Raw genomic sequence first — 127,865 nt, 5'->3', positions numbered from 1 at the left:
GGACCGCATTCCTTCATGCCATGTTAATGCAATTGGGGCCACTCCCTTTTAAGAGCAATGAGTTAGAGGTTGTGTTTTTTAAAATGGTATAGACACATATTTACTAATGCTCGTTCATATTAACCGTTACGTTTTTTATACAAGTATTATAACGAGTGCGTCCAATTAGGACAATGCGCGCTCTTCCTGGTAGGATACCGGCTCGTGCTGCTGGAGATATCTCCCTGATCTGAGGTGATTTTTTTTGGTCTGACGTCGCAGTTTTTTCCCCATCCTCTCTAAAAGGTCGTCACTAGTTATCACAGTCATAAACCCCGCCCATTTCTACATTTGATCTTATTAAAATGTTATTTTAAACTTAACCTCAATGCAAACCTTAATCTCAAATGAAGACCAAAAACCTCATTTTAGTTTGTTTTCATTAATGATTTATTACGATATAGCCATTTTGACTTTGTGGCTGTTCTATCTAGTGGAAACCTGTAAAATGTCTCATCCACCAATTGGTCCTACCCAGGAAGTGGATTGAAGAACCCACCTGATCGACTTGAACCAGCAGTAGTACAGTATCATTGCAGGTGCCCAGGACTAAAAGTAGCTGCTAGACTTAAACTGTTTTATCTGCGGGATGTCCCGGAATGAAACCGGCCGGCTTGAAATTTGATTTTGTTTACGGAGGTGCGGAACAGGAAAACACTGCCGTTTTATAATCTCTTAAACGGGAGGCGATTTACTGTCGTGTTTCGACTAATCCGTTGGAGAGATTGCATGCCTATTGTTTCGCGACATCGTTTTCTTGTGTTGTTTTGGTCAACAGTTTGTTTGTGATACAATTTGAAACATTGTTGCAGCGCTAGAGTCCCCAGCGCGGTCACAGGTAGACTTGGCGCCAACAGTTCAAGAAGAATAACTGACCAGATTAATCTTCTACTGTTCGCCATGTATCTGCAACTGTACACAGACCACCGGTTTGTCATTGTACACTCAGCATGAATGCTCTCAGGTAGCCGGCCGCCGAGGGGAGATGCGGGCAGATGTGGAGTACAGCCCGGTTGGCGAGGGGCTGGGGATGAGCGAGTTCTGGCTCCATGTGTGGATGCGGAGGGTCGCCGTGATCGCTGCCCATGTCATTGCCTTGGGTCTCACTGTGCTGATTTCACTACTGTCCCGCCCTGGAACAAGTGAGTTCTCTTCTTAATGTTGTCTGTCACTACAACTACTGGCGTCATACAACAGTAATTTGTTGGCCTATTGACATGACATCCTAAACTTTATAAAGCACAAAACCTGCAGGCCTGGGGAACTGGTGGGTGCAAGGTTTTGTTCCAGACCAGCACCTCAAGTATTGCTCAAGTATCAATTATTAGAGTGTTACTCTGGTGCTGGGCTGGAGCATAAACCAGCAAACCATTGATCCCAAGGACTAGGGTTGATGACTGCAGTAGTAACCTACATTTTGACATTTAAACAATGCATCTGTGTTTCAGGTCTCTTTTCCTGGCATCCTGTTTGTATGTCTATCGCAGTAAGTGATCCTGATGACATAAACATGACAAACACTGGCAGTAGTGTGCCACTATACCAAAATACCAGCTACTTCTAGTCTTACGTAAGGTAATGTCACTGTGGGAGATTAAGCTCTACGACCATCTTATTTCCGCTGCGACATGTGTACGCTGCCATGCCTCTCCGACACGGAGAGCCTGCGGAGGAATTATACATCCACCTCTCTCTACTTCTCTCTCTCCTTCTTTCTCTCTTTTCTCTCCTCTTCTCTTTTTCCTATCCCCCTCTCTCTATCTGTCTCTTTAATAATGGATAGAACAGTGTGGAACAGAGGGGTGAAGTACACCCTTAGCCCTGGGCTGATGATGTTACCAGGAGATGTTCCATTGTAACTTGATAGTATTTGTTTACAAATACAATTTTATTTGTCACATGCGCCGAATACAACATGTGTAGACCTTACAGTGAAATGCCTACTTAGAAGCCCTTAACCAACAATGCAGTTTTAAGAAAAATAAGTGTTAAGTAAAAATGTTTTATAGATACATTTAAAAAAATTAAAGAGCAGCAGTAAAATAACAGTATCAAGGCTACATATATTTTTTTACATTTATAGTAATTTAGCAGACGCTCATATCCAGAGCGACTTAAAGTTAGTGAGTGCATACATTTTCATACTGGCCCGCCGTGGGAAACGAACCCACAACCCTGGCGTTGCTAGCGCCATGCTCTACCAACTGAGCTACAGGGGACATACAGGGGGTACCGGTACAGAGTCAATGTGCGGGGGCACAGGTTAGTCGAGGTAATTGAGGTAATATGTACATGAAGGTAGAGTTAAAGTGACAATGCATAGATAATAAACAGAGAGTAGCAGCAGCGTAAAAGGGGGATTAGCTGTTCAGGAGTCTTGTGGCTTGGGGGTAGAAGCTGTTAAGAAGCCTTTTGGACCTAGACTTGGCGCTCCGGTACCACTTGCTGTGCGGTAGCCGAGAGAACGGTCTATGACTAGGGTGGCTGGAGTCGTTGACAATTTTTAGGGCCTTCCTCTGACACCGGCTGGTAGCTTGGCCCCAGTGATGTACTGGGCCGTACGCACTACCCTCTGTAGTGCCTTGCGGTCAGAGGCCGAGCAGTTGCCATACCAGGCAGTGATGCAACCAGTCAGGATGCTCTCGATGGTGCAGCTGTAGAACCTTTTATTTACAAACATTGGAGTGAAACAAGCTTATATTTTGAGCACTATGGGGTACGACAGTTGAACTAAGCTCATGAGGCATTAATAAGTTATATTCTTACATTACATTTTAGTCATTTAGCAGACGCTCTTATCCACAGCGACTTACATTTAGTGAGTGCATACATTATTATTATTTTATTTTTTAACCCTGGAAGACTGACGGGGCGCTGTATTGAAGCCACGGAGCAGCCATCTTGGTACTCCTCCATTGTTAAAATAAATAAAAAAATATTTTGAAAGCTATAGAAATGCGTTTATTAATGTTTACATTTGTTTTTGACATGTTTATGCTATTATACACCTTATTGCATACTTTTAAATTAGCTAAACATAAAAAAGAAATATAACATTTTCCTTAAAGTACATTTTAGAGAGTACTAATAGTAACATTAGTACAAAAAAAATAATACTTGTTGCCTGGTTCACCAACTACTTCTCAGATAGAGTACAATGTGTCAAATCGGAGGGCCTGTTGTCTGGACCTCTGGCAGTCTCTATGGGGGTGCCACAGGGTTCAATTCTCGGGCCGACTCTATTCTCTGTGTATATCAATGATGTCGCTCTTGCTGCTGGTGACGCTCGGATCCACCTCTATGCAGACGACACCATTTTGTATACATCTGGCCCTTCATTGGACACTGTGTTAACAAACCTCCAAACGAACTTCAACGCCATACAGGTGTGGGCGGCAGGTAGCTTAGTGGTTAAGAGCGTTGTGCCAGTAACCGAAAGGTCGCTGGTTCTAATCCCCGAGCCGACTAGGTAAAAAATCTGTCTGTGCCCTTGAGCAAGGCACTTAACCCTAATTGCTCCTGTAAGTCGGAGCGTCTGCTAAATGACCTATTTATTTTATTTTATTTTATTTACAACACTCCTTCCGTAGCCTCCAACTGCTCTTAAACGCAAGTAAAACTAAATGCATGCTCTTCAACCGAACGCTGCTTGCACCTGCCCGCCCGACTAGAATCACTACTCTCGGCGGGTCTGACTTAGAGTATGTGGACAACTACAAATACCTAGGTGTCTGGATAGACTGTAAACTCTCCTTCCAGACTCACATTAAGCATCTCCAATCCAAAGTTAGATCTAGAATATGCTTCCTATTTCGCAACAAAGCCTCCTTCACTCATGCTGCCAAACATGCCCTCGTAAAACTGACTATCCTACCGATCCTTGACTTCGGTGATGTCAAATTGGATGTAGTCTATCACAGTGCCATCCGTTTTGTCACCAAAGCCCCATATACTACCCACCATTGTGACCTGTACGCTCTTGTTGGCTGGCCCTCACTGCATATTCGTTGCCAAACCCACTGGCTCCAGGTCATCTATAAATCACTGCTAGGCAAATCCCTGTCTTATCTTAGCTCACTGGTCACCATAGCAACACCCACCCATAGTCTGCGCTCCAGCAGGTATATCTCACTGGTCATCCCCAAAGCCAACACCTCCTTTGGCTGCCATTCCTTCCAGTTCTCTGCTGCCAATGACTGGAACGAACTGCAAAAATCTCTGAAGCTGGAGACTCTTATCTCCCTCACTAACCTTAAGTGTCAGTTGTCAGAGCAGCTTACCGATCACTGCACCTGTACACAGCCATTCTGAAACTACCTCATCCCCATATTGTTATTTATTTTACTCATTTGCACCCCAGTATCTCTATTTGCACATCATCTTTTGCACATCTATCATTCCAGTGTTAATACGAAATTGTAACTATTTTGCACTATGACCTATTTATTGCCTTACCTCCATAACTTACTACATTCGCACACACTGTATATATATTTTCTGTTGTATTTTTGACTTTATGTTTTGTTTACCCCATATGTAACTCTGTGTTGTTGTTTTTATCGCACTGCTTTGCTTTATCTTGGCCAGGTCGCAGTTGTAAATGAGAACTTATTCTCAACTGGCTTACGTGGTTAAATAAAGGTGAAATCAATAAATAAATAAAGAGTTAATTTGTGGAATTTAACTTAATGCGTTTGAGCCAATCAGTTGTGTTGTGACAAGGTAGGGGGGGTATACAGAAGATAGCCCTATTTGGTAAAAGACCAAGTCCATATTATGGCAACAACAGCTCAAATAAGCAAAGAGAAACAACAGTCCATCATTACTTTAAGACATGAAGGTCAGTCAATATGGAACATTTCAAGAATTTTGAAAGTTTCTTCAAGTGCAGTTGCAAAAACCATCAAGCGCTATGATGAAACTGGCTCTCATGAGGACCGCCACAGGAATGGAAGACCCAGAGTTACCTCTGCTGCAAGAGGATAAGTTCATTAGAGTTACCAGCCTCAGAAATTGCAGCCCAATTAAATGCTTCACAGAGTTTCAAGTAACAGACACATCTCAACATCAACTGTTCAGTGGAGACTGTGTGAATCAGGCCTTCAAGGTCGAATTGCTGTAAAAAGAAACCACTTCTAAAGGACACCAATAAGAAGAAGAGACTTGCTTGGGCCAAGAAACACCAGCAATGGACATTAGACCGGTGGAAATGTGTCCTTTGGTCTAGAGTCCAAATTTGAGATTTTTGGTTCCAACCGCTGTGGCTTTGTGAGACACTGTGTGGGTGAACGGATGATCTCTGCATGTGTATTTCCCACCGTAAAGCATTGAGGAGGAGGTGTTATGGTGTTGGGATGCTTTGCTGGTGACACTGTCTGTGGTTTATTTAGTATTCAAGGCACACTTAACCAGCATGGCTACCACAGCATTCTGCAGCGATATGCCATCCCATCTGGTTTGGACTTAGTGGGACTATCATTTGTTTTTCAACAGGACAATGACCCAACACACCTCCAGGCTGTGTAAAGGCTATTTTACCAAGAAGGAGAGTGATGGAGTGCTGCATCAGATGACCTGGCCTCCACAATCCCCCGACCTCAACCCAATTGTGATGGTTTGGGATTAGTCGGACCTCGGAGTGAAGGAAAAGACTGTTGGATCAGCATTCCAAGTGAAGATGGTTGAGAGAATGCCAAGCGTGTGCAAAGCTGTCATCAAGGCAATGGGTGGCTATTTGAAGAATCTCAAATATAAAATGTATTTTGATTTGTTTAACACTTTTTTTGGTTACTACATGATTCCATATGTGTTATTTCATAGTTTTGATGTTTTCACTACTATTCTACAATGTAGAAAATAGTAAAAAATAAAGAAAAACCTTGGAATGAGTAGGTGTGTCCAAACTTTTGACTGGTGCTGTACGTAACAACACTGTCCATTGTCTCTCGGTGTTAAAGCCTCTGTCTGTGCGTTATCCAGTCGTCCTCTGTCTCTTAGTGGCTTATTCTTAGCATGAACTCCTGACCCTACAGAGATGCACAACAAATGTCTCCCTCTCTCTCCCTCCCTTTCACACATACATAAACAGCTTGAGGTAACATCAGAGTGAAAAAATTCAAAGTTTAAGGGTGATTTAATCTCTCATCCTCTCCTTCAATTCTTAACCCTCTGATTATCCTTTGATTGTCTTCCCCCTCTCTTCTCTCAGTACCTCCTGTGCCTGACCGAGGGGATCCTCCTCTTCTCTCCCGATGGGACTCCATTCTGCTTCAAGGCCCAGAAGGGTAAAGCCCGTCTGCACTGGTTCATCCAGGCCCTGGTCCTATTGGCTGCAGCTACCGGCATGGGCTTCATGGTGGCCAGCAAGAACGTGTCAGAGTGCCCCCACCTGGCCACCTGGCACAGCCTGTTGGGTGTTGGCACCCTGGCTGCCACTGCCCTCCAGGCCGCCTGCGGCATCTGCCTCCTCTTCCCCAAGCTGCTCAAGCTGTCCCCGCCGCGGCTCAAGCTCTACCACGCCACCTGTGGCCTGGTGGTGTACCTGCTGGCGACTGTGACCGTGGTGTCAGCCATGTTTTCGGACTGGTTCCAGGCCACGGTGAAGGGGGTGGTGTGGTACGGCTTCCTGCTGCTGCCCCTGTTCCCAGCCCTGGTGGTCATGAACCAGATCACTAACGCCTACCTGCCACGCAAGAAGATCACCACCTGAGATAGGATGTAGACTCGCACATACAGTAGAGAACAGTACATACAGTAGCCAATAGACACAGACATACATACTAGGTGTCTTAAAAGATAGACACAGTCAGACATACAGGTAACTGCCAAAATATAGGAAAAACCAACATAAAGTGTCTTTATGTTTTGTATGATTACATTTATTTTTTTAAACAATATAGATATATATGGTCCTCTGTAGCTCAATTGGTAGAGCATGGCGCTTGTAGCGCCAGGGTAGTGGGTTCGATCCCCGGGACCACCCATACGTAAAAATGTATGCACACATGACTGTAAGTCGCTTTGGATAAAAGCGTCAGCTAAATGGCATATTATTATTTTTTTTTATATACAGACGAAAGAAAACAGACGCACACAAACATCAACGACATCACACCTGCCCAGACCCACACGTTCCCACCGCATCTATCTCCACCGCATCTATCTCCAGTGATATAGAACGTGTGAACATGCAGGCTGAGCAAACGTTTAACAGAGAACACACAAGAAACATAAAGCAAGTACTTCTTTGTACTTTGAGGCACTGTGCCTTTTTAGGGCTTATAAACTCCAACTCGTCTCCTAATGTACCAAAAGACTGTGGATTATGTCATTGTAAAGACATTGGAGAAAGCCTGCCACTTAAAGCTGCAATATGTAACTTTAATAAATGTACAGAAATGTGAGTTATAGATCTATCGTTTTCATTGAAAGCAAGTCTAAGAAGCAGTAGAATGTTCTATGTGCTCTATTTCTATGCTTCCCGTATTTAAGTTTAGTTTTTGCTTCTTTTACTTTCAGCTGTTTGAAGCTGGTGTACAAAACTGAAAATACAATATGTTTGGTTATGGAAAATATATTTAACAGCGGTTTAGATGGTACAGTTATTCTCTACACTATACTTGCTTGTTTTGTTACATAAACTGAAATTAGGCAAACTATTCGAATTTTAGCAACCAGGAAATGGCGGAGCGATTTCTACATAGTGCATCTTTAAATACTGTGGTCAGTTTATAATACCTTGTGAATTAAATTAAACTATAGTGGCTGGTGGGGCTCTACTTGGGGAGTGTGGGTCCACCGAAAGACCGAAGTGATATGAGTGAAGAGGCACCACACATACTTCAGGGAAGTGTCTGATGTCCTCCCAGCTCCCCCCTCCTGATCCCTCAGATAGAGCCCATCTCCACTCTCACCTATAACCATACATTGACATACTCATCCATTCTCATTCATTCACATACAACCTATACCCTATGCATCCACACACCCATTCTCTCCGCCCTCCTACACATAATCATATTCACCCTCCCCACACACACATTTATATGCACACACATCCATGGAACAGTTATTGACACACATGCTATATTTCCCCCTTTGAATTGTCTTATCAGTGTCCATGTAGCCGTTGGGATCAGCTACTTCTATTGGTACTTAATAGAGAAGAACAGTTACTTGGGGAAGGTGGAGTATAGATTGTATGGGGGGGGGGGGGGCAACACGGACTTTCAACTCCCTCCAAAGATTTTCTATGGGGTTGAGATCTGGAGACTGGCTATGCCACTCCAGGACCTTGAAATGCTTCTTACGAAGCCACTCCTTCGTTGCCCGAGCGATGTGTTTGGGATCATTGTCATGCTGAAAGACCCAGCCACGTTTCATCTTCAATGCCCTTGCTGATGGAAGGAGGTTTTCACTCAAAATCTCACGATACATGGCCCCATTCATTCTTTCCTTTACACGGATCAGTCATCCTGGTCCCTTTGCAGGAAAACAGCCCCAAAGCATGATGTTTCCACCCCCATGCTTCACAGTAGGTATGGTGTTCTTTGGATGCAACTCAGCATTCTTTGTCCTCCAAACACGACGAGTTGAGTTTTTACCAAAAAGTTCTATTTTGGTTTCATCTGACCATATGACATTCTCCCAATCCTCTTCTGGATCATCCAAATGCACTCTAGCAAACTTCAGACGGGCCTGGACATGTACTGGCTTAAGCAGGGGGACACGTCTGGCACTGCAGGATTTGAGTCCCTGGCGGCATAGTGTGTTACTGATGGTAGGCTTTGTTACTTTGGTCCCAGCTCTCTGCAGGTCATTCACTAGGTCCCCCTGTGTGGTTCTGGGATTTTTCCTCACCGTTCTTTTGATCATTTTGACCCCATGGGGTGAGATCTTGCGTGGAGCCCCAGATCGAGGGAGATTATCAGTGGTCTTGAATGTCTTCCATTTCCTAATAATTGCTCCCACAGTTGATTTCTTCAAACCAAGCTGCTTACCTATTGCAGATCCAGTCTTCCCAGCCTGGTGCAGGTCTACAATTTTGTTTCTGGTGTCCTTTGACAGCTCTTTGGTCTTGGCCATAGTGGAGTTTGGAGTGTGACTGTTTGAGGTTGTGGACAGGTGTCTTTTATACTGATAACAAGTTCAAACAGGTGCCATTAATACAGGTAATGAGTGGAGGACAGAGGAGCCTCTTAAAGAAGAAGTTATAGGTCTGTGAGAGCCAGAAATCTTGCTTGTTTGTAGGTGACCAAATACTTATTTTCCACCATAATTTGCAAATAAATTCATTAAAAATCCTACAATGTGATTTTCTGGAGAAAAAAAATCTCAATTTGTCTGTCATAGTTGACATGTACCTATGATGAAAATTACAGGCCTCTCTCATCTTTTTAAGTGCGAGAACTTGCACAATTGGTGGCTGACTAAATACTTTTTTCCCCCACTGTAACTGAAGTCGTCTCCTTTGCTTCATCTTTTTCTCCAGACGCTACTGCACATTTTATCCAGCGAACAATGTCTATGAGACACTATATACTGTATCTGGATGGTTGAAGGGAATACAGTACCTACTTTACTACTGTGTATCAACCTGAATGTGTGGTTGTGAGCAGAGCTGCTATGTGGATGTGTATTTTACCAACTATTTTTATCAGGGGTCGGCAACTAGATTGAGCCGCTGAATGTTTTTTGTCGGAGCAAATTGTCGGGGGGGCGGAACATAATTATGATAATTTGAACACTGCAAATTGACCAAAAAGAGATTGTATTTGAAAATAACAATCATTTCATACCTCGATTACATTGAGACACGATCACATATCTTTCTTTTTTTTGTGGGAATACATGGGAACAGATTTCCTAAATTAAACTAATTTTTAGCTGAATTCCTGGTGATATTAGTATTTTTTTTAACCTAAAACTAAAATACCCCCCACAAAAAAATCGGGCCGGTTTTGGCTTGCGGTTTGCTTTATATGTTCTATTTATGATTTTTCTGTGTGTTGTCAGTCAGCTTATGTTACTGAACATTAGCCTCAGTGACACGTTTCAAAAGTTGCATGTCTGTTTTTTTAACCCATGTATGTTTAACCCGTGCTGGTTGTCTTGTCCGAGTCAATGGGAAAAGTGTGTGTGGCTTGTGGCAGTTTCATTGACACTGGAAGCTATTAGCTTTTTCCAAGTGAGGAGGTGTCTCTTTGTTTGAAACCCCTGGCGCACAAAGGCCTATTGGATGTACCAGCACGATGCCTAAACTTCTCCCAGTCTTATTCAGTAGGTAGAAACATGTAACAAACCGTCAAAATACAATGATCAATTTACCTTTATCTATTTAAAGAAATGGTGACCAAATACCAGCATGTTGTTGGTCCATTTGGACCATTTCTATACTTGATAAAGTGTAAATAAGTAAAACTACACACGAAAAGGGAATAATATAGTATAAGAGACCATAATCAAACAAAATGTTAAGGAGTTGCCTGTTTTTTATTCATCAGGTCTTCACATCTTCCCTGCAGTGGCAGGAGTAAGGGAGATGGTTCTTAATTTTGTATTCAGCGACCACCGAGACCTCTGTGTGTATTCCCTGCTATGCTATATAATGTAGGTCCCTCAAACTCAACTCTGGACCTCGAAGCCAGTTCCACTGAGTTTTTTATTTAAATTGTTCCCCTGTAATCAGGGACTGATTTAGACATGAGAAAATCAGGTGGGCACAATTAATTATCAGGTAGAACAGAAGACCAGCAGGCTCCAGATCTCATATGGTAAGAGTTGAATACCACTGATGTAGGTCAAAGTTCGCAAGCAGTAGCTAAAGTTATTTGGTGTAGGGCTAATAAAATGGCATTTGGTACCCGTGTTGTGAAACCCAGTTCCTTGATGAACTACTAAAATCTCTTCTCCGCTTGACTTGCCTGCAAAACCAATGCAACTCCCTTTTTAAATTCTGCTTCTGTCCTCATTTTAACTAACACAAGGCTTGTTGCGTATACTGACTAGGAGTGTGGCTGAATTGAGTTTCTAAGGTGGTCTTTCAGTTTGACTATATGCTCTAATAGTTATATGGTATGAGTCTGTCATGTTTGAGTTGAGGGGACCAGGAGAATTGACACACTGTATGTATACTTGCAGAATATATTTATTTTCCAAATGTAACAAGTTCACAGTACAATTTCTTCAATGTTTGAAATGAGCACCTGGTGAATGTAGGTAGGCTGTTCTACTCAGGGCTATGACCTTCAAACTCTGCTTATTAGCGTAGGAAGAAGTGATCTGTGTTTGAGGGCAACATCGACCTCAAGTGTGTTCATTGAATAAGCTGAGTATTTATTCATGATCAGTAATCTGGGGTCGTTTTAAGGAGGCACATACATCAATACCTCCTCACAATAAGCCTCGTATGTACACTGCGCTATGATTCTGTGTAGGGAACCATTCACGTAAGCTCGCGGCCATTGACAGAACTCCAAGGTTGCTGTGAACCTGCTGATGTGTTGTCTCAATAAAAACCTTCAATCCCATTATTTGTTTGAGGAATAATTCTACTGTAGGTAACAATTATTTGGGATAAAGATTTTGGATTCTGGAATGTATAGTGTTTAAATAAAACTGTCATACGGTGCTGGATTTCACAGATTGATCAAACAACTGTGTACAACACTCATAGCAAACCTTCACACCCCAGTTCTAAAGGAAATAAATACAGAAAGATTCATACACAGCTCTACATAGGGCAATAATAACACAGTGACTGATTATTAATAAAAAGACTATCCTGAGGGTTCAATGGTTACGATTTGTCGCTTAGTGTATAAGTGTACACACCTTCATCTCAATATTTACAGCTCTTACAGGATACAAAGCCAGTGGCATTGCCAGTGTCACTTGGTGTAGAACAAGTTTGTTTCATTCATTCCAAGCTGCCACTATTGCTAGGACAGTTCCTCTTTCTCCAGGAAGTAGAGACCAGGGGTCAGAGGTAACTGGTCATCTCCACATATAAAGGTGACGGTTCCGTTCAGCAGGTCCTCCATGTTGACCACCATCACCTCCATGCTTGTGTAACAGTGTTGCTTCCGTCCCTCTCCTCGCCCCTACCTGGGCTTGAACCAGGGACCCTCTGCACACATCGACAACAGTCACCCTCGAAGCACCGTTACCTGTCGCTCCACAAAAGCCGCGGCCCTTGCAGAGCTAGGGAAACAACTACTTCAAGGTCTCAGAGCGAGTGATGTCACCGATTGAAATGCTACTAGCGCGCACCGCTAACTAGCTAGCCATTTCACACCGGTTACACTTGAGAGACCATCCTCCGCGTCTCCCAGAGCAACAAACACTTGCTGGGATTGGTCCACAGAGATCACTTGTTCCGCCCCACCAGCAGTGTCCTCCTCTGTCTCAATCACCTGATAGGAGGAATGAAATGTCAATCACATTTCACTGTCTTGCCATAGTTACTAACATAGATATACTGTATGAGATAGGAGAAAACATATAGGAGTGCCTAGAGCCAAAGCCACCCCCCGTCGTCCCAACCTCTATTCAATAGTGTAGATCTGACAGGATTGGATAGGTGTTGTAGTCCTCTGTAGTGCAGTTGGTAGAGCATGGCGCATGCAGCACAAGGATAGTGCGTTCGATTCCTGGAACCACCCATATGTAAAAAAATATATACACGTTTGACTGTAAGTTGCTTTGGACATTATACGCAATAGAGTCCCACAGTATGAGTCATAATACCCATAAAACCTAGCGGTCAAATAGGGAAATGTTTCGTGTAGGCTTACCCTGGCGTGACGTTTTGATAACCGTGTAAATCTCTCTCGGACAAGGTGACTTTTATCAATATATTCGCCTGTATTTACACCCCAAAAATGAAATACTGATTAGCTGCTAATGTGGCTATCATAAAGAACAACGAATGCCATGATGTTCTGGACGAGACTGCCGAATCGAGGCAAAGCTAAGAATCTCTGGATTCCCCCTAAAAAAAAAAAAAAAAAAAAGAATAAACTATCTAATGTTAGTTTAATGTAGTAATGAATAAATTGGCTACATTTCTTTAAATGGGCAATTCTGTGAACTGTCTTGTGCAAGTTTAAATTGATACAATACATGCTAGCAAAGGTGTCAGCTAGAGATGATGTGCAGGAGCTTGCAAGGATTTGTGGTTTTGCATGATGTCTACTTTGATGCCAATTAGCATTTTCGAATCTGAGAGTAAATAGAGCCGAATATATTGATAAAAGTCACCTTGTCCGAGAGAAATTTACACGGTTATCAAAACGTTACACCAGGGTAAGCCTACACGAAACACAGACATTATTTTAAGTGTTTCTAAAGTCCTCTATGAGAAAAATGAATGGTGGAAAAACGATTAGAACCATTTCCCTGGTTGACCACTGGGTTTTATGGGTATTATGAAACCTCCACTGTGGGGCTCTATATGGTGAAGAATTATACTTAGTCTATCAGAGGGATAGATGGAGCCATTACCCCTATTCAATCCCTTCGGAAGTGCAAAGGGGGTAGAGTTTAGGGATTGACTTAGGATGTAGCCTTACCGTCTGGGAGGTGGTCTGCTCCTGCTCCTCTATCGTCCCTATGTGGCAGGAGAGGAAGGGCTTCTGGAGCTGCAGCTGGCAGGGGCAGACCAGCGGGCAGAGAGAGCAGCCGAATGCTGCCCCCTCCTGGCTGAAATGCTCGGTGCTGGCATGCTCCTACATTTCAGGCTCGCAGGGGAAGAGGGCTGGGCAGTACAGGCACTTCACCACTGAGGAGTCAGAGGATACAGGGGAGAGGAGCTCAATACACATGCACACAGAGCAGACACGGCCACAGACAGATTGAACTGTATGTTAGGAGTATAGCAGTATTACATCCTCACAGCTTTTACCTGATGGCAGGTCTGGATTCCCCACCAGCAGCCCGTCAGAATCAAACATGCCTTTAGGAGGCACAAGGGAATGAAAGGAATCCATAATACACAAAATACAAATACATTATTTGAGATGAAATCCAAAAATAGTATATTCCTTACAACAGGGATGCACAACACTAATTTGAGAATAACAAAAAATAAGATATTACGGCAGTTGTGTGCCCAAGCTAATAATGGGGGTGGTTGTAATGCAATAGCATGGACAGGCTAGGCCTGGAAGCATGGGCCTTTCCTGGGTCTCTCCCCTGTCGGTGGGTCTGTCCTGCAAACACCTCCGGGTGGTTAGTACGGTTATGGTACCACAGCCTCGACATTTGCTGTGGACAGAGAGATATAATAAGTAATATATAGTATATGCCACTTAGCAGACACTTTTATCCAAAGCAACTTTAAGTCATGCGTGCATACATTTGGATCCTGATGGATTTTGGGATCCTGAGCGGCGCAGCGGTGTAAGGCGTCACTACAGACCCGGGTTCGATCCCAGGATGTATCACTACAGTCCCAAAGGGCGGTGCACAATTGGCCCAGTGTCGTCCGGGTTAGGGGAGGGTTTGGCCGGGGTAGGCCATCATTGTAAATAAGAATTGGTTCTTAACTGACTTGCCTAGTTAAATAAAAGAAAAATACATTTTACATATGGGTGGTCCCGGGAATTGAACCCATTATCCTTGCGTTGCAAGCGCCATGCTTTACCAACTCATCCTTTAATAGTAAAGCATGAAAATAAAGGTGTGTGTGCTATAGGCCAATGTGTGTTTGAGAAAGATTGAGTGAGAGAGAGGAGGGAAGAGGAGAGTGAGAGAGAGGAGGAAAGAGGAGAGTGAGAGAGAGAGAGAGGAGGGAAGAGGAGAGAGAGAGAGAGGAGGGAAGAGGGGAGAGAGAGAGTGAGAGAGAGGAGGGAAGAGGAGAGTGAGATAGAGGAGGGAAGAGGAGAGAGAGAGAGAGGAGGGAAGAGGGGAGAGAGAGAGAGAGAGAGTGAGAGAGAGGAGGGAAGAGGAGAGTGAGATAGAGGAGGGAAGAGGAGAGAGAGAGAGAGGAGGGAAGAGGGGAGAGAGAGAGGAGGAGAGAGAGAGAGAGGAGGGGAGAGAGAGAGAGATAGGAGGGGAGAGAGAGAGAGAGATAGGAGAGAGAGAGAGAGGAGGGAAGAGGGGAGAGAGAGAGAGAGAGAGAGAGAGAGAGAGAGAGAGAGAGAGAGAGAGAGAGAGAGAGAGAGGAGGGAAGAGGAGAGAGAGAGAGGAGGGAAGAGGAGAGAGAGAGAGAGAGAGGAGAGAGAGAGAGGAGGGAAGAGGAAAAGAGAGAGGAGGGAAGAGGAGAGAGAGAGAGAGAGAGAGAGAGAGAGAGAGGAGGGAAGAGGGGAGAGAGAGAGAGAGAGTGAGAGAGAGGAGGGAAGAGGGGAGTGAGAGAGGAGGGTGAAAACGAAGACCGATTGAGAGAAATGAAAAAAATGTTCTCTGTGTCGTTTCTAACTTAGAAATAAATCTGTCTTTGTAGGAGTATAAAAAGGAGTATGTGAGAGGTCTGTAGGTGAGCAGAGAGCCCGTTGGCCTGGCTGAAGACTTTGCCACACTCCCTGCACACGTACGGTTTGTCTCCGCTGTGTGCTCACGTGACGCGTCAGCTCAATTGACTGGGCAAACAGAGCCTCGCAGTACTGACACAAATACATTTTACCTAAAAACCCACACATTACACAAACACATTTGTTTGAGTTTTTTTGAGAAACTGTCTTGCTTTGTATATCCTGAGATTTGAGAGCTGTTACAGCTCTTCAATCTGGTGCTAGTGAGTGACTCAGTCTGTGAGTGTGTCCTACCCTCTGAGTGTTTCTTCTTGGTGTGGTAGGCAAGATCGGCAGCCAGACTGAAGCTCATGTCACAGTTTTTGTAGTGGTAAGGCTACTCTCCAGTGTGCAGTCGCATGTGGTTCTTCAGGAACGAGTTGGCCCCGCACTCCTCACACGCAAATGGCTTCTCCTCGAAGTGCTCTGTGCGCTTGTGTTACAGCATACCTGCAGGAATTCACACACTGAGTCAATGAAACTTCAGACACTTATATCACACCAGGTATTCCTGCAGAATGGTTAAGACCTGGTAGTCCTGCTATACATGAGTAATGGGTAAGATGGTGAGTTAATCCCCTTCAATGTAAAGTGTTTAAATACACAGAACCTCTACACCAACACAAAACATTCGCAGCCCTGATCAGGCAAACTTACCTGAGTGGTGAGCGAAGGTCCTGCCACACATATCACAGGACACCTGCGGCCGTTTCTTCTTGGCGGCTTTGGACTCTGGGTGTGCCTTGTTGCGGGTGGAGCTGCAGCGCCTGCAAAGTGGGCAGATCCTCTGGGCACTCAGGGCACTGCAGCATGGCCTCCTGGGACATGGTGCAGTGCTTGGTGTGGGCCATTATACAACACTTGTAGGTAAAGGCCTTACTGCACCAGTGACATGAGTACGGATGGGAGGGGGGGGATTGCTTAACCTTGGATCTACTCTTCCTCTTCCTTTCTTCTCCTTCATTCTTATCTTCCTCTTTGTTATCCTCCTCCTCTTCTCCTTCATCTCCTTCTTCCTGCCTCGGAGCCTGTGTATCAATGCAGTAAATAATTGATGAGTTGATTGATCATTAATCTGTTGGCTGAAAAGGGTCTAGACAAGTCCAAACACAACAAAGATGGATGGATCATACAAACACACTCAAGTCAACCTCAGTTGTTGTTGTTGTTGTCTTGCCGAACATGTTGACTAAAGCTGAAACAGACTGGCAACCATGCTGCTGTCCTTATTTCCCCTACTCTGTACCTTTAGCTCCCTGTCTGCTGTTCTCTCCTTTCAGAGTGTGCTCCTGCAGCAGGGTTGCCAAATTGGGGTTACTCACTCTGTTCTGGAGCCTCTGGAACACAGCAGGACCGCCGGGATCTCCCTCACAGCACGACAGTATCACCTGAGATAGATAGAATAATGCTGTAAACGCTGTGGAGGAAGAATGGTTCACACACACAGTGATTGACACACACACTTTAAGGACTGGAGTGTTGTGTTGATTTGTGTGCTCTGTCATATTATAGACCACTGTCTTCCAGTCATGCCAAAGTCTCACCTGTCTCTCCTCAGTGGAGATATCGTCCCAGGTCTGCAGTGCTCTCAGCCACTGCTGCGGATAGAGCAGTCTCAGAACTGATCCTCCTTCCTCAGGGCGCGGAGCTGCTGCATCAGCAGCCTGCTGTAATTGGGCAGCTCCATCACAATCAGTTTAGCTGCACAGATATGGGAAAGGAGGAAATATGGAAATGACTGGCAAGCTTCGTTACAACACATTTTAGTCATTTAGCAAACGCCCTTATCTAGTGTGTGTGTGTGTATGTAATTGATAACAGTACAGTCAAGCTTTGCTTAGATAGCTACTTACTTAAAGTAATGTGATGTGAAAACATTGCATAACACAGTAGCTTAACGTTAGCTAGCTAGTTATCACCAACATTTCTGGTTTTAAAATCTAAAGTAGACCATATGCTCCAACCTAGCCCTGCTTGCATCAGAAGCTAGCTTTCAGGACAGTGGAATAAGGTCACAAATGTCAGAAAGAAACGACAAGCAACAACTAAATAGCAGATCACTCCTAACCAGGACACAATATATACACAAGTCTGCTCTCTCTTTACCTTGAACGTCATTCAAATAACCCGGCTCTTTATTTAAACTCCTTCGATGGACAACCTACCCTCTTCAAAGGGGGTGACACTCTAGATTCAAACTGTTACAGACCTATATCCATCCTGCCCTGCCTTTCGAAAGTATTTGAAAGCCAAGTTAACAAACAGATCACCGACCATTTCGAATCCCACCGTACCTTCTCCGCTATGCAATCTGGTTTCCGAGCTGGTCATGGGTGCACCTCAGCCACGCTCAAGGTCCTAAACGATATAATAACCGCGATCGATAAAAGACAGTACTGTGCAGCCGTCTTCATCGACCTGGCCAAGGCTTTCGACTCTGTCAATCACCACATTCTTATTGGCAGAATACATAGCCTTGGTTTCTCAAATGACTGCCTCGCCTGGTTCACCAACTACTTCTCAGATAGAGTTCAATGTGTCAAATCGGAGGGCCTGTTGTCTGGACCTCTGGCAGTCTCTATGGGGGTGCCACAGGGTTCAATTCTCGGGCCGACTATATTCTCTGTGTATATCAATGATGTCGCTCTTGCTGCTGGTGACTCTCAGATCCACCTCTATGCAGACGACACCATTTTGAATACATCTGGCCCTTCATTGGACAATGTGTTAACAAACCTCCGAACGAGCTTCAATGCCATACAACACTCCTTCCATAGCCTCCAACTGCTCTTAAACGCTAGTAAAACTAATTGCATGCTCTTCAATCGAACGCTGCTTGCACCCGCCCGCACGACTAGAATCACTACTCTCGGCGGGTCTGACTTAGAATATGTGGACAACTACAAATAACTAGGTGTCTGGTTAGACCGTAAACTCTCTTTCCAGACTCACATTAAGCATCTCCAATCAAAAGTTAAATATAGATTCGGCTTCCTATTTCGCAACAAAGCCTCCTTCACTCATGCTGCCAAACATGCCCTCGTAAAACTGACTATCCTACCGATCCTTGACTTCGGCGATGTCATTTACAAAATAGCCTCCAACACTCTACTCAGCAAATTAGATGTAGTCTATCACAGTGCCATCCGTTTTGTCACCAAAGCCCCATATATTACCCACCATTGTGACCTGTACGCTCTCGTTGGCTGGCCCTCACTACATATTCGTCGCCAAACCCACTGGCTCCAGGTCATCTATAAATCACTGCTAGGCAAATCCCCACCTTATCTTAGCTCATTGGTCACCATAGCAACGCCCACCCGTAGTATGCGCTCCAGCAGGTATATCTCACTGGTCATCCCCAAAGCCAACACCTCCTTTGGCCGCCATTCCTTCCAGTTCTCTGCTGCCAATGACTGGAACGAACTGCAAAAATCTCTGAAGCTGGAGACTCTTATCTCCCTCACTAACTTTAAGCATCAGTTGTCAGAGCAGCTTACCGATCACTGCACCTGTACAGCCCATCTGAAATTAGCCCACCCAACTACCTCATCCCCATATTGTTATTTACATTGTTATTTATTTTGCTCATTTGCACCCCAATATCTCTATTTGCACATCATCTTCTGCACATCTATCACTCCAGTGTTAATACACAATTGTAATTATTTTGCACTATGGCCTATTTATTGCCTTACCTCCATAACTTACTACATTTGCACACACTGTATATAGATTTTCTATTGTGTTATTGACTGTACGTTTTGTTTATCCCATATGTAACTCTGTGTTGTTGTTGTTTTTATCGCACTGCTTTGCTTTATCTTGGCCAGGTCGCAGTTGTAAATGAGAACTTGTTCTCAACTGGCTTACCTGGTGTGGGGTTCTATTTTCTTATAACTAGATGTGATGCCTAGCTTAGAAAGAATACATTAATGATTAAACATAATAGGTTTGTACTGTACTGATAATAGATTGTTTAACATAACAATCTGTGATTAATGTGGGGAAATGTTATGGGGGTAGGCTGAGACAGACTTGTGATTCACACAGACACACACACAGCCTCTTTGTTAAACCGCTCAAGGACAGACAATGTCTGAGGTTGCTGACTCGAGACAAGTTGTGGAGATAACAACTAATGCCTGGCAACAGTGAAGCGCCAAGGAGCTGGGACCAGCCTGTGCGCCAACGATAGGCTGAGTAAGTCTAAACCACGCTCAGTCTCTACTCTGATAGGCCAGCAGGGAGCGGGAATTATCTCTGTCAGAGTATTTAAAGAAGAACTTAGAACAATGGCTCAGTTCTCTGACTGCCCTGTGTGGTTTTTCAGTGGGCCCGTATATACGAACATCATATTTACCAATTCAAGTGTTTGCATTAATTAAAATACTAGTCTATTTTAGAAGACGTGTATTGACCTCTTTTTGTTCCTATACCAGATTTGAATTGACGCAACTTAACACTGGTTAAATAATGGTGAAATAAAACATTTAAAAACCTAAACAGCGCAATAAAGCTTCAGTATTTTGAAATGGCGACTGCTCAAACTAAAACTGCGCATACTCTAAAACAGTGGTTCCCAATCTTTTTTTCCTTGGAGCCTCCCCTACTTGTATCTAAGAAAAGCTGAGCACCCCCCCAACCCCAAGAAAAGCTGAGCCCCTACATCAATTATAGTTTTTCTTTCCTTTTCTCTTTGGTTTGTCCTGGTTATCTTTGTGTATAATCAACTGTAGGCCTATACACACACACTGTTACCAAAAGAAGAAGAATGATTCATTATCAGCGTAATAAGTAATTAACAGCACCTATATAGCTCTATCCTAGATCTTCCTCAGACCAATTAACTGAAACGGGGCAGTTTGTTGCATACACACATGCACATCATGTGAACACTGGTTTTCACACAGCTATAATGTATGTGTTATAAAAAATAAAGATAAGTAACAATAACAAACAGTACGTTACAATCAATAACTTGTTCCTTCCTTAAAAAACGAATGGCCACCTTGGGCCTGCATACCTCTGACCAGGGATGGGATGTCAGGTGTGATGCTAGTGACAGCCAGCCTAAAGTCCTGGTGGACATCGAGCCTGTTACGGGCTTTTGTTTTTATTGTTACAAGCGCGCTGAAGGCCGTCTCAGACAGGTACGTAGTGCTGAATGGTAGAATAACCCTTGTAGCTGCGCATTTGGCCAGTGTTGGTGCAACAGCGTGTCCTTTGACAATCCAAAACTTTTTGTATCCGTTCTCGTGGAAATATTTATTTGACATAGAATCGGCTTGAAGGTCAGTAAACTCATCTTCACAGCCGAGGTATTCCACATCCTCGAGACTGCAAATATAAGGGTCCATCACCCACGATTCCTTTAATAAGTATTCGTCAACATCGGCAAAACGGGATTTAATTTCCTCCCGAAGCATGTTCATGTGCCTGGCACAGTGCCACCAGACTGTTTCATCAGCAGTGGAAATTGTTGTAGCTTCCCTTTTGACATTTTTCCAACACTGTACTCCAGTTTCCGCACAAAAGCGTCGAGAGAGTATTTGCACTGCATGACGTTTGATTCAGGACCCTGCATCCGCTTGTTTGTCTCATTGTAGAGAGTGAATGTATCCGCTAGGTATGCCGTTTTGATCCAAAACGCATCAGTGGTCGATTGTGATCTTGCAAGAATTCCTTTATTTTTTCCTGCAGTTCCATAAAACGCACAAGCACTTGTCCACGTGAAGCAGTGTTCGATGCGCTTCATCCTCACACAGCTGGGCAAACAGTCTCTTGTTAGTAGGGCGAGCCTTAATAAAGTTTACAACTTTAACAACAGTTGCCAGGGTGTTACTAAGGTCTTCCGAAAGGTTTTTACTGGCCAATGCTTGGCGATGTAGCATGCACTGGAAAATTGCGCACCCCGGGTATGGGGGATTTATTATTTTTATAATTGATGGGATGACTAACTTAGAAAGAATGCATTCTAGACTGTGCTGATGTAGGTTGTGTCACCTGGCAAGCTGTGATTGATGTGAAGAGCTGTTTTAGGGGGTAAAATGAGATAAGGATTTGTGTCTCCAAATACTAGACTATACTGGTCCTTTGTGTTCTGTGAACCATCCTTGGACATAGGAATGGTGTCTAAGGGAGCTGGCTCTTCTCACTATGACAGGTTATGATAATGTTTATGTTTATGTTATGATAAACGTATGCCTGGAAACAGGGATGCGCTAAGAGGCGGGGGACTAGCCTGTGCGCCAATGGATTGGCTGAGTAAGTCTAAACCACGCTCAAGTCTCTACTCTGATTGGCCAGCAGAGAGGTGGGAAACTCTCTCTGTAAGAGTATTTGAAGAACAATCTGAAACAATGGATTTAGTTCTCTGAAGTGCCCTGCGAGGTATTTCAAAGAGCCCGTATATACGAAACATCATATTTACCATTGAAGGTTTTTGCATTAATTAAAATAACTAGTATATCTTAGAAGTCGTGTTGACCTCTTTTGTTCCTAATGCCAGATTTGAACTTGCCAACTTTGACAATTGGTGACTTCCGACGTGATCTGGTAGAAGGGACTTCGCTGGGTATTGTCCGGCCCATTTGGTCACCTCTTTCATTGGACTGTGTGTTTCACAAAAAGTCCGGACTACTTAAAGAAGGTAAGCAGATACCTATTGTTAAATAACTAAAGATCTGCACATTGGCTTTATTCAAATTAATTTTGTGAAACAACTGTCTGATGTAAGTGAACTAAATTATGAAACTATTATGAGTAGATAAGCACAATATTGTGACATGCAAACCTTTGGTGAATGTGATGTTAAACCATGGTACCAGAGAGTATTTGTGCTACCGGCAAGGTCCGTGGGATACGGCTAGGTTCAGGAGACAATACTGACATCTACTGGCAAGGTCCGTAATTGCGACAATACGGCTAAGGTTCGGAGATATAGGGAATAATTGATTTAAGTAATTGCTATCGGCAAGGTTCGTAACTACGACAGTACGACTAGGTTCGAAGAATTACACCGGCAAGGTCCGTAACTACGAGGATACGGCTAGGTTCGGGAAATTTTAGATAAATACTAGCGACTGGCAAGGTCCATAACTTCGAGGATATGGCTAGGTTCAGCTGAGTATTTTTAAAGATAGTAGAGGAGACTGTGTGCCCAAATAGAAGAGGCTGTGTGCCCAAATAGATTGTGTGTGGAGTGTAGGTGTGTCATTTATGACTGTGTGACATATTTGACTGTGTGATAGGATTATGACTGTACATTGTGAGTGAGTGCGATAACTGTGTACTATTTTTGCTGTGTGATAACTGTATACTACGTTTAACTGTGTGCCATTTTTGGCTGTGAATACAAATAATATTTTAAAACAGTAAATAATGAGAATTACAATTAGGAAATAAAGTTTAAAGTGTGCAAACGTTAACAAAAGACACCCATAGGAGGTACTATAAAAAGTTAGACAGTGCGAGTGTTGTCGTATGCATGAGAGTGTGAATGATAAACCTGTATACCTTGATAGAAAACTAATTGGGAATCAAAAGATGTCTGTGACTGTCCAAACGGTATAATTTGGGAATAACTGTTGGATTTGTGGTTACTCAAACCGTATAATCCGTCAGTGACAATCGAAAACATAAAATGTAAAGTGATGAATGAGTGTGACTAAACTGAAACGTTTGAACTGATATAATTGAATTGTAATGTTTGACGTTTGATATAGCATAACACTGGTATTAAATAAGTAAATTGAAGTAATATGGTTTAGCGCTTGATTTGATATAACAACCATTGGTTAAATAATTGAAACACTTGGGTTTATTCGTTCGATTTACCATTTGATGTGTGGCGTTTAATTTGACGTATCAACCATTGGTTAAATAATTGAAACACTTTGGTTTATTTGTTTTGATTTACCATTTGATGTGTGGCACTGTAAGAATACTGCTTTCAAATAATTAGACTGAAATAATTAGGTTTATCGTTTAAATATAAACGTGCACCAACTTTAACTAATTAGGTGGGAATTATTTGATTTAAATAAATAGACTAAAGTACCTTAATTAATGGCAGAATATTGAAAACAAGAAACACAGCTCCTCAGAGGACAAGAAAGAGATAGAGTTGCGAGGGGAGGGGCTGGAGAGAGCGAAAGTGTGGCTTTTGGAGCCAGGAAAGACTGGGAGTTGGCTGGGAACGCCACAAGGGGTGATTATTTGAGAGGTGCATGTGGGTTTCTGACGAGAGATGTTCTAAACTTGCTCACCCGGACATAGACGTACGTCGTGGGTGAGAAAGTAGAGAATATTTACATTTGCATTTTTGGCAGACGCTCTTGTCCAGAGCGATTTATGGGAGCAATTGGGGTTGAGTGACTTGCTCGAGGGCACATCGGCAGATTTTTCGCCTGGTCGGCTCGGGGATTGGAACCGGCGACCTCTCGGTTGTTGGAGCGGCGCTATTTGTCACTAAGCTGCCTGCCGCCCCATATGAGTTTAAGGTTGTGGCGTTGTTGGATCATGTGATGGTGGAATAAACTGACCATAACTAATGTTGTTTTAGACGTAATGTATAATATAGTACAAAGCAGATGGAGGGTTCAATTGAACTAATTATCATGGTAGAGCTAACGTAGTACAGTGAGGGAACTTCATTTTGTGTTAGAGGGTAAGATGAGAAATCATTGTAATATGCTATTGGTGGAAATCTATTTATCATTTCAAGGCATGGAGTAACAATCTGCATTTATGAGTGTAAATTCCACTGCTAATGTGTTGATTGAATGGGTACAATGGCGTATTTGGTTGGTTAATGCTAAATGGATGATTTGGAGCGTGGTTGGGGGTTAAAAACTCACTTATTCAATAGGGAATGGGTGGAGAGAGAGAGAGTTTTTACGTGTATTAAAAGTTGCATAAGATAGCTTTAGTAGTATTCTAGATAGGTCTATGAAAATATGTTACAAGTACGAATGACATTATTTCCTAAGAAGGAAGATTGTAGGGAAGTTTCCCGCGCCTCCCCCATAATGTAGGAAGGAGCAGGAGAGGGGGAGGAGAGGTGAGAGACAGTACATAGTTCAAATGATAGGAACATCATTAAATGTATGCTTATCAACGATAGCAAGTATTTGTTTTATTAATTAGGGCCTAATCAGAGAGAACAGTTAAAGAAATTGAATAGCGAACTGAAATGGGTTAGCGGGAAAATACAAAATAGTTGGACAATTTTAGAACGATAATTTATTTTGGTTAGGATGAAAGTATGCATTGGCTGTTGTGCTGGGGAAATAGCGCCAGCCTGTGGTGGGTTCTGGATTGGTAAAACAGGGGGGACAGGAACAATAGAATAGGAGACAGATTTTCCTATGGGGTTGAACAAATAATTGATAATGGATCATTTGAGATGAGATCACATGTAGCAGAGTTAGGGTAATCAATTAAATAATCATTGTATACTCGAGGAATTTTGAGTGGTTTAATGGATTAGTTATGAGGAATTAGATTGATACAAACAATTATTGATGGGTTAAGACTGGGGATATCTGTATCATGTTTTGTGTGTACTACCATCTTTAGATTATAACCAGGAGAAAGAGATTAGCTCATCTCAGTTAGGCAGTATTTAGGTCATAAAAGTGAGCTACCAAATTAAGTGAGGCCTGGGTATTTGTGGTTGTTGTTTATCAAATTGGGTTAAAATGGGTTCACAGAGCCAGAGGCTGTACAGAGAAAGGTGGAGCCCCCATGTTGCCCTAGTGAAGGAACATTCAGAGGAATGGTTATCACTAGGTAAATGGATAAAACAGGGGAAAAACATTACTGACTGGCAGAATACACCAAATGGGGATCAGTATGGCCACTCCACTGGAAGATATAGAAGAAAGTTAAATTGGAGAGCAAAAACCCTGCCCGGGGTCCACTTGGAGATAAGTTTTAACGGATGACAGGAAGAGATTTTCTTAACTCAGGAACAGGAGGCTGAGTTAGCAGCAATTCCGTTCAAATTATGGTCACAAGGACCAGCCGATGTAGGACTAATTAAGGGGGTAGCTCCAGTACAAGTGATTCCTCGATCCGATAATAGACCATAACAAAAGCAATATCCTATGAAACCAGAAGCAATAAAAGGGATAACACCTACATTTGAGCATTTACTTAAGGGAGGGGTGATAATTCCTGGAGATGAGGCACAATGCAACTCTCCAGTATTTCCTGTTAAAAAGGCGGCACCTAGCGCCGACTGGAGGATGGTCATGGACTTGCAGGGGGTTAATAGAAATATAATTCCCAGAGCTCCATGAGTACCAGATCCACATACATTGCTGAACCAATTGAAACCAGAGAACTCCTATTTTACAGTGATAGATTTAGCTAATGGTTTCTTTAGTATCCCAGTTCATCCGGATAGTCAGGGGTGGTTTGGCTTTACTTTTCAGGGACGGAAATGGACTTCCGCTAGGATGCCTCAAGGCTACTCGGAAAGTCTTACAATCTTTGTCCAGGCTATAACTAGGAATTTGGGAAAGTTTGAACCTAGGGAAGGAAGCCAAATGTTAGTTTATGTAGATGATATTCTATTGGCTAATCACACTCAGGAGGGATGTAAGAGGGATACAATCCAATTGTTAACCTTCCTGGCAGAACAGGGACACAAAGTGAGCAAAAAGAAACTTCAACTTTGGCAGAGCGAGGTCATTTACCTAGGACACACTATAACTCAGGAGGGGCGAATGTTAAACTCATCCAGGAAAACTGCTATACTTGAAGCGCCAAAACCGTTAAACAAAAAACAAATGATGAGCTTTTTGGTAATGATAAACTGCTGTAAAGCTTGGGTACTCCATTATGTACTGCATACGGGTAAATTAAGTGATCTTATCTATAATAATTTGGAACTCTAAGGAGGCATACATACATCAGGGATGTTATCCAAATGGTAGAGAGTAAAGAGGGATATGACATTGGTCGTGATTTAAAGATGATGAGGTTTTTTGGTGGGCTATTAGATATAACTGGGTTAATCATGAACATAGAGGTTTTTATTCTTTGTTGCTAGGCAGAAGACTTAGGTGACCTAAATATGGACTTGTCATGTCCAACAATCAGTCTTCAGGTCAAGCCCGGGAGAGCCTGGGTAGAACAGAGTTTGAACTAAACATGAGTGTTTTTACAAGATAAGAGATTGATGATTGGATTACTAATTGATTCTGAACTGGATGAAAGTCGAATTTAGCTGCCATAAAAGACAAAGGAAGTGGGAGGAGCAATAAAGAAGCAAAAGACAATCTCGAAAATGAAAGGCATGGCAATTGGATGATAAATTACCTAAGGGATGGTTTAGGAAGGTGGTAATATTGACACATGGGCAAATCATGTGTCAAAAAGGGGGAGTGATAGGATTAAATAATAAATATATACGAAGGAGAGGACAAAATACTTAAAAAATAAAATAAAATAAAAAATGAAATTGAGAGCTCAACATGTATGTGTGAAGATAGTTTATTAACCACACTCGTATGTCAGAGGTTTTGTGCCCCACAGGTGAACTAAAGGAGAAGGTGACCCACTCTATCTCACCAGGAGACTGGGTGTGGATCCAGTCCCTAAAAGAAGAAAAACTGGAAGCAGGCCTGTTGGGAAGGGCCCTATCAAGTCCTATTAGATCCACCTGGGTGCATGTCACACACTGCAAAAAGGTAAACCCAGTTACACCTGATGAACAAACACAGAGTTAGGAGAAAGAACCGATCACCACTAGGGCTCGGGGGTTGGCTCCTTAACGAAGATTCCCTTACCCTGTCTGATCATCCCTGTGTGAGTTCGGTAGAAGGTGAAGCAATGGGTTGGCGTCTGACATGTTCTCAGGGCGAGGGTGGGGATTCACAGGTCTCCCGACGGTAGGTAGCTGTCTGATTGTGGGGGCTATATTCCTAACACACTCAGACCCTCCTTATCAGCCAGAAGTAGTAGTTAACCTAACACAAGCTGATAAAATAATACCTGAGCACAGTCTACGAAGGCATAGGAGACAGCTAGACGTAGGGAAAGGGGAAGTACTAGGGACTTTAGGGAAGGACATCACCATATGTATGTCACCATGTACATCCTGGGACTATGTAGTTGCTCAAACCGAGCGGGGGGGAGGATATGTAAATCTCCATACACAGTTTAGGGACAGGTGTAGTATTGTGAAAGTAGGGAATTACCAGAAATGGCAGTGTGACCCATAGAAGGGTAGGTACTGTCTGAAAGTCTGAAGTACGCAAAAACAGGTTTATCCTCCATGCAAGCCACCAGGGAATGTGGTGAAAGAGTCTTGTAGTAACTTGAACTATCTGTATCCCCCGATAACAAAGTCATTCCGACCTAGGTTGCCTACGTTTGAAGTCTCAGGGGGTTCTAATTGTTTTTCTAGGACTAGTAAGATAGGATACAGAGTAGGGCATCTTAGCTCCTGCTCCCACACAGAGAATATCACAACTAAAAGAGACCATGACTAATCTCTCCTCTTTGTTGCAGCCAGAGGATTTTAGGAACCAAAACCAGGCCCGTGCTGACATCTGATGGTTGTGTGGTGATAACTGATTGTGAACTCACCTACATATGTAAACAATCAAACGTGTCAGAGACTGGTGAGTTGTCACGTAGAAAGTAGGACCTCCTCCCGGGATCCTTTGATGAAAGGATATATATATTGATGGGATAGGAGTACCTCGAGGGGTTCCAGAACAATTCAAAGCTAGGAATCAGATTGCAGCTGGGTTTGAATCAAGTCTTTTTTGGTGGTCAACAATTAATAAAAACGTAGATTGGATAAATTATATTTACTATAACCAGCAAAGATTTATAAACCACACTCTTGATGCAATAAAGGGATTAGATGAGCAGACAGCGGCAACTAGCTTAATGACATGGCAGAATAGAATAGCTTTAGATATGCTTTTGGCTAAGCGGGGCGGAGTTTGTGTTCTGTTTGGATATATGTGCTGTATTTTCATCCTCAAACAATATAGCACCGGACGGGTCCGTGACAAAAGAGCTTCAGGGGAGTAACTACGCTGACGAACGAACTGGCTGAGAACTCTGGTATTGATAGCTCCATAAACGGTTGGTTTGATAACATATTTGGTAAATGGAAAACTATTGTTGTAACTATTCTGGGTGAAGTTATAGCTTCTATGGGTATACTTGTTCTTTGTGGATGTTGTCTTATTTCCTGTGTCTGAGGTTTGGTGAGAAAGGAGATGGAGAAGGTGGTTTCTCAACAGATGGTGAGATACGGCCCAATCCTGGACTCCGACCTAAGGAATGAAGGATATGACCTACCAGGCTTGGTGGAGTGACACTAGAGGGTGTCTAAAGGGGGCCAAAATGTACTTCTCTGTTTGTGTTTTATGTTTTAATAGTCTTATGTTTTGTGTTCTATTAATCCTGTGTTTTATGCTTTATTAATCAAGTTAACCATATGAATGTTTGTCTTTCCTTATGTGATGGTTTGAAGTTCTTTGATGACTGGTAACAATTTGCAAGTTGGGTGTAGATGGACTGAGGGTTTTTATTTTTTTGTATCATTATGGCCTATTAATAAAAGTGTGATTATTTTTGTTTGTATTGTATTATAATGAATGACACCCTGTGTTTTCTTATTTTTTGAGTCACACCCTAGTGGGTGTGAAAAGGGGGATTATGGGGGATTTATTATTTTTATAATTGATGGGATGACTAACTTAGAAAGAATGCATTATAGACTGTGCTGATGTAGGTTGTGTCACCTGGCAAGCTGTGATTGATGTGAAGAGCTGTTTTAGGGGGTAAAATGAGATAAGGATTTGTGTCTCCAAATACTAGACTATACTGGTCCTTTGTGTTCTGTGAACCATCCTTGGACGTAGGAATGGTGTCTAAGGGAGCTGGCTCTTCTCACTATGACAGGTTGTTATGATAAACGTATGCCTGGAAACAGGGATGCGCTAAGAGGCGGGGGACTAGCCTGTGCGCCACAGATTGGCTGAGTAAGTCTAAACCACGCTCAAGTCTCTACTCTGATTGGCCAGCAGAGAGGTGGGAAACTCTCTCTGTAAGAGTATTTGAAGAACAATCTGAAACAATGGATTTAGTTCTCTGAAGTGCCCTGCGAGGTATTTCAAAGAGCCCGTATATACGAAACATCATATTTACCATTGAAGGTTTTTGCATTCATTAAAATAACTAGTATATCTTAGAAGTCGTGTTGACCTCTTTTGTTCCTAATGCCAGATTTGAATTGACGCAACTTTGACACGGGGCTTTTTCCTTCAATCCGCTGTTAAATCCCTTGTTTTTTCCCATCAACGCTGCAGCCCCATCAGTGCAGCATGCAACAATATTCTCTTATGGCAAATTGTTGGACGAGAGATATGAGTCCATAGCTATAAAAATATATTGGCCTGTTGTTGTTGTGGCTAGATTGGTAGACATAAGAATGTCTTGTTTCAAGTCATCACCGTCAATATATTGCACATAAACGATGAGCACGGATTCGTCTGACACGGTTGTTGTTTCATCCAACTGCATGACAAAGGGAACATTCCTAAGCTTCTCGTGCAGCTGGTTTTGACAATCTCCAGCCATTTTATCAATTCTGTCTTTGACAGTGTTGTCAGAGAGTGGGACGGTTCTCACTTTATCCACCACCTGTGGGCCACACAGCCTCTCTACAATCTTCAGGCAGGCAGGTTTGATTAGCTGCTCTCCAATATTGTGCGGCTTTTTAGCCTTGCCAATTAATAGCGAACACTCAAATGACGCCTCCGTGGCTCTGTGTAAATCACTGCCTGCCCTTTCAAATGCCATTCTGATGTCTGTGGATCTTTTTGATAGTGCCAACTGCTTCTTCCTCTCAAAAAAATCCTGACCTTCACCAATAGTCTCCTAGTGTTTTGTTTCCTGGTGTCGTTGCATTTTGCATGGCTTCATGCTGTCATTAGCTAGCTTCTCGCCACAAATGACACATTCTGGCAGAGTCCTGTCCTGTCCTGTCCACTCTCGAGATATAGCCTTACTTTATTTTTCTCATCAGCACTTTTACGTTTCTTAGACATGTTGTTTTATTCATAAAATAGTGATGCTCTGACTGCAGGAAAAACGAGCTGCTAGCTGAAACTGATTGAGCGCGGGTCATTGCAGTGCAAACCTTTTCCCGGGGAATTACCGCTTTTACATTTCTCTACCCAAAGCCAACACCATTCCTTCCAGTTCTCTGCTGCCAATGACTGGAACGAACAGCAAAAATCTCTGAAGCTGGAGACTCTTATCTCCTTCACTAACTTTAAGCATCAGTTGTCAGAGCAGCTTACCGATCACTGCACCTGTACAGCCCATCTGGAATTATCCCACCCAACTACCTCATCCCCATATTGTTATTTATTTTGCTCATTTGCACCCCAGTATCTCTATTTGCACATCATCTTCTGCACATCTATCACTCCAGTGTTAATACTAAATTGTAATTATTTTGCACTATGGCCTATTTATTGCCTTACATCCATAACTTACTACATTTGCACACACTGTATATAGATTTCCTATTGTGTTTTTGACTGTACGTTTTGTTTATCCCATATGTAACTCTGTGTTGTTGTTGTTTTTATCGCACTGCTTTGCTTTATCTTGGCCAGGTCGCAGTTGTAAATGAGAACTTGTTCTCAACTGGCTTACCTGGTGTGGGGTTCTATTTTCTTATAACTAGATGTGATGCCTAGCTTAGAAAGAATACATTAATGATTAAACATAATAGGTTTGTACTGTACTGATAATAGATTGTTTAACATAACAATCTGTGATTAATGTGGGGAACTGTTATGGGGGTAGGCTGAGACAGACTTGTGATTCACACACACACACACACACACACACACACACACACACACAGCCTCTTTGTTAAACCGCTCAAGGACAGACTATGTCTGAGGTTGCTGACTCGAGACAAGTTGTGGAGATAACAACTAATGCCTGGCAACAGTGAAGCGCCAAGGAGCTGGGACCAGCCTGTGCGCCAACGATAGGCTGAGTAAGTCTAAACCACGCTCAGTCTCTACTCTGATAGGCCAGCAGGGAGCGGGAATTATCTCTGTCAGAGTATTTAAAGAAGAACTTAGAACAATGGCTCAGTTCTCTGACTGCCCTGTGTGGTTTTTCAGTGGGCCCGTATATACGAACATCATATTTACCAATTCAAGTGTTTGCATTAATTAAAATACTAGTCTATTTTAGAAGACGTGTATTGACCTCTTTTTGTTCCTATACCAGATTTGAATTGACGCAACTTAACACTGGTTAAATAATGGTGAAATAAAACATTTAAAAACCTAAACAGCGCAATAAAGCTTCAGTATTTTGAAATGGCGACTGCTCAAACTAAAACTGTGCATACTCTAAAACAGTGGTTCCCAACTTTTTTTCCTTGGAGCCTCCCCTACTTGTATCTAAGAAAAGCTGATTAAATTATAGTGGAACATTTGATGCATGTTTGACCTCAAAGCAAATGAGACCCCGCGCCCCCCCTGTGAACTCTGGCGCCCGGACCCCAGGTTGGGAACCACTGCTCTAAAAGGCACTTTGTCACATGAGAGACACAGATCTGGGATCAGTTTACCTTCTTTGCCCACACTTTTCAGTGATACTTTTACCTGACCCAAGGTCAGTGCATAGAGAGCACTCAACTGTGCTAAATGTTTATTCACTCATGAGAAATGAAAATGAGAGTGAAATGATATTTCCTTAATTTGCTCAAAGATTGACTACTGAATCTACAGCACCTGTGTCATAGGAAGGCCAAGAAGGTCATTAAGATCATCAAGCCACCCGAGCCACAGCCTGTTTACCCCGCTACCATCTAGAACAGTGGTTCCAAAATTGTGGGGCAGTGGACCGCCCACTAAATGAGCTTTAAACCTGCAAAATTCTCTCCACCAACAAGAGGGGTGTAAACAGTTTGTGTCATGAACAGTGCTTGTGCCCATAGAAATAGACGTAGCGCGTGCGTGCGCAGGGGGCGAGCAGGATGTTCCCCAATGCTGGAAGGGAGCCCCGAGTGAAAAGGTTTGGGAGCCCCTGATCTAGAAGGCGGAGACAGTACAGGTGCATCAAAGCTGGGACCGAGAGACTGAAAAACAGCTTCTATCTCCAGGCCATAAGACTGTTAAACAGTCATCACTAACCAGCTTCCACCCAGTACCCTGCCCTGAACCTTAGAGACTGCTGCCCTATGTACATAGAGTCAATGAACACTGGTCACTTTATGTTTAGATACTGTTTTACCCACTTTATATGTACAGTGCCTTCAGAAAGTATTCACACCCCTTGACTTTTTCCACATTTTGTTGTGTTACAAAGTGGGATTCAAATGGATTTAATCAGGGCCCCCGGCCGCTAGGGGGCCCCACACACTTTTTTGGGGGGAACTGTCGGGGTCTCAACTTACTGTTGAGAGTTAGAATAGTAAAATAGACAAGGTGTAAATTCGAAATTTGGTTGTGCCTCAGTAGATTTTCCTCTTGTTTTGTCAGTCACTGACAGTCACTCAATTAGCCATGTCAGCTAACAATTTTTAGATTGGTAAATTAGTCTAGCCAGTTATCTAAACTTGTAGTAATCATGGCCGAATACCGATCGGGGCATGCAGGGCACATGCCCAGGGGCCCTGACCTCCAGGTGGTCCTCATTGATTTTGTGTGTCACTCACTCAGATATCATTAATATGACACAAGTCATGGCAAAATGTGTAAAATTGCAGGAAATTAGCTTTGAAACTGCTCAAATGTATCTCCACACCATGGTAAAATGGGTACAATTGCAGGAAGTTCATTTTAAAACCGCAAAAAATGACCTCTGCCTCATGACAAATGAGTAGAATTGCATGACATTTGTTATGACATTGAAAAAAATGTCTCTCCGCCCCATGGCAAAACATGTAGCTGCAGAAAACGTGCTTTAAAACTGAAACATTTCTCTACGCCCCATGGCAAAACGTGTAGAATTGCAGGAAATTACATTTAGAACATACATTTTTATTTTATGGGGGGGGAGTCTCTAAGAGCGTTGCACACCTTGATTGTACATAGATTTTCAAGCCTATTTAAGTCAAAACTGTAACTAGGCCACTCAGGAACATTCAATGTAGTCTTGGTAAGCAACTCCAGTGTATATTTGGCCTTGTGTTTTAAGTAATTATTCTGCTGACAGTTGAATTTACCTCCCAGTATTTGTTGGAAAGCAGACTGAACTAGTTTTTCCTCTAGGATTTTGCCTGTGCTTAGCTTTATTCTGTTCGTTTTTTTGGGATAAAAATAATGTAGTCTTTGCCGATGACAAGCATACCCATAACATAATGCAGCAGCCACCACCATGCTTGAAAATATGAAGAGTGGTACTCAGTGACGTGTTGTGTTTTGCCCTAAACATAACGCTTTGTATTCAGGACAAAAAGTTATTTTTCTTTGTCACATTCTTTGCAGTATTACTTTAGTGCCTTATAGCAAACAAGATGCATGTTTTGGAATATTTTTATTCTGTACAGGCTTCCTGCTTTTCACTAATTTGTTAGTATTGTGCATGTTAGTATGTTGTCTATCCATCCTTAGATATCTCCCATCACAGCCATTCAACTCTGTAACTGTATTAAATCACTATTGGCCTCATGGTGAAATCCCTGAGCGGTTTCCTTTCTCTCCTGCAACTGAGTTAGGAAGGGCACCTGTATCTTTGTACTGACTGGGTGTATTGATACACCACCCAAAGTGTAATCAATAACTGCACCATGCTCAAAGGGATATTCGATGCAATGTTGTTGTTTTTTACCCTTCTACCAATAGGTGCCCTTCTTTGTAAGGCATTGGAAAACCTCCCTGGTTTTTGTGGTTGAAACTGTGCTTGAAATTCACTGCTCGACTGAGAGACCTTACATATAATTGTATGTATGGGGTACAGAGATGGGGTAGTCATTTCAAAATCATGTTAAACAATATTATTGCACAGAGTCCATGCAACTTGTGAAGCACATTTTTACTCCTGAATTTATTTAGGCTTGCCATAACAAAAGGATTGAATACTAATTGACATTCATTTTTAAACATTCAAAAAACATAAATCCACTTTGACATTATAGTGTATTGTGTGTAGATCAGTGACACAAATTCTGGCTGTAACAAAACGTGGAAAAAGTCAAGGGGTGTGAATACTTTCTGAAGGCGCTGGATTCTAGTCATGGCTCATCCTATAACTACTGATGTACACACATTTTCTATTCATACACTGTTCAAACTGTCTCTCTCTCATATATATATATATATATACAGTGGGGAAAAAAAGTATTTAGTCAGCCACCAATTGTGCAAGTTCTCCCACTTAAAAAGATGAGAGAGGCCTGTAATTTTCATCATAGGTACACGTCAACTATGACAGACAAAATGAGATTTTTTTTCTCCAGAAAATCACATTGTAGGATTTTTTATGAATTTATTGGCATATGATGGTGGAAAATAAGTATTTGGTCAATAACAAAAGTTTCTCAATACTTTGTTATATACCCTTTGTTGGCAATGACACAGGTCAAACGTTTTCTGTAAGTCTTCACAAGGTTTTCACACACTGTTGCTGGTATTTTGGCCCATTCCTCCATGCAGATCTCCTCTAGAGCAGTGATGTTTTGGGGCTGTCGCTGGGCAACACAGACTTTCAACTCCCTCCAAAGATTTTCTATGGGGTTGAGATCTGGAGACTGGCTAGGCCACTCCAGGACCTTGAAATGCTTCTTACGAAGCCACTCCTTCGTTTCCCGGGCGGTGTGTTTGGGATCATTGTCATGCTGAAAGACCCAGCCACGTTTCATCTTCAATGCCCTTGCTGATGGAAGGAGGGTTTCACTCAAAATCTCACGATACATGGCCCCATTCATTCTTTCCTTTACACGGATCAGTCGTCCTGGTCCCTTTGCAGAAAAACAGCCCCAAAGCATGATGTTTCCAACCCTATGCTTCACAGTAGGTATGGTGTTCTTTGGATGCAACTCAGCATTCTTTGTCCTCCAAACATGACGAGTTGAGTTTTTACCAAAAAGTTATATTTTGGTTTCATCTGACCATATGACATTCTCCCAATCCTCTTCTGGATCATCCAAATGCACTTCAGACGGGCCTGGACATGTACTGGCTTAAGCAGGGGGACACGTCTCGCAATGCAGGATTTGAGTCCCTGGCGGCGTAGTGTGTTACTGATGGTTGGCTTTGTTACTTTGGTCCCAGCTCTCTGCAGGTCATTCACTAGGTCCCCCCGTGTGGTTCTGGGATTTTTGCTCACCGTTCTTGTGATCATTTTGACCACACGGGGTGAGATCTTGCGTGGAGCCCCAGATCGAGGGAGATTATCAGTGGTCTTGTATGTCTTCCATTTCCTAATAATTGCTCCCACAGTTGATTTCTTCAAACCAAGCTGCTTACCTATTGCAGATTCAGTCTTCCCAGCCTGGTGCAGGTCTACAATTTTGTTTTTGGTGTCCTTTGACAGCTCTTTGGTCTTGGCCATAGTGGAGCTTGGAGTGTGACTGTTTGAGGTTGTGGACAGGTGTCTTTTATACTGATAACAAGTTCAAACAGGTGCCATTAATACAGGTAACGAGTGGAGGACAGAAGAGCCTCTTAAAGAAGAAGTTACAGGTCTGTGAGAGCCAGAAATCTTGCTTGTTTGTAGGTGACCAAATACTTATTTTCCACCATAATTTGCAAATAAATTCATTAAAAACCCTACAATGGTATTTTCAGGAATTTTTATTCTCAATTTGTCTGTCATAGTTGACGTGTACCTATGATGAAAATTACAGGCCTCTCTCATCTTTTTAAGTGGGAGAACTTGCACAATTGGTGGCTGACTAAATACTTTTTTCCCCCACTGTATATAGAGTGTGTATAGACAGTTTGATTCTGACTGCTTGTTCTGATACTGTTTGGTTATTGTATTGCTAGATATTACTCCACTGTCGGAGCTAGAAACATAAGCATCTCGCTGTACCTGCGATAACATCTGCAAATCTGTGTCCACGACCAATAAACATTGAATCTACAAACCCCAACCATGCTCTCTTGCAGATGCACTACACATCCAGACTTGGTTTACTATGTGTATTATTAGGGAATGAGAGTCAATACTATATCAATATCATAGTGGTCAAAGCATTGAGGTATGAAAGAACGGGTCAGAGGGACGGTTTCCCGGACACAGGATTAGGCTTAATCTGTGTCGGGGAAACCGGCCCATATTTTTTTCTTCTTCATACAGCGCACAAATAGATCCAGAACAATTCATGTGTGAGAAAATCTGTAGAAGAAAAACAACTTTATTGCCCATATGAAATAAGAGAAAATAACAGTTCACACCAAGGCCTGCATCTGTTTCTGATTGCAGCACAAACCTAATCTAAGTTTGCAATGTTTTTTTTATTCATTTAAGAAATATACATATATTTTATTCTTCTAAATGTCACAACAGAGTATTTTGTTAACTGTTATTGAGGTACTTATATTGAAACTGTTTTGTGGTTTAACAATTTAACAGTTGCACATGCATTCTTTAAATGTTTGAAGAAAATTTGCAGAGACCACAATTTCCCTTTGAACTAAAAAATGTATCTTGTAAAATTCAAGGATAATTTTGTCCTACAATTGGGCCGATCCTCTCAGAAGTCTACAGAAGCAGACAGAAAAGCAGTTTGAGCTCCACATTGGAAGATGCTACTCGATTCTCATGACCCGTTTCTACCCACAGCCCGGGCGAAGAGAGTGTGACCAAAGTCCCAGCGAATGCATGAACTTATTTAAATATTAAAAGCCAGCAGATCATTTTTAACAGAGATATAAACAAAGGATTTGCAACAGTCACAATACAAAAACTAAATCTTTAAAAAAACAACATAAGAGAAAACAAAATTAAAGCACTTTTTTTCCCATTTATGGACACTACAAGCATTTGATTCTTGTTGTCCAGCTTCAGTCCGCTTCAAGGGCAGAGACTGTCATGTCTTCTTCAGTGACCGAGAAGCCCAGTGCCTAAATGGATCCATACAGTATGTTTTATTGATTTGTTGTATGTCAAATGAGTTAAAATTTAACAACAGCTGCACATACTGCAGATCATGGATAATAAAACCAATGTATGCAAACATGATCGCGATCAGAAAATACCCTTACCTTTAAATCCTTCTTCAGGCATACAGACTGAAAATCCCCCATAGAAACCATTGTTAGCAAATGGGATCTTTCAATTCATAGTAACACATTTTTAAAACAGAATTTCACGGTATACAAAAGAAAGAAGAGACAAAAAAAAGAGAAAGGAGAGAAGAAAATAAACATACCCTGATAAACATCATCCATTGCTGCATAATCTGCTATGGGTTCATCAGCCTGAAAAAAAAGACAAACAGATTCAGGAATAAGCAACTTCATAAACCAGTCGCTGCTCGTCTCCGGTAATGACATAACGACGTGTTCACTGTCATATTAGATAACCGTCTTCACCCCTTAAAGAAAAATAATAATGCTAATAATTCAAGTTTATAATCTAATCTAATATGAATGCGGTTTGTACCTTCAGACAGATGACGCTCTCTGGGATGACTCCTAGGCTGCCGAGGGTGGCAGAGTCGTCCGCTAGACACCGGCCGTCGATCGACAGGTTCTGATCAAACGGGGCCACGGAGAAGGCATGCATGATCTGTGGGAGAACCATTAACACACCAGAGTTAGGGATTAGGAATCCTTAGATTCAGTGTGGTGCAAAGGCAAGGATGATGCATTATGGTTATTCAAGCCTCCATCGATGGCAACACTGGTGAACCCCGCACCTGTATTTTAAGCTCCTTGAGTGTCTGATTGGCTGAGACGATGAGTGCTTTCTCTCCCCGGAGCTTCCTGTGCCTCGTGCTCCTCCTGATACCTGATTTGCCGCAACTGGCCATGGGGGCCGGACTTGCGGCAGCACCGATGGTGCCCTCACCCAGCCTCTGACGCTTCGCCCCGTCCTCTGACTGGACAGAGGTCATGTGACCAGGAAGCAAGGGAAACATTGAACAATATCCATGTCAATCATCCTCTCAGCACTTCTCACTTTAACATTATTGGTAAATGTCTTAGTTTTCACAAAACCTTTACTCAAACATTACATTCTTAGAGACTTATAAGCAACAAAAAGTGAAACTGAGGTGAGCAGTCTGTGTCCTACCTGGCTAAAGTCAGGGTCTTGCTCTCCGTCCACCTTAGCAACAGGCTCCTCCCTCTCATCCTCTGCCTCCGACCCACTCACATTCATCTCAGGAGCTGCCTCCTTCATTATCTAAATAGGAAGACAAAGTTGTATTCTTCTCTGGTGATTCATACTATTTGCATATTACACTCCGTGACAGACATATTTACTAAAGAGAAAAGAGGGGGGAGGGGGAGAGACACTCACCCTCTTGTCGTCTATGACCTTGCGGACGTAGACTGTGGCTTGTGCGTACTCTCTCATGTCCCTCTGCTGCTGGAAGATGAAGCCTTCTCTGCAGTCCCTGCAAAGCTCTGGACACACAGAACACAAACACAGCCAAACAGTCCCTCTGCACAGTTCTCAAAGAATCAGAACAGAATAACAGCAGTAAGTCACACAGTCATGAGGGCTTGAATCTCACCAGGCTGGGTGGTGTACTCCACACTGGAGCCGTTGGGCGTGGCCTCACTGATCCGGCAGATGGAGATTGGCTGATCAACCAGGAAGTGTCTGCTGATCACCTCCCATTCGCTGGGCCAGAGAAGAGCTATACTGTGCAGAGGGAACAGCACACAACATGAGACCAGGAGGGACGGATGATAAAGACCAGAGCAGTGCTGTATAAAAACATGAAAACAACAACACGGGTCGACAGGGCTCAGACATTAGAGGTCAGTGAAGTCACTCACTGTTGGGCGTCTCCCTTCAACATGGAATCGTGGGTGAACATGAAGCCTTCATGGGGACAAAGGAGCAAACTGTTCCCCACACTAGACACTGGGGAGGTCTTAGTGGGCCTCCTACAGAGAGGGAGGGAGGGGAGGAGGCAGTCATTCATGTCATCTTTGGCTGTTTGTTTTTTGACTGCTTCACCATTCAAACAGTAGGATTCAGACTGGACTTACCTGATGAACTTTCTCCACTCGTCCACAAAAAACAGAGGAACTATGTAGAGAATGTCCGTCTCCTAAAACAAAGATTGGGTTCATCAGTATGTCAACATGTCATCAACAAATATATTCAGTTCAGCCAATAGGATATCTATCCAGTGTGCAAACGTATTACCTATTACCTGTGCAATAACCGTTATTACCTGTGTACTAACTGTAATTACCTGTGTACTAACCTGTGTTATTATATGTGTATTACCTGTGTAGTCGGGATGGCTTTTCAATACTGTCAATATAGTTAAGTATTTATTTGAAGTTTTTTGTAGCTACTTTAAGTAAATACCTGCAGTCAACTTGTGCAATACGATAGGAGATAAAGCAGATTGCAGTCTTCATTTCACCGCTCATATTATTTTACATTATGAAGCTTACCGTAGTTCCTCAGAACAGTTGAGCCAGTCACGTGTTTGTTTGTAAATAGCACAACAGGAGAAAGTGGGAGCAGTTGAGCCCAGCTGTGTATTGACAGGGGTCGCGTTTTATATTGAAAGTCAACAGTGTTTTTTTTGCTTCAACAGAGTTATCAGGGGTGTGCAACTACAGTTTTCCTTCACAGAAAATACATTAGTGCAACACATTCGGCTACACTGAAAAGTACCAGAGAAAAGTAGCTACACAGTCAGAGAGCTGTCTGCTGATAGAATGCCGGTTCGTGAATTCTCTTCCAGTGGAGAAGTGGAACTGAAGCACAAAATTAGTCTGTGTCGAGCAGAAATAACAATAAGAAGCATTTTAGATCTGCGTTTGTGTGAAAAACGCAGAATTCTGCGTTAACGCAACCCCTAAGTTTAACTTACTAGTTATCTAAGTGGCTGAATCAATGAGATGGGACATTATATAGTGTTCGCTTTCTGCCGTGTTGGAGAAATCTGTACAGCTGTCAATGCGATCTTGATTTCCTTGCGTTTTTTCTCCTCTCCGTTCTCAGACAGTCTAAGTGTCATTAAATGTGTTATTACCTGTGTACTAATAGTTATTACCTGTGGCCACTTGGTGAGTGTGGGTCTGTTCTTCTCCTGGAACAGGTTCAGGAGGGAGCTCTTCTGTTCTGACGCCATCATCCTGTTCAGAGCCTCATTCTCTTTGCCCTCACGCTCCAGCCTCTACAGGAAAACCCAGAGGGATTCCACACAGTTAATAGGAATGTGATCAGCTCAATTTGAACAATTTGGTTTTTCCTTTACAAGGCTAGAGAGGAGTAGGGAGAGACAACAGTATCTCTATCCCTCCCACCACCTCGGTCCATCCCTTCTTACCAGGCACTGCTGACATGGCTCCTGTAGCTGGGTGAACTGGGGGGCTTTGGGGAAGTACACCCTCAGTTTGGACCACACTTCCACAGTCACCACCCGCCTCTCACTCTCCAGGATACTAAGACCGCCATGCCGACAGAGGATGTCCTCGTTGAAGTTCTTCATCTCCTCGTCATCCTGGTTCTCTGGGCCGTACTCTGGAATCAGACAGCAACAGTCAAACAATACTGGGCCACACTCTGATAAAGAACCAGACAGTAATAACCAACCTAATCAATCATGATCTCTGCACAAAGAGGTGAATACATGTTATTTCTCACCTGATTCTAATAATATTGTAGTTACCTACTCTACCTGTCATTGTGATAAGTAGTTATCCAAGTTGTACTCTTTGTGACCTCTGCTGGTTTGTGTACCTTTAGTAGCAGTGATCTCTGGTCCCTCTCCGTTGGTTTTGCCGTCGCTGTGTTTGGTCTCCTCCTCGTCCTCCTCCAGCTGCTCCAAGGCCAGCTGTCTCCAGCTCCGAAGAGACGTCTTGCCCACCCAGTACCCCTCATCACTGTCGGATAGGGGTGAGATATTAGAACATACACACATGCGCACGTTGCAATCGCTAGCTGCAGTACTACAAATATGTCTGTATCTATAAGGTTACGGTTATTTTGTCTAACTTTCAGCACTGCGAGGACTGTTTTACGAACACAAAATGTTGCCATTAATCTGTGTGAGTGAGTGGTTACCTTTTGGGCGGGCCCTTAACAAGGCAGGTGACTTCTTTGTAGTCCTCGGCCAGCTGGTTCTTTAGCCGCAGCACCCTGCATCTCTGGCCCACACATTCTTCACAGAGAGTTGACCCTGGACACAGGGTCACACACACACACACACACGAGGTCAGAGGTCACAGAGAGGAGCTGAGACTATCCATGCACATCAGCAATGTCTCTTACCATCCAGTCTGGGTCCTCCTCCGTATCTGTCAAAGAGAAGCTCTGCTGCTTTGACGGAGATCCTCTTGGCCTCCCCCACCTTGTCGGGGTGCAGTTTACCATGAGAACACAGGAAGTTGCCGTTGTCGATTTCTTTGGTGACCGTCGAGTCGTCCAGCCATTTCTTCAGCCACTCCAGAGGCACAAACTCATACTGCTGGCCTGGAAGAAACAAACACACAAACATGAAACTCTCTACCTGGACCTCAACGTTGTAAGATGGACATCTTAGTTGCACTTCAGTGCTGGGTGAAAGAACTCTGGAGAATGAAAAGGGGCAACACACAGTATATTGCTCTCGTACAACATTTATTGTAATTAAAATAAACTATATTCTTGTGCCTTTTTGTTTCTTTACAAAGTAAGCATAGCTACTGTTAATGCACCTGCATAGCATTCCAAGGATGTGGTATAATTAGGGCTGTCAAAATTATCTCCATAAATTATTTTTTAAGCCGTTAATCGCGGCTCCATTTCTTCACCGGACGGAACCTTTTAAGCGCACGTGTTTCCACACAGACCCTTTTAAAGTGCAGAACACAACACGAAACACAGCTACAGTCAATGCTTGCGCCTTTACATCGCTGAAGACAGTGTGCCTCTAGCTAGCAACCTGATAACTTGACCACAAATTTGGGTGGCACAGGAAGAACTGAAAAGGAATAGCCTACTCAAAGAGATACTTCAAAAGGTAGGCTGCATATGCAAGAGTGGGATGTGTATGATTGTGTGTGTGTGTGTCAGAGCGGGAGTAAGTGAAAGAGAAAGGGTGTATAGGTCTGTGTGTGTAAAGTTATCTGGGCCCAGTTTCCCGATAGTGATGGAACTTAGGCTTAGGAGTGTTTTAATGATGCTTCTTTCCTACAATGGCCGAAGATGTAACATGCGTTTCCCAAAACACCATGCACAGAGAACAGTCGCTGAGTGCGTCGTTGGAGCATGTGTCGATACTGACAGGATAGAAAGAAAGGGAGTGCTGCTCTCGGATCAGCTTTATCCATTCAAATATCACCTTAACATTAGAATTATTTCACAAAACTGACGATGGATCAGCTCCTAGGGAGATATTACCGAGGCTGCAAATATTGAGGTGGCTTATTCTAATGCTTAGGCTACCAAATATAAATGCACTAAATCACAGATTTGGTACAACATTGCGCACGTTAGGCTATACATCATGATACATATTGAGACAAATTACAGACAGTTGCCTACAAGTAGCAAAATAGAACTCGAGTCATTGAACATTAAATGTATTTCAATATGATTGAAATAGGTCTATAGCCTACTGTTTATATTTTTAATGCAGTCATCTCGGTTTTTATTTTTATCTTTTTATACATCACTTGTTTGTATCAATTGCAGACATTGGCAACTTTGTATTTGTAGTCAACCATGTTCTGAAGTTATTGGCAGTCACAGAGAGACTGTTAAACCATGGGATTCTATGTTTAGAGTAGATCTTCTGTGTATAAAGTGACACGGGAGGGCAAAAAGCATCTAACGAGTGATCTGAGACAGGCGTTAGTTTACGAGCGTTTTCATGTGCAACGTTAATAACGAGGGTTTAGGGAAACAGCTGGGAGATTTATAATAATGCTCCTACGAAGGTCCTAACGATGAACTTAGCCTTTAGATGCTTTTGGGAAACAGGGCCCTGAACAGTACAGATGGTTACAGTGTTTTCATAAGATTGTTGGACAAATGTAAAAGCTCTGTGTATCCATAGAGACAGTTTTTTCATATAGTCACTCATTTAGAATGGCTGAAGCTTTAACAGTACTTAAAGCTGTGTGTGTGCTGTGCGCAAGTGTTACATTTAATGACCATTGATGAGATAGTAAGCCTACTTAAACATTGGGAGCATTAATAGCTGTATGTTAGTGACTTTTGTGTTGTTTATGGTGAAAATGCTAATAAAACATTCTGATACAGATTATTTTGTGTTTCTTTCCCTTACAATCAAAGCATAGTATGCCTGTAACTCTATGCACTGCTTTTTAAATGGAAAAATCTTTATTTAGGGCCAAAATTGAGCACATTCAAAAACTGCTATAACTAATGCCATCAACTCGATTCATTATTTTAATCGTTTGACAGCCCTAGTTATAATGCTTTATACAACATCATGAACAAATAACTACTTTAATATTGCAATATTGTGATAGCTGGGGTAAGGGGATGTTTTTACCGACCGTCTTCCGCAGGTAAAAGCTCGTAGAGTTCCTTCACCTCTTCGTGCTTGGCCTTGCCCTTGTCGACGCTCTGCTTGCGCATGTCGGCCATCTCCAGGCACCACTCCTCAAACTTCCTGTTGTCTCGGTCCACCAGCCTCTGCAGAAAGCCTGGCACAGATAGAGGGCTCCCACTGACATCACAGCTACCATTGCTGGGTTCAAAGGTCATACAACCACAACATTCTAACCACATCACCTCTGCAGCAACAGGTAGTGTACAAAGAATATCTAGCTGATTTTAGTTGCAGGGAACATAGAACTACACAAGTCTTACTGGAGAATAGCTTTAATACATTTCCTCTTACCTATCAAGTATGTCAAAGGGCCATCCAGCTAGCTCAGTTCTTACCTTGTACATAATGTATTGAACTACAGTCATCACCAGGTGCAGTCCAGTTGTTTGATCCTCACCTGGCACCTCAACGTTGGTCTCCATGGGGTCAGTGTCCTCCTCTCTCTGGCACGTGTACACCAGCATGTAGGCGTTCCTGGAACAGTGGTATCCTTTACTGCACTTGGGCTTACGGGTCTGGGACTTCACCGTCTCGGCTGGAGAAAGACCAGAACAGCAGCAGAGAACAGGTATAAGAGAAGCCATGATGAAGAGTAGTTAGTTCCTTTATTAACCACCTTTATTCTTCCTGTCTTGTTTTTTAATTTTTCAAAATTTTTTGTGTTACGATTTTAGATGCACTTTAAATAAAGATTGATTTGGTAAGGGAGTGGGACTTTACCACCAAACAACTGTCAGTTTTTAACCAAGCTGTATTACAAAACGATACGGCTACAATTCAGGGAAGTGAAGGGGAGGAAAGGGGGGCACAAGTGGACTAATGCAGAAAGGAGCAGGGAGGCTACCGATGTCCTCTTCGATGCCCAGCTGTAGCTTCTTGCCCTCCATCTTCTCAATCTCCTCGTCGTTGAACTTGTACCAGTCACTGGTGCGGGCGTCTCGCACGTGGGCGATGTAGTGACCCGAGTAGGCACTGACCCCGCGGTGGATCAGGACTGCACTCAGCTCGTACACACACTTTTCATCTTCTGGGGACGCCACCCAAAGAGACCCAAAACAAACACACACAGCATGGATTATGTGCGTCTGTATGTCATAACGCATAGTAAAGGGGCAGCTTTAATCATACCATTATCACAGAACTTCGGTCATGTATCCATCTTTATCATTAAATATTCGGTCACATGTAAAGAATGAGGATATTGTGTTGAGCCATTGCAAGGCTGGCGATACCTTTGCCCTCCAGAAATGGGCCCATGTCCAGCTGCTCTGGAAAACTGATGAAGGTGTTGAGCTTCTTCTTGTGACCCGTTTGTCTGGGAATCAGAGGAAAGACAACATTCAGCGACAGTTCTGAGTTAGAGTTGTTGCCTTGACCCTCAGTGATACTGCATATGGCTACTACTAATGAAGGCATGTACGTTTTGAGTTGTGGGCTGAGGGATGGTGGACTAGAGACCCTTCTACAAAACGACAGACTGAATGAATCAAACTGACCTGTCAAAGACAAAACGCATGAGCTGCAGGTTTAGTATGCGTGGGAGGCTGTGCAGTTTGATGCGTCGAGTGGCGTTCTGTTTGCTCTGGCAGCTCTCACAGAAGTAGCGGTTGTCACCATCCAGCTTCTCCTCCTGCAGGGAGAGATCACAGGGTCAACACTGAGGTCATAAAAATAAAACTCTAAACTATTCAACCCAACTACTCACAAATGTTATTTAAAAACTCAGTCTGTTACATCACGATTAATTACCTAGGGGAAATAAACCTGATGTCATAATGCATTAATACCTTGGTGAACACTGACGTCATAATGCATTAATACCTTGGGGAACACTGACGTCATAATGCATTAATACCTTGGGGAACACTGACGTCATAATACATTGTTACCATGGGGAACACTGACATAATACATTGTTACCTTTGGGAACTGATGTCATAATGCATTGTTACCTTTTGAACTCAGAACTTTGTGATGTGTTGTCAAAATGCATTAGTTACCCTAATGAACTATATGCTATCATAATGCATAATCGCCTTAAAGAACAACATGATGTATCATCCTCTTCATGACTAATGTGATGTCATGATGAAGGGTTACCTTGAGGAACTCTGTGACACATTCCGTAAGGTTCTTGTGGCCCTGGATGTTGAGCTCTAGTTCGTAGTATCGGGACGGCAGGGGAGAAGCACGGCCACACTGGTTACACCTGTGTCATAAACCCACAGACTCAGACACAGGTTTACTCAAGAGTCTGCACCAGTCTATCTGTTATTGCTGTTTCTCAGAGGTTTGAAAGGTATTGGTGTTGTGTAGAAGTGTGGGTTGAGTTAAGGCGACTAAAACCTAGGTACTAGTCGAAGAAACGTTTTGATCTCGATCCAAAATCATAAATGGCAAAAGCGTGGCCAGGATAAAAGCATTACCTTCACAGCCACAAAGCCAAACCTCTAGTAAAAATCCCTAGTGTCCAACCTGACATGAACCGTCCAGTTAAACAGACAGAGCACTTTCCCATCTGCCTTTATGATGTTCATAAAAGACTGTAAAAATCATGTTGCATTTCTGACTGGCACAACCACTGATATCAAAGCACAAAATAGTCAAACGCATGACTTTATAAAACCAACCAATAAAGCAAGAAAGGACAAGTACATCTCTCATGGCTACCGGAAGATTCCAAATTCTAACAAATAAAAGTACAACTGGGTTGTTAGAATGTTAGTTAAGTCTGATTAAAGTTGATGGGTGAATATAGTGCTGGCTTACACAGTGACGTAAGACATTTGTCCACAGAACTGTTGCTGAATGACATTCTGCAGGTTTGGGTTCTTCTGTTTGGATAATGTGTCCTCCAATAGCGAAAGGAAGAGCTTGGAGAACTCTTGAGCGTCCTGAATGTGAAAGAAAGGCAGGAGAGAGAAATAGAGAGATGAGGATGAGTAAAATAGAAAAAGTTTACATTTGAAATTGTATTCTTCGTTTTCTTCCTATAGCCACTATAAAAATAACTAAGCTTCTGCCAAACATAGTGAACTCTTCACACACTTTCCTGTGCATGTAAAAAGATAATGAGACTACCTGCTGTTGTCCTGTGTCCAGTCCTAGCGCCTTGACCAGCCCCGAGGGGTCAATGTACCTTCTGTTGCTGTTCTGCAGCAGTGCAAACAGGTACTGCAGGTGTTCACATATGTTGCGAGGCTCGTAGTCTGAGAAAGGGAAAATGGTGTTTGAGCACTTCAATTTGGGTTTACCTGAAGAAATCTATACAGTTATCTGGTAGGGATATGCATCTGTCCATTTCAAGATGATTCAATACATATTTAGATACATGGGCGCCGATACGAAACAGAAACGATACGTTTTAGTTTGAAACAATTCAGTGCGATCCAGTTTGATTAGATGAATGAATCGATGTGATTTGGTTCGATGTGATACAATGCACTAACATTTGTTGCATAAATACATTCATTTTCCATTCTAAATTAAAATCTGCTGCTGATGGAGCTGGGCCTCTCTGGCCATGATCTGTTTGAGCTGACTTATGTGTGTGTAAATTATGTACAGTCCCAGTCAAAAGTTTGGACATCTACTCATTCAAGGGTTTTTCTTTATTTTTACTATTTTCTACATTGTAGAATAATAGTGAAGACATCAAAACTATGAAATAACACATATGGAATCATGTAGTAACCACAAAAGTGTTAAATCAAAATATATTTTAAATTCTTCAAAGTAGCCACCCTTTGCCTTGATGACAGCTTTGCACTCTTGGCATGCTCTCAACCAGCTTCATGAGTAATGCTTTTCCAACAGTCTTGAAGGAGTTCCCACATATGCAAAGCACTTTTTGGCTGCTTTTCCTTCACTCTGTGGTCCAGCTCATCCCAAACCATCTCAATTGGGTTGAGGTCAGGTGATTGTGGAGGCCAGGTCATCTGATGCAGCATTCCATAACTTTCCTTCTTGGTCAAATAGCCCTTACACAACCTGGGGGTGTGCGTTTTGGGTCATTGTCCTGTTGAAAAACAAATGATAGTGGGACTAAGCGCAAACCAGATGGGATGGCGTATCGCTGCAGAATGCTGTGGTAGCCATGCTGGTTAAGTGTGCTTTGAATTCTAAATAAATCACAGACAGTGTCACCAGTAAAGCACTCCCACACCATCACACCTCCTCCTCCATGCTTCACAGTGGGAACCACACATGCAGAGATCATCCGTTCACCTTCTCTGCGTCTCACAAAGACAGTTGGAACCAAAAATCTCAAATTTGGATTTAACAGACCAAAGGACAGATTTCCACCAGTCTAATGTCCATTGCTTGTGTATCTTTGCCCAAGCTAGTCTCTTCTTCTTATTGGTGTCCTTTAGTAGTGGTTTCTTCGCATCAATTCAACCATGAAGGTCTGATTCACGCAGTCTGCTCTGAACAGTTGATGTTTACATTTACATCATTGATGTTGAAATGTGTCTGTTACTTGAACTCTGTGAAGCATTTATTTGGCCTGCAATCTGAAGTGCAGTTAACTAATGAACGTATCCTCTGCAGCAGAGGTAACTCTGGGTCTTCCTTTCCTGTGGCGGTCCTCATGAGAGCCAGTTTCATCATAGCGCTTGATGGTTTTTGTGCCTGCACTTGAAGAAACTTTCAAAGTTCTTGAAATGTTCCGGATTGACTGACCTTCATGTCTTACGTAATGATGGACTGTCGTTTCTCTTTGCTTATTCTTGCCATAATATGGACTTGGTCTTTTACCAAATAGGGCTATCTTCTGTATACCACCCCTACTTTGTCACAACACAACTGATTGGCTCAAACGCATTAAGAAGGAAAGACATTCCACAAATTAATTTTTAACAAGGCACACCTGTTAATTTAAATGCATTCCAGGTGACTACCTCATGAAGCTGGTTGAGAGTATGCCAAGAGTGTACAAAGCTGTCATCAAGGCAAAGGGTGGCTACTTTGAAGAATCTCAAATATAAAATATATTTTGATTTGTTTAACACTGTTTTGGCTATTACATGATTCCATATGTGTTATTTCATAGTTTTGCTGTCTTCACTATTATTCTACAATGTAGAAAATAATAAAACTCTGGAATGAGTAGGTGTGTCCAAACTTTTGACTGGTACTGTATATGGTAGATGTAGGCACCTGAGCAAAGCCATAAGGGAAACTGGGAATCTACCACCTTACTATTAGTTGGGGGGGGGCAATGTTTGCTTTTTGTCCCCCCCCCCCCACCACTTGTCATTTTTTTGTTAGAGCTAGTAATGTATCAATATTTACCTGTAAAAAATGTGCTATGACATAGCCAATGAATATAGGAAATTATCACCTTTATCCTGTATATCAACAAATTATTATATATTGTTTCAAGAAAAACGACCAAAACTATTGCTGATGGTGAACCTGAACATTCAAAATAAAATTGAATGTAAACCCTGATCAGCATGTACAGCCAGATGAGAGTTGTGTCTAAGGCAGTAGCTTAGGCTACTTTTATTCAGGTAAAACACAATTTTCAACAGCGCATTTTACAGAATGGCACACTTAGATGTGCCAATGAGGAATTGGCCTACTTCTCATTGGTCAGCGTGAAGCTGCGCACGGCGCACAGTTTGACTAGGCTACTGATATTGCCTGGGGTTGTTCAGCATGCAATATGACTTGTAGATCAATTACTGTCAACACAATAGTACTAATTTGGGGGGTGCTTATATTTCTCCTGTTACACACAAGTGTGTAATGCTAATATGTTTTTTTGCATATCCAAACTTCCCGAGACACCAGCAATTAGGGTTAAGTGCCTTGCTCAAGGGCACAGCGACAGATTTGTTTTACCTTGTCGGCTCCGGTATTTGAACCAGCAACTTTTTGGTTACTGGCCCAACACTCTAATCTCGAGGCTACCTGCCGCCAATTACATGCTTAGTTAGACACTGAAGGTCAGGACGTAGTTGTCACAAAAGATTAGGGTTTTTTGGAAGGTAGAGAGAAAGTAATTTGAGCAAATGTGGATCGATTTGGGGTCCCACGGGCCGATGCATTTATATCTTAAACATTTGAAACGTGGACCGATGCGTATTGGTAAATTGTTACATCCCTACAGTCTGAGCTTATCTCCAAGGGCTAGCACACCTGAGTCCATGTTGTGCTCCTCTGCCCGGGCGTTCTGACACAGGTACAGGGTCCTGCGCAGCTCCAGGTTGTGGAACCACACCTGCAGGAAGGTGTTGACGTAACACGTGGCGCCCAGGTTCGTCAGACCCACAAACGTGTTCTGAGAGAGGGGAAGAGCAAGAACAAGAGGGGGGAGGGGATAGGGATATGGATAAGGGGGGTAAGAGAGAGTTGGACAAGTTCAAACAAACGTATCTCTTATTCATCCAGTGTTTTCAAATCAGTGCAGATGAAAGGCAGACAATTTAACTTGAAATTGACCCAAGTCATGTAGATTTATAAACAGGCAGGAGCACATCCTTGCAGGTGTAAATCTGAGTTCATGATGAATCTTCTGGATGTAGGCCTACCTTGTCCCGGCGCTCTGAATTTGGATCGTCAATGTTGTGGAAGCTGTTCTCATTGATCTCCCCCAACCAGGCATGTTCCCCAACACCGACAAGACAATTTGGGTTCCCTTTACAATTCCTCCTTTATAAGCATGGTAACAAGTCAGGGGGAGAGACCTCAATATCCTAACAACAATCTAATTTTTTAAGTAAATATAGACAGTGGCTTCAGGCATTGAAACCAGGGAATAACGTCAAGCATTAGGAAGCAGATACCGTTCTGTAATGTGAATATCAAAATACTTGAGGAAAGGAAACGAGTCATGAAAAGCGTTTCACCCATCTTTCCATAGCTGAAATCTCATATTGTGTATGCACATGACATTCAACGGAGTGACTAGCTAGCTACAAGATAATCAAATAGCAGACAAAAGAAGATAGTTGTGCAACACAATTCACTCTTAGTGATCTGGCAACATTATAGCAGTTGAATATGACATAAACGCCAAGTTTTAAGGATGGGAATTGAAGAAATTTGAAAAATTGTTAGCTATGTGTTCCTATTTACCTGCATGCTCCCCTCTTGCACGCCGGTACACAGATTCGGTAAGCTATCTCAATATGTTCTCGTTGTATGTCCTCCGGTCTCACCGACTCGACCCAGCGCCAGGCTGCTTTCTCAAGCTGTACGCGAGGCGCCATTCTGCAAGAAAAACAGAGCCTACCATGGGTACCCTGACAAAGAGGTACCGAGGATGCTCCGGCCTAGTTAACTTGCCCTGCTAGCACAGCTACAGTCACTCAACGTCGTTAGTTAGCCAGCTGGCTAAATATAGCTAGTCGGCGGCAAAACGCACCCAATAATAATTCAATGTTATGCACATCAGGCAACCAGTTCAAACGACATAAGAATTGAATTACATCAACTAAACGTCCTTCTAACATAGGCTAACAATAGAATCCGATCAGCGTATGCTCGTAGCTACCTAGCTACCAATCATAATGCTAGCTAGCGTGTCAGATATTTCCCACTGCAAATAATTGCGTAGCTAGCTAGCTCTCAAGCTAACTAGCTACGCATCATGTCTTGCTAACGTTAGCAGATTTTTTTAAAGAGTTAAATGTACATTCGAACCTTTCGTGCGTGTATCACAAACTTCTGATTGTGCAGCTGCATATATTTTCATATTTTATTCACAGTTTGTTTTAGATTTAGCGCTATTGCGTCAGTTTTTAAATAAATATTTCATCCTTCAGTTTCAAACTTGTGAAAGGCGCAAGTACTTACGCATGACGTACCATTGTTGTCTACGTAGCTACGTCCCTTTCAAAGAAAAGGCGGGCGGTGGAGCATACCACAGTGAGTTTTTCCAAAGACAGTAAAGAAACTGTATTTTTTCTTCTCGATTATTGGACGCATTCGTCTGTGAACAGAACCTTCATCCAGTATGTTTTTTTTTTGCATCCGGTCTGTATTTAGTAATGGGAAATTCATTTCACGCCACTTCAATACCGAAGTGACCGTTTCGTAGTAGGTTAGGATAATTAATGTGACAGGTTAGGGAAATTGTTAGGGCTAGGATTAGCGAAAATGCTCTACTAACCTGCTAAGAAAATCACTTTACAAAATAGCCTCCAACACTATTCAGCAAATTGGATGTAGTCTATCACAGTGCCATCCATTTTGTCACCAAAGCCCTATATACTACCCACCACTGTGACCTGTACGCTCTTGTTGGCTGGCCCTCACTACATATTCGTCGCCAAACCCACTGGCTCCAGGCCATCTATAAATCACTGCTAGGCAAATCCCCGCCTTATCTTAGCTCATTGGTCACCATAGCAACACCCACCCGTAGTATGCGCTCCAGCAGGTATATCTCACTGGTCATCCCCAAAGCCAACACCTCCTTTGGCCGCCATTCCTTCCAGTTCTCTGCTGCCAATGACTGGAACGAATTGCAAAAATCTCTGAAGCTGGAGACTCTTATCTCCCTCACTAACTTTAAGCATCAGTTGTCAGAGCAGCTTACCGATCACTGCACCTGTACACAGCCCATCTGAAATTAGCCCACCCAACTACCTCATCCCCATATTGTTATTTATTTTGCTCATTTGCACCCCAGTATCTCTATTTGCACATCATCTCTTGCACATCTATCATTCCAGTGTTAATACTAATTGTAATTATTTTTGCACTATGGCCTATTTATTGCCTTACCTCCATAACTTGCTACATTCGAACACACTGTATATATATTTTCTGTTGTATTTTTGACTTTATGTTTTGTTTTACCCCATATGTAACTCTGTGTTGTTGTTTTATCGCACTGCTTTGCTTTATCTTGGCCAGGTCGCTGTTGTAAATGAGAACTTGTTCTCAACTGGTTTACCTGGTTAAATAAAGGTGGGGGGGGGGGAAATAGCCGTTAATTTGGCTCCCAAACTGCTCTTTGTTCAGTTGGCTACTGCCTAAAATTAATGAAAAATAGCACATTTTTAATGTAAAACCTAAAGGGTTGCCTACATGGACGTTTCTTTTCAGTGCGCACAAACCTGTCATTCGTGGATACATATAGTGATGTGATGGTTGTTCCCGAATGAACCAATCTTTTTTAATGGATCTTTTTGGTGAACTTCGTGAACCGAAACGCATCTGCGAAAGAGCCATTAATTTGGCTCCCTGATTTGCATAGCTTACTGCTAGACTACTGCTTTTTGAGCTCCTGACAACGATTAGGCTATCTGTAGATAAATTATAAAAACATTCTCTGGAGATGGTAATTCCTCACTGCAGGGATAATAAGGACTCCAGCCACCCACGTCATAGACTGTTCTCTCTGCTACCGCACGGAAAGCGGTACCGGAGCGCCAAGTCTAGGTCCAAAAGGCTTCTTAACAGCTTCTACCCCCAAGCCATAAGACTCCTGGACAGTAATCATGGCTACCCGGACTATTTGCATTGCCCCCCCCCACCCAACCCCCTCTTTTACGCTGCTGCTGCTCTGTTCATTATTTATGCATAGTCACTTTAACTCTACCCACATATGCATATTACCTCAATTACCTCGACTAACCGGTGCCCCCGCACATTGACTCTGTACCGGTACCCCCTGTATATAACCTCCCTACTGTTATTTTATTTTACTGCTGCTCTTTAATTATTTGCTTTTTTTATTTTTTTCTTAAACGGCATTTTCCTGTAATGTCTACACCTGTTGTATTCGGCGCATGTGGCAAATAAAAATGTATTTGATTTGATTTGAGTGAAGAGAGAGCCTCATTCTGATCCACACTCCAGTTCAAATACGTTTTTACCTGACAGATGTTTTTTTGTGTTTTTTTTACACAAAGCAAAAATTGAGCAAAAATGGAGTGTGGACCACACTCCACTTTAGCGAGGCTCTCTCCTCACTACCTATTGTTCCTGCAGTGAGGAATCACCATCTCCAGAGAATATTTTGTTTAACTTATCTACAGATAGCCTAATAATTTTGGAGCTAAAAAAGCAGTAGCCTAGCAGTATGCTGTAGTGTCGAGAAAACGATGCTTAGATGCGGTGAGAACAAGGAATCCGCTGACACTGTACTTTGATTATAAAGGTTTATTATATCAAAGGAATTCAGCGTCAATTTACAGACATCTGCAGACATCTGGAGAATAACCGGCCCCAATCTCTAATATGTTATTCTCCCCTCCTTTGTCCCAAACCATAGTATATATATCCTATGTAACCTGATATGGGTGTTTTCCCCTACAGACCAATCCCAGGACTCCACCTAACAGACTTCCTCTATTTTAGGGTGCCCCTATAGAAATACTCTCCAGATGCTTTCTCAAGCTGAGTCAACATCCTCTAAGACCATTTGCAACCGTCAGCAAAGTCATAAATTGTTCAGACACTACAATGCAAATCAGGCAGCCAAATTAACTGCTCTTTCACCAATGCGATTCACTTCCCGATGTTCACCAAAAATAATGACAGGTACGCACTGAAAATAAACTTCCAAAGGGATAATAGATTTCATTAGATTGAAACTTTAAATACACTGCCAATTGATTTATTATGGAGTGGAAATAGATTACTCTACTCAGGGCTGGATTAATGCTGAGGTTTACCAGGGCTGCAGCCCCTGTGCCCAGGCCCATTGGGGGCCCTAGAGGAAGCAATAAAACAACAACCGCCAACTACAGGAGGACTCAGGAGCCCACTCTCAATGAGTGTAGACAGCCTGCTTCTGCCTGCTAATCTTCAGATGGGGGAAGGAGAGGAGGTAGGGGGCCCACGTGGGTAACTGATTAATATATATATATATTTTTAATAAACTGCATAATAAATACATGTGACTGGTCAATTGTGTGAGTCAGGGGCTGGGCCCAAGCCCATAGGGAGCCCAAGAGGCAAAAAAAACAAATAAAATATATATTTTTTATTATTATAATTTTTAATCCAACCACAGGAGCCCGCTCTCAATGTTCAAAATACACCAGAGAGCATAAATTAGCCAAGAGGATCAATAGTTTAAAAAAAACGGTGGATTAAGTTTCATCACAAGCACATACAGGTACCTTATATATTCAAAAGTATGTGGACACCCCTTCAAATTAGTGGATTCGGCTATTTCAGCCACACCCGTTGCTTACATACAATCGAGAACACAGCCATGCAATCTCAATAAACAAACATTGGCAGTAGAATAGCTTTACTGAAGAGCTCAGTGACTTTCAATGTGGCACTGTCTTAGGATGCCACCTTTCCAACAAGTCAGTCCGTAAAATTTCTGCCCTGCTAGAGCTGCCCCAGTCAACTGTAAGTGCTGTTATTGTGAAGTGGAAATGTCTAGGCGCAACATCGGCTCAGCCGCGAAGTGGTAGGCCACACAAGCTCACAGATACGGGACTGCCGAGTGCTAAAGCGCGTGGCACGTAAAAATTGTCTGTCCTCGGTTGCAACACTCACTACTGAGTTCCAAACTGCTTCAGGAAGCAACATCAGCACAATAACTGTTGGTCGGGAGCTTCATGAAATGGGTTTCCATGGCCGAGCAGCAACACACAAGCCTAAGATCACCATGCGCAATGCCAAGCGTCGGCTAGAGTGGTGTAAAGCTCGCCGACATTGGACTCTGGAGCAGTGGAAACTAGTTCTCTGTAGTGATGAATCACACTTCACCATGGCAGTCCAACGGACAAATCTGGTTTTGGCGGATGCCAGGAGAACGCTACCAGCCTGAATGAATAGTGCCAACTGTAAAGTTTGGTGGAGGAGGAATAATGGTCTGGGGCTGTTTTTCATGGTTCGGGCTAGGCCCCATAGTTTCAGTGAAGGGAAATCTTAACGCTACAGGATACAATGACATTCTAGACGATTCTGTGCTTCCAACTTTGTGGCAACAGTTTGTGGAAGGCCCTTTCCTGTTTCAGCATGACAATGCCCCCCTGCACAAAGCGAGGTCCATACAGAAATGGTTTGTCGAGATCGGTGTGGAAGAACTTGCCTGGCCTGCACAGAGCCCTGACCTCAACCCCATTGAACCCCTTTGTGATGAATTTGAACGCCGACTGCGAGCCAGGCCTAATCGCCCAACATCAGTGCCTGACCTCACTAATGTTCTTGTGACTGAATGGAAGCAAGTTCCAACATCTAGTGGAAAGCCTTCCCAGAAGAGTGGAGGCTGTTATAGCAGCAAAGGGGGGACCAACTCCATATTAATGCCCATGTTATTGGAATGAGATGTTTGACGAGCAGGTGTCCACATACTTTTGGTCATGTAGTGTATCTGCCAAAATAAAGGAAACACCAACATAACGTGTCTTAAAAGGGTGTTGGGCCACCACGAGCTGCCAGTACAGCTTCAATGCGTCTTGGCATAGATTCTACAAGTGGACCAAAACCATGCCAGGAAAATGCACCCAACACCAACACATATACTTTGTATCCCTCATTTAGTCAAGCCCCGGGGCCTATGATTTCTTAATCCGGCCCTGACTCCACTGTTTCAGCAATTGCAAAAGCATGCAGCAGTTGTATGATAAAAGCGGTGATAATCCACTGGGCACATATGTCAGTTCAACATCTACTTTTGGTTTACATTTGGTTGATTGGTCAACTAACGTGAATTCAATATAAAATCAACCAAAAACGTCACCATGTCATTGGATTTAGGTTAAAAGTTGGGTGAAAAAAAAAGGAAATGCCCTTCCTTTGATGACTTTTTGCACATCCAATGAGTTCTCCACGTTGATTCAATGTAATCACATTTATTGTTTAGGTTTAAATGAGTTGGAAACAACGCTGATTCAACCAGTTGTTGCCCAATGTTAGGCTACAGTTCAGTGAGGATAGGCTACTAGACCTCTCTGGGATGCAACTAGTCAGAGACCTCATCAACTTTGGTGATGCTCTTGCTTCCTAACTTGAGGCTTGAAGCAGAGTGGCCCAACAACATGATAGCTGGTAGCCTGTAGTTGTGTCTTTGAAAGGCAGATATTGACCAGACATGTTTGATTTTGTGGTGAAAAAGACAGCAAAATAGATTGCAGGCCTCTTATTTCTTATTCTGAAAATAAAAGGCACTCAGAAGTACACTCTCTGTAAATGTGTCCCTAATTGAGTGCGAGTGCCACTCCAGGGTTCTCTTGTGAATCTCTTTTATGAGCCACCCTCTCACCCTTGACCTGGACTTTAGAGGTCTGAGTGTCACTGTTAGGTCATGGATGAAATGTGCCATGAGTTGGCTATTAATAATAAATCACAACAAATCTAAGCATTTTTGTTCATTTAGCAATTAGGCTGTAGGCCTACTGACAAAAAAAAAGGAGACTATAGGCCTATGCAGGTGCTCCCATCCCCAGAGGTCAGGGTACTTTATAGCAGAGTCAACTCTTGCTTAAGTGCAGTGAATCTACCGAGGTGAAGTTATTCAAAAGGGAGAGGGAGACAGATGAGGTCGTCGGTGCCGTTTAATGCGCGCTACTGGAGAGTCGGTGAATGGGGGCGGATAGAGGGGCCACAGTTCCGCTCTTCCTTTGGAAACATCGCTTTGCAGCCGTTGTCATGGAAATCGCAGGACACGTAGATGGATTCTACAAAGAAGGGGGCTTCAAAGGAACAAAAGCCAGTATGATAAAGCGTACTACTCCTAAAGGCGTCAGAAACATTAAAAGGGAATGTTCCTTGTGCATCCGTTAAATGAAGACCGCGCTTCTCTTGGCACACCGACAACCGAATCTCAACAAAGTGCTTTTGCAATATGGTTGCTTTCAGTGAAGAACATAATTTTAAACCGAATCAGAAACGCATGCAACACATGTGAGTAGTTTTGGGGCTTGGCATACGCAGGCCTGAGTACGCACCTGAGTGGAACAACATCCGTTGTGCTTGGGAGTAGGCTACCAAGATGGCAAACAAGGGGAATAAACTTCAGAGCCTGTCAAAAGTGTATGTTCTGCTCAGCATAATGACACTCAAGACCAATGCCATCGAGACGGGTAAGGAGATGGAAGCTCAATTTTAAGATGTATTCCGTCGCCATTTCAGCCACTTGCCACTTGTTGCCATTACCGTGACGCACTGCCTTGTGCACGTAATTTAGCCTATTTGTTGCTCCTGGCTCTCTCATTGCGCCACTGGGCTTTTGTCACCGAAAACAGTGTGTCTTTTTGCGTCACTGTAATTAATCATATATATTATATTCTTGACCAAATACCTGTTGATTTGAACTCTGCTTTCTTAAACAAATTGTCATTGAAACAGGCGCATACCCATGGATAAGAAAATCATGCATATAGGGTATGCCCATGGCGCCAGGTGTTAGGGCCGCAGCTGAACGGTCATTTGTGACTATTCTTAATTTGTGAAATAATAGTTTACACATGGGGTTGAATGATCTTTAATTACACTTTAATTCATGGAATATTTCTGGCTTTTTGACAACCACCTTAAAATATTTTGTTCACTTTTTGTTCACTTTATGTTGTATTCCACAGAAATAGTCTACAGACTTTTGACATTTTTCTATGCTTTTATCATTATCAACACCGGATAATTGGGAAATAAACATGATTTTATTATTGATTTATTGAGTGAACAGAAAAAAAACATATTTTGAACTGGATATCTCATGTGGCTTTTACTATTTCTAGGCATTATCAAAATAATTTTCTTGAGCCATACAATTTCAGCTCATTCTCTACAGATGTGATTTATTTTTTTGAATAACAGAACATTACCAGTTATAACGATAGTTATATTTAATTCCGTGTTTATACCTTTCACAAATGCAGAATAATGCAGAATTTGAATTTCTGTCATTCATGCAGTTACTTTTAGATTATGAGGCTTGCATTTAATTGAATATTGTCCCTAACCCTTCACCAAATTATTTAAGATAAATTATATATAATCCTTTAGGTCCAGCTTCATTCAAGGCTCAAATAAATACATGTTAGCTTTCTGTCATTGACATTAGGATAATACATGGATGTACCGTTGGGGCAGCAGCCCTTTTCAGAGGTATTTCTCACTACTGTGTGTGAGCGTGGGAGCGTGTCATCAGGAGTTGCCCCATGCCTTCTTAGTTGTCTTTTCCCTACTGGACTACAGTAGTACCAGAGCTGTTTATTTTTAAACTGTAAAACCCTTTATTGGGGACTAACTGTTCTGCTGTTGTCCATGTTTTGGACAGTGCTTCTCTTGCGGGCATCGTGTTTACCTGGGGGGTATTGTGGGACGGGTTGTTTCCCACCAATAGTGGCTCCTCAGTGTCCTTCCTTGGAACGATCCAGTGGTCGCCTGTGGATACAGAGCTAATAAAACCAGGAAGGGGTTGTAAATATTCCCATTATCTGGCTCACTGCCCAGAGTGGGTGTCTGGAGCAGCAGTTCAGGTCCAGTTCTGGCTATTTGCTCCTCCTAATCACCTGCAACAATCAGCTGTAGACTAACTCAGTTGTGTTTTAGTTTATCTTCGTTTTTATTATTAATCTCATCATTCGGTAAAGGTCAGTGACTCAGTGGGACTGTGGAGAAACAGAGAAAGTAGATTGTTTGTTTACACATCACATCCTCACAGACAAGTAGTTTGTTCCTTCATGGTACTTCTACATAGAGCATGGCGTTTGCAACACCAGGGTTGTGGGTTCAATTCCCATGGGGGGCCAGTATGAAAAATAAAAAAATAATGTATGCACTCTAACTGTAAGTCGCTTTGGATAAGAGCGTCTGCTAAATGACAAAAAATGTAAATGTAAAATGTACATCTGTTTGTTTTCCTCCAGTCAACGTGGTGGACTTCTGTGGCCAGAACATCCGGGGCAACGGGATGATCGTCAACTCACACCAGGAGTCCAAGAAGTACTACTTTGTCACCATGGGAACAGACTGCCACTTCACTATGCAGGCTGCCTCCCCCAAGGACAAGGTGCCCACCACTAACCGCACTTAGCCCCCACCTCCATTTTGGTGCTCCCTACAGATGTATGCCCAATATCCCAAATCCACTCCTAGGCCTAGATCTTAGAGGACTGGATAAGTATATGCAATATGGTAATATTTCCTTCTTGACTTCCCACACCTATCCAGTCCTTTCAGATCCAAGGGTTAGGGGCTAGGGGTCACTGAGTGATAATCCCAATACTTTACACATTATCTTCCTTGCAATGTCCATCACCTAAACATGCCCCCCTTCCTCTTCTCCCTGTGAAGGTACAGTTCCACTTCCGCTTCTTCCTCGTCTACAGCCTGCTTCGTTTAGCACCCCAAAGTCCCGCCCCCCTCTTCCCTGAGTCCCCCCGGGGCCTCCGATTGGAGCCTTCGACTCCAGTGGTGGAGCCAGGGGACCCATGTCATGCGGGGTCATACATTCAGTTCTATGACGGGCGGGACAAGAACTCACCTCCTATTGGGCCACCGCTATGTGGGAAGAGCCCACCCCGCCCGGTGCTGTCCACAGGGAATCACCTGACCCTGCGTCTGGCAACCCGCGGTACCCAGCCCAGAGTGGACTTTGTGGGGGACTTTACCTCCTTCAGACTGGGTGAGACATGACACGTGGATGTTTGCCACATATTAATTAGTTGTAGTTTTATAATCGTCTGACGTCAGTGTTGAAATCTAACTCATCATTACAATCGTAGCCAACTCATAAGCTGTAGTTTGTGCAGTTTGTAACCAATCAAATGTACCACCTTGCTCCATCCGTTTTCAGGTTTTAACCAATCAGCATGCAGCGGCGAGCCTTATTTCCTGTGTCAGAATGGGAAGTGTATCCCGATGAGTCTGGTGTGTGACGACAAGGGCATCGATAACTGTGGGGACGGGAGCGACCTGGAGGATCACCTGCCCTCAGGGTGCAAAGGTCACTTAGGTAAGACACCTGTGCAGCTACCTCTTCAACAAGCCATTAAAGGTGTTCTATGTGGCACTTTTCAGACTCATTCTCACTATTGTTACACTATTCCACAGTTTATACACTATATTTTGGTTTATTGGTTAGGACAGAAGAAGAGAGGAAAGATAGAGGAGAGTGTGCTGAAATGGCAGTAGCCGGGTTCGAACCCATGCTGTATATGTGCACCAGAGGCAGTAGCTTAGATTGCTAGACCACCCTAGACCATCCAATTGTATTATTCTACTGCTCTTATATCCTGTACAACTCTTTTCCATATTATTACTGTAAATTGGAATGTGTTCTCAGTCACCTTACCTACTAATGGAAAGGTAAATAGCACCTGTGTCCTCTCCTCAGCAGGTCAGCTGGCTCCAGCCCAAGCCCCTCCCCCAGCAGTGACCCCAACCCCTCCTGTCTTAAACCCGCCCACTTTTCCCATGTCCACCTATAGGAACTGTGGCACTCTGGACGGCGTACCCAATCACGACTCAGTGACAGGTGAGTGACAACTGGTACAGGTGATGCAGGTTATTGTTTTCTTCTTGACCAACTAGGGGGTTGTTTTTATACAAGGATCAGTTCCCAACACCCTAAGCAGCATTGGAAGAAAGCGAATGTTTCTGGTTTCCAGGGATACAGTATTTTCAACCTAACTTCCGTTTCCCCTGAAAACGGAGGTGGGGACTCCGTTCAGGTGTCTTTTTCGCCTGCTACATAAGGTTAGTTCCCAATGACTTACCTGGTTAAGTAAAGGTTAATAGAATAAATATTTCAACCAAAACTCAGTGTTTTACTTGTACTATATCTCACAGTGGCTTTTTGTAAAATATCCCTTATTTCTAAACTGCTGGGTAAGATACTTTTTGGGAGCATAAATCAGTGTAGGGGTATTGTACAGTATGTGTCTGTAAACTCTATTTGGGCACAAAGTAACAGGAACCTAATTCAAATGCAAAGCATATCGATGACAGGGGGCATAAAACTAATTGGGCTGCCAATAGGTCTTTATTTCAACCTTATCGGGGTGAAGATGACCCCTTTGAGTGCCCAGTCATGTTGGTGTTCTATTGACAATGGTGCAAATAGATACTGAGGCTGGCCTGGCCATTAGCCTCACATTACCTTTTTGTCTGTGGCAAACCACCAGATATCCAGTCAAGACCACAATCATTATTTTATTCATTCCAATTCAACTGGCTAACAGGAGAAAAATGTCTGTGCAAATTGCCATTCGTGATAACAGGTATATTTTTCTGCCTAAATTAAGGGATGATTGCATCGTCATTGAATACAAGGAAAAGTATTTTCTGTGATTTGGCAACAAAGCATTCTGATGTTTTTACTATTCAAATAAAATAAAATCAAGCTTTATTTATACAGCACATTTCAGACATGGAATGCAACGCAATGTGCTTTACAGGAAAAAACTAATAAAAACAATGAAAATAAAAGCTGAAATATTTACTAAACAGCAAACATAAGATAAAAATCTAAAGAATGACACAAACTGAACAATTAAAAAGCACCCTAAAGAAAATAAAAGATAAAAGATGTGTTTTAAGATCTCTTTTAAATATGTCCACAGATTCAGCCCCCCTCAGGTTCTCTGGCAGGCTATTCCAGAGGCTGGGGGCATAATAACTAAAGGCTGCCTCTCCATGCCTCTTGGTTCTAGGCTTTGGGATAGTTAAAAGGCCAGTGCCAGAGAACCTGAAGGACCTATTGGGTACATAACTTAAAAGCATGTTTGACGTGTACTGGGGTACACAATTGTGGATTGATTTAAAAACCAATAAAAAAATTGTACAATTAATTCTGACTCACAGGCAGCAAGTACAGAGACCTTAAAACCGGTGTAATGTGTACTCTCCGTCTGGTCTTGATCAGTACCCATGCTGCAGCATTCTGTATGTTTTGCAGTTGACTAATGGCGTTCTTGGGTAGACCAGACAGGAGAGCATTGTAGTAGTCAATCCTGCTTGTAATAAAAGCATGGATGAGTCTCTCTGTATCAGCCTGAGAGAGAAATGGCCGCACCTTGGCAATGTTCCTCAGGTGGTAAAAAGCTATTTTGGTCACATTCCTAATGTGCGATTTGAAATTTTATTCAGAATCTAAAATAACACGTAGGTTTTTTATCTTTATTGCCTGTGAATTAAAATGTGTGCTTTGGCTCCAACAATAAGTACCTCGGTCTTGTCTTGATTTAGCTGGAGAAAGTTGTGAGCCATCCAAGTATTTAAATCACTAATACAGTCTAATAATTTATCCTTGGAGCTAAAATCCTCTGGTGACACAGAAATGTAAAGTTGTGTATCGTATGCGTAGCAGTGAAAATCAATGCTGTGTTTTAATTTTTACCCCCTTTTTCGTGATATCCAATTGTTAGTTACGATCTTGTCTCATCGCTGCAACTCCCCAACGGACTCAGGCCCACCAAGCCGTCCAAAACATGACCCACCAAGCCGTCCAACTGACGACCGGAGTCAGCTTTCAGGCGCCCGGCCTGCCACAAGGAGTCGCTAGAACATTAGCCAAAGAAATCCCCCCGGCCAAACCCTCCCCTAACCCGGACGACGCTGGGCCAATTGTGAGCCGCCCCATGGGGCTCCTGGTCACGGCTGGCTGTGACACAGCCTGGGATCAAACCCGAGGCTGTAATGGCGCCTCAGCACTGCGATGCAGTGCCTTAGACCGCTGCACCACTCGGGAGGCAATGCTGTGCTTTCTGATAACGCTGCCAAGGGGTAACATATATAAACTGAACAGTACCGGACCCAAAATCGAACCTTGTGGAACGCCACATGTGATATGTATTTTCTCTGAGTTACATTATGTTCAAGGGTGACAAAATTCTCGACCGGTAAAATAAGTCCTAAACCAATTTAGAACTGGACCAGAGAGGCCAACCCACCTCTCCAGTCTTTCCAGAAGGACATCATGGTCAACAGTGTCGAATGCAGCACTCAAATCTAAGAGCACAGAGAGCTGTTTGGCATCTGTGTTGGCTCTAAAATAATTTACCACTTTAACTAAGGCTGTCTCTGTGCTGTGGTGGGCCCGAAAACCCGATTGGAATTTTTCAAAAATACAGTTGCCACTTAAAAAATTATTTAGCTGTTTGAAAACAAATTTCTCCCGAATTTTGCTTAAGAATGGAAGGTTGGAGATTGGCCAAAAAATTGCACGCAGACCCCATTGCTAACTGTACTCTACTCTCACCCCTCCACGCTCCTCCAGACTCTCCACCCTACTTGTCCCTGCTGGCGCTCTTCATCGCACTGGGTGTGATAGCTGGTGTGGTCCTGCTGTGTTGGTGCTGCTGGTCTCCAGCCTGGTTCCTCTGGAGGATCAGTGTCTGCCGCTTCCTACCCTGCTGTAACTCAGCCTGTGCCTCCTGCAAGCTCTGTGCCCGAAGCTGTGCCCAGAACAAGGAGCACCGACCGGCTAAGGTTTCACCACAAGGACAGGTCCCAATCAACTGTGCCGCCTTGGCCACCCTCACCACAGCCCCGGCTAACGCCACCACTATCACTGTGTAGGGGGGCAATGCGGCAGCTATATAGCGCCGGACTGTTGTCGCTATGTAGCGTAACCACCATGATGGCTAACAGTGAGACAGATGGACTGCTGGACATGATGACCCAGACTTCATGTTCTAGACTGATGGACTGAGACGAGACTCATCTTTTTGCTGGGTTACAAGAATGTCATGGAAGAAGCGGTACTGCAGGGTGTAGATCTCAATTTTCAGTGGAAATGAGACAGTCATTATCTTCTCCCTACATTTGGACAGTTCTTAAAATGGGGAGAGGCTTCACTTTTGAATGTTTGAGTCACTGTATGATTATTTTTTTGTTGTTGCTTTAAACAATGAATGACTGGCGCTAAATCCGGGACACTCAAATTAGTATGATATGTTACATTTGGTATGGTTACACAAGACAGAAGGTTACTTAAGGCAAAAACGAAAGGAGGGTGGTTTGTCGGGGTGGATGGGTAAGTGTATAACGTAAACGTCTAGCAACCCAAAGGTTGCGTGTTCAAATCTCATCACGGACAACTTTAGCATTTTAGCTAATTAGCAACTTTGCAACTTCTGACTATTTTTTAGCTACTTTGCAACTACTTAGCATGTTAGCTAACCCTTCCCCTAACCCTAACCTTAACCCTTTAACCTAACTCGTAACCCTAACCCTAACCGTAACCCCTAACCCTAACCCCTAGCTAACATTAGCCACCTAGCTAACGTTAGTGTTAGCCACCTAGCTAACGTTAGCATTAGCCACCTAGCTAACGTTAGCCAAAACAACTTGTAATTCTTAACATATCATACGTATTGCAAATTCGTAACATATTGTATGAATTGCAATTCGTAACATATTATACAAGTTGTAATTTGTAACATATCATACGAATTGTAATTCGTAACATATCATACGAAATGGATGATGGACATTCACAAATGTATACCAAACGTAACATATCATACTAATTTGAGTGGCCTGGATTTTAATTTACTATGTTACGTCTACCCCTGAGTCCAGGTTGCTTCTTCGGACTGTTTTGTATTTAAATGCACTAGTGGACCAACATAGGAGGTTATTTTCTGAATGTAACGTAACCCAGGTTCACCTATTCAATTCTATCAAGTTTGGCATAAGACTCCTAGTTACAAAAGCATGAGAAATTCCACTCCCCTCAACTTTTCACTCCCCTCAACCTGCTCCCACTGAAATGTTCCTTTCCCACACATGTAAGCCCGTTACTCAGCAGGGACTCGCTTGATCTGCTGAAATAGATATTGTTTTGTTGCGGGCAACCATACATACTATGTCGGCGCTCATGTCTGCCATGTACACTCATCCTGCCTAGATTGAGTAGACACATAACCTTTCTTGGTTTTCCTGCAGTGCTTGTTGTGTAACTAGATTACACAGTGCCCCCACCTCTGTCTTTTGAGTGATTTGGAGAGGTGCTCTCGAGGCTTGTTAAGGGTGACACATGCTTGACTAAACGCTGAGTTTCTCTCTTCTGAGTTGCCAAGTGACAATTGAAGCTATGTTCCCCCCAACCTCTCAAACTCTTACTCTCTCTCTTTCTTAGAGACTTAAGACAAACGGATATGAACTAAGCTGGAAGAGATGATAATGTACCAGGTGCATTAGTATCATTTTCTACACTAGGGCGTCTCCCTAACTTTCAGACATGATACCAAAAAACATGTGTTCTCAACACCACAAACAAGAAGACATAGGGCTTTGGTTGTGTCACACAGACCAAAATGATTTGTGTCTCTAGAACTACTGTGTAAATACATAATTTCCCATAGATGTTTCTTTGTATTCAGAAGGCTAAAGTGATTTCTACCACTACCTTTGTATTATTCACAATCTCCATATTCAAAAGCAAATTGTGTGTGCTTATAGTCTGTCGTACGTTTGTCTGAAATGTCATCATTATCTATTTTTCACACTTTTGTTTAAGTTTATACTTGATTTCTCATATCCACAGACAACTAGGAAATTGTTTGCGTAATCACCGCTGCCTGATATACACCGAGTGTACAAAACATTAGGAACACCTGCTCTCTCCATGACATAGACTGACCAGGTGAATCCAGGTGAAAGCTATGATCCCTTATTGATGTCACTTGTTAAATCCACTTCAATCAGTGTAGATGAAGGTAAGGAGACAGGTTAAAGAGGGATTTATTTTTAAGCCTTGAGACAATTGAGACGGATTGTGTATGTGTGCCATTCAGAGGGTGAATGGGCAAGACTAAAGATGAAAGTGCCTTTAAACGGGGTATGGTAGTAGGTGCCAGGCGCACTGGTTTGTGTCAAGAACTGCAACGCTGCTGGGTTTTTCACACTCAACAGTTTCCCTTGTGTATCAAGAATGGCCCACCACCCAAAAGACATCCAGCCAACTTGACACAACTGTGGGAAGCATTGGAGTCAACATGGGCCAGCATCCCTGTGGAACGCTTTCGACACCTTGTAGAGTGTATGTAAATATATGTTTGACAATATTAAACTTAGAACATTGAAGATTAATTCGACATTGTCACGTTATATACTGTAGCCTTTCAAATATAATTTTTTTATGAAATGTACAAATACTTTGATATTTGGCAGAATAAGACACAATAAGACAATGCATTAACTTTGACTGGTCTCTTTATCTCTCCCCTCTGTTTCTGTTATGAAATGAGGGTAGGTAGGGTATTCATCTGGAGCAGGATATAATTGCTGCCCTGTTGGTTGTTCATCCTCTCAGAGCCTTGTTGACAATGGGAAGAGCTTGGCAAGGTCTCACAAGGTTCAAACTGTGTCTGTTGCCTCTGTTACTGCTGGCAACCTTTCAGCAAATCCCTCTCCTTCTACAAAGAGAATCCTCTGTTGTTTGAATGGTGTTTAATCCCTACCTCTCTATACCCTACAGCCTGACTTTGATTCTGGGTTTATTGTTCCCTTGGTGAAACATGACTTCTCGATTAGTCGTTTTTTTTTCTCAAAATGATTATTCATTGTTTGAGTGTTCCCAGGCAAATTTGTGCTAGGGACTTACAGAGTCTAGAAAAATAACAGTTCTTGGTCCCACATTAATCCCAACTGCATCAGGCTATTTAGTTCTGAATAAGACAAGCCTGTTTTGCAGCTCAGGGACAATTCTACAATATCTCTCCTGATTCAGGGCACCTCCAGCTATTAATGTGTAATGTATCTGTCCTAGTGATAGCCAAACACTACTATTAGAGACATTTACATAGGAGGAAGACATATTTCTCTCTGTTCAGCTCGGTCTGGTTTTTGGTCCCAATCACGTTCATGTGATTATCTTTGAGCTAAAGGTGCCACATTGTTCGTTCAGTATCTCAGTCGTCCAAGCCACAGGAAGTGTCATCTATGATTCACCCCCCACAGCGCTGTGACCCTATTAAACTAGACCAGGCCTCAATGGACTCTGGTTTTAGGGGGAAAAGGTAAACACACCGAACCCAATGACATAATACTGTATCGTCCTGTTGCAGGGGAGACTTGACTCTTCAGCCCCTCATAAGAGTGATGATTGTCTGCACACAATGGAAATAATAATGGATATGCATTTATAAAGCACTTTACACAAGGTCTCAATGCGCTTTACACTGTAAGGGGAAGGCAGCGGTGACCTCATCCAACACGATGATGCCCGGCAGACATAGTATACAGATATTGTGAGATTTAGTTGCTTCACCAAAATTATTTTATGTCTCATGTGGCAAATGGAATGAAATCCATTGAATCCTGGATTTCTAGATTTTACCTGGATGCCATGTTGCACATGTTTAGCTCATTCAAGTCTTAATAGAAACCATACAACACCAGAAGTTACCATCTTACTCACAAAGACAAATCAAAGTTTACCCATAGCCTCTCCGTGTAGCCTTTCCTGCGCACTGTCCTCTGCCAAGGTGTCTGTGCCTTCATGGTACAGATTTAGGATCTTAATTTGAGCCAGTGTGCGTGCTACAGCAGAAAAATAATCCTGCAGCAACAGGAAATGTGAATTATGTAGATTAGTTCAATGATTGCTCAAGGGGTGGATGTAGCAGGAAGGAAGAATCCCAATAGGGCTATTTATTATAGGTTACATTCGGGGCCCTTTGCTTACTGCGTATGAAGGCGCCCTCTAGTGGATCTTGGTAGGATGCAAGAATATTCAAAAGGAAAGGTAACCACTATTGATAAGTAGGCTAATAAACCTATGATAGGCCTACTCATTTTGGTTTTACAATACTGGTTGTGAATGTGTTTATATTTGGGTGCTTATAAATAATAGAATAGATTAGAATATAACCAGTATAACTCTGAGAAAATACCATATATAGACATTGTAAATAAAAATATGAATTTATTGACTAGAAAAAACATTAATATATTTACAGCATTGACAAATAGCACTTTTTAAAAATCTCACAAAAATGTTACTCTTTTGGCACCATGGATGGAGTGGAGAATGAGATAGCAGAGCGGCTGCTGTGCAGTCAATGCCCTCTCTCTCATTAGCGGATAGTGAGAGTCGAACAGCTGCTCTTTCGCCGGCTCTTTTGACCCCGGACACAATTTCAGCTTGGGAGTTTCCAACTGGCGCGTCAACTTGGGCTACCAAAAGCAGCGCTGCAAAGCGCAGCTCAACACAGACAGTCAGCCCGTTTTTCTGTTGACGGTTTAAGGTTGCCATTCATCCCACTGGGCACACACTGGTTGAATCAACGTTGTGTCGTGGAACCAACGTGGAATAGACGTTGAATTCACGTCTGTGCCCAGTGGGATTCCTCTTGTGGAGCTTTTTCGAATGGGTATGTAGCGCACCGTATTTGATGTGGCAAGGACTATACAGGTCCTTAATAATTATGTAGGCTAACAGCGTTTTGGCGCTAACCCGGTGATGCTTTTCACGAGGCGTGCAGTCGGTTGGCTGCACCTGCGCTTCTATGCGCTCCCGTCGCCTGTTGCAGCTTCCTGGGTATGGTGATCTGCTCCGCGGCCGAAACTGTTGCCACCTCCTCCTGTTTCCTTCTCTCCTCAGTCTCCAGTGCCCTCTGCTCCCGAGCCATCAACTGAGCGAGCTCTGCGTCCAGCGGCTCTTCGGAGGCGAAGGACTGGCAGACGGTTTCCACCAGGCCCAGAACCATGCCCAAGAAGGCCACCACGGTGCCCACCATGTACACCTTCAGCATGCGGCGGCTAGGCTTTTGAGCCAGCATCTCCTTGGCGAAGGGGATGATTTCGTGCATGGTCTCCATTTCGGTTGGATTATGTGGTCTGAATTTGACTGGAGATAGAAGGAGAGAGTTTTATAGTCACAGGTGTCACCTTTTACGCATGCAGTTGTAAATTGTAACAAATAGGCCTAGGCACTTTTCATGTCACAACAATGTGAGAAAAAAGCAGGACAATCACAAGCAATGGTAGGCTACTTACTTTATTCAAGTAATTGATCTTGTCCTTTTCAGGGGATTTTATGAAACCTTCCAGGAGCGAGTTTGTTTTGTGTCGCATGAGCACACATTTGGAGCTTCTCGTTTATAAAGACGTGGTTCTTTTAATCCACACCCACTCGGTGACGCTTTATGAATATTAATTGAGCACGAGCTCGCTTCTGCCAAAACAGAATGAGCAAGTGTCCAGATGAAAGTGAGCTACGTGCATTGGCTACACCTCCTCTCACAGTCGCTCACCCACTCTGTAAGCAGTTGTGTAAAGTATTTAAGTAAAAACACTTTAAAGTACTACTTTAGTAGTTTTGGGGGGTATCTGTACTTTACTTTACTATTTATATATTTTTTTAACAACTTTTACTTTTACTACATTCCTAAAGTAAATAATGCATTTTTTACTCCATACGTTTTCCCTGACACTCAAAAGTACTCGTTACATTTTGAATGCTTAGCAGGACAGAAAATGGTTCAATTTACACACTTATCAAGAGAACATCCCTGGTCATTCCTACTGCCTCTGATCTGGCGGACTCACTAAACACAAATGCTTTGTTTGTAAATTATGTCTGAGTGTTGGAATGTGCCCCAGGCTATCAGTAAATTTAAAAAACAAGAAAATTGTGCCATTTGGTTTGCATAATATAAGGCATTTTTAATTATTCATACTTTTACTTTTACTTTTGATACTTAAGTATATTTTAGCAATTACATTTACTTTTGATACTTAAGTATATTTAAAACCAAATACTTTTAGACTTTTACTCAAGTAGAATTTTACTGGGTGACTTTCACTTTTACTTGAGTCATTTTCTATTAAGGTATCTTTACTTTTACTCAAGTATGACAATTGGGTACTTTTTCCACCGCTGTCTGTAAGTTAAGGCCTACTTGTGTGTGTGTCAGTGGTGGAAAAAGTACCCAATTGTGATACTTGAGTAAAAGTATAGATATCTTAATAGAAAGTTACTCAAGTAAAAGTTAAAGTCACCCAGTAAAATACTAGAATAAAAGTCTAAAAGTATTTGGTTCTAAATATACTTAAGTATCAAAAGTAAATGTAATTGCTAAAATATACTTAAGTATCAAAAGTAAAAGTACAGGGATTTCCACGTGTTCTCTTGATAAGTGCATGAATTAGACAATTTTCCTGTCCTGTTAAGCATTCAAAATGTAACAAGTACTTTTGGGTGTCAGGGAAAATGTATGGAGTAAAAAAGTACATTATTTTCTTTAGGAATGTAGTGAAGTAAAAGTAAAAGTTGTCAAAAAAATGTATAGTAAAGTAAAGTACAGATACCCCCAAAAACGACTTAAGTAGTACTTTAAAGTATTTTTACTTAAGTACCTTACACCACTGGTGTGTGTCTATGTGCCATTGGTAGGTGTACGGTACCAAATTATACCTAGTGGTACTTGTTTAGATGAATCCCATAGAAATAAACAAACTAATTCATAGGTTATTATTATTGTGCAATTGCCATCTTCAATAGGCTACCTGGTCGTTTATCTACTGTAAAATAAAGGCTTACCAAATCTATATAGAGCAGAATAAAAATATATACGTCATAATTCAACAAAATATTGTACATGCAAAAATGCTAAATTGTTATTCTGTATAAAAAATGTAAGCTTGACGACACCTGTCGGCCATACGCAGCATTCAAGATGCTGAGATCAGACCGTTTGAATTGAGTCAAAGGCCGTATAAACCCAGTCACCCTCCTGTCATGACCATTACGTCTGCAGACACTGTGAACTCTATCTGTACTGACACACACACACACACACACACACACACACACACACACACACACACACACACACACACACACACACACACACACACACACAGACATACACACACACACACACACACACACACACACACACACACACACACACACACACACACACACACACACACACACACACACACACACACACACACACACACATACATACACAACTCTTTCTGCGCAAACTGTGACTAATTTGATGATCTTATTATTGCATGACTTTGACTGGACCAGTCATACATAATTCCATATAAATTTGAGAGAGATGACGTGAGTTTTGGGAATCAGAGAGGTGAAAACAAGAGGACTCTTGGCCAGTGTTAAGCATGTGAGGTGAGAGTGAAGGGTTTTTTCTCACTTCACTTACACTCATCATTTCAGAATTAGCGGGTACACACAGCTATTTCAGATTAGTAGTTAATGGACCCAATTTGACAGTGCACCCCCTCACCTGATCCCTCAACCTTGCTCACATACACAGTAATACACACACACTGATGAGGCATTTGGTGCAGTATATGAAGGCCATAATCATTTGAGATGAGTACTAGTAGTTTTTAGAGCCTCCCTCTCCCAAAATATTATACCAAAGTGTTGTTGCCACGGATACCTTACCAGTCCTTATCCTGCCTAAGGGGTAAGTGGAAGCTATAAGGTGTGGCTACAACCGTCTGGCAATGTGTGTGTGTGTGTGTGTGTGTGAGACAGAGGTGAGTCAGAGAACACACCCTGGTCCTGGCTGTTAGTCAGTGGCTATGGAGAAAAACAATATGTATTCAGCAGCCCGGAGGCTAGGTTTTATTACACACAGGTGATGATCCACACACCGCCACACGCCAACACACAGAATGCCAGGGTTACCACATAGCTGTGCCAAGCCGTTTTACTGCCTGCAGGATAAACATTTAGAGATGTGTGTGTGTTTCTGTGTGTGTTTGTGTTAGTATGTGTGTGTAGACTGATTTAGATGGGAATGACAAAGAGAATAATACTCAAAATGGGTTCATTTACAAACGTTTTTGCGCAATGTTTCATAAACAATCACTGCATACTTAGACTACTCTCCTTGTTGAGACAAGCTGCTAACCCAACCACTCATCCACAGCTATGTTTTACCACATCGCTACAGAGAACTGTTTATAATGTTATTCTCTGTAGTTTATCCCCCCACTGTTCATTTTGGAAGGTCCACCCTTTTCAAAAATATGTTGTTGTTAGTACTGTATGTGTGTGTGTGCGTGTGTGTAGGTGTGTGTGTGTGCATGTGTGTGTGTGTGTGTTTGTATTCATCCCAGCAGGGTGTGGTTGCAAAGGGGAAGGGTGTGTCTGCCAGTTACCTTTCTGACACACTCTGTATCATGTAGCCAGGTGAGACAGTGTTTATAAGGACACATCCAAGAACCCACACACACATTTAGACAGACTGAGATTCTGAACAGCACACACACACGCGCGTCTACATACATACACCTACAACTGGTGAGTACTGAGCTGGATCGATTAACAATTCACTTTCACTGGATATTGGACCTTTTCTTTTCAATGTAGTTCAACATATTTTGCCTTCATACATTTCCTGTGTTGTTAATTTCTTCCAATTATTTAGTCAACCAATTTATTTCTTATATTGTTGTGTTACCTTTATTGTTTATTGTCTTTTTGTCTTTTTGTCTTTTGAAGAATTTCTCATAGTAGGAAACAAAGATGTGGATTTTATTCCAGTTAGCAGGTATGTGTTAACATTTCATTGATTTCTAATTGAAAATGATCGATGAGTTGTTTTTTTAAATTTAGATTTGTAGTTCGTTTTAGTCTTAACATCTAGATTGTTGTGATAGTTTTGTGTAGGATATGAGGAAATATGTAATTGTGTTCATACTTCTAACTGGGATGATACTGATTCATTGATTGATGAATTGATCCCCTCCCCCAGCCCTGACTGCAGTGGCTGCGACTCAGAGGGACTGTTCTCAGGGGGCCTGTTACCCCCCAATGGGAGACCTGCTCCTGGGTAGGGACCGTCAGCTCCACGCCTCCTCCACCTGCGGCCTCACCGGCTCTGAGGTCTTTTGCACCCTCTTCGGACAGGTAAGACCCTACTCTTACTGTTCTGAAAGACACAAAGAACCACCTATATTACAAAGACAAGTGAATCTCATCGACGCTGCTAGTTTTGATAGTGTATACATAAAAGTGTGTAAACCTTCAAGTGAAGGCATGGGCTGTTATTCTACCCAGGGTGTTTTTGTCAAGTGCAGTCCCTTTTAACACTAATGCATCGGCACTGTAAGAGATGGGGGGAAAGTAGGGCAATGGGAGGTTTTGTAGCTCTTAATTATTATGAGTTGTTCATCAGGGTTGTTTAACGTGTAACAACATTTCAGGTTTGTAGAGTAGCTATAACTTTAGGCACGACAGTGAGCCAGCCAGACAGACAGACAAACATGCATGTTTAAAGACAGACAGAAGACAGACAGACAGAAATGCAAGAACACACACTCATGCACACACTGTGTGTCCAGCTTGGTTGTGCATGATGCTCTCTGTGCTGACCATGCACAGTAGGAGACCAGAGAGGGGGTGAAGGGGTGGGATGGGGAAAGGGAGAGGGTGGATAGAGGGTCAGGGGAGAACTGGTTGGTGTATTTTGTGAAAACGTCTGGATCTGGTGACAGAGACACACACTGCCAGATGTTGCAACTACAGTATTTGGAAAAACATTGGCTAGAGAACTATTTATTTGATTTCAAAGGAAAGACAGAAAATCAAATATACTGTTTTGAGGGGATTGATTAACTTTCAAACATCAGTGTTTAAGCCAAACCAGGGGCTGAAACCAAGTGAAAGGAGAACAGAGAATAAAAATCTTTCTGATTTCATTTGTGGTGCTGCCTGTTTGATTGACAGTGGAGTCTTTCATCTGAGCCACACCCTTCCGCTGGTGTTGCTGGGCAGGGCAGGTTCTGCTCTCAGAACTCACAAATACCAGCCTGTCTCTGTCTGTGCAGGAACACACACGTGCACGCACCACACATACACACACACCAGACTGTAGATATTTTTTTGCTGTCTGCTGGTTTTGGGTTCTGGCTTGAGTTTTTGAAACTCCAGCACTTTTGCATTTTGATATTTACTCAAAGTGATCGTGTTTCACTGGATGAATGTGTTGATTACACAACACAAACATGAAAGATGTTTTTAATGTTGGGCGTGTGGGGAGAGGTGCCCCAGGCCATAGAAACTGGTCTAGACTGGAGTGTTGATGTACTGCAACTGACTGACTGTGTGTGTTAAATCATGTGTGAAGGGTGTGGTTGTGGATTGACTATCTCTCTGACACACTCTGTATCACTCAGTACAGGTGAGACAGTGTGGACACTAGCAAGATGTGATCTGAAAAGAGTTACCTAGACATTGTGAAATGTTTTGACTAAAGAGGAACTGAGTTGCATGTCCACTGGCATTCCACTCAAGGCCACAGCGTTATTACTAAGCTGTTAGTAAGGACAAGGAAGGACACTGTGGTGTTGGATTCCTCTCCTTCTCTCCGGGTGCCTTCTTACATGTCCTCAGAGTTTACAGGGTCATGCTTGGAGTTGAGGTGAACAGGTGGTAAAACATGCTGTAACTGTACCGCCTGGTGTGCAGGCTGGATAGTTCCATAGGTAATAGTACTACAATGTGATATAAGAAGATAAGAGTAGATAAGATCAACTTTATTGTCCCAGAATGGAGATGAAAAAAATTGTCCATAGTCCCTGTGTATTAATCTTTGCTCGTTTTATGCAATCTATGTCAGGTGTGTGTGTTTACTGTAGCCACCTGCATGGCCTGCGGCCAGTCGATCAATACTCTTTGTACACTTTGTACAGTATCAAACTCTTTGGTGGACTGACTGCATTTGATGATGGAAGACATGCTGTGCTAAACCATCTAATGGTCAATTAGAATTAAATACTTTATTGATTTCCCAGCAGAAATGGACGAGATGGCCATATCAGCTGAGTCAGCCAGAAGGAGAGTTGAGCAGTACAGTGTGCCAGGGCTTTATCACTCAGTGTCCAGGCAGTGGTAGGAGAGAAAGAGAAAGAGGTATAGAAGAGAGTGATAGAGAGAGGGGGTAGAAGAAAGGATTGGAGAAATAGAGAAAGGGGATAGGAGCCTTGGCTTTCCTGTTCAGTGTTGACAGATCTATTCTGGAGGGTATGGTTGGATTTAGTTTGGCACAGTGAGATGGCGAAGTTTGAATAACCAGACGGGTCTAACCTCTCCTCTCTCTTGCACAACACTCACCTCTACCCTTGACCTGACCTTGGCACTGGCAGCTGCCAGAGAGTTGCCAATAGCAACAAGCCAACATGGCTCAGAGCGATTTTCCATCAGGGTTTGGTATGAACCAATCAGAGATGTGATAAGAAAGGCTGATCCCCTTTTACTCAGGGATGGAGGGGATTTTAGCCAATACCTGGCTCCGAGACCAGGTCGAGCCTACTAACCATATCAGGTTCCACACTGTGACCTAATTTCATACCATGGTTTATACTCATTTGGTATATTTATGTGTTTATGTTTTTTCCTTTCTTTATAGAATGATGCATTGTTCCCTGTGTAGAAATGTGGAAAGGTACTAATATTTGAGAGATATAAACCACGTTTCCATCCACAGTTTTTATGCCAGTCATACCATATAAAAACAAATCATGACAGCTGTGATGGAAACAGAAAGTTTCGGTTCAATTTGATAAATGCCAACAGATAATTTGTTTGTTCGACATGGTGGGATCTTTTTGTGTCTGTAAAATTAATTATGTAAGAAATGCAGTGGAAACGCTTTTATGCTCAAATATTGATATAATAACCATCTTTTTTTATTTATTATTTATTTATTTATTTCACCTTTATTTAACCAGGTAAGCCAGTTGAGAACAAGTTATCATTTACAACTGCGACCTGGCCAAGATACAGCAAAGCAGTGCGATAAAAACAACAACAACACAGAGTTACATATGGAATAAACAAAACGTACAGTCAATAACACAACAGAAAATATATATACAGTGTGTGCAAATGTAGTAAGTTATGGAGGTAAGGCAATAAATAGGCCATAGTGCAAAATAATTACAATTTAGTATTAACACTGGAGTGATAGATGTGCAGAAGATGATGTGCAAATAGAGATACTGGGGTGCAAATGAGTAAAATAAATAACAATGTAAATAACAATATGGGGATGAGGTAGTTGGGTGGGCTAATTACAGATGGGCTGTATACAGGTGCAGTGATCGGTAAGCTGCTCTGACAACTGATCCTTAAAGTTAGTGAGGGAGATAAGTGTCTCCAGCTTCAGAGATGTTTGCAGTTCGTTCCAGTCATTTGCAGCAGAGAACTGGAAGGAATGGTGGCCAAAGGAGGTGTTGGCTTTGGGGATGACTAGTGAGATATACCTGCTGGAACGCATACTACGGGTGGGTGTTGCTATGGTGACCAATGATCTAAGATAAGGCAGGGATTTGCCTAGAAGTGATTTATAGATGACCTGGAGCCAGTGGGTTTGGCAAAGTATATGTAGTGAGTGCCAGCCAACGAGAGCGTACAGGTCACAATGGTGGGTAGTATATGGGGCTTTGGTGACAAAACGGATGGCACTGTGATAGACTACATCCAATTTGCTGAGTAGAGTGTTGGAGGCTATTTTGTAAATTACATCGCCGAAGTCAAGGATCGGTAGGATAGTCAGTTTTACGAGGGCATGTTTAGCAGCATGAGTGAAGGAGGCTTTGTTGCGAAATAGGAAGCCGATTCTAGATTTAACTTTAGATTGGAGATGCTTAATATGAGTCTGGAAGGAGAGTTTACCAGACACCTAGGTATTTGTAGTTGTCCACATATTCTAAGTCAGACCCGCCGAGAGTAGTGATTCTAGTCGGGCGGGCGGGTGCAAGCAGCGTTCGATTGAAGAGCATGCATTTAGTTTTACTTGCGTTTAAGAGCAGTTGGAGGCCACGGAAGGAGTGTTGTATGACATTGAAGCTCGTTTGGAGGTTTGTTAACACAGTGTCCAATGAAGGGCCAGATGTATACAAAATGGTGTCGTCTGCGTAGAGGTGGATCTGAGAGTCACCAGCAGCAAGAGCGACATCATTGATATACACAGAGAATAGAGTCAGCCCGAGAATTGAACCCTGTGGCACCCCCATAGAGACTGCCAGAGGTCCAGACAACAGGCCCTCCGATTTGACACATTGAACTCTATCTGAGAAGTAGTTGGTGAACCAGGCAAGGCAGTCATTTCAGAAACCAAGGCTATTTAGTCTGCCAATAAGAATGCGGTGATTGACAGAGTCAAAAGCCTTGGCCAGGTTGATGAAGACGGCTGCACAGTACTGTCTTTTATCGATCGCGGTTATTATATCATTTAGGACCTTGAGCGTGGCTGAGGTGCACCCATGACCAGCTCGGAAACCAGATTGCATAGCGGAGAAGGTACGGTGGGATTCTAAATGGTCGGTGATCTGTTTGTTAACTTGGCTTTCAAATACTTTCGAAAGGCAGGACAGGATGGATATAGGTCTGTAACAGTTTAGATCTAGAGTGTCACCCCCTTTGAAGAGGGGGATGACCGCGGCAGCTTTCCAATCTCTGGGGATCTCAGACGATACGAAAGAGAGGTTGAACAGGCTAGTAATAGGGGCTGCGACAATTTCGGCGGCTAATTTTAGAAAGACAGGGTCTAGCCCAGCTGAATTGTAGGGGTCCAGATTTAGCAGCTCTTTCAGGACATCAGCTATCTGAATTTGGGTGAAGGAGAAGCGGGGGGGGGGGGGGGGGGGCAAGTTGCAGCGGAGGGTGCAGAGCTGGTGGCCGGGGTAGGGGTAGCCAGGTGGAAAGCATGCTTATTGAAATGTAGTAGTATTATTCAAAATGCTTATTGAAGTAGTAGTAAGTAGTACATGAAAGTATTTTTTCTTAAGTACTTTACATCACTGTCACGCACTGATTTTTATCCACAACAAGTCTGTTTGGTGGAAACACACCACTGGTGGGAAAATAAATACACATATTTTCTTTATGCGGATTTTAGAATATTCACATGAAAATATGTTGCCAATTGGATGGAAACCTAGCTAGTGAGCATAAAATATTCAGACATTCAAAATGGGGCATCCAATATTGCCACCAGTCCACCCACCATGGAATTATAATTCTATAGCTTAGACAGCTTTATAATACAAGGTTCAAGTAAAGGGGTACCAGAAGGAGGGTACCATGAATGGCCCAGGCCAGGGGCCGTAGTCACAAAGCATCTCAGAGTAGAAAATTGGTCATAAGTGCTCAGAATAGAGACATTTTGCCCCTACTCTTACGGGTAAAAATAAAAGCTATGCATGAAACCTCTTTAGTCATAAGCGTCCCACCTAGTTGACAGATATTTAGGAGACCTCATGAGCTGTCCTAAGCAGTTCAAGTAACTGTCCAGTGAAAATCTCACTTTTCAAAATGTATAGTCTGTTAAAGCTGCAATATGTAACTATTTGGGCGACCCTACCAAATTCATTCTCATTGAAAGCAAGTTTAAGAAGCGGTAGATCGGTGTTATGATGAGTTTCTAGTATTGAGAAGTGAGGATGCAAGAATTTACTTAGACATTCTGTGGAGATTTTATACCAAGTATTTATTTGATCACGAGCTCGTGGGTTCATCTAACAAACGGACATAGCTCTGCCCTTTGTCAGTTGAACTGCCCATACACACAAATCTCACAGCTTTTATACTCTTGGTTATCCTTCCTTTCACATACATCTGGCAACCATTATGAGCACTCCCTTTCTCTGATGTTATTACTCTTTACCCCAAGTCAGTATATCCTGTCCCATCAATTATTCTAATATCAACCTCAGTAATCTCCTTTGACATAATGGAATGTAGACTCAGTGGAACCAAGTCAATTATCCCCTAACTCTTCCCTGGTCCACACAATACTATGACATCATTACAATCGGTTTTATGTGCACCATTTCTATGCTTCCTGCTCTTAAGTTTTGTTTTTGTGTCTTTTACTTTCGGTTTTGTACACCAGCTTCAAACAGCTGAAAATATAATATTTTTGGTTATTGAAAATATATTTCACAGCGGTTTAGATGGTACAATGATTCTCTACACTCTGAGTGCTTGTTTTGTCACATAAACTGAAATTAGGCGAACTATTAGGATTTTAGCAACGAAGGAAACGGCAGAGTGATTTAAAAAAAAGAAGACACATGTACCATGTGTCACGAATGTTGAGAGACGGGTCGGACCAAGGTACAGTGTGAAAAGCGTACATGTTTATTCACCCAAATAAACATACAAACAAAACAAGAAACAACGTAACGTGAAGTCCAAAAGGCTATACACATACTAGCCTAACAGGAACAAGATCCCACAATACACAGTAGGCAATGGGCTACCTAAGTATGATCCCCAATCAGAGACAATGAGCGACAGCTACCTCTGATTGGGAATCATACCCGGCCAGACATAGAAATAGAAAACCTAGAACCTAAACCTAGAAATTCTAACATAGATACTCACGCCCTGACCAAACCAACTAAAGACAACTGGCCTCTCAATGTATTCAATTTTGAGTTTGCATCCCAATATTACACTTTATATACATCACAGATAAATAATAATATAATATGCCATTTAGCAGACGCTTTTATCCAAAGCGACTTACAGTCATGCGTGCATACATTTTTGTGTATGGGTGGTCCCGGGGATCGAACCCACTACCTTGGCGTTACAAGCGCCTGTGCTCTACCAGCTGAGCTACAGAGGACCACACAGATGACTGAACTATAACAAAACATCTGATATTTTGTGGATTTTTTTAAAGAATGTTAATTAATGATGTAATTATGAAAAATATTAATAGTATTCCACCTATGAGGCCATTAGGTCATTTGACTGAAGGAAAGCGCTCCCTCATTCCCAAATATTCTTGTTGACTGGCCTTATACTCGTATTTATAGCCAAAGCATACATTAGAGTAAAAAAAAAAAGAAAAAAGTTTTACCTTGTATCTCAAACAGACTGTTTAAAAAATGCTGGCTCATTGGCTGAGCCGGCCAATCAGCAATCTACTCCCATTAATATTTTTAATGACCGATATACGCCCACACCATTCTGTTGTTGGGGTATGCCCACACCATTCTGTTGTTGGGGTATGCCCACACCATTCTGTTGTTGGGGTATGCCCACACCATTCTGTTGTTGGGGTATGCCCACACCATTCCAACACACAAAAGCTGCTTTTTAATTTACTTAATTTTTTTTTTTTTTATGAAAGAAAAGTATTTCACTCATATTGCAATTAATTATAAGTCATATTTCATAGAAATCGGGAAACACTGGACAGTTACTTTAAGAATTACCAGCAGGTGTCTTGATTATAGAAAAAGGCGGCTCAGTGGTTCCTGCACCATAGACAAGTAATTGCTTTGGAGTTGAAAGAATGTTTTGATATTTCTAAATGATCAATCCATGAATAATCTAGACCTACATGTAACAGTATCTCTTGCACTTTTGACAATGATTTCACATGAGGCCTAATTCACATATCTGGCTAAATACTTATAACCCATACCCACTGGGCACAGACATCAGTTCAACGTCTAGTTTTGATTTACATTTGGTTGAATTGTCAACTAACGTGAATTCAACGTGAAATCAACAGAAAATGTCACCATGTCATTGGATTTCGTTTCAAAGTTTGGTGAAAAAAATACGAAATGTCCTTAAATTGATTACCTTTTGTGAATCCTATCAGTTTTCCACGTTTATTCAACATCATCACATATATTATTTGGGTTGAAATTATGTGGAAACAACGTTGATTCAACCAGTTTTTGCCCAGTGGGTAGGAAATAATCATATATTTTTCTTTCGATTATTTAATTAACCTAAATAATGTTATTTAAAGTAATCCATTTGAGCGCAATATCACGTTGTTAAAAAAATATGTAGAAATTGGGCATGCCTATGAGTTGGGCAATTGACAGCATCTAGGGTATATGTGTTTGGTGATTAATGATAGACCCTTCAAACATTTTATGCAACATTATCGGCAAGTGACTTGATGCCTACTGTGCAATTTAGAGTTGTTGAACGGGAGTGACGAGTGTGTTGATATAATGTTAATATTATCAAAATTCTTCTTTAAACAACCAGTACAATGTGATAAGCATATCACATTGTTCAAAATATCAGGATTCATTTATTTAAAAGGATTATGCATGCCAACATATTAGACAATAATTAAAAGTAGGCAAAGTGATCGTGAAAATGATATCAAACGTTTACCATTGCAACATTTGATGTACAGTCACATTCACCGTGGTTGTCTGAAGCGTGCTATAGAGTTCACAGCAGGCCATGCCTCATCGCGATTGGTTATTCCCCATCATTTGAAACAATGTTACAGAGCGTCGTCACTATCTTTTCTTTGTGGTACCTCAAACTGTCGTGATTACCAGCAGAGATAAACTTTTATGAGTTGATTTAACTCCTGGCTCAGATTTAACTCCTGGGCAGTGTCTTAACATCATCTTAAAACCTACTCTGAGCTGAGAGTTTTTTTTGGTCTTAAAACAGGTTTGAACAGGATTCCTAGGACATTTTCTGAGATGCTTTATGGATAAGGGCCCAGGAATATCTCCAAGCAGTATCATGGTCCATGCATCTTTGGCGTGAGTGTCTGTACTCTGGTCCAGAGAGCCGGCCAGCTGGACATACACACACATTTTGATACAGACTGTTACTTTGGCAGACTAAGCTCTTCTGGTCAGATTCCAGTGTTCTGGCAGAGTTTCTCCATATTGTCCTTAGCAGCCTGCAGCCCAAGGGCACTGACTGGCTGGACACTGGCCAGGGCCAGGCAGGGTCTGGTGTCTGATGCAGACTATACTTAACTGAAACACTGTATCATACAGATAGCTATAAAGCTAGAAGGCTACATGCATTTTCATCTGAAGTCTCCAATATGTGGGATTGTTAGGATGAAGAAGAGGTTGACAATGTCCACTTACAATTCACATAACAGTAGGCTAATTAAAATATGTTTTTCCATCTGATGCTGCTGGTTGGGTTCTGTCTAACTGGGAAGTTGTTTCTGTAATTAATGAATCGGCAGAATGCTGTTCAATACCAAAGAGAGCCTCTCAAACAATGAACAGTGCTGTCCTGTCAGCATATCTGTCTCGGGGTCAATCTCCCAGTGAGTACTGACTACTGGTCCAGAAATAGACACACAGGTAGACCAGGGTCAAGCCTGATGCCACAGCACATGTATTTAGATATCACTGTGGTTCTGACAGCCAAAGTTGTTGGTTTGATTGCGGATTTAGTTTTTGCATGGGATACATATGTTGAACCTTGCCATGGGTATACACTGAGTCAGGGTTGATGGACACTGCATGCATTTATCTCTCCATGCAGTACAGTAGAATATATATATCCTTCTTTACCACGCCATTGGTTATGGTACAATTCACATTGACTTGACCAAAATACATGAATAATATTATTACATCATTACCACCCAATGACGTTACAATATAAAGTTGTTATACAACACTGGCAATAGTTCACACATTAGTGGACATAATTCTGTCTTTATATAACATTGTATTAACAATGTATTAATACACTGAATCTGCAGTAAATGTTTGCGTTTGTGTGTGTGGGTGCATGTGTGTGGACATGTGTGTGCATATGTGTGTGCACTGTGTAGATTTTAGTTTGTTTGACGAAATCTGATTGTCAACTTGCCTGTTGACTTTTAAAATCGTCGTATGGAGGAAGACAGTAAGCAAGCAAACAAGAGATAGGAAGCAATATATATATATATATATATATATATATATATATATATATATATATATAGAGAGAGAGAGAGAGAGAGAGAGAGGGGACATTTTTTTTATTAAAAAAAGAGAGAGAGCAAGCTGGACAGATGGACAGTAGCCACAGCTGGTGTTGAAACATCCAGCGCAGAGAGACCTTTCCCCCAGTGTGGAACAAGTCCATGGCCTCAATGGAATCTCTCACAATTCAGGCTCTCACTGCTCCAGACCCAGCCTCAACCCGCTCCGGCCAGGGCAAGCTGAGGTGGAGGTGAAGGGGAGTGGACACAAGGGGGTTGGAGGAGAGGACAATTGGAGGTATATGTAGTAGGGTTGGAGGAGAGGACAATTGGAGGTATATGTAGTAGGGTTGGAGGAGAGGACAATTGGAGGTATATGTAGTAGGGTTGGAGGTTATGGTTGTAGTGGAGAGGGGGAGGAGTTGCTGTTCTATATTTGTACAAAAAAAAGAGTTTTTTTTGTATTGTGAGGGGTGGTAGAAGGAGGTTTAAGGTCAGGGAAGGGGCACAGGTTAGAGTGAACACAGCCCGGTTGGAGGTGAGGGGACTGGTCAAGCTCCAACTCCAAACATGGCTAGGTGGAGCTGAGTGGAATTTTTTGAAGAATATTGTAGAAAGTGCTGAACAAATAAAATGTGATTGATTGATCAATGGAACCGGGTTTGGAGGTAGTGAGAGCAGTAAGACCGGTGATGTGGAGGATTTAAGGTCAGTGAAGGATGTGTGTGTGTCTATGCGTGCGTGTGCGTGTGCGTGTGCGTGTGTGCGTGTGCGTGTGCGTGTGTGTGGACCAAGTGATCTTGGGTCACAAAATACACGTACCAAACCCAGGGCTGGGAAACACCACTAGTGCTACACAAGAGCCTTCCCATTAGTGTTCTATTGACTGCCACTACCACACCGCTACCACAGCCACTACCACACCGCTACCACAGCCACTACCACACCGCTACCACAGCCACTACCACACCGCTACCACAGCCACTACCACACCGCTACCACAGCCACTACCACACCGCTACCACAGCCACTACCACACCGCTACCACAGCCACTACCACACCGCTACCACAGCCACTACCACACCGCTACCACAGCCACTACCACACCGCTACCACAGCCACTACCACACCGCTACCACAGCCACTACCACACCGCTACCACAGCCACTACCACACCGCTACCACAGCCACTACCACACCGCTACCACAGTGACACAAATCCTGACCTGCTGAATGATGTGGCGCTTTTGTTTTTTGTTAAAACAATTCTAACCCTACAACCCCTCCCCTAATTGGAGTAAACTAATGGACAACAACACTTAGGCTTCTACTTCCAGCTTATACATACTATATACATTTTATGGACACAATGTATTTTACAATAGTTATCTTTTGTTTTGTTTTTAATCCGATCCTTCAGCTAACATCAACCCCTCCCATCTATCTCTGAAGATTTCCAGTTTGATTTCTAATTTGCCATATATTTTTTACTGTGCTGTTTCACAAAAGTTCTGAACCTATATACATTTTACAGACACAGTATATTTTACATTAGTTATCTTGTTGTTTTTAATCCCACCCTTCAGCTCCACTCAACCCCTCCTATCTATCTCTTAACACCATCCATTTGTTATTTCTATTCGCCATATATTTGCTGTGATGTTTCACAAAAGTTCTGTACCTTTCTATTCTCATAGTTTCTACAGATTGTAAATTAAAGATACATTTGTTTGCTAAAAGTATTATTATGACTTGATGTGGCGCTTTTAGCCCAGGGTAGAAACAGAAGAGAGAGAGAGATTTTAGGTGGTGTTGGAGGAGGAACTGATACCCTGCTCTCAGTCCAGATTGGTCTGGTAAACTAGCATTTCCTGTCAAAGTAAGGACACAGAAACCTCCCACGACTGGCGTGCTGTTTGAATGTGTGCTGACCAATGACCAATGACTCACCATCACTACAAAGAGGTCAGGGGACACGCACATGCAAGACAAAGGGCAGAGCTTAGCTTTAATGCCCATGGACTACATGAATGATAAACTAATCTGGTCTGGTTTACATGTGTTTAAATATCTAGAGTACACACCCTCTATATCTACCCTACGCTCTAAAAATCAAACATGCTTTATTTGCATGACCTTACAAGTTGAAACAATGTTGCCAAATACAGAATATAATACTAAGCAGTATTAAAATGATCTCTCTCTCTCGCTCTCTCTCTCTCTATACCTCTCTCTCTCTCCTTACCTCACACTCTCCCTCTCCCTCCCTCCTTCTCTTGCTCCCTACCCCTCTCTCTCTCCCTCTCTTTCTCTCTCTCCCTACCTCTCTCTTTCTCCCGCTCTCTCTCTTTCCTCTCCCCATCAGTCGAGGATGAAGTGTTGTCCCTGTGACTCCAGGAACCCATCCAGTCAGTTGGCTCACACCATCCAGGATGTTCTATCCACTGCTGGACCCAACAGGTGGTGGCAGGCCAGGAAAGGTGAGGGGATACAAAGCTATAGAACACATATCTTAGTGCTGAGATCCATCCTAAAACTATTTCCTGTTGTGATCCAGAAAATAAACAAAACCTATGTTTCTCTAGACGTGAGTCCGGTCACCCTACAGTTGGACCTACAGAACCTGTTTCAGCTGGACACCCTCGTTCTGACCTTCAAGGTAAGACCCAGCCCCCAGACCAGCATGGACAGGGCTTGTCCAATGTGCAAGGGCCAATTTGTCTTTTTAAGTACAGTAGAATCTGATGGACAGTTTATCCGGTTGCCTCTACACAGGGTCCTCGTCCCAGTGCGCTGGTGGTGGAGAGGACGCTGGATAACGGTAAAACATGGCAACCTGCTCTCTACATGGCCTCAGACTGCAGCTCGGCCTTCCCTGGCATTGCCATGACTATGCCACGTTCCCTGGACCAGACCTATTGCTACACTCTGCCCCCCGCCACCACTAACCCCTACCAGGACCAGATTGTAAGGGAGGGGGACACAACGTTGGAAAATTGAGAAAATTCCCATGATATTTTGTGTTATTTTGTGTGTCTGTACCATGAATAAGTGGTTTGCTGTCCTCTTTTTGATTTTGCTCATTGTATTACACAGATTCAATTCAGCCCCTTGCGTCAGTTCTCTACCATCAGCATCCCCAATGGGAGGAAGATTCAAGGTAAGATGCTTACCCATCCATAATGCTCCCCAACTGTTACTATGGACAATATACCTACATGTCCAATAAGAGTACTTACAGTATATTACAATCTTTACACACTACATTTAAGCCATTTAGCAGGTGCTCTCCTCCAAAAGCACTTACAACTTTCTTGATTGACACAATCCTGATCCAATGAGGTTCTTTGCCCAGTGATTGACAGCTCTCTCTGTCCACAGAGGTGTCAGGATTGACAGGCCTGCGGGTGATGCTGACTAAGCTGGGTGCTGTGCCCCGCCTGCCGGGCCGCGCTCCCTCTCTGTTCTACGCCCTCAGAGAGATGAGAGTGATGGGCACCTGCCTCTGCCACGGCCATGCCAACCACTGTCTGCCGGATACTAACCAGCTACCTAACACACAGGTACATATTGTTAAACACGCGGGGTTACAGTTACAGTACAAGTGAATGGGTCTTTTGTGTGTTTATAGCTCTGTGTATGTGTTGCAGGTCAGTGCTCAGTGTGAATGCCAGCACAACACAGCAGGTACAAACTGTGAGCGCTGTGCAGATCTCTACAACGACCTGCCCTGGAGACCTGCAGAGGAGGGACATACACATACCTGCAAACGTACGCAACCACTAATGTCTTAATACGCTGACTACATATTTTTGGTACAAGTGTGGAGAAATAGGATGACTTTGCTAAAGTATCGCACAACCAGCAACTATAAGTAATAACTCCATGAAGACTGAACACCCTCAGTACAGGTGTGTGTGAGTTGACTGAACATATACAGTCATATATGTGTGTGTTGATTATTTCCCGTGGTGCTGCCCCCTGTAGGTTGTGAGTGTAACAACCACGCCCAGCGGTGCCGTTTCGACCCAGCTGTGTATGAGTCGAGCGGACGGAGGAGTGGGGGGGTGTGTGAGAGCTGTCTGCACCACACGACCGGGCCCAAGTGTGACCGCTGTGCCCCTGGATACCAACCCAACCACCGGAGCAGCATGGACCGGCCTGATGCCTGCATATGTGAGTGATTGTAAAACCGTGGTTTAATATGTATTAATAAAATACTACTGCCTTTAATCCTCTTTCTCTCCTACTATAGGTTTAATCACCACCACCACATTACGTCACAGTGTTACAATATGCTGTGTTTGATTATTGTTGTGTTTCTGTTTTGTTTCCTGTGTTTTGTACAGGCTGTCATTGCAGTGCTGAGGGGGTGGAGAATGGGGATCAGTGTGATGACGTCACAGGGTCCTGTCGCTGTAAGGCCAATGTTGATGGATCGCGCTGTGACCGCTGCAAGATGGGATACTACGGTCTGACCGCCTCCAACCCTCTGGGCTGCAACAGTGAGTCACCTTTCACTCTTGACCCTGAACCGGCAATTCATAAACTCTCACTATGATTACTTACAACTGTATTGACCATACTGTGGTGTTGGCCAGTGTATGTGTGTAGGTCTATCCCCATCTGACTCTGTGTCTGTCTCTCTCCAGAGTGCCGGTGCAGTAAAGAGGGCTCCGTGTCCAGTGTGTGTGACCCTGTGAGTGGTCAGTGTCCTTGCCGACCCCACCTCCAGGGGCTGACCTGTGACCAATGTTCCCATGGTTACTGGAATCCATCCTCCCCCCGTGGTTGTGAGCCCTGTCGCTGTGACCCCACCAACTCCCATGGTGACACCTGTGACCAGAGTACGGGTCAGTGTCAGTGCAGGTCAGGGTTTGGAGGTCGTACCTGTACAGAATGCCCTGACAACACCTACGGAGACCCACTCATTGGCTGCAGATGTAAGTGCCCTGTCGTGTTCTGTCACAGAAACGTTCAAAGGCTCTATAATATGCTTTGTTCAAAGCTTTTGACAATTCAATCCAATGGGCAGACTAAGTAACAAACATTTTCTCTTCCCTCTCTCTCTCCATCTCCTCCCTCTCTCCCTTTCTCTGTAGCGTGTCAGTGTGCTGCTGGTGGCACAGTGCCAGGAGGCTGTGATAAGCGTACGGGGGCCTGCCAGTGCCAGCTGGGTGTCACAGGTGCCCGTTGCGATGCCTGTACCCGTGGCCACTGTGACTCCTTCCCTGACTGTGAGGTCTGCCCCTCCTGCTTTTTCTCTCTGGACATGAACATCCAGAACCTTACCCTGGGCCTGGAGAGACTCTTCTCCAGGATTCCCTCTCTTCCTGGGGGCTCGTTGCCTACCGGTCTGGGTCCCCGCATCAGAACCCTGGAGGCCACTCTCACCCAGATACGAGACTCTCTCCCAATGCCACCTCCCTCTGCCAGACAAGTCAATGACGCCCTCTCTCAGCTCCGCAGGCTAAGGTGGGGGATGTTCATATGTCCCGGCAAACTTAGAATGTCTAAATAGAAGTGGGCATCAGATTCCATAAACTGCGAAACTTTGCTTTCAAAATTACATAGTTTCAGTGTATACATTTAAACACCTCTATTCCTGTAGGCTACAGTCCTTTATTACCCAGCTCACTGTCTCTCATCTCCAATGTAATCCTCCAGGGACCAGTTGGATCAGGTGGATGGAGATCTGTCACCCCAAGGCCGAGCCCCTGAGCTTGGCTCACAGCTGGACGAACTCCAGGCTCTACTGGACGGCCTGGGTCTGGTGTACAACACCAAGAGAGATGCTCTCAGGAACTCTGTCAACTCCAACTATGCAGGTGAGAGAGACACAACAGAGCTAGGAGCACCATCTGTGTGTCGAGTAGCAAAAACAAGGTTCAGAATTTAGAGTGTGGAATTTAGAATCCACAATCAAAATCAGAACCAAAGCCTTGATGCCAGTCTGTTTTGGTTTGAGCTAACTTATGGCTGCTATCACACCTGTTTGTCTTGGTTGGTTCTCTCTCAGGGGCCTTCTCTTCCATAAAGAATGCCTATGACGAGTCAACTGACTCGGCCAAGAATGTTGATGCTAGTGGGAAGACTGTAGAGCGGTCAACAGCGGTCAGAGAAGACGCCCTTGACCTCCAGAACCAGGTCCAACCAGCCAACACCATAGACCTGGAGAAACTAAACCAGCAGCTGAACACCAAACCTGACCTCACACCCACTGCCAAGCAGGTAACCCTAGCCCTTAACCCTAGCCCTAACCCTAACCCTAACCCTAGCCCTAACCCGAGCCCTAACCCTACCTCCACCTTAACATGAATGTGTATTTGTATTCCCTGTCTCTCAGGTGTGTGGAAGCGTGCGCTTTGCCCCCTGTACCCCTGCTCAGTGTGATGGTGAGCTGTGCCCTGCGGAGGGGGCGCCACCCTGTGGCCGTGGGGAGCGTTGCGTCGGGGCTCTGCCTCTGGGGACCCGGGCTGTGAGTGATGCTGAGGAGGTGAAAGACAGACTGAAGCAGCTCAATGGGAAGATCACACAGGCCGCTGCACGGGTAGGAGCTAACACTTTGTTTGTTTACTGTATGTTTCTAACCGTTTATTGCTGTGTTTTAATACTTACATGAAGGAGATGACTAGTTATTTAAGTGGTTAGTTTCATCATGTGGCGTTCAATGCTTTGTTCCTTTCTCCGTTCAATTCACAGATCCAGGAAACACAGGACACAGCCAATCAGGTCAGACAGTCCACGGACGATCTGGCCAATCAGATGAGGCAGGCCAGGGATGACCTGGATGCAGATCTGCAGGAGACAAGAGACTTTGTTAAAGAGCTGAAGGACTTCCTGTCAGGTGAGACATTGACAGTTATGTTCCAGTACCTTCAATAACCACTTACTTTTTTACTCTTAATAAAAGTATTCAAGTAGTAGTATAGAATTTTTGGGAGTGTGTAGTTCAATGACATTCCCCTCCTCTCTTCCTCCCTCTCCCCCACCTATCTTCCATTCTCTCTCCTCCTCCATCTTCCCCTCTATATCCTCCCTCCCTCCCTCCCTCCCTCTCTCCAGACCCGTCATCAGACCTGACACTCATCAGTACGGTGAGTGAGTGGATCCTGAACGCCAAGCTGCCTGTCAGTCTGGCTACTCTGAAGAGGAAGCTCAAGGAGATCAGAGACCTGGCGGCAGGACTCCCAGACAGCACTGCAGTCCTGGACCAGGCTGGACCACAGCTCGACACCGCCCGACGCCTGCTACAGGAGGCCCAGGACGCCAGGTATAACACCTTTTGTCAGTCTTAAGACAGGTTTATGTATTGTAGACATTTAAGCTTAGCCACAGGAAGTAGGGGTGCTGAGGGTGCTGCAAAAAATAGTGGTATTTGGTATTTTATTAGGATCCCCATTAGCTGTTGCGAAAGCAGCAGCTACTCTTCCTGGGGTTCACACAAAACATGAAACATTACATAATACAGAACATTAATAGACAAGAACAGCTCAAGGACAGAGCTACATCAATTTAAAAAAGGCACACGTAGCCTACATATCAATACATACACACAAACTTGTGCACTGGGCTTTTACTAGTCCTGTATTAGCGGACCGATATAGCCATCTGTAGCGCGGTAAAAAAAAAAGCAGCACCCCCAAACATCTTCCGCGGCTATGCATTTAAGTAAAGTATGACTAGTAAAGTATGACTAGTGCTAACTGTGCCACTAGAGATCCTGGTTCGAATCCAGGCTCTGTCGCAGCCGGCTTTGACCGGGACACTCATGGGCGGCGCACAATTGGCCCAGCGTCGTCCAGGGTAGGGGAGGGAATGGCCGGCAGGGATGTAGCTCAGTTGATAGAGCATGGCGTTTGCAACGCCAGGGTTGTGGGTTCGATTCCCATGGGGGGCCAGTATAAAATAATAGAATAAGTATTCACTAACTGTAAGTCGCTCTGGATAAGAGCGTCTGCTAAATGACTTTTTTAAAAAAAAATGTAAAAATGTTGTTGTAATGAATAACATTGATGCCAATTATGTGTGGTTTCTGAGGTCACTTTAACATTGTTGTGACTGCTGTGAATGTTGTAGTAAGGTTGCTGTAACATTGCTATAACGTTGTTGTGTGCTGTGTGACAGGGATGCTGCGCTGGGTGTGAAGGCTGATGTTGACGGGCTGTTGGAGGGCTTCACCACCGTGGAGGGCTCCCTCTCTGGCCTGGAGGACAAAGTGCAGGACAGCCTGGACATAGTTGATGACATCAGCAGCAACCTCACACAGGTGAGAGAGGGAGATCCATAGGTCCATTGAGCTAATGTACTCAAATAAATACAATTACGCTTCCAAACTAGTCTGACACCTATATTGATTCAATTGCTTCCATTTTCCATATCCCTCACAGCTTCTTACTGTATTATTCCTCTCAGTTTGATCCCTCCTCTCTCCATCCTCCTCTCTCCATCCCCCCAATAACATCCCTATTTCGACTCCCTCCAGACCAAGGCCCAGTTGTCTCCAGCGGTGAAGGCTCTAGGGGAGGTGTCTGCCCTGGCTGAGGGGATGAAGCCTCAGCTGGAGGGGCTCTGGGCTCTGGTGCGCTCTGGAGATATGCTGGCCCAGAATGCAACAGAAGACGCTGATAAAGCTAAGAGGGAGGCAGACGCTGCGGCCAAGGTGAGAGTAGTTTGTGTGTGTGTGTATGTGTGTTTGCTCGTGTATGTCCGTCTCTGTATGTAAGTGTGTGCTCAACTCATGGCCTGTCTCTTTGCCTATGTGTTTGTAGGAGCTGGCATCCCTGGAGAAGCAGCTGGAGAAGCTGCGTGCTGCAGAGAGGACCAGTGGGCGTGGCGATGGGACAGGGAGAGCAGGGGAGCGTCTCCAGAAGCTGCAGGAGGAGGCTGGTTCTCTGGCCCAGGACACTGGAGACATGATAAAGGCACTAGCAGGTACGGATGGGGAATAGCGAGGAGACACGCACATCTGCCAACATACATATAAACATACAGTACCAGTCAAAAGTTTGGACACACCTACTCATTCAAGGGTTTTTCTTTATTTTTACTATTTTCTACATTGTAGAATAATAGTGAAGACATCAACACTATGAAATAACACATATGGAATCATGTAGTAACCAAAAAAGTGTTAAACAAATCCAAATATATTTTATATTTGAGATTCTTCAAATAGCTACCCTTTGCCTTGATGACAGCTTTGCACACTCTTGGCATTCTCTCAACCAGCTTCACCTGGAATGCTTTTCCAACAGTCTTGAAGGAGTTCCCACATATGCTGTGCACTTGTTGGCTGCTTTTCTTTCACTCTGCCATCCGACTCATCCCAAACCATTTCAATTGGGTTGAGGTCGGGGGATTGTGGAGGCCAGGTCATCTGATGCAGCACTCCATCACTCTCCTTCTTGGTAAAATAGCCCTTACACAGCCTGGAGGTGTGTTAGGTCATTGTCCTGTTGATGGGATGGCGTATCTCTGCAGAATGCTGTGGTAGCCATGCTGGTTAAGTGTGCCTTGAATTCTAAATAAATCACAGACAGTATCACCAGCAAAGCACCCCCTCACCATAACACCTCCTCCTCCGTGCTTTACGGTGGGAATTCTACATGCGGAGATCATCCGTTCACCCACACCGCGTCTCACAAAGACACGGCGGTTGGAACCAAAAATCTCAAATTTGGACTCCAGACCAAGGGACACATTTCCACTGGTCTAATGTCCATTGCTCGTGTTTCTTGGCCCAAGCAGGTCTCTTCTTCTCATTGGTGTCCTTTAGTAGTGGTTTCTTTGCAGCAATTCAACCATTAAGGCCTGATTCACACAGTCCCCTCTGAACAGTTGATGTTGAGATGTGTCTGTGACTTGAACTCTGTGAAGCATTTATTTGGGCTGCAATTTCTGAGGCTGGTAACTCTAATGAACTTATCCTCTGCAGCAGAGGTAACTCTGGGTCTTCCATTCCTGTGGCGGGCCTCATGAGAACCAGTTTCATCATAGCGCTTGATGGTTTTTGCGACTGCACTTGAAGAAACTTTCAAAGTTCTTGAAATGTTCAGGATTGACTGACCTTCATGTCTTAAAGTAATGATGGACTGTCGTTTCTCTTTGCTTATTTGAGCTGTTCTTGCCATAATATGGACTTGGTATTTTACAAAATAGGGCTATCTTCTGTATACCTTGTCAAAACACAACTGATTGGCTCAAACGCATTAAGAAGGAAAGAAATTCCACAAATTAACTTTTAAGAAGGCAAACCTGTTAATTGAAATGCATTCCAGGTGACTACCTCATGAAGCTGGCTGAGAGAATGCCAAGAGTGTGCAAAGCTGTCATCAAGGCAAAGGGTGGCTATATGAAGAATCTCAAATATAAAATATACGTTGATTTGTTTAACACTTTTTTGGTTACTACATGATTACATATGTGTTATTTCATAGTTTTTATGTTTTCAATATTATTCTACAATGTAAAAAATAGTAAAAATAAAGAAAAACCCTTGAATGAGTAGGTGTGTCCAAACTTTGACTGGTAGTGTATATATATATATATATATAATATACGTGCGCATCTGTGGCACATTGAAAAAGACACTGAATGCTGATGTGAAATCTGAAATGATGTGATGATGAGTATCAATGAATCAAACATTCCCCTCTCTACCCTATCTCCCTCTGTCCCTTCTCCTGCTCTCCTCTCCCTCTCTCTCTGTCTAGGTAAAGCAGACTCTCTGCATAGTCTACAGGGTGAGGTCCTACTAACGTCCCAGAGGCTGAACGGACTGGAAACCAAACTGCTGGACCTCCTGGCTGACATGAGACAGAAGGTCACGATCCTCTCCACCTGCCAGGGCTGAGGTCAAAGGGCAGAGGTCATGCTCACATAGTATGTTCTTTGGGATAAAGCGATGTTACATATTTATTTTGTTCCACTTTTGTCGAATGAATGTCCCAATAAAGAGCTTTATTATTGATGTTGAGTGGTCTGAGAGTTTTCCTAAATGTGTGGCAGGTTTTTATTACTATGCTACACCCTGATTGGCCAAACAGAGCGTCTCTTAAACCTGCCACCAATCGGATAGCTGTCGAGGAGAGAGGGGTGGGATCTGTGGTTGTGTGAGGAGAGAACACCAAAGCACAGAAGAGGAACTTTATAACATTTGTTTTATGAAGAAACAAAACAAAGAAGCAATGCTTGTGGTTGTGGTTATAAGATATGAGCATCTCCAGTTATACAGTTACAATGGCATCGTCAATACAAGAGGAAGTCTATAGCAGCTTATGGCATAAAAGTGGCACATATAATTTAACTCTGTATGTAAAGTGGTGTTAGTGTTACACAGGACCACTTTAAGTTAAGTGTAACCATCTTCTCTTACACAGAGAAATGACAGCCCTCCAAACCCTTCTTGCCCTAAAGTCAGTGTGTTATGACATGGGTGTCAGGATTCAAACAGTGAGACCTGTCAATAACATTCAAACCTGTCGGCAAGCTTCATAACAGTCAAAAGCCTTATATTTAGGATTATAGAAGATAAAAAATAATTCACACAATATAAAAATACATAACGCTTGATCAATGACATCTCGAAACCCTTCTCCTTGAATACAGATATGTTGTACAGTATTCATAAACTTTTCAATGAAACCATTCTTTTACCAGGTTTACATGTATATCCATCCATTTTTCTCCAGAGACGGAGGACTCTGGTTTCTCCAGACCCATTATTAGTTTCAGATGTGAGTGAAAGAACAACGAAGCTTGATTCAGTTCAGACAAGAACACATAAAGTAGCCAAAGCCAATGAATTAACGAGTTACAAGCTAGCCGTCACAGCTACAGTGAGGGAAAAAAGTATTTGATCCCCTGCTGATTTTGTACGTTTGCCCACTGACAAAGAAATGATCAGTCTTTAATTGTAATGGTAGGTTTATATGAACAGTGAGAGACAGAATAACAACAAAAAAATCCAGAAAAACGCATTTCAAAAATGTTATAAATTGATTTGCATTTTAATGAGGGAAATAAGTATTTGACCCCCTCTCAATCAGAAAGATTTCTGGCTCCCAGGTGTCTTTTATACAGGTAACGAGCTGAGATTGGGAGCACACTCTTAAAGGGAGTGCTCCTAATCTCAGCTTGTTACCTGTATAAAAGACACCTGTCCACAGAAGCAATCAATCAGATTCCAAACTCTCCACCATGGCCAAGACCAAAGAGCTCTCCAGGGATGTCAGGGACAAGATTGTAGACCTACACAAGGCTGGAATGGGCTACAAGACCATCGCCAAGCAGCTTGGTGAGAAGGTGACAACAGTTGGTGCGATTATTCCCAAATGGAAGAAACACAAAATAACTGTCAATCTCCCTCGGCCTGGGGCTCCATGCAAGATCTCACCTCGTGGAGTTGCAATGATCATGAGAACGGTGAAGAATCAGCCCAGAACTACACGGGAGGATCTTGTCAATGATCTCAAGGCAGCTGAGACCATAGTCACCAAGAAAACAATTGGTAACACACTACGCCGTGAAGGACTGAAATCCTGCAGCGCCCGCAAGGTCCCCCTGCTCAAGAAAGCACATATACAGGGCCGTCTGAAGTTTGCCAATGAACATCTGAATGATTCAGAGGAGAACTGGGTGAAAGTGTTGTGGTCAGATGAGACCAAAATCGAGCTCTTTGGCATCAACTCAACTCGCCGTGTTTGGAGGAGGAGCAATGCTGCCTATGACCCCAAGAACACCATCCCCACCATCAAACATGGAGGTGGAAACATTATGCTTTGGGGGTGTTTTTCTGCTAAGGGGACAGGACAACTTCACCGCATCAAAGGGACGATGGACGGGGCCATGTACCGTCAAATCTTGGGTGAGAACCTCCTTCCCTCAGCCAGGGCATTGAAATGGGTTGTGGATGGGTATTCCAGCATGACAATGACCCAAAACACACGGCCAAGGCAACAAAGGAGTGGCTCAAGAAGAAGCACATTAAGGTCCTGGAGTGGCCTAGCCAGTCTCCAGACCTTAATCCCATAGAAAATATGTGGAGGGAGTTGAATGTTCGAGTTGCCAAACGTCAGCCTCGAAACCTTAATGACTTGGAGAAGATCTGCAAAGAGGAGTGGAACAAAATCCCTCCTGAGATGTGTGCAAACCTGGTGGCCAACTACAAGAAACGTCTGACCTCTGTGATTGCCAACAAGGGTTTTGCCACCAAGTACAAAGTCATATTTTACAGAGGGGTCAAATACTTATTTCCCTCATTAAAATGCAAATCAATTTATAACATTTTTGACATGCGTTTTTCTGGATTTTGTTGTTGTTATTCTGTCTCTCACTGTTCAAATAAACCTACCATTAAAATAATAGACTGATCATTTCTTTGTCAGTGGGCAAACGTACAAAATCAGCAGGGGATCAAATACTTTTTTCCCTCACTGTATCATATCAGCAAAAAAAGTATGTATATAAAAAACACATTTGTGTTCCATAGGTCAATAAGCATTAGTCATAGACACTTATACATTGCAAATATATTTTTGAATACTTCAAATATTTTCTGTTGAGATAGACGTACAGAATGTACATTTCTAAAGCTTCATCGACAATGGCTTGGGTCAGAGAAATTAAAGTTTTCATTTGTGTGTGTGAGTGCATACAGTTGTGTGTGTGTGTGTGTGTGAGTGTAGATGTACTGCATTGTAGTTGGGTATGAACCCCAGGTCTTCCTGTGTTCTCCTCTGGATAAGGTTCGGGCCTTGGGTCCTTGCTATGGGCCCCTTGGCATCTCAGAAGAGCACTACAGAAATTAACCAGCAGGAGGCAGCAGATAGACACCTGCAGAGCTGCAACTCTGCAGAGCTGCAGCCAGCGACAAGCGACAAACTTCTTGACTGCAACACTGCAGAAACACTGGAGAAAGAGAAGGGGGGGGGGGGGGGGGGGGGGGATTCACATGAAGATTCATATGATTTACAGTGGGGAAAAAAAGTATTTAGTCAGCCACCAATTGTGCAAGTTCTCCCACTTAAAAAGATGAGAGAGGCCTGTAATTTTCATCATAGGTACACGTCAACTATGACAGACAAATTGAGAAAAAAAAATCCAGAAAATCACATTATAGGATTTTTAATGAATTTATTTGCAAATTATGGTGGAAAATAAGTATTTGGTCACCTACAAACAAGCAAGATTTCTGGCTCTCACAGACCTGTAACTTCTTCTTTAAGAGGCTCCTCTGTCCTCCACTCGTTACCTGGATTAATGGCACCTGTTTGAACTTGTTATCAGTATAAAAGACACCTGTCCACAACCTCAAACAGTCACACTCCAAACTCCACTATGGCCAAGACCAAAGAGCTGTCAAAGGACACCAGAAACAAAATTGTAGACCTGCACCAGGCTGGGAAGACTGAATCTGCAATAGGTAAGCAGCTTGGTTTGAAGAAATCAACTGTGGGAGCAATTATTAGGAAATGGAAGACATACAAGACCACTGATAATCTCCCTCGATCTGGGGCGCCACGCAAGATCTCACCCCGTGGGGTCAAAATGATCACAAGAACGGTGAGCAAAAATCCCAGAACCACACGGGGGGACCTAGTGAATGACCTGCAGAGAGCTGGGACCAAAGTAACAAAGCCTACCATCAGTAACACACTACGCCGCCAGGGACTCAAATCCTGCAGTGCCAGACGTGTCCCCCTGCTTAAGCCAGTACATGTCCAGGCCCGTCTGAAGTTTGCTAGAGTGCATTTGGATGATCCAGAAGAGGATTGGGAGAATGTCATATGGTCAGATGAAACCAAAATAGAACTTTTTGGTAAAAACTCAACTCGTCGTGTTTGGAGGACAAAGAATGCTGAGTTGCATCCAAAGAACACCATACCTACTGTGAAGCATGGGGGTGGAAACATCATGCTTTGGGGCTGTTTTTCTGCAAAGGGACCAGGACGACTGATCCGTGTAAAGGAAAGAATGAATGGGGCCATGTATCGTGAGATTTTGAGTGAAAACCTCCTTCCATCAGCAAGGGCATTGAAGATGAAACGTGGCTGGGTCTTTCAGCATGACAATGATCCCAAACACAACGAAGGAGTGGCTTCGTAAGAAGCATTTCAAGGTCCTGGAGTGGCCTAGCCAGTCTCCAGATCTCAACCCCATAGAAAATCTTTGGAGGGAGTTGAAAGTCCGTGTTGCCCAGCGACAGCCCCAAAACATCACTGCTCTAGAGGAGATCTGCATGGAGCAATGGGCCAAAATACCAGCAACAGTGTGTGAAAACCTTGTGAAGACTTACAGAAAACGTTTGACCTGTGTCATTGCCAACAAAGGGTATATAACAAAGTATTGAGAAACTTTTGTTATTGACCAAATAATTATTTTCCACCATAATTTGCAAATCAATTCATTAAAAATCCTACAATGTGATTTTCTGGATTTTTTTTCCTCATTTTGTCTGTCATAGTTGACGTGTACCTATGATGAAAATTACAGGCCTCTCTCATCTTTTTAAGTGGGAGAACTTGCACAATTGGTGGCTGACTAAATACTTTTTTCCCCCACTGTATGTGAGAAAGTTGGGTGTTTTCCTATCAACTTATCTCTCTGTATTTTTGCTTATTGTGTGCATGAGTGTATGCAAGAGAACGTGCATTGTTGTGTATATGAGACCAATTTACCTTGAAGCAGTTGAATTGAGCCTCAGGTCAATCAAACAATCACATGACAGAACACACCCCAGTCTGCATGGTCTGACCATTCCTATTGGTCGCCCTGTCCATGGCGTCACAGCTGAAACAAGACATGAAAAAGCAGAGCCTTCAGAACCACAGATTCTACACTTTGTGGACATATCTCAAACCACCTCCCCCGACAGATACATTCCCCTCAGTCCACTTGGACTCACCTCTTAGCTGCCGTGAATGAGGAGCAATTCTCTGCGTTATACGTCTCCATGACGACCGGCGCGTGCATGGGTTCGCTGTGACTGGCTCTCAGGCACCGGTACTGTGCCTCTGGAGGGGTCATGTGACACACTGGGGTCGAGAGGTTGCCGTTGGTGTCGACGTCTTCTGTGGTGATGTTGCTGACACCCCGCAGAGGATTCTGGGAGTTGCAGGGGTTGATGGCGATGGCGGGGATGGCAGGGAGAGGGGCGTCGGGGTCGGCGTGGGCCAACTGCAGCTTCTTCATATGTTTGATGGCTGCTGTGGCGTTGAAGGCTTGCTGTAACACACACAAATACACAGGAATATTAGCATTAATATGTTTGTATAAATAATCATGTTTTGATCATAATAATAATAATAATAATATAATAAATGTATGTATGCTAGCATACTGTATGTCGCCTCATATGTTGCTCACCCTCCATTTGGACTTGGCAAAGTTCCTCTGGATCTGCATGCTGACTGATTCATAGATGTCCTGATCCCTCGCTGTCTTTCCAATGATCCTGCAACAGGAAATGACATTGATAGGATCACCAGGAACAAGTAATAAACAGGAAATAATGGGCTTCCTAGACACTGATCCGAGGTCAGTTTTCTGTTTTCCTCCTCTAATGGTTATAGTTAAGATGTGCAGAGGATAGGCTGATCCTGGATCTGTGTGTGTGACTCACCAGGGGTGTCTGAGGGCCTGTTCTGTGGTGAACCGTTTGTTAGGGTGCTTCTGCATCATGTTCCGGATGAAGTCTTTCGCTATGGAAACAGAGACAGACAGAAACATCAACAACTGACATCAACAACTGACATGGAACTTTCAGCCTTTTAAAAATGATTAATATCTTTACTATTTATATTCTGTAAAATTATTAATTTAAATAATTAATCTGCACTGTATGTTTGTTAGCTAGTTAGCCAGCCAGTTTTAGAGGAATGACTCCATAATTTAAAAAAATTAACTGCCAATATGTCAACATGAAATCAGTTGATGATAGGACTTAGACAAGTTGTAAATGCAACAGGTACTGATATTGCATCATATAATAGCACTCACAGCTTTCCAAGAAAACAAAAACGGAGACATTTATGGTCTCTTTACATCTATTTGATAGGCTATTTATACAGAAAAGTGGTATAAAACCAGTATAAACTGTATTTATAATTATATTACAAAAAGTTAGGTTGACAATAATTCTATTACACCATTTCTGATATCACATGCCTTACTTTTATTTTCCTGCATAAGTAGACGTATGAAATGCATCACCTATCCCTTTACTGCCATTCATTCCAATGAGACTGGTTTGGATTTCTCCCTTACCAATATGGCTGCCATTTTCACTCCATTCTGGAACTTTGAGGGTTTATGAAATAGTCCCCACTAGTAACTGAATAGGATTTCTATGGTTGTGATCCTCTTTCTGTGGAACGGACAGCATTTTAACTACTGCAGATATGAAACAATCATAATATCAGTCAAAAATCTTACATTCCCAGTTTATGCTTCAAACCAACTTCATAAGAGGTTTTAAACATAGGTTATATTTGACTCACAATTCCATGACTACAGTAAGGCATTGTTGGCAGAATAGATCGATGCAGTTCAATGCATGATTAATATAATTCACCAATACATTTCTTGGTAGTCTAAAAAAATATTGCTATCAGGTTGTAAATCACAGCTGGCCGGGTACATTGTTTGATGCCACAACCCATTCAGGATGCACCGTTTCAGTTTCAATGACTCATTATTTTGAACAAAAATAGTCGACTGTAACTAAGGCTGGGAATGTCAATACAATCAAACTAGCAAGGGTAATGATCACAAGCCAGTCATAACGTGGTTAATAGGCTAGTGCACGTGTCAGACACAAGGCCCGCAGGCCGAATAGGACACACAAGCGAGTATAAATGAGTCAACACTTGAATCATCTACTTTAAGAAATTACAGCCTGATTGTGCTCGCATCTGTGAATTAAACTTAATTTGCGATGCTGTCGTGTGTCCTGTTACAGAGCGCAGCGAAGGGAAAGTGTACAGACACATGCCACAGTCCTAGCTAGGCTACTAAAATGGTGAAGTCTAGCTTCGGTTTTCAAAGCTTGACAATTAATAACCAAAAAACTAAACCTGCAACAAAACCATGCATAAGAGAAACATGTAGGCCTATTACAGCAACATTTGAGCATTAGCCAAGGTTGGCTACTGTGGGAAATTATTCACTTATATTTTAGATGTGCTGTTAGCTTAATAAGAAAGCATTAATGATTAAACATAATAGGTTTGTACTGTACTGATATAGATTGGTCACCATAACAAGCTGTGATTAATGTGAGGAACCATTAGGGGGTAGGATGAGATAAGACTTGTGTCTCACATACACACACACTGCCTCTGTTAAACCGCTCAAGGACATGTGTACTGCAAAAGTACTGACTCTCTGGACAAGTTGCAAAACAACTAACACCTGGCAACAGTGAAGCGCCAAGGGCCTGGGACCAGCCTGTGCGCCAACGATAGGCTGAGTAAGTCTAAACCACGCTCAGTCTCTACTCTGATAGGCCAGCAGGGAGTGGGAACTATCTCTGTCAGAGTATTTAAAGAAGAACTTATGACAATGGCTCAGTTCTCTGACTACCCTGCGTGGTTTTTCAGTGGACCCGTATATACGAACATCATATTTACCATTGAAGTGTTTTGCATTAATTAAAATACTAGTCTATTTTAGAAGACGTGTATTGACCTCTTTTTGTTCCTATACCAGATTTGAATTGACGCAACTTAACAATTGGTGACCACCGACGTGATCTGGTAGAGGGACTTCGCTGGGTATTGTCCGGCCCATTGGACATCTCTGTCATTGGACGGTGTGTTTCACAAAGAGTCCGGACTACTAAAAACAGGTAAGCAGACACCTATTGTTATATAACTAAAGTTCTGCACATTGGCTTTATCCAAATTAATTTTGTGAAACACCTGTTTGATGTAAGTGAACTAAATTATGAAACTATTATGAGTAGATAAGCACCATATTGTGACATGCAAACCTGTGGTGAATGTGATGTTAAACCATGGTACCATAGAGTATTGTTCCATCGGCAAGGTCCGTAACTACGGGGGTACGGCTAGGTTCGGGGAAAATACTGAAATCTATCGGCAAGGTCCGTAACTATGAGGGTACGGCTAGGTTCGAAGATACAGGGAATAATTGACTTAGTAATTGCTATCGGCAAGGTTCGTAACTACGAGGGTACGGCTAGGTTTAAAAAATTACACCGGCAAGGTCCGTAACTTCGAGGGTACGGCTAGGTTCGGGAAATTTTAGATAATACTAGCGACTGGCAAGGTCCGTAACTAAGAGGGTACGGCTAGGTTCAGCTGAGTATTTTTTTGATAGGGAGGAGGATAGTAGGCGAGGTTGAATTTGACAATGTAAAGGTAAAGATAATGAATAGTCAATATAACTAAATTGAAATGTATTGAACTGATATAATTAAACTGTAACGTTGATGTTTGACATAGCATAATACTGGTTAAATAATTAGACTGAAATAATTTGGTTTATCGTTGAAATATAAAGTAGAGAATATTTACATTTGCATTTTTGGTCATTTAGCAGACACTCTTGTCCAGAGCGACTTGCAGGAGCAATTGGGGTTGGGTGCCTTGCTCGAGGGCACATCGGCAGATTTTTCGCCTGGTCGGCTCGGGGATTGGAACCGGCGACCTCTCGGTTGCTGGCACGGTGCTCTTGGTTACTGGGCTACCTGCCGCCCCATATGAGTTTAAGGTTGTGCCGTTGTTTGATCATGTGATGGGGTTTGATGGGTGATCGGACCATGACTGGTGTGGTTATGGAAGTAATGTATAAATAGTGGAGAGCCAATAGGGGGCTCCATTGAACTATTATGTTTTGTTGGGCATTTCGGTGGCATGGGGTGGGGTCTGTGTGTATGAGTGAATTCGGCGGCTGGTATGGGTGGTAACCGGATACTACTGAGTGTTTGGTTTGGTGATGTTGAATGGAAGATTTGTAGCGTGGTTGGGGTTAAATAGAAAGACTCACTTATTCAATAGGGAATGGGTGTAGGGAGAGAGAGTTTTTGTGTTGCTGAATGAGGTGAGAGCTAGTGCGGTTTTCATTTATTGACGTCACTTGCTCTATGAACTGGAAGTATTTACTTTGAAAGCATCGCGGAATGTGTGGGGTGACTGACAATGTATGTAGAGGGTCCCTGGTTCGAACCCAGGTAGGGACAGTGGGTAAAGCTTTCGCATTGGGGCTATAGACCTAGATTACTACGTGGATTGAGAAATGTGAAAGGTTGAATTAGATAGCTTAAGTAGAAGTATTCTAGAAAGGTCTATGAAAACATGTTACAGGGTCCCCGCGCCTCCCCTGTTGTGTAGGAAGGAGCAAGGGGAGGGGTGAGAGATAGTTCAAATGATAGGAATATCATTAAATGTATGCTTATCAACGATAGCAAGTATTTGTTTTATTAATTAGGGCCTAATCAGAGAGAACAGTTAAAGAAATTGAATAGCGAACTGAAATGGCGATAGAGCTGTGAAAATTGAGTTGAGGACAAAGGAGAATAATTTATGGCTCTGTTTAGCGAAAAAAAAATAGAGACAGTCAAGCAAGTTAGATTGAGCTGTAAGATTTCAAGTAGAGGTCTAAATACTTGACTGAAAGGCAGTGCTTTGATGAATTCTAATTGTTATTACTTTATTCGATAGGTTGCTTAACACCAGTGGTGTATGCAAATAGTTGGTGAATTATAGAACGATCATTTATTTTCGTTACGGGGACCAGGGGATGCAAGGAGCTTTAGCTATTATGCTGAGGGAATAGCACCAACCTATAGTGGGTATTTTAAACTAAAGTAATGCAATAGGCTACAATTATAACATTATCAGAAAAAGGCACAATTTAATGTGAAATAGTTATTACAATTATTATTAATAGTTATTACAGTTATTATCATTGATCCAGTAATGATAGAAGGATAGTAGAGGAAAGGCAAGGGATTAAATCTCATTTAGGGAAAGAAGAAGAGTATGAAGATATATTAGGGAGAAAATACCATTAACTGAGGGATATTTAAAACGTTTAGCTGAAAAAGACAACAGGAATAATTTACCTTACACCCTAATATAGACATTAGACCACACCAGAAGTAGAGATGGCAGGATCACCAGTAGCAATCATGAAGAGAAGGTTCCCAGAAAATAGTGAAGATATTGGTAATATCTCTAACAAATGAGAAAAAGGACCAGAAAGATAGTAACTAAATGGCCAAAGGAGGGAACATTTGATGTAACCGTGATTGTATTGGCTAAAAAATGAAATATGACATTTACAGGGGGGACAGGAACAATAGAAGGGGAGACAGATTTTCCTAGGGGGTTGATCAAATAATTGATAATGGATCATTTGAGATGAGATCACATGTAGCAGATTTAGGGTAATCAATTAAATAATCATTGTATACTCGAGGAATTTTGAGTGGTTTTATGGATTAGTTATGAGGAATTAGATTGATACAAACAATTATTGATGGGTTAGGACTGGGGATATCTGTATCATGTTTTGTGTGTACTACCATCTTTAGATTACTGATGGTAATTGAAGGTTAACAAAATGTATAACCAGGAGAAAGAGATTAGCTTATCTCATTGGAATGTTGCCCAGGGCGAGGGGGAGCAGTAGTGAAGTTAGGCAGTGAGCTACCAAATCAAGTGGTTGTTGTTTTTCAAATTGGGTTTTTCAAATAAAAAACAACACACCTAGTATGATGGTTATAAAGGGTTGTTATGTTAAAATTAGGCAGTATTTAAAAATAAGGGATGTCAATTGGATGATACATTTCCCATATTACCTAAGTGATTGTTTAGGTAGGTGGTAATATTGACACATGAGCAAAACATGTGTCAAAAGGGGGATGGTAGGATTAAATAATAAATATATACGAAGGAGAGGACAAAATACTTTTAAAAAAAATATGTTGGATATATATATATATATATGGATAACTTGAGTTGCATCATAGTCTCGGTAATGGTCTTGATATGTCAAGATCCACCACCAATTACGCTATGCCCTTACCATTGTTAAGAAGTAAAAGAGAAGAGAAGCGACCCGACATACTGACCGTCAAGGACGAGTGGCCTACAAAATGGGAGTCAGAGAGGGGCAGACTGTCAGATTCAAAATAAGGGTTGGGGACGTAGCCAACGGGTGGGGTACATGTCAATAAGCAGCTTGGGATTATAAAATCCTATTATATTTGTGTTCGGAATTTTGAACCTTACAGCCCCTGTAACCGATGTATGGTGGGCGTGTGCCAGTAAGGGCAGTGTAAGGCAGACAATTCCAAAGGGGTGGCTAGATACATGCGCCCTGGTTCTACTGATTCAGCTAGTTAGAATTAGTCACCAGGAACCAAGGATTAAACAGATGTAGGAGGAGTTTTAACAAGAAGGAGAATAGCCCTATTTAGATGGATGCGATTGGGATACCAAGGGGGGTATCGGATGGATACCGAGCTATGAAACAATTAGGGGAAGGGTTTACTACCACGTTCTTTTGGTGGGTGACAATAAACAAAATTGTGAATTGGATTAATCATATCTATTACGACCAACAACGATTTATTGGCTAGACTAGGGATGCAACAGAAGGGATCTTTTGAACAATTATCCGCCATCTCACTCTTATGACTTAGTAAAAAGAGGTTGGCTCTAGATCAGGCAGAAAGGGGTGGTGTCTATAGAATGGTAAGCCATTGTTGTACGTTTATCCCTAACAATACCAGTCCTGACGGGAGTATCTCTAAAGCCCTGGTTGGTTTAGATAAACTATCAGCTGAAATGAAGAGCATGGCTGGAATGGAGGGAAATGGACTGTTCTCCTGGTTGGGGGAATGGTTTGGTAAGTTCGCATCATTGGTGGTTACTGGATTTCTGACCCTAGTAGTTGTGTTTCTAATATTAATGTGCTGTGCTGCCTGTGTAATTCCTTGTTTGAGAAAGTCTGTTACAGATGTCGTGCATGCGGCTGGTATGATGCCCCTCCTAGGGGCTCAAGAAGGAGATGCAGACAGTGAGTCTAGCTTTTGGAGGAAACTGGGGTTGACAAAGGATGACCCTTGGTTTGCTATTGGTGAGGTGGTGGAGTGACACCCTAGAGGGTGTCTAAAGGGGGCCAAAGTTTACTTCCCTGTTTATGTTTTATGCTTTATTAATCAAATTAACCATTGTGAATGTTTGTCTTTTCTTATGTGAAGATTTAAAGTTCCTGGGTGGCTGGTAGCCAACCTAGTACAAGTTGGGTGTAGATGGAAGAACTGAAGGCCTTTTTTTATTATCATTATTGCCTATTAATAAAAGTGTGATTCTTTTTGTTTGTATTGTATTTTAATGAGTGACACCCCAGTGGGTGTGAAAAGGGGGATTGTGGGAAATCATTCAATTATTTTTTAGATGTGCTGTTAGCTTAATAGGAAAGCATTAATGATTAAACATAATAGGTTTGTACTGTACTGATATAGATTGGTCAACATAACAAGCTGTGATTAATGTGAGGAACCATTAGGGGGTAGGATGAGATAAGACTTGTGTCTAACATACACACACACTGCCTCTTTGTTAAACCGCTCAAGGACATGTGTACTGCAAAAGTGCTGACTCTCTGGACAAGTTGCAAAACAACTAACACCTGGCAACAGTGAAGCGCCAAGGGCCTGGGACCAGCCTGTGCGCCAACGATAGGCTGAGTAAGTCTAAACCACGCTCAGTCTCTACTCTGATAGGCCAGCAGGGAGCGGGAACTATCTCTGTCAGAGTATTTAAAGAAGAACTTATGACAATGGCTCAGTTCTCTGACTACCCTGCGTGGTTTTTCAGTGGACCCGTATATACGAACATCATATTTACCATTGAAGTGTTTTGCATTAATTAAAATACTAGTCTATTTTAGAAGACCTATATTGACCTCTTTTTGTTCCTATACCAGATTTGAATTGATGCAACTTAACACTACTGATACAGCAATATTGCATTCAACCGCACCGGTGATCCACGCAGTGCAGAAAAGTGAAAAACATGTTTTAAGTTTAAATGTTACAACAACCTATAGCTACGTTTTTGTTATTTGAAGTTATTAAATACTTTTTGATTAGGGTCACAGCATATTATGCACATCTGCAAGCATAGCAGCAAAGGTTGGCCAAATATTATTTATGTATTTTGTTTTAATATGTAAAAATGCTATATACAGCATCCTATGTACTAGGGCTAACCCCAATTAGTCGACTGGTTGATTGTTTGGTTGTTAGGCTGTTGGTTGACCGAGATTGTTTTAGTCGAGCAGTAACAAAAAAAAAAAAATATATATATATATATATAGTACCAGTCAAAAGTTTGGGCACACCTACTCATTCCAGGATTTGTCTTTATTTTTACTATTTTCTACATTGTAGAATAATAGTGAAGACATCATAACTATAAAATAACACATATGGAATCATGTAGTAACGAAAAAAGTGTTAAACAAATCAACGTATATTTTATATTTGAGGTTCTTCAAAGTAGCCACCCTTTGCCTTGATGACAGCTTTGCACACTCTTGGCATTCTCTCAACCAGCTTACATTTACATTTTAGTCATTTAGCAGACGCTCTTATCCAGAGCGACTTCCAAAGCTGTCATCAAGGCAAAGGGTGGCTACTTTGAAGAATCTCAAATATACGTTGATTTGAGTGTGAGTGCATACATTTTCATACTGGCTCCCCGTGGGAAACGAACCCACAACCCTGGCGTTGCAAACGCCATGCTCTACCAACTGAGCTACACGGGACTACACCTGGAATGCTTTTCCAACAGTCTTTAAGGTCAAATAGCCCTTACACAGCCTGGAGATGTGTTGGGTCATTGTCCTGTTGAAAAACAAATGATAGTCCCACTAAGCACAAACCAGATGGGATGGCGTATCGCTGCAGAATGCTGTCGTAGCCATGCTGGTTAAGTGTGCCTTGAATTTTAAATAAATCACAAACAGTGTCACCAGCAAAGCACTCCTACACCATCACACCTCCTCCTCCATGCTTCACAGTGGAAACCACACATGCGGAGATCATCCATTCACCTACTCTGCGTCTCACAAAGACACGGCGGTTGGAACCAAAAATCTCAAATTTGGACCAAAGGACAGATTTCCACCGGACTAATGTCCATTGCTCATGTTTCTTGGCCAAAGTAAATCTCTTCTTCTTATTGGTGTCCTTTAGTAGTGGTTTCTTTGCAGCAATTCGACCATTGAACAGTTGATGTTGAGATGTTACTTGAACTCTGTGAAGCATTTATTTGGGCTGCAATCTGAGGTGCCGTTAATCTAATGAATTTATCCTCTGCAGCAGAGGTAACTCTGGGTCTTCCATTCCTGTGGCAGTCCTCATGAGAGCCAGTTTCATCATAGCGCTTGATGGTTTTTGCGACTGCACTTGAAGAAACTTTCAAAGTTATTGACTGACCTTCATGTCTTAAAGTAATGATGGACTGTCATTTCTCTTTGCTTATTTGAGCTGTTCTTGCCATAATATGGACTTGGTCTTTTACCAAATATGGCTATCTTCTGTATACCACCCATACCTTGTCACAACACAACTGATTGGCTCAAACGCATTAAGAAGGAAAGAAATTCCACAAATTAACTTTTAACAAGGCACACCTGTTAATTGAAATGCATTCCAGGTGACTACCTCATGAAGCTGGTTGCGAGAATGCCAAGAGTGTGCAAAGCTGTCATCAAGGCAAAGGGTGGCTACTTTAAAGAATCTTAAATATAAAATATATTTTGATTTGTTTAACACTTTTTTGGTTACTACATGATTCCATATGTGTTATTTCATAGTTTTGATGTATTCGCTATTAATCTACAATGTAGAAAATAGTACAAATAAAGAAAAACCCTGGAATGAGTAGCTGTGTCCAAACTTTTGACTGGTACTGTATATATTTATATATTTGCGCCCATTTCAGTGAACTAATCCATTGCGGAGGCCTAGACTAAAAGCCAATTTATGCTTAATTCGAAAATGTGTTAAAGGCCAAATTGAGCTCTGTACCGCATCGCCATGCACCTCCAAAATGTTGTAACAATGTGGAGGGCTCTGTATAGCTCCGCATTGACATGATTGGTTGACGGTAGGTGGGGGCGGTACATCCTGTATAAACACAAACTCACTTCCTTGACAACAGCTCTGCATTGCTCTGTGAAGTGCAAGAATGCCCTGACTTCTGCTGAAGCCATTCTTGCCCTGACTTCTGCTGAGGCCATATCACCATAAATGCTGCATGGCCATTGCAGACGTCTGATTGACCATGCGTCAGATGCACAATGCAATTCTCTCTTCAGAATGTGCTCTCTCCCGCCAATTTGTGTACATTCATTGTTTCATAACTTAATTGTGTGAATTGTTTGTGTTTGATTGTTAGTGTATATCTATTCCCCATTACATATATCACCAGTAGTACATTTACCGTTAATTCCTATACTTTCAAATCTACAATGTTTGTTACTTTGATTATGGTAATTTATTTTAATGTATTCAACATTATTATTCCAGTCTTCCTGTTCTCATTGGCGGAGTGGACACATTGTTTGCAGAGTGCACAACCTATGCTACACTTGTGAGAAACAAGTTTTGGTTTATTTAATTCCATTTATGAGTTTTGTCAATTTAGTCATCGTCTTTTGTTTGGAGCGCTCCTGTCAATGTTGAGTAAGGACACGCACGCACAGAAGTAGACCTATAGGCTACCTGGCCTGCGTGCAAATGTAGGCATATACAGTGCATTCGGAAAGTATTCACACTCCTTGACTTTTTCCACATGTTGTTACGTTAAAGCCTTATTCTAAAATTGATTAAATTACTTTTTTCCCTCATCAATCTACACACAATACCCCATAATGACAAAGCGAAAACAGGTTTTTAGAAATTGTTGCAAATTTATAAAAAAATTAATTAAATAAAAGTATTCAGTCCCTTTGAGCCCGAAATTGAGCTCAGGTGCATCCTATTTCCATTGGTCATCCTTGAGATGTTTCTACAACTTCATTGGTAAATTCTATTGATTGGACATGATTTGGAAAGGCACACACCTGTGTATATAATGTCCTACAGTTGACAGTGCATGTCAGAGCAAAAACCAAGCCACGAGGTAGAAGGAATAGTCCGTAGAGCCAGGATTGGGTCGAGGCACAGATCTGGGGAAGGGTACCAAAACATTTCTGCAGCATTGAAGGTCCCCAAGCACACAGTGGCCTCCATCATTCTTGAATGGAAGAAGTTTGGACCCACCAAGACTCGTAGAGCTGGCCGCTCGGCCAAACTGAGCAATCGGGGGAGAAGGGCCTTGGTCAGGGAGGTGACCAAGAACCAGATGGTCACTCTGACAGCGCTCCAGAGTTCCTCTGTGGAAATGGGAGAACCTTCCAGAAGGACATCAATCTCTGCAGCACTCCACCAATCAGGGCTTTATGGTAGAGTGGCCAGACGGAAGCCACTCCTCAGTAAAAGGCACATGACAGCCCGCTTTGAGTTTGCCAAAAGGCACCTAAAGACTCTCAGACCATGAGAAACAAGATTCTCTGGTCTGATGAAACCAAGATTGAACTCTTTGGCCTGAATGCCAAGCGTCATGTCTGGAGGAAACCTGGCACCATCCCTACAGTGAAGCATGGTGGTGGCAGCATCATGCTGTGGGGACATTTCTCAGTGGCAGGGACTGGGAGACCAGTCAGGATCGAGGGAAAGATGAACGGAGCAAAGTACAGAGATATCCTTGATGAAAACCTTCTCCAGAGCGCTCAGGACCTTAGACTGGGGAGAAGGTTCACATTCCAACAGGACAACGACCCTAAGCACACAGCCAAGACAACACAGGAGGGGCTTCGGGACAAGTCTCTGAATGTCCTTGAGTGGCCCAGCCAGAGCCCGGACTTGAACCCGATCGAACATCTCTGGAGAGACCTGAAAATAGCTGTGCAGAGACGCTCCCCCATCCAACCTGACAGAGCTTGAGAGGATCTGCAGAGAAGAATGGGAGAAACTCCCCAAATACAGGTGTGCCAAGCTTGTAGCGTCATACCCAAGAAGACTCGAGGCTGTAATCGCTGCCAAAGGTGCTTCAACAAAGTACTGAGTAAAGGGTCTGAATACTTATGTAAATGTGATATTTCCGTTTTTTATTTTGAATACATTTGCTAAAATTGCTTTGTCATTATAGGGTATTGTGTGTAGATTGATGTAACGTAACAAAATGTGGAAAAAGTCAAGAGGTCTGAATATTTTCCGAATGCACTGTAGTGCCCATTTGATACTTTCCGAATGCACTGTAAATGTGCCCATTTTGGAATCTGATAGTATTTCTGATTGGCTTAAAGCACCACCACTAATGACCTGTGGAGCTTTCAAAATAATGTTTTCTTCACCTCAAACAGCAAGTAAACAAAGTCTGTTTTTACATCCATTGAGAATTACAATAGTTAAAATCTTTCCAGCTCTCTCCCTTTCGATAACCCCTCAGCATGAAAGGGAAAAATGTAATGCTCTGATCCAGTGGAAACGTCATAAAATAGGCTTCTTATCAGTGCTTGGCTTGGACTGAAATAGGTTCTGGTACTAATTTTGGGTGCTGGTACTGTTTATATTTAGGTGCAGGAGCTCCACAATACTTTTGAGCTAATATTCTATAAGAGGAACAGAAGCTCGAGCAGTAGAACATTTGAGGTGCTGGTACTCAGACTGAGCTTCTGCCGAAGTCAAGCACTGCTTCTTATCCCTTGCACAAATAGCCTACAGCTGTGTCTGTCCCAAGCTCACTGGCAGGGAAACTCTGAGGGCCCAGAATATTTTATACAATGTTGCAAGTTCGCTAGCACAAGCTTCGGGCCAGACCCAAGTTAATAGTTGATACAATGTTTCAAGTTCCTTGCAGACAGGCCATGTGTAGCTAATATGATTTATACAATATTTATCTTTATCAGGATATTTTGTACCTGTAGGCTGCAATGTTTTTATTTGTTGGATTTATGTAGGTTATTTTTACATAGTTGGTAATGGCAATAGAAGTTACTTTTTATGTTTGTTTCATTGTCATTTAGATTTGGATAGAATTTTGATTAACCACATGATTTTGAGATATGACCTTATTATAAATTAAATGAAACTGTTTCACAAAAATGTGCATATGAAAACCATAACTGGCACGCAGATCGGTAGAAATAGTAAGATAAATTGGCATTCCACATGAGAAAGGTTGCCAACTCCTCGTGTAGCCTATTACCGGCAACTTCAGGAGAGCAATGGCAGAATCTGCCAAAGCCAGCAGGAGGAGAATAGTTGGGTCAGGTTACGTTTTTTTAATTCTGGTTATCTAGATCTCTGGCGCCCTCTTGAGGCATCAAACCGTAAGCTTAAAGCATCAGACAAGCTCAATGCATATAGTTGATTTTTTTTAAACACACAGGATTTATGGAAAAATACACATGAAAGAATTTCGAACAATCGATTGGTCGAAAGAACAGACGACTTTCGGTCGAGTAAGATTTTTTTTAGTCGGGGACAGCCCTACTATGTACATAAGTAGACATTATAAAGGGCCATATTTTTTCTAATAAAACAAATGCCAGTTTGGGTTGTAGTTGCAAGTTTTTTGGTAAAAACAAATAGGCTATGTCTGGCCTGCGAAGTAGTGTTTTTTTTATATGGTCCGTGCGCTGATTGAGTTTGACACCCCTGGGCTAGCGTATCTATTTACGTAGCAAGCTATTTATTTATCAAGCTAAAAACACAGAGCCTAACATTTGCTAGCTAGCTAGCTAGCTGCTGGGAGGATATCATGTCATTAGAAGAGTGGGTTAGTGACCGAACTTTCCCCCTCATATCGTTGTTTTTTGGCTACAGCTAGAGCTGCTGCAGGTGTGATTTGGTTAGTTAGCGAGAAATGTTAATCACTTCGCTAGCTAGCTACAGTATGCTGAACTTGAACGACTGTTATCCACAGTTAGCATATCTCTTAGTTGTCAATCAAATGTATTTGGCGTCGATCAAATGGGAAGGCAGGCAGGCAAGTTCTCATTCAGTTGTCAAAACGTGGGTTTGGACAAGCATGCATTGGCAGGCAAGCTGCAGAAGGATGAGCAGGCTACTATTCCCCATCATCTATCAGTGCAATTTTGACGGCCAACTAGCTGAAAAAGTTTGAGAGGGTTTATCTAATGTTCCCTCGTTAGATTTTAGCTCATCTCGCCCTAGCTAGCATTAATTGTTGATCTTGTTGTTGTTGATGTACATAGGCAACTGAGGGAGCGATAGCCTAACTTTTCATGGTTGTTTGATCACTAGGATTATGAAGTTCCCAAATGTAAGACTCTTGTGGTATTTACATATTTGCAGAAATCCATTCAGGTGTATTTTGTGGCTTCTGGCGAATGCGTTCTAATGATCTAAAGTTGCGCTGTTGCTACTGCCTGTAAACACACAGTCCAGTTCAAAGTGAATGATGGCAGGCCCGTGTGGCAAATGGCTTGTTTGAATATAGGCCTACTGTAGCTCTGATTGGCTATGGCGCGCCGGTCTGCATAGAATCCGGTCTGAGTAGACTCTGGAAACTTATATTTACTGCAGTGTCTATTAATTGTCCAAAAGCACGGACGCTTTCCCACTATATTGCTGTAGAATGTTCACAAATGCCTTACTCTACGTCATTCCCAAACATTCTATGAATTTATGAAAACATGAAAATGACCATGTGTAAGTGCTCGCTTGTCAGAAAATGTAAAAATAAAGTTGTCATATTCTTCCTGGGGGTGTATATGAACAGATTTTTATAAGATTTAATGTTGCTAAAATGCTGTCAGTTCCACTTTAAATACCCTTGTTGTTGTTGTTGTTGTTGTTGTTGTTGTTGATGTGGTGGTATTTGTCTTACCTGACTCAGAGATGTCATCCCAAAAGGGCGAGTGGAAAGCGTAGTCAGCCCTCATGATCTTAGCGAACAGACGTGTCTCGTTGTCCTCGAAGAACGGAGGGTAGCCGCACAGCCTGTCACACAGAGAGAGGGAACATAAAGTAGTTATTACAGAGTTAACATAGAGTTCATCATAGGATTACAATAACTTTTCCCAAAAGTTATATACAAATACCATCTCACAATGCAGTCATCCTGAGATTATGAAAGGGTCGAGAAGAGGTGCTGGCAGATATAGATCTAGAAGTACTAGATAGGCACTCACAGGATGTATGTGATGACTCCTATGGACCAGCAGTCCACTGCCTTGCTGTAGGGTTTCTGAGCCAGAACTTCAGGGGCTGTAGAGGGTCAAATATACACAGGATTAGATACCATGCTAATCCTCTCTAGCTGTGCAATGAAGCTTTACTCTCTATTTCAATGACCAACCATCTAACACACACTTGCTGCACGAGTGTGTCAAATTAAATCAAATTGTATTTGTCACATGCGTTGAATACAACAGTGTAGACTTTACCATGAAATGCTTGCTTACAAGCCCTCTACATCGTTGGGAAGGGATCGTAAGCAAGCATTTCACTGTAAAGTCTACACCTGTTTGCCGCATGTGGCAAATTTGATTTGATTTGACACACACACACAAACACACACACCCACAGAATCTTACCAACATATCCTGGCGTGCCGCAGGCTGTGGACATCACTCCGTGGTCGGACATCTTGGACAGGCCGAAGTCACTGATCATGATCTTGGAGTTCTCGTCTGAGTCGAAGTACAGCAGGTTCTCTGGCTGCTCTCACACAGAGGGAGAGAGAGGGGGAGAGGGTCAACAAGCGGCAGAGGAACTATTCTCTCAGCATGGTATACAAAAAATAGATGGGTAAACACTGATCGCTGTTCGCTGTGAGAAAAACTCCCTATACTTTCAATGCATTTTCCAGTAAAAAGTGGGTAACCGCTCGGGCAAAAAATAAAGTGCGTAAACAGTGTATACAGTTGAAGTCGGAAGTTTACATACACTTAGGTTGGAGTCATTAAAACTAGTTTTTCAACCACTCCACAAATTTCTTGTTAACAAACTATAGTTTTGGCAAGTCGGTTAGGACATCTACTTTGTGCATGACACAAGTCATTTTTCCAACAATTGTTTACAGACAGATTATTTCACTTATAATTCACTGTATCACAATTCCAGTGGGTCAGAAGTTGACTGTGCCTTTAAACAGCTTGGAAAATTCCAGAAAATGATGTCATGGCTTTAGAAGCTTCCGATAGGCTAATTGACATCATTTGAGTCAATTGGAGGTGTACCTGTGGATGTATTTCAAGGCCTACCTTCAAACTCAGTGCCTCTTTGCTTGACATCATGGGAAAATCAAAAGAAATCAGCCAAGACCTCAGAAAAAAATTTGTAGACCTCCATAAGTCTGGTTCATCCTAGGGAGCAATTTCCAAATGCCTGAAGGTACCACGTTCATCTGTACAAACAATAGTACGCAAGTATAAACACCATGGGACCATGCAGCCGTCATACTGCTCAGGAAGGAGACGCGTTCTGTCTCCTAGAGATGAACGTACTTTGGTGCGAAAAGTGCAAATCAATCCCAGAACAGCAAAGGACCTTGTGAAGATGCTGGAGGAAACAGGTACAAAAGTATCTATATACACAGTAAAACGAGTCCTATATCGACATAACCTGAAAGGCCGCTCAGCAAGGAAGAAGCCACTGCTCCAAAACCGCCATAAAAAAAGCCAGACTACGGTTTGCAACTGCACATGGGTACAAAGATCGTACTTTTTGGAGAAATGTCCTCTGGTCTGATGAAACAAAAATAGAACTGTTTGGCCATAATGATCATCGTTGTGTTTGGAGGAAAAAGGGGGATGCTTGCAAGCCGAAGGACACCATCCCAACCGTGAAGCACGGGTGTGGCAGCATCATGCTGTGGGGGTGCTTTGCTGCAGGAGGGACTTAGATGGCATCATGAGGAAGGAAAATTATGTGGATATATTGAAGCAACATCTCAAGACATCAGTCAGTCAGGAAGTAAAAGCTTGGTCGCAAATGGGTCTTCCAAATGGACAACAACCCCAAGCATACTTCCAAAGTTGTGGCAAAATGGCTTAAGGACAACAAAGTCAAGGTATTGGAGTGGCCATCACAAAGATCTGACCTCAGTCCTATAGAAAATGTGTGGGCAGAACTGAAAAAGCGTGTGCGAGCAAGGAGGCCTACAAACCTGACTCAGTTACACCAGCTCTGTCAGGTGGAATGGGCCAAAATTCACCCAACTTATTGTGGGAAGCTTGTGGAAGGCTACCTGAAACGTTTCACCCATGTTAAACAATTTAAAGGCAATGCTACCAAATACTAATTGAGTGTATGTAAACTTCTGACCCACTGGGAATGTGATGAAAGAAATTAAAGCTTAAATAAATCATTCTCTCTACTATTATTCTGACATTTCACATTCTTAAAATAAAGTGGTGATCCTAACTGACCTAAGACAGGGAATTTTTACTAGGATTAAATGTCAGGAATTGTGAAAAACTTAGTATAAATGTATTTGGTTAAGGTGTATGTAAACTTACGACTTCAACTGTATGTACTGATGGTATAGTAATGTGTGTGTAAAATACATTTGGCATGGCATATTGTATATTATAATTTTTTATTAATTTTTTAGCTACATTAAAATGTACTTTGACCCTTATTCTACCAGGTAAGTTGACTGTGTGTGTGTTTCTTATTATTATTGTACCAGAGGGGTATCCTACGAAACAAGCTAGAGCTAACCAGCTTCAGTTAGCTTCACATTCCAGCTCAGGCTTCATCCGTACTACAACGGTGGATTAGCTTGTCGGCCTGCCGCTAACTCTAGCAGGCTTGTAACTGCTCTTCATTGAGACAATGCTGAAACATCAATCCATGGGCGAGTCAATGCCACATTTTAATTTGTGCTGAAATCAAAATGAAATAAAAGTTATCTTGCCATTGTGTCTGTATTGTATTACTTATCGTTAATGCCGTATTTGGTGTGCTTTGGTGTGCTTATCAATGCACAAACACCTTTTTTCCCACTATCAATATTACTTTTTTATTAAGGCATACAAAAGGGTTACATTGCATGAAGTTTAAAATGCATTCTGTCATTACTAAATGTGTAATGTGATATGTTTTTACATTGCTATTTTTTTACACAAAAAAACCTTTTGATTAATAAAATATTTAATCTGTCATCTTTCTCAAATGAAGGGGATGATGACGCAATCTTTGCAAGAGGGAGGGAAGAGGGAGGGAATCTGATTTCATTGGTCCTCAACTCGCGTCGTTTCATTCAGGGTATGTGGAGTTAGCCGTGAGTTAGCCTGCCCCGGAGCAGGTTAGTTCTGAAAGATTTGTTGCCATAGAAACGTACCTGGCTAAAAAGTGAGCCACTTTCATATGACTGGTTATCCGGAGTTGAACTCAGAGTTGAACAAAGGTACCGCGCTAACTCCTCAAACCTGCTTCGTAGGATACCCCTCAGGTAAATTGACTGTCTGTGTTTATTATTATTATTATTATTATTATTATTATTATTATTATTATTATTATTATTATTATTGTACCAGGTATGTTGACTGTGTGTGTAACATACCTTGAGGTCCCTGTGCACTATGCTGTTCTCGTGAAGGTAGTTGACAGCTTGCAGTACTTGGCGGACCAGCTGGCTGGCGTCCTTCTCTGTGTACACCCCCCGATCTATGATACGGTCAAACAACTCTCCACCAGACACCCTAGGAAAGAACACACACACATCAGAATCTCCCCACCACCACCACCATATTCACCATCATCATCATCATAATCATCAGCCTTTACAACCCTTATTAAACACCCTACTGATACAGCAAGTTCTCTAAAACAGTAACATTTATCTGTAGGCTAATACATGTATTTAGCTTATGTAGTGATAATGGTTTGCACTCACAGCTGCATGACGAGGTAATAGTGTGTCTGAGTCTCATAGAAATCTTCCAGTCCAATCACATTGTCATGCCTTATCCTGAGAGGAGGATTGAGAGATATGTGATGTTAGCTTGTTCAGGTGTGAGAGTGTGTAAGAGTATGAGTGTGTGTGTGTGTGTGTATGTGTGCGTGCGTGCATGCGTGTACTCACTTCTTCAGCACAGCGATCTCGTTCTCCAGTTTGCTACAACTGAGGTGTTTTTTCTTCAGACACTTCAGGGCATACAGGTTTCCTGTCTTCTTCTCTCTCACCAAATACACCTCTGAGAATGAACCCCTACACACCCACACACAGACAGAGAAAAAGGTTATAGCAATGTCCATTTTCCAAACCAGAGGTTTTAGCTCTAAGGTCAATGAACCTTTGGAGCTTTAGGTTCCATCAATTTGTGGATTTCTGAGATTAACTCCAGGAACGATTCTAGCCTCTCATCGAATGAACTACTTGTGTGTGGGCCAACGCGGTATGGAACGAGGGAGGTACCACATTGGAGAACTACGGGGAGTTTGCTCGCCTCTTTCGGGCCATTTTTGATCACCCGCCTGAGGGTCGAGAGGCGGGCGAACGACTGGTTCATCTAAGGCAGGGGACGAGGACAGCTCAGGACTACGCGCTGGAGTTCCGGACGCTGGCAGCGGGGTCCGGGTGGAACGAGCGGGCCCTGACAGACCATTTCCGGTGCCACCTAAGGGAGGACGTCCGACGGGAGCTAGCCTGCCGGGATGCCATGCTATCGTTATCCCAACTGGTGGACATGGCCATCCGGCTGGACAATCTGCTAGCAGCCAGAGGACGTCCTGGTAGGGGTCTGCCCGTTCCCACTCCGGACGACTCTGACCCCGAGCAGATGGAGCTGGGAGGAGCCGCCGGACGAGAGAGCGCAGGAGGACAGCGACAGTGCCACTCTGGTGGCACGAAGGGACAATCCACCTCACGTCACAGTCAACGTTCTTTTGGGTCTGGAGGCGGTAGGCAGGGTACTCACGCATCACCCCAGGTAACGAACACCCAAACGTGTTCAGAGCCCTTTGCGGCGCACCGTACTTTATCCATCTCTTTTCCAGATCACTTGGTAGGTTCCTAGTGTAAGGCGCTAGTTGATTCAGGTGCAGCTGGGAATTTTATGGACATGGCATTTGCACACTGTCAAGGCATTTCATTGGTTCCCCTAACCATTCCACTCCCCATCAGAGCACTAGAAAGTCGACCATTAGGGTCCGGGTTGGTTAAGGAAGTTACTGTACCAGTCCCTATGATTACGATTATTGAGTCTCCTGCTTACCCTGTAGTCTTGGGTATCCCGTGGTTAGCCCTTCACAACCCCAATTTCTCATGGCCGCAGAGGGTTCTTACGGGGTGGTCGCGTGAGTGTCCGGGTAGGTGTCTAGGTGTTTCAATTGGTGCGACCACGGTGGAAAGTCCAGACGGTACCCCCACGGTGCGCATTCCCCCCAAATACCATGATCTGACGCTCGCGTTTTCCAAGACGCAAGCGACTAAATTACCACCTCATCGGGAGGGGGATTGCGCGATAAACCTTAGAGTAGACGCTGTACTTCCCAGGAGTCATGTGTATCCCCTGTCGCAGGCTGAAACGGAGGCTATGGAAATATACGTCACCGAGTCCCTGCGCCAGGGGTATATACGTCCCTCCACTTCACCTGCCTCCTCGAGTTTCTTCTTTGTGATGAAGAAAGATGGCGGTTTACGCCCGTGCATTGATTATCGACCACTGAATAATGTGACGGTACGATTTAGTTATCCTCTTCCCCTCATTCCTTCAGTGATTGAGTCAATGCATGGGGCCCGTTTTTTCACCAAATTAGACCTCAGGAGTGCCTACAACCTGGTGCGTATTCGGGAAGGGGATGAGTGGAAAACAGCATTCAGCACAACCTCGGGGCATTATGAATACCTGGTGATGCCCTACGGTTTGATGAATGCTCCATCCGTTTTCCAGTCCTTTGTGAACGAGGTGTTTCGGGACATGTTTGGTCGTGGTGTGGTGGTCTACATTGATGGTGTATTCCGCTACGCCCGCTGAGCATGTGTTCCTGGTTTGCAAAGTACTGGTCTGACTGCTGGAAAATGATCTTTATGCCAAGGCAGAGAAGTGTGAGTTTTTCCAGCAGTCAATCTCCTTCCTCTGATATCGCATTACCACCACAGGTGTGGAGATGGAGGGAGACCGCATTGCAGCCGTGCGTAATTGGCCGACTCCAACCACGGTAAAGGAAGTGCAGCGCTTCCTTGGCTTTGCCAACTACTATCGAAGGTTTATTCAGGGTTTTGGCAAGGTCGCAGCTCCCATTACCTCCTTGTTGAAGGGTGGGCCGTCCCGGCTCCGCTGGTCTGCTGAGGCTGATTTGGCATTCAGTAGATTGCGGGGTCTGTTCACCTCAGCCCCGGTACTGGCTCACCCCGATCCATCACTACCCTTCGTAGTGGAGGTGGATGCGTCCGAGGTAGGGATAGGAGCTGTCTTATCCCAACGCTCGGGCACGCCACCCAAGCTCCTCCCCTATGCCTTATTTTCTAAGAAGCTTAGCTCGGCGGAGCAGAACTACGGCGTTGGTGATCGGGAGCTGTTGGCTGTTGTCCGAGCTTTGACGGTGTGGAGACATTGGCTCGAAGGGGCGAAACACCCTTTCCTCGTCTGGACAGACCACCGTAACCTGGAGTACATTCGGGCAGCGAGGAGGCTGAATCCTCGCCAGGCCAGGTGGGCCCTCTTCTTCACCCGGTTTGATTTCACACTCTCATACATCCGGGTACGAAGAACGTGAAGGCAGACGCACTGTCTCGGCTGTATGACACAGAGGAGAGGCCCAGAGACAACACCTCCATACTCCCGGCCTCTTGCATTGTGGCGCCGGTAGTATGGGCGATGGACGCAGATATAGCGCAGGCATTACGCACAGATCCATCTCCACCGTAGTGTCCAGCTAGGCTGCAGTACGTGCCTGCGCTTATCCGTGATAGTCTAATCCACTGGGCACACACGTCACCCTCCTCTGGTCATCCAGGTATCGGTCGTACAATGCGCTGCCTGACCGAGAAGTACTGGTGGCCTAACTTGGCTAAGGACGTGAGGGTGTATGTTTCCTCATGCTCAGTGTGCGCCCAGAGTAAGGCACCTAGGCATCTCCCAGCGGGTAAGCTACAACCTTTACCAGTTCCACAACGACCATGAGTATTGATTTTCTCACTGATCTTCCCCCCTCCCAAGGTAACACCACGATCCCGGTCGTTGTGGACTGCTTTTCAAAGTCCTGCCGCCTCCTTCCTCTGCCCGGTCTCCCCACGGCCCTACAAACTGCGGAGGCTCTGTTTACTCACGTCTTCCGGCACTACGGAGTACCAGAGGATATAGTGTCCGACCGAGGTCCACAGTTCACGTCTAGAGTCTGGAAGGCGTTCATGGAACGTCTGGGGGTCTCAGGCAGCCTGACCTCTGGTTTTCACCCCGAGAGTAATGGGCAGGTGGAAAGGGTGAATCAAGATGTGGGTAGGTTCCGGCGGACCTACTGTCAGGACCGGCCGGGGGAGTGGTCGGTGTTCCTGCCATGGGCAGAATATGCTCAGAACTCTCTCCGCCACTCCTCCACTAACCTAACACCCTTCCAATGTGTTTTGGGGTACCAACCGGTCCTGGCACTGTGGCACCAGAGCCAGATCGAGGCTCCCGCGGTGGATGACTGGTTTCGACGCGCGGAGGAGACTTGGCCAACGCCAACGTCAGAAGGCCAACGCTGACCGCCACCGCAGGGAGGCCCCGATGTTTGTACCGGGGGATCGGGTCTGTCACGACTTCCGCCGAGGCTGCCCCCCCTCCTGGTTCGGGCAGGCTTCGGCGTTCGTCGTCACCGGAGTACTAGCTACTGCCGATCCCATTCTCATCACTCCACTTGTCATGTCTTGTCAATTACACACACCTGGTGCTCATTCCCCTAATTAGTATGTGTATAAGCGTTCCCTCTGTTCCCCTTGTCTTTGTGAGTGATTGTTTGTTGTGAGAGCGTGTAGCTCGGTTAAGCTACTATTCTTAGTGTTTATGCCAAGGTGGATGTTTTCCCTTGTTAGTTTCATTTTGACGCTTCTGTATTTTACCTCCTGCGCCTGATTCCTTCCTTCACACCTCGTCACATTACTGCTCCAATTAAACCAATAAGCGCTATAGACAGAGTGGAATGGCTCGAAAACAACCCCTATTTGCAGATAGCCCTTTGGTGTTTACCGATTGGAAGGAACTGGGTAGGTGTAACCAATGGCGGAAGCTCCCCTACACACTTTGGAAGGCTACTAAATAATAACATGTTTTAATGCCACATACACCGGATAGGTGCAGTGAAGTGTGTTGTTTTACGGGGTCAGTCAGTAAGAGCAAATTAGGGTTAAGTGCCTTGCTCAAGGGCACATCGACAGATTTCTCAAGTTGTCAGCTCTGGTACGCGAACGAGCGACCTTTCGGTTACTGGCCCAACGCTCTAACCACTAGGCTACCTACCGCCATGTACTGTAGGTGGAGTCACCACCACCCAGCCTCACTTGCCAGGCTCATAGCTGACACACAGATAGGATTGAGACGAGGGTGGCCCAGATAGAGGCTCAGGTATGGCCTGTGCTAGTGAGGCCTGTGAATAGCAGCAGGGCAGGACTAGCGCTCAAGCACTTTACATAACCCAGCCTGAAGCTCAGGACAGGGACCCCTGAGATGATTGATTGATTGAGTGATTGAACTGATTAGATAATTTAAAGTAGTAGGCTGCTCAAGCCGGAGACAACATTACATACACAAAAAATTATTGCGGATAAAAACACAATAAAGGCCGGAGGCTTATTTCCACTGTGGTCTTCATTTGTTCATTGTGTCTGTTTGTCTCTGTCTGATCTAGCACAGTCAACCCTGGATGAACCCTGAGAAGGCTATGGGTGGGTATTTTCTTCGTCAGACCAAACAAACACCACAGCCATAACATGATGTCAGGAGAGAAGTTAGTGTTAATGCGTGGGAGGGAGCCAAAAGGATCCTAAGTCTCAAAACGGATCTACCCTCCATCTGCTAATTGCCCTGTTTGAGGGAGACCAAGGTGAGGGTAATCCTCTGTTTGGCAGACACTCTGGGCCTGACCGTAACATTCCGACACCTGTGATATTGATGCAATGAGTGTGTCTGTGCCCAAAGACATCACTGTCTGGGAGAGACAGACATACAGACAGACACAACAGACACAACCAGACCTGGGTTCAAAGACTGCAGTATTTGTTTTCTTTCAAACACTTTGATTGAGCTTTCCACTTCGCTCCCTGGTGAAATGGGACCAATTGAATAGTTCCAAAAGTGCTAATTCCTCTCATCTGGTACTCCTAGCAGGCTCCATCAAACACTTAAAGTTTTTGAAAGAAAATTATACTAATTGAAGCCAGGTCTGATGAACACACACATACAGATACTTCAATTCACACTCAAACTCACGCACAAACTCACGCACGCAGGCACACTCATTCCCTCACGCAGTAAACACACAGACACACAATCCCAGACCCCTAATCCTATAAAAGAGTTAGGATGTTCCTGCACTGTAATGACATCATTGCTCACCTGCCTGGCTCACACCTCTCTCAACGTCAGCCTCTCTCATTCACAGCCAGGGATGTTCTGGAATATAAGCTGCTTGAGGAGAGGCTTAGGAGTTGAGCAGGAATCTGATAAACAGGCCAGGGGCCAGCAGACAGAGCACTCTGGACAACTGGACAATGCCATTTCTTCTATTTGATTTCGCAAAGCACAACAAACTCTGAAACAGTCATAAAGCCCTCTTATACCACACATACTGTACATTCACACGCATGGACTTACTGTATAAACACACACAAACACCAGTGTTTTCCTTATATGCACCCCCCCACCCCCCCCCACCCCACCCCCCTCCCGCTAACTCTGCCACTGCTGCTGAAAAGAATCCTAGGAGAAACACTGCAAACACGAATACACCCACACATGCACACGCCCATAAGCTTACATGAACATACGCACACACACACACACACACACACACACACACACACCCAGGCTCATACACACTCAACAATACATGTACGCTCACACATTGGGCAGATATTGGTCAACGATTTTTACTCAATTTTGCAATGTCCTGTCCTCTTTTGGTTACTGTTGCTATCTCATCTCAAAACTCTAAAGAATTGTTAGTTTTAGAATTCCTAGTTTAACCGTATCTAAGGTGAGAGAGGCTGTATGGTGTGAGCGCCAAGTGGTCCACTTCAATTGATAAAGAAGACCTGCCCTGACATGGGTCCTGATAATCTGATAATCTTGGTGGAATGTTCAAGCCCGTCCAGGATTATAGTGCCAAACTAGGATCCTTCTCTGGAAACCGGTAAAGTAGGTCTCCTGGAGATCCACTCAATCCTGTAATAATGGCCCTTTAGTCTGAGTTAAGAAGGTGACAAGAGTCGCTACCCAGCAACAAAGGCCCATTGAAAACAACCAAGCTAAAAATGCCTGCCGTGCATCACCCAGGAAGGTTCTTCATATTAGATGATGTGAGTTATCCAAAAAGCAGAGGCGTCATGCCCATAGCAGGCACGTGTCCCCTCAGATTTGTCCTGTTTATATATATATTTATTTATTAAATGTTTTTGTTGTTGTTAGCTTTAGCTAACCCAGATAGGTTCCCAATCTCCCAACATCATAACTAGCTACAGTACCAAGAGGCCATTTCAGGCTATCAATCAAGTTAGAGTAGCTAGCTTGTCTAACTATTTTAGCTGTCATGCCTGCTAAATGACTTAAATGTAAATGCTGGCAAGCAGTTACTAGATATACTGAATAAGATTCACATTCCTTTCAATCTTTTACCCAGGTTTTAGCAGAGATGCAGAGAAGCCTATTTAGTTCCTTAAAAAAAAAGAAAAAACTGTCAGGAGGATACAGACAGCTCAAGAGGTATGCTTAGATATAAAGATAAATTAACATATATATTTTTTTTACATAGAATTAAGCATAATGATTATGGCTCTAGATTGTAGGAAAAAGCTGCTTCAGGTGTTTGAAAAATGCCAAATTCACCAACTTCCCCCCCCGGACCACCGCCCTGCCATACTTTATGCCCCCTCAGATTTTTGGGGTGCATGACGGCCCTGCCCAAAAGTAAAAGTGCTTTACGTTATAAATGTAAAACACAGTAATGGCTTGAGGCACAGAAACAGAGTTAAACGGAAATTCAAACCTAGACACCAAGGTTTGCCTTCAGAGTCCCCTTAGAATGATTAAGTGGTGGTTTTAAACACTGTGACCTGGCTCTAATCATATCAGACAAAGTACTTACGATCCCAGCGCTTGTTTGAATTCGAACACATCTCTGATGTTGTTGGTGACTTTCTTCCAACTGCAGGTTATTTCTTTGCGACCCATGTTGTCGTCACTGCAGGCTCCTGGAACAGACAGACAGACAGACAGACAGACAGGCAGGTTTACTCTTCTGTCTCGTTAAGACTGGGCTGTCTTAGATGTATATACATTAAAAAAATTAAAGACAACCCTCACCACACATAAAGAACATGACCAAACACTTTGGGCCAGTGTTTCACAAATGGCGGGTGGGTACTGGGGACCGACCCACTGATAGGTCACAGCCAGTTCCTCTTGGGTCACGTCTTAGGACTAATATGGCTAGACACATCGTTTGGGCACAAGAAAGTTTGAAAGGCTTCAAGTAGCTCACAAAGCAAAAAAGAATTGCCGACCATGGCTTTGGTGGATATCTCTGTTAGGTACTGTCATTTTGTATGCACCCGTTTTCCTTACATAAAAGCTTGCATGTTCAGTATGAGGTCAGTCATGATTGGGCTAAGCTGGTTTGTACCTATTACTTACAGAAGGCCCAAAGGGGTGCAGGATTAGTGCTATGATGCCTACTGATGGTTACTTTTCTACCCTCTCCCTCCCCTCTCTCTCCTTTCTCTGCCAATTCAGGAAACAGATTACTGCTGATTCCCTGACAAACCCCCCAAAATTGGTCGACTTATTATCCTGACCTTCACGAGGCCGTTGTTGTGCCTCAAAACTCTCACCAAGATGGTTGTTTCTTTTTAAAACAAATCAGCATCTGAATAAAAAAGTACCCTAAGCCCCCCTGAGTTATCTCTGAATGCCATAGAATATGATGATGAAAATTCCTACTATCTGAAATACATAGGCTACCATCAGTAGATATGTCAGCAACATAGAAAGTGTAGGTAGAATATGGTAGAATTCCATTTAGGGAGAGATTGCGTAAATGGTGTTTGCCATTTGTCCATTCCATGCAGATTTATTTTTGTAAGCTTTGTCCAGTTTAAAATGATGGAATCCATAAAACAACTTATTTTCCAGGTCATTCATAATATCCAGTAGTACTGTGGGAAGAATCCGGGTGATCAGCTGATAGCATCCATCCAATAGGTCCTCAGAACTGTGCATAAAACATTCAAATTCCTTTTATGCATGGATAAGTCAGGCAGATGTCGAAAACTATGCCCATATGAAACTACAGTAAATTGTTAATTACTTGAAGCCAGAGATAGCGCTTCAGTTCAGTTACATAACATGCTCTATCTCCCAACTTTATTTTCTCTAATAATGTAGCCTAGACTAAACACAGAAAACACTGACACAACAAGTCTTTTGATCTAAATAACTGAATGGAAAAATAAATGGGCATTTGTTCTTACCTTAGCTACTGAGAGGAGCGAGCGGGCACTTCTTGATGTATCTCGATAGACCTACGTGCCTCTTCCCCGCAGACACGGAGACTTCAGCAGAGCATCTAGGGGGCGTGTTTTGCTCTGCAGTCCCTCAACACACCCCGTGCGGTTTATTGGCGACAATGCAGTGCAGTGCCAGTGGACAACGTCCTAGGTTACTGTATAGGAAAACAACCCGCCACCTGCCAGGTTGGCATATTTTGCTTTAGATGGCCTCATTGTGAACCTATGGCAAGA

General features: G+C 43.0%; 6 protein-coding genes and 1 pseudogene across 8 annotated transcripts; 3 read left to right on the top strand and 4 right to left on the bottom strand.

Moving 5' to 3' along the window:
* Positions 1 to 338: 338 nt before the first annotated feature.
* On the top strand, positions 339 to 7,627 carry LOC311134253 (putative transmembrane reductase CYB561D1). Its single transcript, XM_084167878.1, has 3 exons — positions 339 to 1,181; positions 1,488 to 1,525; positions 6,248 to 7,627. Exons 1-3 carry the CDS (start codon positions 1,025 to 1,027, stop codon positions 6,746 to 6,748), a joined length of 696 nt encoding a protein of 231 aa, XP_084024004.1. The 5' UTR covers positions 339 to 1,024; the 3' UTR covers positions 6,749 to 7,627.
* Positions 7,628 to 13,766: 6,139 nt separating this feature from the next.
* LOC311134061 (zinc finger and BTB domain-containing protein 40-like) lies at positions 13,767 to 17,666 on the bottom strand (annotated as a pseudogene). The gene is made up of 9 exons: positions 17,655 to 17,666; positions 17,093 to 17,215; positions 16,871 to 16,936; positions 16,206 to 16,576; positions 15,804 to 15,998; positions 15,503 to 15,661; positions 14,196 to 14,304; positions 13,943 to 13,993; positions 13,767 to 13,819 (listed from the first exon to the last, which is right to left on the bottom strand). The product of its transcript is annotated as a zinc finger and BTB domain-containing protein 40-like (transcript).
* Positions 17,667 to 36,889: 19,223 nt separating this feature from the next.
* Positions 36,890 to 52,090, bottom strand: LOC311133618 (ubiquitin carboxyl-terminal hydrolase 48-like). Of its 2 annotated transcripts, none has more exons than XM_084167138.1 (27): positions 52,075 to 52,090; positions 51,355 to 51,489; positions 50,808 to 50,928; positions 50,416 to 50,557; positions 47,350 to 47,477; positions 47,038 to 47,162; positions 46,369 to 46,477; positions 45,765 to 45,898; positions 45,501 to 45,583; positions 45,113 to 45,295; positions 44,666 to 44,803; positions 44,213 to 44,362; positions 41,979 to 42,179; positions 41,772 to 41,886; positions 41,448 to 41,590; positions 41,035 to 41,228; positions 40,759 to 40,881; positions 39,734 to 39,795; positions 39,518 to 39,628; positions 39,250 to 39,380; positions 39,033 to 39,139; positions 38,805 to 38,915; positions 38,428 to 38,610; positions 38,172 to 38,297; positions 37,939 to 37,987; positions 37,772 to 37,798; positions 36,890 to 37,630 (listed from the first exon to the last, which is right to left on the bottom strand). In XM_084167138.1, the coding sequence occupies exons 1-27, from the start codon at positions 52,086 to 52,088 to the stop codon at positions 37,608 to 37,610; spliced, it is 3,168 nt and encodes a 1,055-aa protein (XP_084023264.1). In that variant the 5' UTR covers positions 52,089 to 52,090; the 3' UTR covers positions 36,890 to 37,607. The 2 variants fall into 2 exon arrangements, with proteins under 2 accessions (XP_084023264.1, XP_084023265.1); XM_084167139.1 differs by having other exon boundaries at positions 51,922 to 52,083.
* Positions 52,091 to 58,186: 6,096 nt separating this feature from the next.
* Positions 58,187 to 64,719, top strand: LOC311134060 (low-density lipoprotein receptor class A domain-containing protein 2-like; the record flags this gene model as incomplete). The annotated part of the gene is made up of 6 exons (XM_084167659.1): positions 58,187 to 58,277; positions 60,066 to 60,208; positions 60,493 to 60,823; positions 60,995 to 61,153; positions 61,535 to 61,675; positions 64,418 to 64,719. 6 exons carry the CDS (start codon positions 58,187 to 58,189, stop codon positions 64,717 to 64,719), a joined length of 1,167 nt encoding a protein of 388 aa, XP_084023785.1.
* A 4,339-nt stretch (positions 64,720 to 69,058) lies between these two features.
* On the bottom strand, positions 69,059 to 70,224 carry LOC311133530 (G0/G1 switch protein 2-like). The gene is made up of 2 exons (XM_084167037.1): positions 70,147 to 70,224; positions 69,059 to 69,997 (listed from the first exon to the last, which is right to left on the bottom strand). The coding sequence occupies exon 2, from the start codon at positions 69,966 to 69,968 to the stop codon at positions 69,618 to 69,620; it is 351 nt and encodes a 116-aa protein (XP_084023163.1). The 5' UTR covers positions 69,969 to 69,997; positions 70,147 to 70,224; the 3' UTR covers positions 69,059 to 69,617.
* A 3,078-nt stretch (positions 70,225 to 73,302) lies between these two features.
* lamb3 (laminin subunit beta 3) lies at positions 73,303 to 94,834 on the top strand. The gene is made up of 22 exons (XM_084167454.1): positions 73,303 to 73,438; positions 73,640 to 73,688; positions 73,893 to 74,047; positions 86,228 to 86,342; positions 86,448 to 86,521; positions 86,638 to 86,829; positions 86,959 to 87,022; positions 87,244 to 87,425; positions 87,513 to 87,633; positions 87,850 to 88,038; positions 88,212 to 88,367; positions 88,515 to 88,805; positions 88,965 to 89,337; positions 89,530 to 89,690; positions 89,882 to 90,093; positions 90,209 to 90,412; positions 90,565 to 90,709; positions 90,928 to 91,135; positions 91,990 to 92,131; positions 92,348 to 92,524; positions 92,634 to 92,796; positions 94,578 to 94,834. Exons 2-22 carry the CDS (start codon positions 73,664 to 73,666, stop codon positions 94,715 to 94,717), a joined length of 3,489 nt encoding a protein of 1,162 aa, XP_084023580.1. The 5' UTR covers positions 73,303 to 73,438; positions 73,640 to 73,663; the 3' UTR covers positions 94,718 to 94,834.
* Positions 94,835 to 97,359: 2,525 nt separating this feature from the next.
* Positions 97,360 to 126,493, bottom strand: LOC311134215 (calcium/calmodulin-dependent protein kinase type 1D-like). Its single transcript, XM_084167825.1, has 13 exons — positions 126,430 to 126,493; positions 126,212 to 126,317; positions 119,013 to 119,138; positions 118,824 to 118,898; positions 118,491 to 118,629; positions 115,516 to 115,639; positions 115,111 to 115,186; positions 114,807 to 114,919; positions 100,487 to 100,565; positions 100,231 to 100,318; positions 99,770 to 100,089; positions 99,543 to 99,654; positions 97,360 to 97,773 (listed from the first exon to the last, which is right to left on the bottom strand). Exons 1-12 carry the CDS (start codon positions 126,443 to 126,445, stop codon positions 99,582 to 99,584), a joined length of 1,335 nt encoding a protein of 444 aa, XP_084023951.1. The 5' UTR covers positions 126,446 to 126,493; the 3' UTR covers positions 97,360 to 97,773; positions 99,543 to 99,581.
* Between the last annotated feature and the right edge of the window lie 1,372 nt (positions 126,494 to 127,865).

Source organism: Coregonus lavaretus (genome assembly GCF_964263955.1).
Source record: "Coregonus lavaretus genome assembly, chromosome: 8".
Taxonomy (NCBI): domain Eukaryota; kingdom Metazoa; phylum Chordata; class Actinopteri; order Salmoniformes; family Salmonidae; genus Coregonus; species Coregonus lavaretus.
This window is presented reverse-complemented; position numbering and strand designations above follow the sequence as displayed.

Coding starts and splice junctions, on each gene's coding strand:
- LOC311134253 (XM_084167878.1), top strand. CDS start 1,025: ATGCGGGCAGATGTGGAGTACAGCCCGGTTGGCGAGGGGCTGGGGATG. Junction 1,182..1,487: donor ACTGTCCCGCCCTGGAACAA/GTGAGTTCTCTT, acceptor TCTGTGTTTCAG/GTCTCTTTTCCTGGCATCCT. Junction 1,526..6,247: donor CTGTTTGTATGTCTATCGCA/GTAAGTGATCCT, acceptor CTCTTCTCTCAG/TACCTCCTGTGCCTGACCGA.
- LOC311133618 (XM_084167138.1), bottom strand. Junction 45,584..45,764: donor ATGCGTTTTGTCTTTGACAG/GTCAGTTTGATT, acceptor TCTGATTCCCAG/ACAAACGGGTCACAAGAAGA. Junction 38,611..38,804: donor AAGACCCTGACTTTAGCCAG/GTAGGACACAGA, acceptor ACCTCTGTCCAG/TCAGAGGACGGGGCGAAGCG.
- LOC311133530 (XM_084167037.1), bottom strand. CDS start 69,968: ATGGAGACCATGCACGAAATCATCCCCTTCGCCAAGGAGATGCTGGCT.
- lamb3 (XM_084167454.1), top strand. CDS start 73,664: ATGTGGATTTTATTCCAGTTAGCAG. Junction 88,806..88,964: donor CCCACTCATTGGCTGCAGAT/GTAAGTGCCCTG, acceptor CTTTCTCTGTAG/CGTGTCAGTGTGCTGCTGGT. Junction 92,132..92,347: donor TCAGCAGCAACCTCACACAG/GTGAGAGAGGGA, acceptor GACTCCCTCCAG/ACCAAGGCCCAGTTGTCTCC.
- LOC311134215 (XM_084167825.1), bottom strand. Junction 118,899..119,012: donor GAGATCGCTGTGCTGAAGAA/GTGAGTACACGC, acceptor TCCTCCTCTCAG/GATAAGGCATGACAATGTGA. Junction 99,655..99,769: donor TCATTCACGGCAGCTAAGAG/GTGAGTCCAAGT, acceptor GTCTTGTTTCAG/CTGTGACGCCATGGACAGGG.